General features: G+C 35.9%; 2 protein-coding genes across 3 annotated transcripts; both read left to right on the top strand.

Annotated features, from left to right (window-relative positions):
* The first annotated feature begins 11,448 nt into the window (after positions 1–11,448).
* LIPK (lipase family member K) lies at positions 11,449–44,580 on the top strand. The gene is made up of 10 exons (XM_081268022.1): positions 11,449–11,509; positions 19,649–19,761; positions 21,282–21,399; positions 23,856–24,054; positions 25,036–25,145; positions 26,318–26,454; positions 32,792–32,938; positions 34,820–34,891; positions 39,854–39,925; positions 43,700–44,580. The coding sequence occupies exons 2-10, from the start codon at positions 19,660–19,662 to the stop codon at positions 43,955–43,957; spliced, it is 1,215 nt and encodes a 404-aa protein (XP_081124148.1). The 5' UTR covers positions 11,449–11,509; positions 19,649–19,659; the 3' UTR covers positions 43,958–44,580.
* Positions 44,581–55,829: 11,249 nt separating this feature from the next.
* Positions 55,830–75,738, top strand: LIPN (lipase family member N). 2 transcript variants are annotated; one of them, XM_081268023.1, is made up of 10 exons: positions 55,830–57,128; positions 58,409–58,524; positions 59,342–59,459; positions 61,733–61,931; positions 63,499–63,608; positions 66,166–66,302; positions 67,997–68,143; positions 69,599–69,670; positions 70,213–70,284; positions 72,489–75,738. In XM_081268023.1, the coding sequence occupies exons 2-10, from the start codon at positions 58,420–58,422 to the stop codon at positions 72,720–72,722; spliced, it is 1,194 nt and encodes a 397-aa protein (XP_081124149.1). In that variant the 5' UTR covers positions 55,830–57,128; positions 58,409–58,419; the 3' UTR covers positions 72,723–75,738. The 2 variants fall into 2 exon arrangements, with proteins under 2 accessions (XP_081124149.1, XP_081124150.1); XM_081268024.1 differs by having other exon boundaries at positions 55,831–57,128; positions 58,442–58,524.
* Positions 75,739–104,921: the final 29,183 nt, after the last annotated feature.

A 104,921-nucleotide genomic window follows, 5' to 3' on the forward strand; every position in this document is an offset into this window, starting at 1 on the left:
ACTGGGTAATAACATAAATAGATACTTCAGAAATATTATTCAGACTGAATTGTACACCATATTTCCTTATTTTCAGTACATATGACCTTTCTTATTCTTAATTCCCATAATTCAAATATGGACATAGAGATGGGCATTTGGACTATGAGACCTATAACAAATTATCAAGCAATTACATAGTAGGACAATTCTAGTATTTCATGCTCCATGAATTAAATGTCAAAATGAGGGGATAAATGTCGTATTATTTATGCTCCATTTGTCAGTTCTCTAAGTAGGTTATAACTTCTCTGAATTTCAGTTTCCTTACCTGTAAAATATAGATTAGAATATTTACTATGCAGTGTTTAGATGACAATTAGAGTTAATGGGTTACCTGTCTCAGGAGTCTCTTCCCAATATATGTGGCATTTTTTAACATTTAGAAATTGTTTTTATTAATATTTAAATAACATACAGTGATACACTAATGCCAATGTCTAATTTACAAAATTACTTTATTTCCACACTTGTTTGAATAGTATATATACCTATGAAAGATATCATATAAAAATATGTAGACACAAACAGAAAATAAAAGTTGCATCACTGCTTCTACTAAATCGTGATACATTTTTACAATTTTTTTTTTCATTGTAAATAGACACAATATCTTTTATGTATTTTTTTAATGTGGTGCTGAGGATTGACCCCAGTGCCTCACATATGTGAGGCAAGTGCTTTACCACTGAGCTATAGCCCCAGCCCAATCATGATACACTTTTAAAACCCCATCCCATCAATAGAAATAGTTATGAAACTGAGCTAGTAAATTTTTACCTTTGCTGATGTCAATCATATCTTAAAAAACAAAACATATATGTTGTTCTATTTACAACCTAGATATAAAATATATGCATGTTTATTCTCTTTAAAGCATAGATATAAAACCTATAAAAGCTCTTCATTTGATAGTTGTGCCTTTTAAAGCTCTTATAAAATTTAAAGAAGAAAAGGGATCTTGGGGGCTTGCAGAATGCTGGGTGTTTACTTTATAATATGCTAAAGCCTGTGTTTTAACCCATACATAAGTCTGAATCATAAAGCAAATTCTTACAAAGATTTTATGGTCTTGGCATTTTAATAGACTTATTTCAATAACTTCAAAGTGCATTTTTTGACATTTTTATACCTCTGGGTCTTCTAATTTATTATGTATAACAAATGTAATTGACATTGTTTTTCTTTGTAAGCATGTATAACATAACGGTACTTTTTTATGATAAAGATGTCTTAGAGTTAATAAAATAACCATAATATCTTCTAAGGTCTTCCAGTTTGTCAACCTTTTCCTAGAAAATCCACAGGTCTTAATGGGTTACTACACTCACTAGCAAAGAGAGTTTTAATGTTTGCCTGGTCCATGGGCCTTGTTCCCCTCTGACTCATAGTCTCCATTGCACTCTAGTGTTCAAGATACTAAGTGCATATACACAAATGCATTTTCAACAATCCCTCAATGTTCACAAACTCTAAAATAGAAATTTTATGGGATATATTCAAACTAATAAGCTTCTTCTTGGCAAAGAAAACAATAACATGAAGAAACAGCCTACAGAATGGGAAAAAATCTTTACCACACATACCTCAGATAGAGCATTAATCTCCAGGATATATAAAGAATTCAAAAAACTTAACACCAAAAAAAATAAATAACCTGATCAACAAATGTGCTGAAGAACTAAACAGACACTTCACAGAAGAAGAAATATGAATGGTAAAAAATATGAAAAAATGTTCAACACCTCTAGTAAAAAATATGAAAAAATGTTCAACACCTCTAGTAATTAGAGAAATGTGAATTACACCAATGCTGAGATTTCATCTCACTCTAGTCAGAGTGGCAATTATCAAGAATACAATCAACAATAAATGTTGGCAAGGATGTGGGGAATAAGGTCCACTTATATATTGCTGATGGGACTGCAAATTGGTTCAACCATTGTGGAAAGCTGTATTGAGATTCCTCAGAAAACTTGGAAGGAAACCACTATTTGACCCAGCTATCCCACCCCTCTGTTTAAACCCAAAGGACATAAAATCAGCATACCACAGTGACACAGCCACTTCAATGTTTATAGCAGCTGAACTCACAATAGCTAAATTATGGAACCAACTTAGGTATCCTTCAACAGATGAATGGATAAAGAAATGTGGTATATATACACAATGGAATATTACTCAGCCTTAAAGAGGAATGAAATTAAGGCATTTGCTGGTAAATGGAGGGAGCTAGGGAGGCAAAATAAGTCAATCCCAAAGAACCAAGGCCCAAATGTTTTCTCTGATACGCGGGTGCTAATTCACAATAAGGGGGTGGCTAGAAAAGAATAGTTACTTTTGATTAGGCAGAGGGGAGTGAAGGGAAGGGAGGGGATATCAGGGTAAGAATGATAGAAGAATGAATCAGACATTATTACCCTATGTTCATATATGAATGCATGACCCATGTGGTTCTACATTACATACAACTAGAAGAATGAGAAGTTATACTCCATTTATGTATGGTGTGTCAAAGTGTGTTATACTGTCATTTATAACTAATAAGAATAGATAAACAAAGAGAAATAAAATTTCCAGGAAAAAAGGAGATAAAAAGATCCAATATGAGTGAAACACACACTCACACACACCCACATACAAAACAGAATTTTAAACCTCAGACACAGGTAGCTTAAGTCCCTACCTATAGATACATAAAATGGTAAACCTCAGGGAATGGTATTCCAGAGCAATTAACCAAACAAGAGAAATCATTACACAAACATAAACGCATTTAACCTCCTTGAGAAAAAACATACCAAATTCCTGGTTCAGACCTACAGGCACAAATTTGAAAATGTATTCAGACTGGGAACTCAGCTCAGCTCCACTCTAAATGATTCATTTCCTTTAAGACCCCTCCCCCCCAAAACAAACAACAACAACAAAATAACCTGGACTCAAGCAGCTAGGTGAACATACTGGCCATCAAGCATCTGCAATGTGAGTCAAGCAAGGATTGTTCCATTCTTTCCCTAGCTCCACCCAAATACTCTGAGGTCATTGAAACCTGGAAAAAATACCTATACTTCCCACATGCTAAGGCAGGAAGGAGGAGGCGGAGAGAAGACAGGACCTGCATGGCTCTCTAAGGGCCCTGAAGCTACTACTAAAACAGGGAAAGATAAAAAAAAAAATTTCACGCTTTGATTTTGTGATCTAAGAATGGGGAAATTATTTCAAAGATTCCCCAAATCACAATTATTATTGAAAAAGTAAATATTGTAAACAAAGATGGATTTCTGTTAAATAAATTAGGTCCAGATGACAAAAGTAGAGAAATTACAGATTGATGACAGAGGTACTTGAAACATCACATCTAGTGAACTGAATAGGTAGGAAAATGGGTTCTCAGCACCGTAGATGGGAGCACGCAGCCTGTCCTTGAATAATCTGGTAGCATCTAGTTAAATTAAGCAATTATATGATCTAGGACCAAAAAAATCTCATTCCTCGATGTATATCTTAAAGAAATTCTCACTAAATTCCAAAATGGTGTTTGTAATGGTGGGGAATTTGAGGAAATAAAATTATCTGTTACTGGGGATGGGATAGTTGAAAGGTGGATATTGTGGAATTCTATGAGAAAGAACTATGTAAATAAACCACATAAGTGTACTGCAACTTGCTTATCACAAGTGGGACTACTCTTACAGGTGTGTGAAATATGCAATTGCACAGGGCACTGTGGTTACAAGGGTCTCATACTTTTTTACTTTGCTGTCACCAGCTGGAAACTCTTAATATTCTTAACAAGAGACTTAACATTTTAATTTTGCATAGCAATCCACAATTCATGGAGCCAATATGGCTCAAAAGCATGGTGTAGAGTTAGAAAAGTAGGAAAGACACTGAGATTAATTACAAAGTTACAGATATTAAGCATATATATTTTACAATGTGCTTGGTGCAGTGGTGCATGCCTGTAATCTCAGAGAACTGGGAGGCTGAGGCAGGAGGATCGCAAGTTAACCAGTCTTGCAACTTAAAGAGGCCCTAAGCAACTTAGCTGGACCCTATCTTAAAATAAAAAGGACTGGTAAGGGAGATCAGCTTCAAAGCTCCCTTGGGTTTACCTCAGTACAAATAACAACAACAACAACAACAAATAATAATAATGATATCTTCATATTTTAAGATAAAATGGAAGTTGGATGGAATTAAGGATCAGTATAAAAGTAAACCAGAATAAAATGACTTGGATTTTTGAGGCAGGCAGTACAGAAATTTTTGGCAGGATAGTACAAAGTCAATATAATTCTTCCCCAAGAATATCTGCATTTTCTAGCACAGACTAGATTCTATAACTTTATGTATATAGTCATCCCCTTTATCTGTAAGAGATTCATTCCAAGACCCTCAGTGGATGCCTGAAACCATGGATAAAATATATTTTGTTTTTCCATATATGTTTATTTATGATAAAGTTTAATTTATAAATTAGGCATATAAGAGATTAATAATACATAATAATAAAATAAAACAATTATTAACAATATACTATAATAAAAGTCATGTGAAAGTAGCCTCTTTTTCTTTCTGAGATATTTTACTGCACTTTCATCTTTTCAGTTAAATAAAGCACCTTATGGCTTTTCTTTCATATGTTTGAATTGCCAGCATCATTGCTTTTGTGCTTTGAAATCATTATGACATAAATGAACACCAGCCCTGTGATACAATAACAGTTGATCTGACAACTGATATGTCTACTAATTGACTAACAGGTTGGTGGTATATACAGGTTGGATATGCTGAACAAAGGGATGATTCACATCTTATGTAGCACAGAGCTGGAGAGCATGAGATTTCATTGCACTACTCAGATTGGCACACAATTAAAAACATAAATTCTTTATTTCTGAAACTTTCCTTTAATATTTTCAGATTGAAGTACTGGTGACTGAAGCTATGAAAGTGAAACATCAGATAAGGGAGAACTACTATATTGCAAATACACGAGCTGCCTTTCCAGTCATTTTGTTTTCAGCTAGAAGCTAGAAATGGCATGCTAGTAGAACATATTACTTTGTAGGTAAAAATTGTATTAAAAATATAGGAATAAATCTTTTCTAATAAGTCAAATAAATTTATAAACAAATGTAATTAAATGACTAGGACTACCATAGTAACTAAAGCAAAACCAATTCAAACTACAATTTCTAATCAAACTGACTCCAATGTAGTCACTAATTGATACAAGCCAAAGAAACTCAAAAATATTACAACCAGCCTCATGAAGTCCTGGCTGCCTGAATCAATGATAAAAATTCAGGAATTCATTGTTCTGCAGAAGACCTTCACACAGGCAAAATATGTAGTTCTGTAATTATTTTAGAAGTTTATTGTTTTAATTTCACCAAATTAGTTAAATTCATACTTTTTTATAATATAAAAAGACTTCCCTGAAAATAGAAATCTATGCAATCTCTAAAATTCTTTCAGGCTCCCTAATACCAAGTCTCCACCCAATGCAGATAAAGGAGCTGCTTACATGACAAGAAAGAGACTGGTTAGAGAGTAGTCAAAAATCGTATTGTCTTTCTTTTATCTAACTGGAGATCTCGAGTGAGACTCTGTGTAGGAGAGACTAAACTGGATACCATAGTTTCTACATTTGCTGCCAGTTTTAATACCCAAGTTACATACGAAAGCAGAAAACTCATAGCAATAACGGGAGTGTGGCGATATTGGAGGTTTTGCATTTGGATGAGACAGGGGGATAAAATGCCTAAAATGTTTATATGATTGGATCATTGCAGACACATCTGGGTGAAAATTATTTCCTGAGTGGAGTCCATATTCCACTGAGAAACTTCCAATCCTTGTGATCCTTGAGGCACAGAGCTCGAGGCCTGGCTTGGCATGAGCAGAGATTTTAGTTCAATTATCACTCTCTTTTTCATCACTGGCTAAGAACTCACCTAACAAGATTGCCCTGGCAGCATCTGTCATATTTGAAGCCATGATTAATCTGTCTCCTGTTGAGAAATTTCTGATTGCAACATCTTCTGAGCTGTTTAGAACACAGCATGTTCCATTGATAGCCACATCTGGAAGGAACTAGGACCATTCTGAAGCTCTCAGGACTTGAAGAAAGACTTCCCCAGAGTTGAGAGATCTGGTAATAATTATTGATCTATTTGTAGGGGCTGGATTATGGTATATCAGTGAGACATGAGATGCTTTTGGAGGTACAGAACTTTAAATGTTAGTGAGGAATGTTGTGTTTTAAGTCTATCAAATTAAACATGAGATAGAAAGACTGTGCTATGACTATGCACGAGGGTGAAGTTACATTGCAGAGCTTTTAAGACATTTTTTTTGGTGAGCTTGCCCTTTCAGGAAGCTGTAGCATTTAGAAAGCAGATATTAGTATATTTGATTCACAGTGAAAGAATGTATTGCAATTCTATACCTGGGAAAAGTTAGCAATAGATGTTTTTTTTAAAATGAATCTTTCTTTTGGGTTGTGCATGTAAGGATTTGGGAAATAATGTATGAATTGTGTTTTAAAATTTGTCTAGCATTTTTTGAAAAAGTTCTTTATTGTCTTATGACCAGAATCACCTGAAGGGAAACATGGGGGTAGTGATCAATGAAAGAGACCTCCTTGCTTACAGAAACTATGAACACCTTCTGATAATTTATGAAGGACACCCCATTCTTCTTTTCCTCTGATTGTAATAATATGGTCTTACTGGGTGAGGAGTGAAAAGTGGTTCCTATAAATGTAGATGATATTAAAGAAGAACATGCGCCTCTAACTCTCAATTGCAGACCTACACTTGAAGCTAAGGAGCTCAGGATGCTAATAGAGACTAATATCCAGACATTGAGATTAAAGAATCAATCTTTAGTTCTATGTATCAAAGTTTAACCATTGTAATGTCTTGTTTGTGTTTACAAAGTATTTATTCTTTATTTTCCATTTCTAGATATAAAAAAGCAGTTCTTACCAGACATTCTTCATCTCTGAAAAAAGAAACCAGTTCAAAAATACAGTCACTTTAACACACTTAGCACTTCAAATCAGAAATATGATAGTGTGGAACTAAATTTGGGAATAGGAATAGGGTATTAAAGCCGTCAATTTAAGTCTGTCATGACTGCTCTCACATTCCTTCACCAGCTTATCCTATTTTTCCTTTACTTTGTAAAAACAAATTGAGAGAACAGTTATTTCCTGCACACTGCCTTCTTTGCTACTTTTCATTTGATTATTTAACATTTTGAAGGAATTACCTTTCAGAATTTATTTTGCCAGGCAGAAAGGAAGCTTGGCTCTTCGTATTGTAGAAGAGACAGGAAGTCTCCATAGATGACAGAAAGTCGCTATAGATGTTTGCTAAGTCATCTTTTTTTTTTCTTTTATTTTTTTTAATTTTTTTATTTTATTGTTGGTTGTTCAAAACATTACATAGTTCTTAATATACCATATTTCACAGATTGATTCATGGGCTAAGTCATCTTTCTCTCCTCCCCTGGGCCTTTTACTCCCCATTCATCCCAAAACTCCTCTCTTCTGCTCCCTCTAGGCTTGGCACACACAGCTATTGACCTCTTAGCCCATTTGAAGATCCTATCAAAGTTGCCTAGTCCTTCTTCTATGATTCAAAGGAGCTTAATCTTCCAATCTGATTTGTAGGCCTGGAGATTCTATTGTGTAAAGAGTTCCTTTTGTTCCCAGTCTCACCTCTCTTCCTCGTTCATTAAGTCCTTCATTCTATGGGTGGAGGAAAACAGAAGTAATTTAGAGCCTCTGATTGATTACCTTTACTACTCATAACTGTGTAAATGGTGACTTACTGTTTTTGATGTGAAGAAAGATGTTGGAGCTTTGTGAGACACAGAGGTGGGGGCAAGACAGTACCTAAACTTTGATTAGAGCCAATTGGTTTTAGATTGAAAATATATAAAAATGGAAAATATGGCAGATGCCCAAGCATTCTTCCACACAATTTCTGCAAACTCAGTCACTTGTATAACTGCCAAAAATCCTGTAATAGAAACTACAAGGAATACCTAAATTGATTATTACAGGTAGAAATTCTAAATATTGAAGACTTTGCTCTATATCAAAACATCCTAGAGTTTTACTCTACAATGAGTTTATATCTATACATTACTATTTGTAAACATCACAAACTATATTTTATTATAAAAGTAATTCAAACTAATAGAGTAATTAAGGCTATTTTATAACTAATAAATAATATAGTGTGAGAAGTTTATTTCCAGCAAAGCCTTTTGGAAGAATCCTTTCAATGATTTTGAGAATCAAACATTTTTGTTTATTTATTTAAACAAATTTTGAATGAAAATTTAATAATCCAATAGCAGTTTCTTAAAAATTGTTTTTGCTTTTCTAACCCCAAAGTTTGCAGAACTCTGTATGTACTTGACACTTTTAAGTTGACAATCTTTTTTGTTATTACTTTAAGTAGTAGCTAAGAATACATTTAATAACATATCATAACTATTGGCAGTTTAAAATAAAATTGTTACTTGGCACATATGTGTGTATATGTGTGGTACTGGGGCATGGATCCAGGAATACTCTAAAACTGAGCTATATCTGCAGCCATTTTTATTTTTTGAGACAGTCCCACTAAGTTTCCCATGTTGGCCTTTAACTTGTGATCCTCCTGCCTCAGCTTCTGGAGTTGCTGAGATTACAGATGTGCAACATCACACTTTTTTACATTTTTTTAAATGAATCCAATAGAAAAGTAATTTTAAACCTAATATCATCCATTGAAAAAATTCCTTTATTTAATTAAGTTTTATTTTCTTTTATTTTTGTCCACGAATTCATATTCTCATTCTACTTTTTTCTACAGGTGTTTTATGTATGCCTAGAAATATATATGCTAATGTAGTATATTTGTATGTTTACAAGTCTTTAATGATTAATAGATTTTTCTCTGGTACTAAAACGTGCATAAACAATGGAGCTGGGGTTATGGCTCAGTGGTAGAGCACTTGCCTCGCATGGGTGAGGCCTTGGGTTCAATCCTCAGCACCACACAAAAAAATATATAAAAATAAAGATATTGTGTCCATCTACAACTTTTTAAAAGTATGTTTAAAAAAGTGCATACACATTGAAATTGAAATTGCTTTCATTTCCTGTGACTAAAAAGTTGCATTTTATTTTCATTCTAAATGATATTTAATTTTAACTTTATTAGTATATAATTGGTCAAAGAACTACAAACCTATTAAAAATTTAATGAATAATAATTGAGCATTAAAGGTAAGATCCTATTAATAATGCATCCCTTAATGACACAAACAGACCATTTCTTTTTAATTCATGCATCCACTGTCTTATATATTGATGAAACAAATTCATCATTAATCTTTTCCACTTTTTGGAATAGATGTAAATGCTGAGAAACTATGTTTGCATGCCATTCACTCCTTTGAATTCTTTCTGTACCACTGTATCATGAATCACTTAATGATGTATCAACAAGATTTGTCTTATGATCTCTGCTAACAAGTCAAGTAGATTCTTTTCCAAATTTTTTAAAGCCAAGAAGTAGAAACTACTGGTTTGTAGAAGTTAATTGCCCTTGGAAAGGAACTGTTTGTTTATTTACAGTCACTTTCTTTCCCAATATCAATACTGCCATACATTTTTTGTTGTTGGTAAGGAGTCCCAAATGATTTTACAACTCATGACAATTTGCCATAGTAAGAAGTGGAGGAGACAAGGTTCTCCTCTGTTTGAAAGGAGTTTGAAAGGAAAACTCTGCTTAGAGCCAGAAGTCCTCAGGTGATATCCATATAACAAAAGAGTGTTTTATGGGAGTCCAAAGCCTAGAATTTGATCCTTTTAAAACAATTTAAGTGCCTATGTATTTTTTTCAAAATTTTAGTGTACCCTAGTATGAAGATAAAGACTTCTGGTATATACAAGTCTTCTGACAATTCTTTCCCCCAATTTAACAAATAATTATGTTTCATTTTATTATATATTATCACCTTTATGCATGATTTAACAGCTTTATCTAAAATTCAATTCATACATTATAGTTTAGACATCCTTCTATAATTGAAGAAAAAGAGCACTTGCCTAACATGTGTGAGGCACTGGGTTCAATCCTCAGCACCGCATATAAAAAATAAAGGTCCATCAATAACAACAAAAAAAATAATTAAAAAGAAAACAGATAATGAGAATAAAAAATGTTTTACAAAAAGATCCCTCCCTCACCTTCAAATTGAGAATTTCTCTTCTTACTATAAATATACTGAGTAGAACTTCTGAGGTATAAGATATGAATATTATCCAAAACTTCTAGTAAATACAGCAATGTTTTCAAATAAGTTGCACTAATTTATGCCAATACAGTAATCATTGGGAACACCTGCTTTGCAACCTTGTTTTTCTTTTCTTTTTAAATGGGGTATAATTATATTCAGGAAAATGCACCTTGTAATTATACAAGTTTGATGAGTCTTGACAATGATCCCGATTAAGGTGACTGCCATCACCTTCAAGGTTTCTACTTGTGTCTTCATGGCCAACCCCCACCAGCAAATAAATACTTCTAATCCTATAGATTAATTTGATCTGTTCTTGATCTTCACAGAATTGGAATTATAAAATATGCATTCTTTGGGGTTTGGCTTCTTTCAGTCAGTGTAATGTTTGTGAAATTTATCCATGCTGCTGAAATTGTCAATGAATAGTATTCTATTGCATAAATAAAATTGTGCATCTATTATTGATGAATGTTTGAATTATTTTCAATAATTTTCTACTCCTATAAAGATGATGTATAACTATAATACTTCTGAAAAAATTTTTTCCTCCTTTTGATTTTTCAATAAGTACCAATAAGGTGATTGCTTTTTTTTTTCAAATATAAAAGTCTTTCCACTTCGAAAGATCCATCATTTGGCATTAAAAAAATTAGGATATTCAATAGTATATTTATTCCAATGGTGATTCAATAGAATAAACTTTTCCATAGAAAGACCAGAAGGCAACTTTGGGGCTTAGAATAAATCTTTACCTTGAAACCAATAGAAACAAAATACTCTAGAAAAAAAAATCACCAGAAATTATATTCAATAACTAGTCATACAATTATTTTCTCCTGACTACCTGAATTTGGAAAGGAAAGAATAAAGAAAAAACATTACCAATACCATGCTGGTAGATCAATGGTACAAAATAGAGAACACAGAGACTAACCCACAAAATTACAATTATCTTATATTAGACAAAGATGCCAAAACCATGCATTGGAGAAAAGATAGCCTCTTCAACAAATGGTGCTGGGAAAACTGGAAATCCACATGTAACAAAATGGAATTAAACCCTTATCTCTCACCATGCACAAAACTCAACTCAAAGTGGATCAAGGACATAGGAATTAAACCAGAGATTCTGCATCTAATAAAAGCAAAAGTAAGTCCTAATTTTCATCGTGTGGGATTAGGCTCCAACTTCCTTAATAATACTCCTGTAGCACAAGAATTAAAACCAAGAATCAATAAATGGGAAGGATTCAAACTAAAAAGTTTCTTCTTAGCAAAAGAAACAATCTGTAAGGTGAACAGAGAGCCTACATCCTGGGAGCAAATTTTTACCTCCCACACATCAGATAGAGCACTAATCTCTAAGGTATATAAAGAACTCAAAAAACTAAGCACCAAAACACACACACACACACAAAAAAAAAAAAAAAAAAAAAAAAAAAAAAAAAACACCCAATCAATAAAAGGGGCAAGGACCTGAACAGACACTTCTCAGAAAAGGATATACAATCAATCAACAAACATATGAAAAAAAATGTTCATTATCTCTAGCAATTAAAGAAATGCAAATCAAAACTGCTCTAAGATATCATCTCATTCCAGTCAGAATGGCAGCTTTTATGAAGACAGACAACAATAAGTGTTGTTGAGGATGTGGGGGAAAAGGCACACTCATACACTGCTGGTGGGACTGCAAATTGGTGCAGCCAATATGAAAAGCAGTGTGGAGATTCCTTGGAAATCTGGGGATGAAACCACCATTTGACCCAGCTATTCCTCTCCTCAGCCTATACCCAAAGGACTTAAAATCAGCATACTACAGGGACACAACCACATCAATATTGATAGCAGCACAATTTACAATAGCTAAACTGTGGAACCAACCTAGATGCCCTTGAGTAAATGAATGGATAAAAAATGTGGCATATATACACAATGGAATTTTACTCAGCAATAAAAGAGAATAAAATCACGGCATTTGCAGGTAAATGGATGGCACTGGAGAAGATAATGCTAAGTGAAGTTGGCCAATCCCCAAAAAACAAAAAACAAATGCCAAATGTTTTCTCTGGTAGAATGAGGCTGATTCACAGTGGGGTAGGGAGGGAGAGCATGGGAGAAATAGACAAACTCTAGATAGGGCAGAGGGGTGGGAAGGAAAGAGAGGAAGCAGGGGGTTAGCAAGGATGGTGGAATGTGATGGACATCATTATCCAAAGTACATGTATGAAGACACCAATTGGTGTCAACATACTTTATATACAACCCGAGATATGAAAAATTGTGCTGTATATGTGTAATAAGAATTGTAATGCATTCCACCGTCATTTATTTTTAAAAAATCAATAAAAAGAAAAAAACCCATTACCTTCCATTCTTGCCTAGGCACTACAGTTAAGCGATCTGGGGAAGCGGTCCTATGTTCAAAAAAGAAATCCTAAATTTTTTTTCAGCTTTTTATCATCTGCCTCTAAATCTCATCTGCAAACTCTGGAGCATGTCATGTGTCTCAGTCACCTCCCATTTGGTCCCAGAAACTATAGGAACAAGATGCCTTTCCTCAGTGATCATACAGGTCATGGTGGATTCTTCCATAATAAAAGACAGGTTGACAAGAAAGGAGCGTAATAAACTTATTCAATCAAAGTGTTATATGACATGGGAGATTTCAAAACTAAAGACCCCAAGACCTAGGGAAAACTGTTTTTCTGCTTGAATTTGATGAACAATGGACACGTGTTCTAAATGTGATTGGACACAAAGATATGATGTAATGTTAATAGACTGAAGAGGGGAAACCCAGCAGGACTTGACTGTTCAGATTCTTCTTGGCCTCTGTGTAGCATTCCTTCCTCCCAGGTATAGTGTAGGATTCTTCTCAAATGAGAGTCTCCAAGAAAGAAGGGGGAAAGGGGAGAATAGCCTAGCTATGCCTCATGGCTTGTTTTGTAGGCCTTCTGGTTTTTATGACATGCATTGGGGAAGAATTCTGGTTTCTATGACTAGCTTTCTATGACTTGGGTGAGGGGAAGGGAAGAGGTGTGAGAAACAGGGAGTAGGAAGTCAGGGAGAGAGAATTTGCTTCTGAAGATTTCCAAGCTTTTAGTTCAAAATACTCAGCATGGTAGAGCTTCATACCTTGGGGTCCTAATACTGAGCCTAAATAATTTCAGTTATTGAAAGAGAGATGTCAACATCTCCAACTATGAAACTAAATTCCATTTAGTCCTGTCAGTTTTTTCTTCATATATTCTAAGTGATACTATTAAATGCCTAATAATTATCTTCTTGCTGAATAGACTTTTGTCTTCCATATGAATGAATATTTTGAAATAGCCCTCTATCTCTGATAATCTTTGTGTCTTGAAGCCTATTTTTTTCTGGTATAGCTATATCAGCTTTCTTGTATATACTGTTTACATGGTATACTTCTTGATTTCTTTTATTTTCAATCTGTTTCCATTTATATTTGAAGTACATCACTTGTTGAAAGAGTGTAGTTGGGCTTTGCTTTCTTATTGTCTGGTAATTTCTATATTTTAATTGGAATGTTTTGTGCATTAACAATGTAATTTTTGATAAAATTGGATTAAGGTCTGCCATCTGGACCTCTTACTGTTTGTTTTCCAATTGCCTTCTTTCTCTTCACCTCTTCCTTTCTTCCTCTTTCTTTTCCTCTTACCTTCTTTACCTGTCTTCCTTTAGGATGAGCAAATAGTTTTTAGCACGCTGTCTTGATTCTTTTCTTGATGACATGATATACCTATCTCAAGACTGCAGTATTGTACCCTGTGTCTGAAGCTAGAAAACAATCAAGTTGAATATTTTATCAGCTAGAGAATTAGTCTTGTATGAATTGCATCATTATGGCTGGAAATAGAAGTTTTCATAAATGAATATTTGACAAAATGAAATAATTTCATACAAATTAATTTAACTCCACTGGCATGAATTTGGAAACACCGGAAAGGCATTTACCTTCTCTTATATCTTCCTAACACACATAATGATTTGAATTATAAAGAATGAAAGAAGGAAAGACTAATCAAGAGTTCAGGATAATGATACAGGCATTGGGTGGAGATACTACATTGGAGAGGTAACAGTAGTAATTGAAACTGTTTTTTGAAGATTGAAAGAAAAAAGTAAATGTTGAGCAAGGTTCTGAAAAGAAAATTGAAAGAAGAGCATTATTATTTAGTAATAGATTGGTTATAGGGTATGCAGAAATCAGAGAACATAAGAAAATTTCTAAGTTCCTACTCTCAGGATTAGGGGAAAAGAAGTTTAGAATTGAAAAGAGAAAAGTGGTCTGGAAAGAGGAAAAGAGGGTGGTTTTATTCAGGGGTATGTTTTATTAAAGTTTCCAAAAAGAAATTTAAGTGGATTTGGTTCAAGGAAATACACGATGAGAGCTCAGATGACCCATCAAGGTAGATATCATGGACTTGTATTTACTTTTCATCTAGAAAATGTATGAAAGCTTGTGGTTAGTGAGAGCTACTTGAGGGAATGAGTTTGGGGGTGAAGAGTGCTCGGTGGACAGAACACATCATGCTGCTGGGTAGGGGGCAGGTGGAGACATGTGGGTGTGGCTGGCAAATGATGGAGCTGGGAGTCAAACCTGGGAAGCACAGGAAGGGGCAGGTAACCAGGAGACAGCAGGAGAGATTCCACCTGTGAGACCCTGGGATTTATCTGTTTTATCAGCTAGTTTCTTTAAATAATAAACTCAAGAACAAGTTCTCAAAGCCTCTGTGAAGTACCTGGTTGTGAATACCAGATTCCTTTGGAATGTCCTTCTGCCTGCTTCCATTATTTTCTAAGGGCTTCCAGATATATTCATTCAAGGGATATCAAAGGAGAGGTCAGGCATGGTTTTTAACTCCACTGGTATGAATTTGGAAATGCAATAAAGGCATCCACCTGCTCTTATGTCTTCCTAAAAATGAAGATGCATTCTGCCTTAGATTCCTGGATTTTGTAATTGTTCATGAGTTAAATAGGCTACCTTTTAACATGAGGTCTTTCAAAACCTGCAACAGCCTTATTAGGTAGGCTGTTCAGGGCGGCATGACATTTTGGCCCCATGTATTACCCATGATGGAAAAAGGAAGGCCCAAACTGTAGGTCTTCATCTCTGCCTTTTAGTCTTCCTCTAAGTTCTGTCACCATTCCCAGGAAATTCTAATTCTACATTATGGTCAAGAAGAGGATAATAAACTCCACCAACTCTTTGCACAGCTGGGAAAATACTTTGTAATATGATAAACAGAATGAAAAATAAGCTGAATGTATGATGCCATAAGCTTATGGCTAACATCTCACTCAGAAATATAGAGAAACAATAATTCAAGTGTGTTTTGTGTCTACTGGGAGTATTACTCACCAACAACTAGACACGGGGAATTGCTCAAACATAGATAATTAAGTCAGGAAGTTAAATAAAACAATAGCACCCAGATGGCCTTTTACAATTATGTACACTTTTGTTGTTTTCTGAACAGTTCCTCCCTTCCTTCCTCCCTTCCTCCCTTCCCCTCACTTTTTTCCTACATTACCTTTTCCTTTCTTCCTTCCCTCCACCTCTTTCTAACTTTTCTCTCTTCAGGGTAGAGAGGAGGCTCTTTCATCTAGTTGCTTAGCCTCTACATTCATATAAATAATATTGGATGTTTTATCCTCATAAATAATAATGGATCTTTTATCCTTTTCTCCAAATGATTATCTACTACATGTTTTCTACTCTCTTCCTATGGATAGAGAGTTCTTATTTCAATCTTTTTGAACAGACTGATCAAGAAAAGATGAAACAAAAATGTTTGCTGTCACTGATGACAAGAGATATGATCATGGCTTTTATTGATATTACACTTGGCTTCCTTTTACAATTTTGTACTTGATTATAAATATATAATTTATATTGAATATATAAATACATAATCTTCATAACTTCCTTGGGCTGTGAAAATGTCACACATTTTACTCACATTTTATTGGTCATGTTTGCATTGACTTTGTTTTAGTGATCAACTGTGGAAATGATCCCTGAAAGTATAGTCTTTGGCTTTGTTTTAAATTTATTTTATTTTCTTGGCAAGTAACCTGCATACAAAAGATATTGTCATATTTATGGGCTCTAACTCATTTTCTATTTTGTCAGGAATAAGAATTCAATACTAAGATCTATTAAGACAAAACTGCTGCTCTGTTTTAATCTTCTAATGAGTTATACTGTGCCCGAGCTTTATAATGTTTATTTGCAGAATACTTTGAAGAATTTCCTATCAATTAATTTATTGAGAATAATTTTATTAGAGGGAGTAAGAATGAGTTAAAAAATGAGTAAAATTGATCCTGCCAAAATTTTAAATTGACATTTACTATCTGTGGAAAAAATAATAATTACAAAGATTAAACATGTATATGCTCAAACCATGGTATAAAAATTATAGATTAAGTAGGTAGGGCATTCTATGTCGTCAAAATTGAAAATTATTGATCAAAGTAATGAAAACAAATTCTTAACTGCTCTTACATGTTCATATCTGAGAAGTGTTGATACAAAATATGCTGTCATTTTTCACAATTCCATTGAAAGAATTGTGTTAAGACAAAGCTGTATGAAGAAGGCTAGAGACACAGATGATAAGAACAATATGAATGCAAGCAAAGTATAGAAGGTGGTTCTTGCCTTTAAAGAAGCCTGTGACAGAGGTGGAGAGCAAGACATACACATCTGAAAGAATCACTGAGTGATAGATATAACAATAGCCACCATTATTAAGAGCCAAACATTATTAGAATAATGCAAGATATGTTATAACAATAGCTACCATTTATTCAGAGTCAAATAGAGATGTATTATAGACATTGTCATCTTATTTGCTGTGTCATTATTTATTATTTGGAGATAACCCCATAGGTAGGTGATACTATCACAATGATACAGATAAGGAAATTAAGTTTCAAGGGAAGTTAAATTGAATAATGATAGTCTCGTGACTAATAATAATAACAACAACAGTAATTGCCAATACTTGTAAAGTGTCTCCAGTGTGTAGCTTTGGTGGAAGAAGTGATGGGTTTGAGAGAAGAGAAGCTGTGGGTAACGTCCAGTTCTGCTTCCTGCAGTTAAGAATCTGAGAGCAATATTTTCATGACTAACTTAATCTCTGAAGGACAGAGCCAGAATTTCAACTCCAAACTTTTCACAAACCACTCATTATTACCATTATGTTGCCATTGAGCAAACAGATTCATCAGAGAGTCATATGTAAACATTGGTCTTCATGTGCTTTCCCAACCAAAGCTCCCTGTAGGGTGCTTGTACCTGCGTATTCTAGCCAACTCTCTCCCTCATTTCTGACCATAGTGGAGAATTAGGATGTGGATTAATCACATATACTATCTAAGCATGGGCATAAACTCTGGTTGAATGTCTGCTTGATGAACCTGACAGTTCCTATTATGGGGCAATGAGAAGTGTGGAATGAAGATCTCTATTATTTCTGATAATCTTTGTTGAGAAATTGGTATCCTTGATATTATCATCAATATACATGTCAATGTAAAATGCATGACTTATGGGAGCTGCCTATATATAAGCCACAAGCATTTGATGTGAAATATTTAAACTTAGTTTGAAACCAAAAATGCAATAAGACAATATTGTTTTGAAAGTTTTATAGTTACCCCTGACTTCAGTAACTAGGGGAAAATACATACAGCCATATCCTGATATTATCATTTGCAACCAAATCTGGGTAAGACTGTAGCAGCTCTATCCATGGTCATGGACAACAGTATCTTTCTGAAGAAACTTTTGAAAGACAAGGTTCTGAGTTGGAGCTATTTGCATCTTTTTTTTAGCTTTCCCTGCATTACACAGATTTCTGTGTTTATGTGGTATAGTGAGAAGATAAATAAACAAATATCAAAATTGTAATTAAACATATTATGACCTAGATAATCTAGGTCATAATATGTTTAATTGGTATTATTCAAGCAATAAAATCATAACAGCAAATAAAATTGTAAGTCATACTTATAGCATTTATATATGACTCTAATAAAGTCATATATGTAATATATACATACAAACATAGATTAATATATGTTAATTGTATTAATTGTATATAGTTTCACTTAAGATTACACATGAAGCCTTTTTACAAATACCCACTGGAGACATGTTTTACAGAACAGCAGTGTGAAGCTGATTTAGAGTGATAGATCAACATATCTATTATTGATTATATTTATATTAACCTGTATTGATTTAATGTGGGTATCTGAGACCAATAGTCTCATCTTTAAAAACTGAAAATCTCCTGGAAATTATAATATCTCCTCTTTTCTTAGTGTAATATCATTATAGATGTTAGTGAGAACAAGCTTTATGTCAACATGGGACACAGAAGAAGACAATATTCATCAGGGAACTGTTATAGAAACAGGTCAAAGAAATGAGGACTCTTGGAGTTATCATTAAGGAGAGGTACCACAATCAGGCAGACTTACCCAACAATTATGGTTAATAATATAAGGCTTAGATTGGGCCAAGCAGGGAAGCACACCCTGTTAAGAGGTGCCTGAAAAGAAGCTCTTTGGATTTGGCTTGCTCCTCCTTTCAAAATGAGACACATGGAGACTTCTCTGGCTTGGGTGTGTCACCCTTTTATATCCAGCCCCATTACCTGGAAGACTGAAACAAAGGTAGCTTTTGGGCTCTACGTCATGGCTACAAAAAACAACCTGTTCCTTCTGGTGCCACCCTGGAAGATTCCAGCTCTTCCTACAAGCAGCATACTGTGCTAGTTACATAGTCGTCTTCCCTTGCACCATTACAAGTCCTCACATGCTCTCTAACTTGGAGATTTCAGAAGAGAGCAGGATCTGCTCTACCCCAGGGACACCAAGATCATCTGGCCAATAACTGATTCCAAAGCCTCAAAATGCCAATCATTCAGCAGAATCCAGGACATGTAATTGTCAATGCTCTGAGAGAGAAGTCTGACTTTTAAAAATGTCCCTATTATTTTTCCAATAGATATAGCCCTGAATTAAAGATGTTATCAGCTCCTTCCTTTCTTCCATACAAAATTTTTCCATGGAATGATTTCTGAATAATTCTGTATGTTACTTGCTAAAGCATATCCTAGACATATATGTTTTTTGTTCTCTCCCATCATAGTGTAAATAAAATAGTATTATAAAAAGAACACGCCAGATTTCATTTTGCAGAATTTCTCTTTGATGACAAATCCATTAATATTTCCTTTCCCAGGCATATTCCAAATGTGGCAGCTTTTAGCAACAGCATGCTGGGTGCTTCTTCTTGGACCTATATATGGTTGTAAGAAAGGAAGCATCACAAATCCTGAAGCTAATATGAATATTGTAAGTCATGCATTGAAAAAGCCCATTAAGATAAGGAATTATTAATTAGTCATCATTTTAGTTACAATTGGTGTGACGGTCTGGTTTTCAGCAATTCTTCCAGTGCCTAAATCTGTGCTTTCTCCCGAGTTCCTTGGCATGGCTAACTAATCCAGGAGTTGTGAGCTAAATTGGAGCAGCAATATTCTCTCTCCTGGTGGTTTGAGTTACCATCTAATGGTGGCTTCCTAGACCTCCTACCACACTGCCGAACTCACAGTCCATGAATGTATGTCCTCAAATTCAAGTTTTCCTCTTCCTCCCACAGTAAAGCACAATTTTTCCTTGCTAGTCTGAGTGCTTTTTGGCTTTTCATCCTTTTATAATGATTGTAAGAATAACAAACATTTTTTAAAAAACTTTCTTTGTTCCAGATACTGTCTTATATCTATTACAGATAATCCTCACAACATATGTGTGAGGAGATACTATTATTATCTCAACAGTAAAATGAGCACAGAAAGGTTAAGTAACTTTCCTAGAGTAACAGCTAATAAGAAGCAGAGCAGGAATTCAGTGGTAGATAGTCTGTCTTCAGAATCTGGGTTCTTAACCTCTATTTTAGATAGCCTCATAAATTACGCACACATCTATATGCTGATAGAGGCAAATGCATGGTTTTATTATAAGAAATTGAAATTATTTTTTTCTGTAATCAATCTCGTTTTTGTCTTTTCCTAGTTTATAATCTTGGACAAATCACTAATCTTCCTAAACTTCACATTTCTCAACTGTAAAATCGGTACAATTCTATCTGAAAGGTCTCTTGTAAGGATTAATGAGACAGGGCATAGAAAGCTCTATGCAGAAGATATTCCACAGCACCCTCTTCCTTGTGTATCTGTGGTTGGGTATCTTCTACTGACCCTTCTAACAACCTAAGTTCTTTAATACCTTTCTCTCTGCCCAAGAGGCTGATCTATAAGGACTAGGTTGAAAAGCTCCCTTCATCTTTGATTTTCAGATCCATTTTTCCAATGAAAATCTTAAGCACAAGATATATAAAAAAGGGGAGGACGAGGTCAGGTATTTTTTACTGCCCTACCTTCAACCCCGTGAAAATCAAATTCAACTAGCTATCTCCCTTAATGTTGCCCTTTCTGCTCAATTATCAGCAACAAGGTACTGCACAATCCTGTGGTCTCATTCATTAGATGGCCACACAAATTTGTATCAGAACATTTGAGAATGAACTAGTGTGTATTAATAATTCTAGGCCAACAGGCATAACTACATACTGTCCTGAGCAGTCTGGGATGTACAAACCGGCACGTGGAGTCATCCCACCCTGCCTTACCTATGCCTTTGCAATCACTTCTAGAAACCCCTAAATCATCCTAATTTTCCCCACCGTATACTGTCCCAACATATAGATTGATGAACATGAAGTTGCAACTTAAAATACTATTATATTTCAATGTGTGCAAAAAAAAAAAGTAAGAGATGATATCACAATTTGTATTTTTCTTTCCCTGTTCTAGAGTCAGATTATTTCTTACTGGGGTTATCCTTGTGAAAAGTATGATGTTGTGACAAAGGATGGCTATATCCTTGGAACTTATAGGATTCCTCATGGAAGAAGATGCCCAAGGAAAACTGGTATGATTTATTTTGTTATGAAAGGAAAAGCACGTAAAGCATGAATGCCTAGTAGCATCCTGGTAGCGGAAAAGCTTTCATTCTATAATAGGTTACAGTCCTTCATTTGAGTAAGGAAATTGTCCCCCAATTTTCCTTGTATAACTTTTTGAAGTTTTAAATCATTTTCATATGCACCATTTATTTGGTCTTGTCCTCTTCTCAAACAAACAAGAGACAGACAATAGCAACAACAACAAAAAAAAAAAATTGTGTCTTATTCCAATGATACCAGAGTACGGTTTTGAAAATCAGAAACCCAGGAGTCATTCTGGACACCACTTTTTTTTTCTCAGCTCTTGTTTTACAGCCAGTCACCAAAGACTATCAACTATGCCTTCTGAATTTCTCTCTAATCTGAAAGTTTCTCTCAGCTTTAGTCACTCAATCTAGTGACACTACTACAATACCTCTACATGGCAATCACTGCTACTTATAATCACTCTCTACTCAAGACAGTGTGATTTTACCTTTTTGAAGTAAATATTAACCTTAATAATTCTTTGCTTAAATTTTATTAAAGGTTCATTTCTAGCTCCCTGCATGAAGGTTGCTGTCTGTAGGTGGGGGGAAATCCATTTGGTAAACACCGTTTACTTTTTTATCTCATTTTCTCAGCCCCTGTTATTCTCTGGTATGTTGTAGAACAAAACTTCTCAATATCAGAAGGATTAAAGAAAAATCTAGATTTTTAAAAACAGAGGGAAATAACGATGCTTCTGATTTCATAGAGTCAACTATTTGCCAGAATAACTCCATTGCTGTTGTAAAATACTCAGGAGAGTATTTTAAATCTTTACATCTTTTAAATGGCCTTGGACATTTTTCATTTCTGCTCCATAGCTGCTAAAATGTACCCAGTAGAAATATCTACAAAAAACAGCTGCCTGAGGGCTCAGATCATTGAGAGATATGAGCTCTGACAGCTACCTGGCAGGTCTTGACTTTGGCAGTGCTAATAACACTCTTTCCCTTCTCTCCAAAACATGACTAGATGGACATGGACATTAGATTCTTGCTTTGAAAATGCTAAGTCTCTCCAAGAATTAAGTTAGCATACTCACTCTCAGGACATCAGTCTAGTTCCAAAAGAGACCTGACATAGGGTTTTGAGGTACCAACATGGCATCACAAACTACTTATAAAGAAGAGAGCCATGTATGGTGGTGCACACCTATAATCCCAGTGGCTTGAGAGGTTGAGGCAGGAGGATCACAAGCTCAAAGTCAGCCTCAGCAATTTAACAAGGCCCTAAGCAACTTAGCAAGACCCTGTCTCAAAAGAAAAAAATAAATAAAACAAGCTAGGGATATGGCTCAGTGGTTAAGCACCCCTGGGTTCAATCCCTGGTACCAAAAAAGAAAAAAGAAAGAAAGAAAGAGAGAAAGAAAGGAAGAAAGAAAGAAAAGGAAGAAAAAAGAAAAGAAAGATTCTAGTTAGTTACTTCTTCTTCCCTCACTTTCTTTTTCAACACCACTCTCCCCTTACCCTCCTCCTCTTCTTTCTTTTCTCTCCCTTTTTTTGGTGCTACCAAGGAATGACCCCAGGGACACTACCAGTGAGCTATATCCTCAGTCCTTTTCATTTTTTTTCTGAGACAGGGTCTCACAGAGTTGCCCACGCTGGCCTCAAACTTGCAGTCTAAATAGCTGGGATCACAGGCATCGTTTTTCTTTCTTAGTTAAAAATGTTTCAATTTTACCTTGGAAATAGTATTTTTAGATCCAGTTAACAATTTTACATTGTGTGATATTCTATTTATGGCCTTGCATTTTGCTCCCCTCTTATCCCAAGGGTTTGGGAGGCTGAGGCAGGATGATTCTGCTTTCAAAGCCAACCCCAACATCAGTGAGGAGCTAAGCAACTCAGTGAGACCCTGTCTCTAAATAAAATACAAAAAAGAGCTGGGAATGTGGCTCAGTGGTTGAGTGCCCCTGAGCTCAATCCCCGGTGCTCACCTCCTGACAAAAAAATGGCCTATAGAATCTGCATGGTGCCTAGCATTCAATAAACATTCTGCAAATGGTGTTTTGATTGTCCTTTTATTATTTCAAGAAAACCTTAAAGTTTTTAAATATTTCTTGAGAAATAAAATGCTATACCCATTATGCAGATAAGGTAAGTGATCCACAAAGTGGTTAATACATAGCAAAATGGATTTTGAACCAGGGCAATTTGACTCCAGTACCTACATAGCATAAAACATTATACATAATCTCAGTTTTATAAATGATAAGACATAGAGAAGATATAAATCACTTGCCCAGCAAATAGTTAAGAAAAGGATGCCAGGTTTGCCTGACACCAAATTTCAGGTCTTAACCTCTCTTGTATACTTTAAAAAGTTAGGAAAGAAAATTTTCATGTAGACACTAAGGAAGTTTGGACATGAACATCTTGTCGCCTATGTCTTGCAGCTCCAAAACCAGTTGTGTATTTGCAGCATGGCTTAATTGCATCTGCCAGTGACTGGATCTGTAACCTCCCCAACAACAGCTTGGCTTTCATTCTGGCAGATAATGGTTATGATGTATGGATGGGGAACAGCCGAGGAAACACCTGGTCCAGAAAGCATCTGAAATTGTCACCCAAGTCCTCAGAATACTGGGCGTTTAGGTAAGGGAAAACGTGTTAATGAATAAAGTGTGTACCTTGCTCATTTATATGCAAGAACACTTGTTGATTTTTCCTTTGGTCTCAATGCACCCAATAGAATCCATGAGAAGGATAAATCTTATTATTTTGTATTGGTGTTTGGTTTTCACCCTCACCTCTTCCTTCCGTGTGTGTGTGTGTGTGTGTGTGTGTGTGTGTGTGTGTGTATGCCAGCATGCCAGGGCCGGTGCCTCCTGATCACAGAACAGTTAGAAGACAGAGCTGTCAGCAGCAGTGCCTGGGGTGCTGTCTGCTTCAGAAGCCTGACCTGCTTCTTTACAGGGACAAACCCATGTACTTGCATAGGAGCTAAGAACCATGCCTTGGAGGTAACCAAAGCCACTTGTTCCTTACCTCATTCCTGCCTTCCTTTTGGAAACCAGTTGGCATTTCCTTATTCCACACCACAGGGTGGTTCTGTCATTGCACTATAGCAAGTGACAAGATGATTTCCTAGGTGAGTATTTCCCAAGCTATACACAGAGTCAAGAAGCACCTGAGGCCTCAAAGAGACACATCACCAGGACTCTTCCCAGGAATCGGATTCAGTCCAGTCTGGGCTAAGGTCTATGAATCTGTTTGATTTATTTATTCTAAATTTTAGATGAGCATTCCAAAAATTGTTGTCTTTTCGTTTCCATTTTTTTTTTTGATTTTTGGTAAATCTTCTGTGAGAGTAAATGAAATAGGACTAGCTTTAAGGAAAAGTTTAGTAGTCCTTTACAAATTAAATTTCTCTGATTCCTGTTTGTTAAAAATGTCTAGTCAAATCAAAGTAAGATCCTGGAAAAAGTTTTTCAGATGCATAACATCACATATTTACTCTAGTTTCATATTTTATAAAAGCAGAGTATCTATGTCTAAAATGAATGTTAAATATTGCAGGTCTAAAACGAGATAGATTTTCCAATTTTATTGTTCTTATTTTTTTTTTTTTGGCAGTTTGGATGAAATGGCTAAATATGACCTTCCAGCCACAATCAATCTAATCATAGAGAAAACTGGACAAGAGCAACTCTACTATGTGGGCCACTCTCAGGGCACCACCATAGGTGTGTTTGGGGCCAATGCAATCAGAGAATGCGGGGAGGGGTGGGGGCTCTTCCATATTTCTGAACAGGGTCGGTATCTCTCTGCAGAGTCTCTAGTTTGGGAACTTTAAAAGGGAAACAATATCCTCTGGCTGTTTTCTGAAAACAAGGATGACAATAAGGAATTTTTTCCCAACATTGAATTTTGGAGGTTGATAGGTCTGAAAGAGAGAATTACTTTGTTTATTCATTTATGTACCCAATGAATATTTGTGAGAATTTGGGTTACATACTGGGGAAGAGGGGATAAATATGACAGCCATCCTTCCTTTGATGATCGCAGTCTAGAAAAGGACACAAAAAAGAAAGCAGAGAATTACAAAATTGTGATTGTACTTTACAATCAATGTGGCTTTTGCCTGCAAGGGAAGCACAGGTAGGTTGGATGTGAGTAGGGACATGTGGGTAGAACCATGAGGCACCTCATCCTCTCTCTGTCTGTTTCTCTCATTGGAAACTACAAACATCAGAGACCAATATCTGTATTGCACAAATAGTTGAATTTAGGGTTTTTTCCCTAATTTCCAATCCTCACCAGCACTTGCTATCTTTTAATGTTGACAATGCTAAGTAATACCTTAAGATATATATATATATATATATATATATACATACATATATCTATATATGTATATATATATATATAATTTAAGAATCCTTAGAGGATGATTAATATATAAAATTTGAATTATCCATTTATATATATTCATATCTGTGTATTCATATATATGAATCATTCTCTAAGGATCCAATTATCCTAATTTACAGATTGAGTAAACTGAGACTCATACTGGAGAGGTAACTTTCACACAGCTAGTGAATGTGAGGCCAAGCGTGACTTTGTCTGACACCAAACCACAGTCAAGCTGGAATGACCCTTGGGTTTAACCACACTTCACAGAGAAGTATGAACCCTCTTTTCCACTTCTATATAAGTAGACCTGGGATGAAAGAACTCACTTGATTCTGAATCAGTCATACCCATCCTTGAGAAACTTAGAAATTCCTCCTCACAAATGGTTATTACTCTGAGTTGTTTTTTGTTTTGTTTTTCCTGTGGCTACCTTTACTATCACTTAAAATAAATAAGTAACTGTTTTAAACCTATGAACTAGTGTCTAATTCACTTTCAGCTTTCATTGCATTCTCTACCAACCCAGAACTGGCTAAGCGAATTAAGATATTTTTTGCACTGGCACCAGTTGTCACGGTGAAGTACACCCGAAGTCCTATAAAAAAATTAACAACTCTTTCCAGTCGAACCATCAAGGTATGTAACTTCCCAAGTAAAAGTCTGAAATAATATATAGGGTCCCACTAATTTCAAAACAAGACAAATGACAATTTACAGACATCTGAGAATATAATAGATGTCTGAGGTATCCTTGTCGGTTTATTGATAAGGAATACTTTTATTAGCAGGGTTCAGGGAGCTCATTTTGATGCCATTCTACCCTGGTGTCTTCATCTATGTCTAGAAGTTTCTCTTTCATCTCGTCCCTCAATCACAGCTAAAGTGAGAGCTGATTTGATTGATTGGTTGTTGGTTTGAGGAACTTCTATACTGTCTTCCATAATGGCTGTACTAATTTACATTCCCACCAGTCCTCACCAGCACTCGCTATCTGTTGTCCTTTTGGTAATAGTTATTCTAAGTGGAGTGAAGTGATAACTTGTTAGAGTCTGTAAACAAGTCAGGATGGCGCCTGGCATTTTGCCAGAGAAATGTTAGAGTCTGTAAACAAGTCTGGATGGCGCCTGGCAAAATGCCAGAGGGAGTGGTTTGTGAAGTAACAAAAGCAAGCCATTAAGTGTGGAGATTCCTTATTGGTTGACTGCTGTATCTAGTTTATGCTAATTAAGATAAGCTGTGTGGAATGTATAAATATCGCTCAGGTCCTACAATAAATGGCTTCCACTCCTGCTGTATCAAGGTACACAAGTTGTACTAAATTGTTCAGAAGGTTGTTTTCTTAGTGCCTGCTGGAATACAACATTTCTCTGGCAAAATGCCAGGTGCCATCCTGACTTGTTTACAGACTCTAACAATAACTCATTGTGGCTTTAATTTCCATTTCCCTGAATATGAGTGACCTTGAGCAATTTTTCATACACCTGTTGGCCATTTGCATATCTTCTTTTAAGAAATGTATATTTCCTATTTTTAAAATTAGATTATATTCTATTGACTTGAGTTTCTTACATGTCCTGGATGTTAATCTCTTGTTAGATTAAATCTGAGAATATTTCTCTTGTTGTCTAGGTTGTCTTCTCACTCTGTTGATTGTTTCCTTCACTGTGTAGAAGCTACTTAATATGACACAATGTCTAGTGTCTATTTTTTCCTGTGCTTTTTGGGTACCAAATATATTAAAAAATCCTTGCACATTCCAATGTCCTAAAGTATTTTCTCTTTGCTTCCTTTTATGAGTTTCAGTTCTTGCATTTAAGCTTTAATCTATTTTGAGTTGATGTTTGTATATGGTGAGAAATAGAGTCTAGCTTCACTCATCCACGTGTGGATGTCCAATTCTCGCAGCACCATTTATTGAAGAAGCTAATCTTTCCTTAATGCGTGTTCTTTGCACAGTTGTTGAGATTAGTTGGCTATGGATGTGTGGATTTACTTTTAGGCTGTTTACTTTGTTTCATCAGCCTATGTGTCTGTTTTCATACCAATACCATCCAGTTTTGATTAAGATACTTTTACATTTTGAAGTCTGGTAGAGTAATGCCTCTTGTTTTAGTCTTTTGCTCGAGATTGCTTTGGTTTTCTTTGCATTTCTATATGAATTTTAGAATGTTTCCTAGTTTTGTGAAGAATGTCATTGGTATTTTAATTAGTATTGCATTAAATCTGCAGAGTTCTTCCGGTAGTATGTACACATTAACAATATGATTCTTCCAATCCATGAACACAAAATATCTATTTTTTGGTGTCCTGTTCAATCTGTTTTTATCAGTGAGTTATCATTTTCATTGCAGAGATCTTTTACCTCTTTGGTTAAATTTATTCTAAGACATTTTAATTTTTGTAGCTATTCTAAATGGGATTACCTTATTTCTTTTTTTCTTTTCTTTTTTAGATAATTCTCTACTTGTAGGTAGAAACAATATTAGTTTTTACATGTTAACCATGTATCGTACAACTTTGTCAAATTCATTTATTACTTCTAATAGACTTTTGGTGGACTCTTTGGTGAGTCCTTTTTTTTTTGTATAAGATGGTATCATCTGCAAATAGTGATAATTCAAACTTGTCCTTACAAATTGGATGCCTTTCTTTTTTTTGACTGATTACACTATCATATTGAATTAAAATGATGACAGGAAACATCCCTGTCTTGTTTCAGATCTTAGAGAGAAAGCTCTCCATTTTCCTCATTCATTATGGTGTTAGCTGTAGTCTTTTAACGTATGGCTCTTATTATATTGAGCTACATTCCTTTTATACCTAATGTGTTCAAAGTTTTTATCATGATGTTGAATTTTTTTAATGCTTTTGCTCTATCTATTGAGGTGATCATATGGTTTTTGGTCTTCATTTGGTTGATGTGGTAATAATGTTTATTAATTTGGATAATGGTGAATCATCTTTGCATCCCTGGGATGGGTTCCATCCATCATGGCGAATAACATTTTACATGTGCTGTTAGGTTTGGTTTGCTAGTATTTTGTTAAAGATTTTTCCATCTGCTTATCAAGGATATTGGCCTTTAGCTTTCTGACTTTGTTATTTCCTTATCTGGTGTTGGTATCAGGGTAATTCTGGCTTCATAAAATGAGATTAAAATAATTTCCTCCATGTCAATTTTTTTTTAATAATTTGAGAAGAATTTGTACTAGTTCTTCTGTAAATATTTGGTACAATTCAGAAGCAAAGGCATCTGGTCCTGCACTTTTCTTTGGAGACATTTTATTAGTGATTCTTTTTACTTTTTATTGCTCTGCTCAGTCCTGGCAAGGTATATGTCTAAGAATTTGTCCATTTCTTATAGGTTGTCCATCTGTTGGCATATACTTTCTCATCATAATCTTACATGATCCTCATATTTCTGTGGTATCTGTTGAAATGGCAGTGGCTCCTTTCTTGTCTCTGATTTTATTTATTTGAGTCTTCTCTTTTTTCTTAGTTTGTCTAAGTGAAAGTTCATCAAGTTTGTTTATGCTTTTGAAAAACCTGATCATTTCAATTATCTTTTATATTATTTTTAAAGTTTCAATTTTAGTTATTTCTCCTGTGATTGATCGATTTTATTTTATTTATTTATTTATTATTTTGGTACCAGGGATTGAACTCACAAACACTTGACCACCGAGCCACATACCATCCCTATTTAGTATTTCATTTAGAGACAGGGTCTTGCTGAGTTGCTCGCATCTTGCTTTTGCTGAGGCTGGTTGAACTCACAATCCTCCTGCCTCCGCCTCCAGAGCCCCTGTGATTACAGGTGTGTGCCACCATGCCCTGCTCTCCTGTGATTCTTATTATTTTGAAGTTGGTTTGCTTTTGTTTTTCTAGTTTCTTGTGATGCAAAAATAGCTTGTTCGCTTGAGATCTTCCTGCTCTTTTGATGTAGGCATTGATTACTATAAACTTGCCCCTCAGTACTTGTTTTGCTCTATCTCATAGGTTTAGATTTGTTGTGCTTCCATTATTCTTTGTTTCAAGAAAATTTTTAATTTTATTTGTAATTTCTTCCTTGATCAATAACAGTTCAGGAATAAACTGAGATTTGTTTTGTGGCAAACATATGATATATGGTAAAGAATGTTCTAAGTAGTATATTTCTTTTGATACAGTCAGTAATTTTGAGTGTTCATCTGTTTGTATTAAATTTAACTCACATAAGGCACAGGCATAAGAATCTGAATGAGACAGAACTATGTTCACCTTCTGCCTCTGCATCCTGCTCTTCATGACAGTGAACAAGTTATTTAAGCATTCTAAACCTCAGTTTTCACATTTATAAAATGGGTAAAGTTGGGATAGCAACTGAGATAATATATGTTTAGGCATCATTTCTGGTTTATTAATTGGTGCTTACTAATTATTATTTGGTGTTATTAATTGTATTAATCAAGCTTATGTTAGATTCAAAGCCAGAGTACTTGGTGTTACAAATCTCCTGTTCATTTCCCTTTCTCTCTTTTCCACTCTTCATTCTGCCCCTAAGCATATATACCTTTATGATGTTGTCTCCCAAATTTTTTTATTTATATCTTTCTTTGATCATTTCCTCTTTATCTTTCTTTTTGATTAGGGGTTTTAGTACTGTCTTCATCTCTTAAAATAAGAACCTAGACAGGCATGGTGGCATATGCCTGTAATACCAGCGTCTCAGGAGGTTGAAGCAGGAGGATCATGAGTTCAAAGCCAGTCTCAGCAAAAAGCAAGGTGCTAAGCAACTCAGTGATACCCTGTCTCTAAATAAAATACAAAATGGGGTTGGGGATGTGACTCAGTGGTCAAGTGCCCCTTAGTTTAGTCACCAGTACCAAAAAAAAAAGTAAAACAAAAAATAAGAACCTAAGTCTCAGTGAGGCTAAGCAATCTGTCTCAAGTCATCCGGCTAATTGCCAAAACTTGAGCACAGATCTGATCAGGCAGCTCAAGGTCAGTGTTTGCTTATATGTAATGGTTTCTCCACTTTTCAATGCCAAATTGAAGAAATCAGTCTGGTTCTTCATATTCCCATGCACAAGGGTGAATCCAGCCCATGTTCTGCTGGGCAAGTCATGTATCCTTGCATCGAACCATGTCTCCAGAAGAAAGGGTGATTTTTCTGATGCTAACCAGAGGACATCTGTCTTCCTACTATTATGTGACAAACATGCCCCCTCCAGAATCAAATTGGAATTACACCTGCAAGTTAGCATGTTTGCCACTTTGGAAGTGCTGTCTTACTAGCCTGTATTGCAATTCTGTCTTTTAGGTTAGGATGAAGGAGTAATTATTTGTCCTTGGGTAAATAGGTAGGGGGAGAGTCAAGTCAGAGACTATCCTGCTAATTAACCCTGTATTGGGGAAAGCTGACTACCAGAACTGTTAGTCGCCTAGGGTGCATTGTGGGAGGTATAACCTTTTCCTTTCACATCAAATTTTCATGGTTGATTACTTTTATGTATTGACTATTTATTTTCACATCTAGTTTTTAAAGCATGGAAACAGTATTGGTAAATGAAAAATAAAAATGTTCAATGATTAAAATTAGGTCCTACCTTTTGTTCAGCTCTTAACTCATGTAGCTATTTATTTGTTACACTTGAAAACTTTGAATAGATGACAATATGTTACCCAAGATTCCTAGTAATTATGACAAAATGAAGAAAAAGTCAAAGTGTATTTGATAAGATCTTCAATGGTCTCTTATTATTTTCCAGACCTAAAGAATCAAGATATATGAACTGGTGTGATATTTTGTAGTTCTTGCCTTCTTTTCCTTTTCTTCCCTCCTCCTTCATCTCCTTCTTCACCTTTTTTCTTCCTCTTCCTCTTCTTTCTCTTTTTCTTCCTTCCTTTCTTCCTTTCCTTCTTTCTCTCCTTCTCTCTCTCCTTTCTTCTTTTTCTCTTTGATATGGACAGAAATATTAGTTAGTTCCTAGTATTTTATATTTTACATTAAAGTTTCATAATATATCAAATATTCTATTAAATAAGAATTCCCTCCAATCCTTCAACACAAACCCTCAATATAACTATTTTTCAAACTCAGAATTCAACAAGTTAAAGTTATACCTAGTAAGAATTTATTGGATCCAGTTTACCAAAGATAGTATAAAATTTTGTAGTACATTAGTGGAATAAAAAAATAATGAATGCCAGTTATTACTGTTTTTTTTTAGTTATAATTGCCAGTTAGTAAAGAGTTTCAGTAGAAAGAAATGCCAGTTTTTCTGTAAATGGTATTTCCAAAAGTTCTAAGAGGTTAAAAAAAGTCTTTTCACATAATACTTATTTTATTACCCTAAGATTATAAAATTATATATTATAAAACAAATATTGTATTAATATGCACAGGGATATGAAGGAAGTTCATAAGGTCCATTTAACTCATTCGCAACTTTGCCTGAAATATAATTAGAAGAAACCATTTTAAGCATTTTAAGCATTAAGAGACTCTGGAAGGATTGGCTCATTAACTTGTATCAGTCACTAATAACTGAGCTATTGTTTGCTGCTAGGAACTACACAAGGTGTATTTTAAGCATTATCTGTTATCTTTATGATGATTCTACCTAGTAGATAAAAGTTTTCCCATTTTATAGTTGAAAAATGCAGGGTAATAAAAACTAAAATACTTTCCTAAATTATAAGAGAATCTGAATCAAACATAGATACACCTGACTCCAAAGCTGTACCAACTTTATATGGGAACTGGTCTTTCAGAGAGCCTGCCAAAATATTTCCCAATTAAAGATTTGTGGGGGAAAAAACCATCAAGAGGTGAGTTGGGAGGACTACAAAGACAAAATTTAACAAAACTCATGGTTTCATTGAGTATTAACACTGAACTGATGTCACCTCCTGTCCAGTGCTTGTTTGAATTGCCATTCATTTTCCACTCTTGGCATCCACATTCATGAAATTTGATCATGTCTTACAGGCACTGTTTGGTGACAAAATGTTCTCCCCTCACACATTGATGGAACAATTTATTGCTACCAAAATGTGCAATCGGAAGATATTCCATCATATGTGCAGCAACTTCATGTTCACTGTAACTGGATTTGATCCCCAAAACCTAAACATGGTATGTATAAGTAGTCAAGTCTCAGAAAACAATGGTTTTGCTGCACTAAGGTGATGGGAGTTTACTCTGGGTTACATAGAAACCACATTTCAAGGTCTCCTTTTTGTCTCTTGGAATGTAATTTTTATGTTCATGGCTTCTAACCAAGTTTGGGAATCTTACCCATTCTCATAGGAGGATTTGAGAAGAAGGCTTTGCTGCCAAAATTTCTCACCAACTCTTGGTGTTGGCTAAAAAATGTCACCAGTAAAAAGTCCTTCAGTTAGGCGAGTGCTGTGGTTTTGAAGTTTAGCTTGCTATTCCTGAGCTACATCTCAGATCTACTGAAGTAAAGTAAAATCTCAGGAAGTGATTCTAGACATCTTTTTTTCCCAATTTTCCACATTCAAAGGTGATTTGGAAATGATTATTTTGTGGAACACTCATTAATCAAATGAAACAAAGGGATGGCTCTTCAATGACAGGTACAGCTTTTGTGTTCAAGGGAAACTGAGAGGAATTGGTGTTGGGGTTCTTGTCAGGTTACTTCTAACAACTGAGATTCCTTTCCTCAGTTATCACTAACTGACTTGATGAGCAAAAGGGGGAAAGACAGGAAGTTAGTTTACTTCTCACTTGGAGAGGAGCTGTTTGAAACCAGAGGAGGAAGAGAGATATAGGTGGTCTCCGTTTATCTTAGAGATTTAGCCCAGAGCCTGACTGTCCTCTGCCAGAATCATTAAAATTTTCCTTGCAGTTAAGACTTTCATAAAAGGATTTCTATGCAAAGCATGACTGAGCTACTGCCGTTGTACACTCCTCTTTCAGTGTCTCGATTTTCTAGGGAAACTATGCTTGGTTATCACGGGGAACATCTCATGTAGATGAAGACATGTAGGCAAAGCTAAGTAAAAAGACCTAGAAATAAACACAAAACACAGTAATTTTTAAAGTAGCCTCTTAACTTGGTTGAATTTGATAAAGAAAGACTTTACCAAAAAACACTTTTGTCTATTCATTGGAGGTCCTGTTGTCTTTGCACATAATCATATCACCCTTTTTCTCACTGTAGGGACTGGATTATGCATTATTACAGTATCTGCAAGGCTGTTTGTTTTATTGAAGCATAACTAGGGGTACATAGTAAGTAACCTTTATGGAATTTTGAAAAAAATGAACATGTCCCAAACTCTGGATATTTTGATTTTTATTCAGTAGTTTTAAATAGCTTATCAGTAAGTGTATATATTTTTTAAAGCTCCAAGATGTTTCTAGTGCTCACTTTGATAGAAAAATAACTCTTTCAAAATAACATTTATTTTTTTAAAAAAATGTAATTGAAAATATGAAAGAATATAGTGGTTTTTTGTTGTTGTTTTGATCCAGAAGAAATCTAAATATATTGAATGAATTCTGTCCTACAAATTTTTAAAGAGCCTCATGAAACATTTAACACTTTGTTTTAAATCAAGCAAACAAAAGGAAACATTCATATCCATTCTTAGTGTTTTGTGATCAAAGCTTTCTCTGAATGAACTTTGGGACTTAGCAGGGAGAAGGAGAAGGTTGCTAAGGTTTTTGATCCCTTGACCTTCTATGCTCTTTGATCTGTGTGAGGAGTCAGGAAAGAATAGGTGCCTTACCTCTGTCTTCAACCAGTGGGATTCCCTCTGTGGGCCACATGAAGTCACCACCCAGAGCAAAGAAACAGCTGTGGGAAGGAGAAAGTGCTTAAACAGGCTTCTTTGGTTATATGGTAATAGGGTATGATACATGTTTTTTTTTCCCTAAATGATAATATTAATAGCAACAACAAAAATAAAAAGAAGACATTATAGAATTTCTCACAAATGTTCACTTGTGGTATGATTAGCCTCTAGATGAGAAATTGTCTCTTCACAGAGTCGCTTGGATGTCTATTTGGCACAGAGCCCCGCAGGAACATCTGTTCAGAACATGCTGCACTGGGCCCAGGTATGCATTTCCTGTCCCTGACTAATGCATCCATACCTGTTTGTGAGATTCCCTAAGAGTACCCCTGGGAACTCACTGCAGGGCCACTGTCACATTGATGTTTCTGAAATCAGCACTAACTCTTCATTTGGATTTCCCTTGCTCCTCTCTATTCTCCTGTCTTCAGTGTCTGGGTTATGAAACTGATTCCCACATATTTATACCAAGTTCTGACCCTTAAATTATTGCATGTTGCCTTTTTAGGAAAGGCTTTTATTTACTCTTTTTTGGAAATCACCATATATAATAGAATTGGATTTTTTTCCAGAAAGACCTGTTCATTCTCCAGTTGGCATATGGGACATTTTATTTTTATTTTATTTTTTAGTTCTCGGCAGACACAACATCTTTGTTTGTATGTGGTGCTGAGGATCGAACCCGGGCCATACGCATACCAGGCGAGCACGCTATCGCTTGAGCCACATCCCTGGCCTTGCATATGGGACATTTTAAAGTGTAGAAATAATGTTTAATGCAGAAAAAAATAAAATGCTAGGGAAAGATTTAAATAGATTGATAGTTTGCATTTTTACTCTCAGTTAAAATTTTTGTTTTATTACATTACTCAATATTTTGTAGCCTTGAAGATAAGCCAAATTCACTTGTTGTACCTTTCTGAGTCGAGAATGTGTGTGTGTGTGTGTGTGTGTGTGTGTGTGTGTGTGTGTGGTGTATGAGAAAAAGAGAGTCCCAGGAATTTGCATTTCAACCTACTTACTAATAAATATGTTCTTTACTTTCGAGTTGAGAATCACTGTTACAGATAGTGTGAAACACTGGTTGAGGCTTTCTGAAATGCATTGAAGGATTTGCCCTCCACCACACCCTTTGGCCATGATAGCTTATATTGATTTATATAGTATATATAAACATATATATATATATATATATATATATATATAAAATTTGTCATTAGATATATTATACATCTCACAGTTGACTTCTCTTAAGGAGAACTCTTTCTGACAGAAAATTTTTTCTAAGGTAGAAATAAATAGTAGTGTAGATAAAATATTTGGTTGAAAGATATGTAGACAGCTAGGGCAAGGGTAATGATCATAATGATGTCACAGATTGAGCATCTCTAATCTAAAACTTGTGCCCAGAGAGTTTTGGATTTTTGGCGTATTTTGGACTTAGAATTATCAGATCTGATAATGTCTATGCAAATATTCCAACATCTGAAAAACCCTGAAATGTGAAGAAATTTTGGTTCTGTTTCTTCACAAGAATTTCAGTGAAGTTATGACTTGCATATATTAGTAAAAATAGCTACTTTTCAAACATTACTAGGTGCCACATGCTTTATATACAGTACCCTATTAATCCTTACAGTCCTATGAAAAGAATGTCACTATCATTGTCATTTCACAAATATTTTGTCCTGGATAAAGAATTTAGTCATTCATTAAACGTGAATACAAACCATATTCATTTGATGCTAGAGCCCAAGTCCCTAAATAGTACATTCTATTACCTCTCCTTACTGAAAGATTACAGATTTCAATAGGAGCAAATTGCTGCCTGCATCAATATAAGCTATGATGGGCATAAGTTTGAACCAAAAATCAGGATTAAATCAGTGAGGAGGGAAAATGTAAAATTTAAGCTAAGAAAAAACTCTTAGTGTAGTCTGAGGATCATTTAATGAAGTGCTTGAGGTAAATGTATGTGAAGATTATCTGCTTCCTCAATCCAACATGGGTGACAAACAATAGATAAAGGAAGTACTGAATGAATGGATATTTCTATTCTATTTGAAATCTAAACACCAAAATGCATAAATAGTTATTATGCACAGTGTCTCAAACACTTATCCCATGGCTATATTGGACAAAATTTTTTAAGGATGGGGAATGTGGTCTTAATAGCTTAGACCACTTGATGAAGATAATAAGGTGCAAAGTTGTTTAATAACAGTAATAGATTTTTTTTAATGCTGGAAATGTATAGCTGGTGCCATTTAAAAACATATATATGTATATTGTGTTTTATATTGCTGTCACCAAAATACCCAAAAAGGCCAATTTAGAAGAGAAAAAGTTTATTTGGGGCTCACAATTTCAGAGGTCTTTCTATGGTCTGCTTATTTCATTGCTCTGAACCCAAGGTGAGGCTAAGCATCATGGCCACTGCATGTGGTAGAAGAAAGCTATTCAGATCTGGGCAGCAAGGAAGCAGAAAGAGAGGGAAAAGGTACTTAGGGAAGATGAACACTTCCAGGGTACATCACCAGTGACCAACATCCTCCAGCCACAACTTACCTGCATACAGTTACTACTCAATTAGTCCATTTAAACTAGGATGGTCAGATTAGGTTATGACTCTCATAATCTAATCATTTAACTCCTGAATGTTCTTGGATTAATATAGGATCTTTTGGTGAATACCTCATATACAAATCATGACATTCTGCCCATGGCCCCCAAAAGTTGGTGTCCATCCCACAATGCTAAGTGCATTGTGTTCATTTATACCTTATTATCTTCATCAAGTGGTCTAAGCTCTTAAGATCACATTTCCTATCCTTAAAACTTTTCATCAATTTAGCCAGGCCCTGAGTGTTTGAGACACTCCACATGACTCTTTTTTTTTTTTTTTGCATTTGGGATTTAGATTTCAAATACATATTGTATTAAATGCATTCTGTGCATTTAGTACTTCTCCAAGACTCCCTATAGTCTTAACAGTGCCAGAATTGCCCCTAAGTCTAAGTCTCATTTGAGACTCAAGGCAAACTCTTGAGTCTGAGTCCCTATAATGATCAATAGCAAGTTACATATGTTCAATATACAATGGCACAGGATAAACATTCACATTCCAAAAGGGAGGATTGGGGCATAGGAAGAAGGGCTGGGACTAAAACACAGCCCAAACCAGTTGGTCCAACAAATCCTGTCGTGCTATCCATGGTATCAGGGGCATATAGCACTGAGATAGTCTGTCCAAAGGGATTGGGAAGATTTGCTCCTTTTCACCTTTCCCCCTTGCCAAGTGCAGCTCATGTGACCCCTCTCTGCAGCTAGTAGCTTTCCTCAGCAGTCTGTTCATGTTATGGGCATCTTTTAACTCCTGGGATTTCCATTCCATCTTTGGCTTCACCTTCAGAGCTTAGTGCATTGTCTTCTCAGGGAAAGCCCATGAGGACTTCAACTCTGATACACTTTACCTGGCCTCCTAGGCCTTCCCTTGAAATCTCAGTGGTAGCCTCCTTAATCACCTAAGTTCAGCTTCCTGAATTACTGCAGAACCAGCACTATGTGAATGAAGCCAAGGTCTGCTACCAGTGAAGCAGTAACTAAGTCCCCTTGGACTATTACTTCAATGTCCTCTGGCTAGCTGGGTGGTTGAGTATGATAAAACAACTTCTTAGGCTCCCTGTGTGAGAAGAGTGCCTCCGTGATTGCTTCTGAAAGTAATTTTTATTTCTATATCCTTGAGCCTGAATTGGTATGGTCTTTTCAATTCCTGAGATGCACTCAAGCCCTCTTTCTTAGTGCCTCTGTGCAAAGTATTTAGCATCTCTTTAGTGACTATAATATTGTTAATAACCACAACTTCCACGGCCCTGGTTTTACATGCACTTTTCTGGACAAAGTGCAAGTTTTTAAAATAATCCTTCTCTGTTTTTTGATCCTTATTCTCACAGTAAACTTGGCTTAATGCTGCCAGAGATATCCATGCCAAGGCCTAAATGCTCTTCTGTCCTAAATTTCTTCCACCAGATTCATTAGTCCATTACCTTTAAATCCAGATTCATGCAAAGTCTCAGGACAAAGGCCAAATGTAGACAAGTTCTTTTCCAGAAGGTAACATGAGTGGCCTCTAGTCCAGTTCCCAGTATAATCCTTGTTTCCCTCTGAAACCTCATGAGCACAGTACAATCTGCATTCTGGTTTTCTGGGCTTCCACCAGAATCTCCCCATTAACCTCCATTTATGATATCCTAAAGTTTCTCTAGCATTCATCTCCAAACCTTTCCAACTTTCCAAACTCCTCCTACAAGCCAATTTCAATGGTTTGGAATTGTTTAGAACCACATGGTCAGGTTAGTCACAGCAACATCCCTACTTCTGGTACCAATTTTTGTGTTAGTTTTTTTTTAGGTTACTGTGACCAAAATACTCAATGAGAACAATTTAAAGAAAGAAAAGCTTATTTGGGGGTTCACAATTTGGGGAGATGCAGCCCATGGTCAGTTAATTCCATTGCTCTAGGTTCAAGATCAAATAGAACATCATGATGGAAGGGTATGGTGGAGGAGCACTGCTTCACTCAGAGTGGCCAGAAAGCAGAAAGAGGGAGAGATGAGAAGGTGCTGCAGGGAAGATGAATCCCTTCAGAGCACACTCCTAGTGATTTACCTCCTTTAACCACAGTTACCACCTAGTAAGTTCATTTAAACTTCTCAGGTTGGACAGATTAGTTACAGCTCTCATAATCTAATGATTTCATCACTGAATATTCCTGTATTGTTTGGAATCTTTTGGAAGACTCCTCATATCCAAATCAAATCATATATATATATATATATATATATATATATATATATATATATATCCAAATCATAACCATATATACAAATAATATATATCAAATATGTATCCAAATCATACATATATACATTCCTGAAGCCAAGGTATTCAACATCTCTGACAGCCTTTAAAAATGTTTTGATGTGCAATATTGTAACATTTAAAGGCATTGCTATCTGAAAATTGCCACTGGAAAAATGCAAGATAGGAAGTGTTTGTGTAAGTTCTGTGAATTTGTATTTATTCTTTATTATTTGACTGACTTATTGAAATTTGGCTAAAGAGTTGGAATATCAGTCTTCTTTTTAAATCTTTTGCTTGTTAACTTTAAATGTGCACTGTTTTCTTATATCATTTCAATGTGTTTATTATTTTTGTTTTATCTTAGGCAGTTAATTCTGGTCAGTTTCAAGCCTTTGACTGGGGACAACCTGATCAGAACATGATGCACTTCCATCAGGTATAGTAATAATAATCATAGTCAGTGACATACTGAAAATGAATTAATAAAAATATTACCCACTTCCTAAGTACCTACTACTTCCCATTCAGTACCATGGATATTGCTCATTGTTGTTATCACATGATGTTTATTGGGTCTTGTCAATGTGTCATGTCATTATTTCTCATTCTCACAATGATCTTGTAAGATAATAATATTGTCATTTTTTCCAGAGGCTTGAAGAGGTTAGATAAATTGCCAAAAGTATTTGGCCAATTAATAACCAGAATATGACAACCTACCAAGGGATTCCTAGATCTAAAAGTCCATTTTTCTTCTACTACAATTATTCCACCTCAAGATATAAAAACTTCTCAACATTTAATTAACTCTACATTTTGAAGAGTAAATGTAAAATACACAATCTTGCTGGCCCCAGTGGTGGCACATGCCTGTAATCCCAACCGCTTGGGAGGCTGGGGCAGGGCAATTGTGAGTTCAAGGCCAGCCTCAGCAACTTATCAAGAGCCTAAGCAACTCAGTGAAACCCTGTCTCTAAATAAAAAAGGTCTTGGGATGTCGCTTACTTGTTAAGTGTTAACTCAGTGTCCTGAGTTAAATTCCTGGTATTAAAAACAAAAGCACAATCTTTGTTTTTAAAGCATATTTTCTAACTTCGATTCCATTTCTAATAGAATAAACTTTGTTCTAATAGTTTTTGATATGCCATTTACTAACAACATTTAAAAACCTACATAACATGCATCATTAAAGATATCAACCAAAATCATCACCCTTAGGAAGGCACTATCTGCCAGAGAATTGTGTATAAAAATATTTCTTGAAATAACCTATGGAAACTTTTAGAGCAAATATTCCATACTAAAACAAAATATTTTATGTAAAAAAAAGTATATGTTATTGTTATTGCTATTTGTCCCCAGTATATGTAAGGGAATCCACTAATTATTTTGGCTTCTTAATTATAGACTAAACTCAAACTGAACAAAGTATGCATATTTTTCAAATTTGTGATGTGTAAGCTTGGAAATTTTTAAAACAGCAATGTTCAGTGCCACCATAAAAATAATAATAGTGAATATTTATAATTTCAACTAGTGTGAGAAATCTAATTTTTCTCTTAAGCTGCTATATTTAGAAGTGCTTGAGACTCGGGTTGGGATGCCTCACATATATTATGTCAGAGTGCTATTTTCTCTTGTAATTCATGAATTCTTTGTCCTAGAAAGAGTTTATGATTTCTTGAGGAAAAGCCTTACCTTATAAGACTCTAATACCTGCTTGGATGAAAGCTGGGTAGCAAGTACTAGCTTTATCATTATGTTGGCAGATCCCATCACAATTATGCCTGCATGGTGACTCAGGTTCCTATATAGGTCTTTAGCTTGGAACTTTGGGTGGGGGAAGGAAAACTCAAAGCAGAAGATGAACTACATACATGTTTAAAAGGCAATAACCTTAATCACAGCTGTAATTAAAAGCAGCATAAATTTGGCAGGTGCAAATTACCAATGTAATCACCAGTAATCCTTTGTTCCTAAGAAAGTCACTCATTTTTATAGTTACATACAATTTTTAATTATCTACTTAAAAATAAATTTTAATATATTCCAGGCCAAGATATACCACATATAACTTAAATCTAAATTTTGATGTTCATTTTGGCTTTGACATTTTCTGGACATCCACTTTCATCCTTAGCAAAGTAATTAAATCATCAAAGTGAAGGAGTTCTGATTTCAGGGACTCTCAGACCCACTCTGTGGCTCCAAGCTTGCTGGTGTTTATTGCTGCCTCTGTAATGCTTTGTTTTTCTATTCTTCAGCATTCTACATATTTGCATTTAAATATTTATGCTTTATAGTTGGCTGTCAAGAAAACAGCAGTCAGTACAAGCAGGTCTCTTCATTCATCAGTGCACTTTGCATTTAGGGCCTTTTACCGAGCTTTCTGGAACCCATCTTCCCTGTCCACATCCCTGGTCATGGCTATGTACTCCCTTCTTTCTCTGCCCTTTGTGTTGCCTTCTCAAAACTACGCATTCTCATCTACCACTTGTTCTTAAAGCTCCTAAAGTATAGGGAAGCAGGATATGCTTACAATATGTAGTAATGCAAAGACTCAGGTAGCAACCCATTAACTGATGGAAACACCTGATATGACTACTATACCAGAGGGCTCTGCCTGAATTTTTCTCTTCTAAGAGAACCTGAGGTACAGTCACCTCCAGGCACATTTCTGTTGTTCTGAGAAACCTCTTCCAGGCCAGGGTCACAGTTTCCTTACAATCTATATCTTTGTCCTTCTTACCTCTTCCTCCTAGATGTCACAAATAAGTACAGTGTACTATTCAATTAGAGCTGCCATAACAAAATGCCATAGACTGGGAGACTCAAATGATAGGAATTTAGTTTCTGTCGGTTTGGAAGGCTGGGTGTCTGAGATCAGGGTACGAGCATGGCTGGGTTCTAGTGAGGCTCTTTTCCTAGCTTGCAGATGGCACCTTTCTAATGTGTGCTCACATGGAGCATGTGTGCTCCTTCGTTCTTGCTCCTCGAGAGAGAGAAAGGCAGACAGAGAATCCTTACCTTTTTATAAGATTTCTAATTCTATGGAGTTAGGAATGCACACTTATAATCTAACTTAACCTTAATTACCTCCTAAAAGCCCTGTCTCCACATCTCCACACACCCTCACATTGGGGGTTAGGACTTCAACATATAAATCTGGAGAGGATACAAATTCAGTACACAGCATATAATAATCAGAAATTATTTTTGATAGACAATTATTCAGTTGTAATTAGCAAAACCAACTCTATTTCATATTTTTTTAAAAATAGTACTACATACTGAACTCATAAGTACTAGTTAAGTGGCAATACCCAGGAACTTAAACACCACCACATCTCCGTCTCTCTCTTGCTCTTCCTCTCTATCTTTCCCTCTCCCTCTCTCAACTTTCATCTGAGATGCTTATTTCTATGGTTAGACTCTTTCCAACAAAGTGCTAAGAGGGTTACTGGATATATTTAGCTTATATAGTTCTAGCAATCGGAATTCCACAGAAAAAAATCTAATATTTTCTCAGTAGCTCTGGCAGAAAGTTCCAGACTAACCTATGATACAGATTTAGTGATATGCCAAGTTATTATTATTCAATCTCTGTGGCCAGAAGAATGAGAGATTAATTGACTATACCTAGTCACTTGGTTGGGATTGTGTTGAATCAGCACATGAAAGAAGGTAAGGAAAAACTTGCTGGAGCGAGTTTAATGTTATTTCTCTATAGCAGACTGGCTTCTTCTAAAACTCATATTTCATTATTTTTATGTATTGGTTATCAGTACTCCCCAAAGAAACTGCTGATATATAAGTGTCAATAATGCCACTGAGCCCAGATTTCTGCATATGACAAGGGGATATTTGTCCTATTCAACATTTTGTTTGTAAAGATGTGCTTTCCGATAAAGTACAACTAGAAAGACGATTCCCCACAAAAATACAAGTCTTCCTCTGGGTTCTTTCCTATTTTCCCAAAACTGCAAGTCAGGATTGTAATAGTTTTTGTTTATTTTGTATTCACAATGCATATCATTGGACAAAAGTATTTTCAAATGTTTTTAACGTTTTAATGTTTACAAATCAAATGTATCGAAGCTGCACACTTTGAGCATTTGAAAAACTTGCTTCACAACTGAGAATTAATGTCACTTTTATAATGTAGTTTTTTTTTTAATCGTCCTCTCTCCATCTCTTTCATCATACTTAGCTCATACCTCCTTTATACAACGTTACTGAGATGGAAGTTCCAACAGCCATTTGGAGTGGTGGACAGGATATTTTGGCTGATCCCAAGGACGTTGAAAATTTGCTACCTAAAATTGCCAACCTCATTTATTACAAGGCGATCCCATACTACAATCATATGGATTTTTATCTTGGACAGGATGCTCCCCAGGAAATTTACCAAGACTTAATTAAATTGATGGAGGAATGTTTACAAAACAAAACACATTTTTTTCTCTAAACACATGGATTTCTTGTAATAGTAATGAGGTGTGCTGACCCTAAGGTGATTTCACAGTGACTTTCACCATCTGATGTCCCCTCCCTTTGAGTGTGAATGGGACCTGAGTCTTCCATCTAGCCAAGAGACTTGGCAAAGATGTCACACCTTTGGTTAGGTTATATCAAGTAACACAGGTTGATGGGATGTAATTCCATAATTACATTGCATTGTATGTGAATCTATCTAAGCAGACCCGAATAAGAGAATCTTCCTGTTGGTTTGATGAAATGAAGAGATATGTTGAGAAAACCACATTGCTAGAACAGCATGTGGCTTCTAAGACCTGAAAGTGACCTCCATTGGATAACTAGCAAAAAAACGGACCCATAGCCATATGGCCACAAGAAATTGATTGTGCCTAAAACCTGTTGCTACTTGGAAGCCTGTTCTTGCATAACAAAGCCTCCTACTGAGAGACCAACCTTGACTGCAGCCTGTGAAATCCTGGGCAGACAACCCAGCTACACTATGCCTAGACTCCTCACCCACAGAAACAGTGAAATAATAAATATGTGGTTCTAAATTGCTAAATTTGTGGTAATTTGTTATCAGAAATAGTAAACTATTACTACTAATTATTATTGTTAATATATAATAATTATTTTATATAATAAATATATTATTTAATTCATTATATTATGTCTATTCTACATAATGTTATTATGTGATCTTCTATAATTTGTTACATACAACATATCACATTTATAATCCATATCATACTATGATACTGTATATATTGTTATTATTCTGTCTATATGGTTGAAAATTTGATAGATCCTATTCATTATTTCATTTATTTCCCTTTGGCCAGATAGATGAACTTCCTTGAGCTTTTGTTTTACAGATCTTCTGGTGATTGAGACACTCAGTGTTTATCTGAAAAAGTCTTTCTTTTTTTTTTTTGTCTTCATTTCTAAAAGAATGTTTTTAAAAGAATAGAAGTTTAGAATGGCATGTTTCATAGTTTTTTTTTCGTTGCTTTAAAAATGTTCATTGTCTTCTGACATGCATCATTTCTGATACATCTGTGGTTTCTCTCTTTGCTTCTTTGTATATAATGCATCTTTTCCTTGTCTTCTTTTATTAGTTTCTGTTTATCAGTGATTTTCAGCAATTTAATTTGGGTGAGCCTTGATGTGGTTTTTGACACTGCTTAGGGTTTTCTGAGGTTCTTGGATCTTTGGATTTGTATTTTTCATCAAATTTGAAAATTTGGAGGACATTATTTCCTGAAATAATTCTTATATCCCCACTTTTTTCTGACTCTAATTACATGAATTTTAGACCACTGTATGCTGACCCACAAGTCACTGAAGTTGAGTGTTTTCTCCTGTGTTTTTCCTCTGGGTGCTTCATTTTAGATTGTTTCTGTTCCCATATCTTTGCATTTGTAGATTTTTTCTTTTGCAGTGCCTAAACTGCTGTAATTACATATGATGGTTTTTGTATTTTAGATTCTGTGTTTGTCAACTCTAGAAATTCCATTTGGGTGAGTTTTACATCTTCTGTTTTTCTCCTCCATATTTTCATGTTTTTCTTTAACTCCTTGAGTATAACAGCCATATTTCAGCATTATTTTAACATGATTTCTGCTTATGCAATTATCTTGTTTATAAAATATTTTCTACAGTTTTATTTTTCTTCTTGTTATGGTCCTTTGTTGCATGCTTAATAATTTTTTATTGGACATTGAATTTTGCTTTGCTGAGTGCTAGATTTTCTTTTATTCCTTTTTAGAGGGTTGGAAATTGTTGGACAGTCAAGCAATCTATTTGCAGACAGGTTTAATCATTCTGAGACTTGTTGTTATCTCCTCACCGGCAAGTCTAGAATTCCATCTGCTCTGAGGACCTTTTGCCCTACTCTGAAAATACACCATCAGAAGACTCTACTCCGTGCCCTTTGTAAGCAAAAATGTCTATGTTGGCTCCACAGGAACTCAAATTTGTCCCTATGTGCACTATTCACATGCTAAGAATTGGTCTGTGTACAGTTCCCTCGTAACGTTCTTTCTCTGAAAGTTTCATTTCATCCACCCTTGTGTATTTTGTCTTTGAAGGTGCAAGTTATAATTTAGCCCAAGGCTGAAGGGCATGCCTCTCCATGTTTCTGGAACTCTTTTCCTGCATTGCATTGCTGCATTTTTTTTTTCCAACTAGCATTCTGACCCACAAATTTTGTTCTTCTCATCTTCCTTAAATCAACCAGAGCACTGAGCTCTTTGGGTTCTCCTACCTCTACTGCCCTCAAGGGAGAAAATCAAGGTTTTCATGGCATCCATTATTGCTTCTCTCCCTCTCGGGGATTACAGTCTTATGCTGCCTAATGTCCAATGTCTGAAAATTCTTATTTATTATCTTGATTTCAATGTCTGGTTTGGTGGGATGGTGGGATGATAATTTCAGAGCCTGTTACTTTCTAAAGATCAGAAACAAGAGTCAAGATTCTTTTAAAAAATTATAACACTCAGCTATGCATTACCATTATAACTTGATGCATGGAAGGTAACTCTAAAAATAGTCATACATACCTATTATAATTTTAAGTTTATTTTCATCTAAAATTGTATTTCTTACTCTCAGTATGCTATAGAAAATACTCATGTAAGCCAACCCTTTAATTTTAGATGGAAGCCTATGCAATCATTGAGTTTGGTAACTTACCCACATTATCTGAGTTCATAAATAAAGTCAGATCAGAATTATATCTCCAGAATGCTGGTCCATTGTACTACTTCTACTACACAAATCTTTCTTTCTTTATAAAGACTTTCTGCTTCCTCTCTAATATCTCTAATCTACTTATCTAACTTCTTCTAATTCCCTGGAACAGTTTTCACCATGATGTAGTACTGGTCCACATTGTTCCCATCTGCAAAATGGAGATAATGTTAGTATCACTGTTATTGGATTTCTGTGAGATAACACATTGAAAGAATTTAGAACAATTCAATGACTCTGTGCTTTTATTCCATCAAATCCTAACTTTTTCACCTGTCTTTCAAGACTTTCTCATAATCTGAGTCTGCCTGCTTTTACAAAGGTAATTGTCTCTGCTTCCTAACCAGCTGCACATCTTTTATTCAAACAGATTTGTATCAAGTCTTCTCTCTCACACATCTCATTGGCAGAATTTGCTCACACTATTTACCTTAAACCAAATGGAGTCAAATTAAAATTAAGTCCCAACATTAAATTTCTCAGTCAAATAGGATTTTATTTCTATAGCTATATCTTAGGAAAATTTCTTTTTAATTAATAATTTATTTTCAATAGGAATTTCATGGTATATTAGCATCACTGTCACCAGCTATATCAATTAAATATTTTTAATTTGATTATGCCCTACATGTTCAGTGAGTGAACATTTGCAGCTTCTAGAAAGGAGAAAACTTTTCACATTGAACCAGTTTTCAATTCCACCCAAACCCTGCTTTATGCAGAGATTGAGCAGTCAGATGTCTCCATAGTGACAGTGTATCTTTATAATCTCTGCAAAGACTCCAGGAAGGGTAGTAAAAAAAAAATAAGTAAACCTATTCAGCATTTCAGTGACGAAGACATGATACTGTCATTTAGAATGAATTTAAGAATTAGTAAAAAATCTGGGTCTTGAACCCAAAGTTATTTGAATCCAAGTCCTAGGCTCTTAATTGTTGTTGCTCTGAAGACACAAGTGAAGATGGACAGAATATTCCTTATCAGGGAAGGTCAGAGCACCTGGTTTTCAGAGAATTCCTGGGGATCTGCACAGTGAACAAGGACAGAATTTAGGATAGATTAAAGTCAATAGAGAGACTAAGACAAAATTAATGTTACAATAGCCAGAGACTGAAAGGGAGTGGCTGAACCAACAACAGGGGCCAGGAATGAAATGGGTAATGTCAGTACAAAGTAGGAGTGCAGGTACATATGTAAAACAGGTTACACAAGTTCTGAGTCAAAACAAGTTGACAGAGAACAGAGCCAGGGCTGCTGGCCTGGTTGGTAGTCATTGGGCAAACCTGTCAACAGACGTGTCATGATGACTCTTCATAACACCAAAGGTAGCAGCTGGCCACCATCTACTGACCCTCCCCAACCTCAGTCCCCTCAATGATATTTCCCTGCAATGCTGGAGAGTCACCCAAACCTCAACAGAACACACTTCCCCCTTTAATAGAGCAGAATCTGCTGTTTTGAGAAGTCACTGTACCCTGTAAGGCCTGAGCCTTATTTTCATATCTGAGACTTCTTACCTGAAGCTGAACATTTTCACACCTTTTGTGTTCCATCTTCCAGGCACAGCCCTTTCCATGTGGGTTACAACTACTGTATCCCACTCCCAAGATGGTGCCAGGTAGACACAGGTTGTGAAACGAACCAGTTCTCTGTGAAGGCTTCCTCTCTAGGACATTGTGAGCACTACCATTAATGATAAAGATCATCACAATAAAAATGCCTCTTATTTCTAACTACTTCATGTTTTTTTCAAAGTGCTTTCTCAGGCATAATTTCCTTTCCTTTTTATTAGTTGAAATGCAACAGGGAATTGCTATGGAATGGATGGATGTTCATGTTAGTATGTTTAAACCATGAGGATCTCAGAAGCATCTCTACTTCACATTGACTGGATATCTCTGGAAAAGCTGATTTTTTTAAGAATTCTTGCAATGTCCTTTTCTACATAATAGAGACATATACTTCTGCCTACCCCATATACTGTCATGAAGACTAAACACACACATGAAGCAGTTTAGAACAGCATGACACCTAAACATACAGACCCTACTGTCTTGGCTCTTATTGTCTTTAGATTTAAAGACATATTATCTTAACACTATAATTCACATTTTCCCCATACGCAAAATGGAGATTATGTTAATATTAGTGTCATTGGAGTGCTGTGAGATAATGCAATAAAATTTAAAAATTTAAAAAATGGAAAAATAAACTTCTTGATTTACATAGGAATAAAATATATTAAGATATTGAGTGACATGAAAAGTCATACTTAATCACAAAAGTTGTTTCTTTGCCTTCTTAAGTCATGGATATATTTTATTTTGATAATATTAACAGAAAGCATATCTATTTAATGTATTTAAGCCTTTAAAATTTGCCAGGTTCTGTGGTAAGTGCTTTCTGTGCATGATCTCATATGCTTCTCATAGTATGAAGAAGATGGACTCTATGTCTCCCCCACTTTACATCTGAGGAGAATGAATATCTGGGAAGTTATGGATCCAAAAGCTGTCCTACTACAGACCAAGCATTCTTGACTAACCATGACTCTCCCCTGCCTAATCACAATGCTATCTTGCCTTTCGGTGCATTTTTGCCTGTATAATGGTATTTTCAGCCCATTTTTCTCTATTTATTCACGTATTTTATTTAGTGTTATGCTCTCTACTGTGGGAAGAGGAGGGAAAATAGTATGGAATGTGTGGAAGCAAATAGGGGATTCCTATTTATTGAGCTCCTGCTATGTACCAAGTTCATACATATGACCTCACTCAGTCCTAATAATCTTTATAAGTTAGACATCTGTATTATCTTGTTACATTGAGGAACCAGAAATCATTAAGTTCTCAAAGACAAAGCAAATAACTAGCTGTCTGTTCTAGTTGCCAAGAGCTTTACTATATGCTCTCGAGGTTGTGAGCTTGATACGGATATAATCGTATGTGTGTGAAAGGCAACAGGCTAGAATAGATGTGAAATATCTGGTGAATGTTAGGCATGGGGTGTTGTTGAACCTCAAAGCATGGGAAGACCATAGAAGGCTGAAGCGTCAGAGAAGACATTCCAGAGGAGGAAAAGGATGACCAAAGTAGTGAAAGAAGTTTCAGAGTATCTACAGACAGATAAAAAAGCAAAGAATGTGAGGTGATCTGGGTTCCAAATGAACTCAGAAGGGAGCCCAGCTTCTTGAAGGCAATGGCTATATCTATACATTATCACATTTGCAAGCATCATCACCCCGGTAGAGTTAGTGATCAATAAATGACTAAGGCTGGGATTGTCATCTCTGTTCTGAAGCACTTGATTGAATCATGTAGAAACTGGGCATTTTTATGACATATAATTAATACACCTTTGGCTAAGACTCATTTCTCAAGATATTCTTGGTATAAATAAAAGGGCTATAGACGTGATTTTATTAAATAAGATCTGAGCCTTGAAAGAGAAAGGCTGGTGGGCAGACACAAAAGATTCACAGGGAGACACCTCTGTAATGTGTATGGCATATCATATTGGCACATTCTGACACCCAGTCTTATCATTGTCTCAGAAATGACTACACTTAGTCTTGCTGAGTCATGCAACTGAAATTTATGAGAAGTTGCAGACCATATTCAAAATATATATTTATGATTTAGATAAAAAACATATGACCAAAATTATTATCATATTTGTTTTGTTTTGTTTGTTTGTTTTGCATAGACTGGTGCCTTCTTTCCCTACATACAACACAAAGTTCTAGTATGAAAATGTTGTTTGGTACGTATGGAAAACAAACCAACAAACAGGGGAAGCATATAGTTTGCCAAAACTATCACTTCCGCAATCATTCAAGTTCACAGAATCTTTTAAATAAGAAAAACAGTCTGAGCACTGTACATCTTATTTAGTCTTCATTATAGCCTTACAAAATGATTTTACTTGTATCTTTTCCATACAGATTAGGAAACAAGATATTGGGCAACTTGACCTATTCTCTGAACTCTAGAATCTTGACTTTAGATATCTAAGCTCTTAATCTTTATGCCATAATGTTGAAATGTATCATGAAGTAGCTAGACATTCAGAATAACAGGAACAAACAGGTAGACACTGTTCTTTTCCAAGTGGAACTTAGAGTAATGAAAAAAGGCAGACAAGATATTCTCCAGATATTCATTCACATTCATTTAGACACTTAAATATTTAACTATAATTGTGATGAATCTTCCTAAAAGAAGTGCTCCCTTGGGTAGACATCTCTGAGCTATAATATTTCAATTGAGACCTATAATATCTACAGGGAACTAGTGCAGATGGCAAGAAACCAGGCTTAATGAAGAAAATTAAGAAAACAGAGTGAGCCAGGGAAAGTGGGGCAAGATGAACTCAAAAGAAGTAGGCAGAGCCTTGTTTTTAGGCCTTCTTAACCACATTGAAGGACTTAAATCTCAAGAGTGCTTAAAACACAATCAGATGTTGTCTATCTCATTCCACTGCCTCTCCTGCCCCACCACCCTCCCTTCCCCTTCCTCCCCTTTGCTCTATCCAGAGTTCATCTAATCCTCCCATGCCCTCCCCCCCACCCCCACATTATGAATCAGCATCCTTAAATCAGAGAAAATATTCTGCATTTGTTTTTTGGGGATTGGCTAACTTCACTTAGCATTATATTCTCCAATTCCATCCATTTACTGAAAATGCCATGATTTTGTTCTCTTTTATTGCTGAGTAATATTCCATTATGTATATATACCACGTTTTCTTTCCATTCATCTACTGAAGGGCATCTAGGTTGGATCCAAAGTTTAGCTATTGTGAATTGTGCTGCTATAAATATTGATGTGGCTGTGTCCTTGTAGCATGCTGTTTTTCAAGTCCTTTAGGCATAGACTGAGGAGTGGGATATCTGGTTCAAATGGTGGTTCCATTCCCAGTTTTCCAAGGATTCTCCATACTGCTTTCCCTATTGGCTGCACCAATTTGCAGTCCTACCAGCAATGTATGAGTGTGCCTTTTCCCCCACATCCTCGCCAACACTTATTGTTGTTGTATTCTTATTAGCTGACTGGGGTAAAATTCTGACTGGGGTGAAATGAAATCTTAGAGTACTTTTGATTTGCATTTCTCTAATTGCTAGAGATGTTGAACATTTTTTTCATATATTTGTTGATTGATTGTATATCATCTTCTGAGAAGTGTCTGTTCAGTTCCTTGGCCCATTTATTGATGGGGTTATTTGTTTTTGTTTATTTGTTTTGTTTTTTTGGTGTTAAGATTTTTGAGTTGGTGTGACTATGTTGTGTACAACCAGAGATATGAAAATTGTGCTCTACATGTGTAATATGAGTTGAAATGTATTCTGCTGTCATACATAACAAATTAGAATAAATTTTTAAAAAGAAATAAAACAGATAAATAATTTTTAAAAAACACAATCAGATGGGCAATTAAACATGATGACAATGGCTGCAACATGGAGAATGACTGCGGAGGGCACAGGGACTAGTGAGGAGTTTGGGATGGTCCTGGCAGGGAGAAAGGCAGCCCAGGTTATTGCATGGCTAGCTGAAAACACAAAACTAGCCAAAGACAAATATTTCCCAGGTCTATACAAGGGACTCCATCCTCTTTTATGGACAATCTGTAGATTTGTGCTGATATCCATGGTCTCAAAGCAAGACCTTCAAGAAGGCTGTTTTGTCTGTAGAGCCATGATTGCTCCTTCGACCAACACTCTCAAAGAATTAGATCCAGAAAATTTCCAAATGCATAAATGTTGACATAATCATATTAGTCACCCTTTATCAGGAAATGTTAAATTATTTAAAAACCACATAATAATTTAGCATTTGTTTGAGTGGGTCAATATAACAAGCTATCTTTTTGTAACAGTAGAGGGTATTGTTTTTGATATAGGATTATAGCTAACAATTTGTATAAATGCTTTTATTTGGGGGAGATTAAGATTCAAATCTTGATCCTCAGCACCACATAAAAATAAATAAAATAAAGATATTGTGTCCAACTAAAACTAAAAAATAAATATTAAAAAAAAGACTCAAATCTCAGTTGGAGAATAGAAGCCAAGCACTTGAAAATACGTATTAATGACTAGGAGAGAAGGAAATTTGGTAGGCAGACATTCAAATCATGTTAAACATACAATATGAAATAAATATTTAGGGTGAGTACTATATAAAAAATTAGAATCTGGTTAAAGAAATGTTTGAGGGAGAAAGAAAAAAATGAGCATAAGACTTATTGTTCAGAGCTATACTAATGCACAGATGCCGTCAGAAGATGTGGCTACCAAGTACTTAAAATGTGGCTAATTCAAATTGAGATGTGCAAAAATGTAACACACACACAGACACACACACACACACACACACACACACACACTCACTCACCAGATTTCAAAGACTGAGGGTGAAAAAAGAATGGAAGGTATCTCATTAATAATAATATTGACTACACATCAAAATGATGGTAACAAATTTAATAATTTCATAAAATTATAAAAAGTCATAAAAATTACATAAAATTTTATTTTATATAAATTATAAATTTTTAATAATTTAAAATGTATCACATTATATTGGTTTAAATAAATCATTAGAATTTATTTCACCTATTTCTTTAGATTTTTTTTAAATGTGATTAATTAAAAACTTAAATTACGTATGTAGTTCACATTGGAAATTCTCTTCTAAAACTTCTGATTATTCATAGAAAACTTGAATAATTCTGCAACGTATGCAGAAGTGAGGGAATACAGATTGTATGAAAGATGTTAGATTGTGCCATAGCAAATTACTGGTTTGAGGGTAATTTGGAGGCTGCATAGGGGGCAAAAAAAACTACTATCAAGTTTCAATTTTTTATTGAATTAGTATGCTATGCAATCTATGAATAATAAAGTACCTACTTTAGTTCAAACATACAGCAAAATTGAGTTTTTCCCGGAAAATTTTATGTCTCCTCTAAAATTTGCTAGATAATGTTAAGAACACTTTCCCTTGGAACACTTAGCAGAGCAATCCAGGAGAATTCACAGTCAAGCATCTCAAAGTAAAACTGACAGAGGAAGTACTCAATCCTTCAGTCACTAGGCTACATTCTCTGGACTTCTAGATCAATCCATCCATTCATTGCTTTAAAGGTGATGTTGATGGGGAAGGGGGAAATGACATCAAAATCCTCTGACACTAAAAACCACTTACTTATTTTCAGGGATGCTGGTGAGATTTGAAAGTGATTTATCAGTAATTGAACAAAAAGAGAATATGAACTCAGGATAGACATAGGTGTATATTTCAAAAGAGTCAGTGTTACCTCTTTGTACATTCCAGTCACAATTTCATTTACCCATAAAATTGGATGACACCATATCTAAAACTTGATCCAACTTGAATTCCTGGCTGAGTGTTCTGTGTGTTTTTTTAAAAAGAATCTCCATTTGAATGTACCTCCTACGGAAATAATTCAAATGCAAAATGAGCTGTAGAAAATACCACACTTAAGTGGTGCACATTAGGCAAGCAGGGAGGCAGGTAAGCCTGCTTGGAGGAGTAGATGATATAATTTCCCCCCTTCAATGGTATGGCCCTTCCTCTTTGTTCTCACAAAGCTGTGACCTTTCCATAAATACAATCCCAATCCATCCTGCCATTGGGGACATGGACATCATCAAGGGCAGCCACCAGCATTTTGGGTAAAAACTTTTCTCTAAATGTAAGTTATTTTCCTTTGACCATTTTGTATTGGGATGAGTATATGTTCAACTAGTTTATTATGGTCTCTTCAGAAACCTTTAATACTTTATTTATTTATGATCAATCTCTCTTTTTGCCATTTCTCCTGTCTCTTTATCATCACTATGCTGGTTTTTAAGATGGGTGTAGTTTAGTGGTCCTTAAATGAAGATTTATTGTCACCAACACTAAAGAAAACATGTTCCAATCTAACAGGGAATCTCAAAAGCAACACTTTCTTATAGATATCATGAATATTGCTTTATGGGTAAGGAAATAAAATTTTAACATGTAAATTTAAAGTATTTTCCACAGTCAGAATGTGCTAATTAATCATTTTACACCCTCTCCCCATCTGTCTCTCATGGTTCTGTTGAGCCCTATTTGAATTTTAGGGTGCAGAATGAGCTAATCATCTAGGGGGCAAGAGGTAAATTCCAGGCTTCCCATTCCTGCAAAGTCATACTCTAGGGCAAAATTTGTCTCAAAGGTATAAACTTTCAAATTATTAATTTTTTTCAAATTCTTATTATTTTCTATTTTGTTGTTTATTGCCTGAGTCTTAAGACTTGGAATTATATTTAAGGGGAAATTATGCACCCTTTTGCAAAAAGTTGATGTGTTAAGATAAAAAAACAGTCTTTGGGGAGAAAGAAGCAATCAAACAAACAAAAAGACAAACCATTGCTATAGCACACATGTTTTTAATTAGATGAGAACCATTTTCACAGTCAAGAGATGCATGTTTGACCACATATTTTCAGCCATCTTGATAATTCAGTGGACGGTGGTCAACAAATACTGTGCCCAAGCTGTGACAGAATTCTTAAATCAAGATATCAGAAATATTAGTTTGTCCAAAAGATTGCCCCTCAGCATCATTTTGCCCATATACCTTTCTAGCTCTACTATCATCTAATTTTGTGAGTGGGGGGGGGGAATGGAAATAATAATAGATGAATAGAATAGAGGCTACCGTTTTATATTTCACAGGGCTAAGGAAGAATTTTCAATTTTTATTTAAATAAATGTCAATATGAATATTAAGCTATATAATAATTACATATGTTACTACTATAGATTTGTCTATGTATAATAATATGGATGCACATTATTGTGCTTAACACATACATGTATTACTAAGTATAATAATACATAATATTTAATAATATGCTGAATACTTATTAAAATAGCAAGATTATATAAGAAGAGTAATGAAACTGCCAAAAAGTTTAGTGTCATTTATTTGTTACAGCTTTGTTTCTATAAAAGCAAAAGAATTGGAAGAATTCCTCAGATTTTAAGCTAACTCTCAAAGTTAAGGAAAGAATATGAGAAATCAATGATATAATAATTTTTTGAGGCTTGAGTTAGTCTATAATCTGTAAAGACCTGAGAAGTTGAACTATACTCATGCTATTTCTACCTTAAATTATGGCAACAAATCAACAAAATAATAATGATAATAATAATAATAATAATCAGAACTCTCTAGAATCCATTAAAGTTTTGTCAGTAAAGATCATTTTAAAATCAAAAGCCATGAGCAATTCCAAGCAAGTCCATACACCTCTGTCATCACACAATCAATCAGAGCAAAACATAGTGGAGTTTTTCATCAAAGACTGAATGAGTATCCAGTGGTGCGTAACTTTTCCCTGTTTCAACATGCTGAGATCTTTCTTTTGCTCCACATTTATTGAAGTAGCACAGAATTTACACTTAACTGAAACAGATCTTAGGATTTGGACAAACACTGACCATACCTTAGTTTCTGAAAGAATTTGACAATGAGTCCAAATGAACAGAAGTGAACCTCGTGTGTCATGCTGAGTGGCCACTTAATTTTCTCTATCCTTCATGCTGTGATAAAAGAGACTGAGTTCATGTTTAGTCTCTATAGGTATAAAAAGTGAAGTAGAAAACTGGGCACATGTGCCTCCATTATGTGATATTTCATGTAGAGTTTAGAGATAAATTGTCTTCATTATTCTCTCAGGCTTCCATTCCTAACCTCGTTTAAAGCAGTAGTTAAATGGTTTCTGGGTCAGCAAACACAGCAGTTACTGCCAAAGTTGACAATAGGCCAAATACATTTAACATGTGAGTCACTTTCCTCTGCCACACTGCTAGCTCCAAACTCCTCTGGTCTCAAGCATCACCAACCAAATTGCTTCATCTTCTCTGTTGAGTGACAGTCATGCATATTCCTGTGAACTACATGGTTGACACTATCACATACATTGCTTCATTGGATCCTCACTGTTAGACTATGGGGTTTGAGGGGTGATACTATTATCTCTGATTTTGTCCATTAGAATCCTGATCTACTTCCCCGTTCCATGCACTGGTTTGAAAATGTTACTGAACACTCCCCACAAGGACAGTGGAAATATGAATGATTCAGCCAAAGTGGTTACTAGGCATTATGTAGACCACAATTTCCCAATATGCAAACTGTATCATGACACTGTGTTTGCCAAGGAGACGCCTTGGGTGAGGCACAGTCCAAGTTTTCCTCATTTCCACAAGCTTCCTGTTTCTCATCTCTCTAGTTTCTAACAGTTACTGCAACCATATCTCACTCTTCAGCCTGATGTCAAAAGCAAAAATTCAGAAGTTCCTCGTCAATCAGGAGTCCTTGGGAGCAGGTGAAGCTCACCTAAGTAGGTAAGATGGAGATTTTATCACAACTGGGAGGCCAGATGGCAATGGCTCTCAGATGCAAGAGCTCTGAGGAGAGGCTGCCTTCCTACCCAGCCTAGACCTGTCACTGGCTTGTTCTGTATTCTTGACTAGGAATTAAATCTCTCCAAGCTTTTGTTTTGTTTTGTTTTAATTGATAAAATGGAGAGTATTGGTACCAGCTTCATGGAGATTTTCTAGCTTTAACTTATGAAGCACCAAGGACAATGCCTAGCATAAGGTAAGCACTTACCATTAGCTACTAATAGTTTCAAAGCAGTGTTTAGATTATATAACATTTACAGATATAAAATCATCTACATCTAAATAGCAAATGTATTAAAAGCTATTTTGCTTCAAAAGTAAACTGTAAGTTTTGTAAATCAGACATGGTTTTGTTACAGTAAAAGCTCTCTGGTATTAGTCCCTGATTTATTCTTAGAAAAAGAAAAATAGTAAAAACATTTATTAAGGACTTACACTGCACTGGGTGTGTTATATATATGATGTCACTTAGCCCTCCCTATGCCACTCTGAAATAGTTTACATTATTATCTTTATGATACTGACAAACAAAAAGACAAAGTTACAAAATAACTTGCCCAAGGTCAAAAATCTTGCTTGTGGTGAGGCTGGATTTCAAGTTCAGGCCAGTTGACTGCAACACACTCAGATGATGAGCAAGCTACTCTCTTACTGGTGTCAGCTTGCTTTTGAAATTGCTTTTGAACCATGGCAAGAAAGTGAGGTACACATGGACATGTGCAAGATTATTCCTCTGGATGTCCACATATGACATAGTCACAGCATGAGAAGCTGATCATAGCTTGTTTGTTGGCAAAAGCTTCATCAATTCAAGATTCTTGGTTGCTTTGTGGGATTCTGGTCTACCCTAGAGACACCTCTACTTTCACTGTGCTGTGATGTGGAAACTTGTCCTATAAATCATTAGGAATTCAGGCACCTCACAGATGAACAATGACTTAAAATAAATTTTAAAAAAATGATTAAAATAAGAGCAAAAAAAAAAGCCTCCGTGCTAAATTGAATTCATTCCCTTTTAAGAACTGGACTATGTCAAGACAGTTTCTATATGCAAAAGTAGATTAATAGTGCTCGGAGTTAGTTCATTTTATCTGTTGTCTTCCAAACATTATCAGTGTTCCCAGGATCTTACTCCAGTTTCCATTAGGGCAATGTTTTTATTTCACAAGTCAAGATTGATGGATGAAATAAATCTGTGAATGTTAAATGTTTTCTGCCAGGCATTCCTGTGATGTGGCTGTTTTTAACAACAGTTTGTTTGATTTGTGGAACATTAAATGCTGGTGGATTCTTGAATTTGGAAAATGAAGTGAATCCTGAAGTGTGGATGAACACTGTAAGTCAAGAGCAATTCCAAAGGACATCAAATAAAACAGGATTAGTGGGTGGTGGGAAAAATCTCTGATAAGGAAAACAGGTGAATGGTTTTTAACAACTCTAGAAGGGTCAAGCTAGGTAGATCTGCTCCTTCAGTTGAATAATTAATATTTTCTACTAGTAATACAAAGCAGAATTGTATTGTATTATATACACCAACTCTTGTTCTGAATGTATACTTTAAGAATATTAAGCCATTTGGGTGATGTATGAGACTGCCTTCTACTAGTCTATAGTTTTACCATTTTTAAACCAAGAAAGGTCTCTAATGACAAGTAACTGGAAAATATGGCTTTGTCAGAAAGAATATGTCAGTGATGAATATCACCCCCCTCAAAATTTGCCTACACTAGATATTATCTAACATTCTACTTGTTTCTTTTGTTTTGCTTTGTTTTTTTTATTTTTAATTTTTTAGGTACTGGGTGTTTAACCCAGGTGTGCTCTACCCGTGAGCCACATCCCCAGCCCCTTTTATTTTATCATTTTACTTTATTTCATTTTTTTTGTCAGGGTCTCACTAAGTTGTTCAAATTGGCCTTGAATTTATAATCCTCCTCCCTTAACCTCCCAAGTAGCTGGAATTACAGGAGGATGCCACCACACCTGAACTATTTTTATTAAGACTTTAAGTGGGTAGATTAATTTTACGGTTACTTGTGGCTGAAGATTTTACATACTCCACCCCAGTAAGATGCACTAGGTGCTTTGTTCTAGTTCCTTTTGATGTCATTCAGAGAAGAAGTTTAGTGGATGGCTGTCTTTTCCCTGGGCAGAGTGAAATCATCACCTACAATGGCTACCCCAGCGAAGAGTATGAAGTCACCACCGCAGATGGGTACATACTCAGCATCAACAGGATTCCCTGTGGAAGACGGCATGCTAGGAGCACAGGTACAAGATATGCGTCGCTGAGAAGGGACTGCGTGTGACTGAAATGTAAAGCTGGATATTCATAAAGAGAGTATTTTATAAAAATTTGTTTGAATTATTGGGGTGGTCTCTAAAAAAGACTCGTTCTTTTGCCTCTAATTCTTCAAAAACAGATAAAAGCCTAAAAATACCAAAGGCATGACTGATCTTACTCAGAGCCACTGGGGTTGTTTCTTAGGTTGGAAATGCCAAGGTGGAGCCTACATTTTGTTAGGTCATTCCTGATTCCTCATATGTCCCAGGATATTGGATTTCCTCATTGTTGGAAGAGGTTTTCCTGGGTGGAAAGAAATTGACTCTGGTGGGGTACCCAGACAAGCTTCCTTTGCTCCCACTAAGATCCATGATCCTTTCTCTGCAGAGTAAAACATCAAGTTAAATGACAGTAGCACTTCTGGGAACTTTTTCCAGGAAGGATAACCAATATTCACATGCCCGTTGGCCTAAGGGACGATTTATGAATGGGAACAGCCTGGTGTTGTAAAATGAGGCCTGAATTGTAGAATGAGGAGCCAAGCATGCAGAAGCCTGGGATAGTGCTTCTTAAAAATGAACTATAACTGCACAGGCTTTCAGAAGGGAAAAATAAGAGTAAGCAAAATATGTGCAAAGACTCAAAGGCAAGTCACTTATTGGCAGATGCTTACCATGTTGGTTCCGTATTGTTTCTCCCATCATCACTTTTAAGTGACAGCTAAAATCACTTTGTTTAACACTCTAAGAAAAAAATAATTTATAATAAATATTTAATACTAATTGATAATTAATAAATAATAATAAATAAATTCAAGAGTTTCAGAATGAAAAAGGGGAGTGGGATATAGATAGTTCTCCCAGATAAAGTATGGGATTTCCAGTTAGATTTGAAAGTAGAATAAGCAACAAATAGGTTTTTTTTTTTTTTAAATTCCCAATTTAGGCTGTGCTTGTACTAAAGAAATTATTTGTTGTTACCATGATTTCAAATTTAATAGTGCATCCTGCATCTATTTGTTTAGTTTGGGGTTTGTCTTTTACTAAATCTGGGCAATAACAGGCTTGAGGGCAAGGAAGCTATGAAATAAAAAAAGGAGGAAAAATCTTATAGAAAAAAGTTTGCTTAAGGACAGAGAATTTTGGAAACATTTGTAGCTAAAAACCATTCATTTTCTGTGTTATTCTAAATAATTTAAATCAGTTAAAACCTCCAGCAACCCAGTAGTCACCATCTTACAGATGATGAAACTGAGGCACCACAGATTATGTAACAAGCCCATAGTCACACAAATAACCAAGACACAGAACCAGGACTCCAGGCAGCCACTGAATTAAGGTTACTGTTCTGCAGTGTTCGCCCTGGTTCTTCCTGCAAACTTTCCCTTATGAATTTGGGAGTTGAAAGAAGGATAAGCTAATTTTACTTATTAATTATCAATTCTTTCAATATAAAAACTACTTTTGTAGTTTGCTAATGTTCTCCAGTGAGCAGAGGCTGGAGTTTGAGATAGACTTGGTGAGGAACTTACAAGTGCTTATTTATGCTCTCCTCCTCTTCCTCCCTGGAAGAGACGTAGGGATCCATTAAGCATGATATATTGTGCATCTTTATAAGCCACGTGCAGAACCTATGTTTACAGATGCTTCTCAACTTAGCATGGGATTATGTACTGATAAAATCAACTTATTTAAAAAATAAATAAAATCAATATATTTCTGGCCTAGAAAAAGATCAAAATTCAAAATTTGAAGTATGATTTATATTGAATACATATCAGTTTTGCACATGGGAAGGTTGAAAACAGTAAGTCAAGCCATCATGAATTGGTGACCATTTGTAAATGAACACATAAAAACAGAGCAGTTACAATTCTCCGTTGGAATGAGACAGAATCAGGTTTGTCTCTTCTCTCTGTACTTTTGTTAGTTGAAAGACCTGCTGGGAAAATCACTTATCTTCCCTAAGCCTTGTTTTCCACATCTTTAAAATAGCAACTACTTTCAAAAGTTATTATAAGAGTTTAATAAGCTAATTCATGTAAATCATTCTACCTAGCTCCAGGTACAAAGTTTGTGCTCAAGAAATTGAAGTTATATGATTATAATTCTCTGCACTAATGATAGGGAGAAAAGCATATTCTGTTTATGTCTTCTATTCTTGGCATGTATTTGCGTATGGTGTGTGTTGCTATCATGTTTGGACATACTTTATTTATCACAGATTCTTCTTGATTTCTGTCTTTGTACCACTGTCACAGGTCCCCGGCCAGTTGTGTACTTGCAGCATGCCCTGTTTTCAGACACTGCCTACTGGCTTGAGAATTATGCCAATGGAAGCCTTGGATTCCTTCTAGCAGATGCAGGTTATGACGTATGGATGGGAAATAGTCGGGGGAACACTTGGTCAAGAAGACACAAAACACTCTCAGAAAATGAAGAGAAATTCTGGGCCTTTAGGTAAACTATATCTAAGAAAAACAAGCTGGAGGCAATTTCTTGAAATATATAATAGTATGGATGGTATTAATAATAGTCTATAATACTTGAAGTCATGAAGCTCCTCATCATTTCTACTGACATCTTAAATTGTAAGAATCTTTCATTTTGACTGATTCTCCCACAGGCAAATTGTGCCAGTTAAACAAGATCATCTGACATTCCAATTCAATCTGACTATACTTTATAAATATGTTCAAGGGACAACTCAGAATACTCCTATGACCCATGCATGCATTCATTCAACCAATATTTATGAAGTGCCTACTGTATGCACTATCTTATGCCCTGAGCATTCAAATCTATTCAGATCAAATCCCTGGCCTCATGAAGCTTGTATTTATTCTAATGGCATTTTTATAAATCTTTTCCTAGACAGCCAATCAATTTTGCAAAGATGATGTGTATTAATACTGTATTTATTTTAAAAACACTGTTCTGAGATTGAACAGAATACAATTTTCAGGAAAATTTCAATATAAAATTTTCAAAACAGTATTAATGGGCAATGAGAATATTTTAATATGTTGTCTGTTTCTTTTAATGGAAGTATTTCTCTGCTACCAGATGATAAGCTGGTGCCTACAATAGCTTGCCCTTCCTCAAACTTAAGCTCCCTATTGGTTTGCTGCTAGAATAGACCATGCGTTCCTATATTCTTGAATATTAATGAAATATTAAGCACCCAGTGACAGGCTGAGAGGAGAAAGGGGATAGAATAAATTGTTAGGGCTAGAGCTCTGTGGAAGGTGCTAGTCAGGAAGCATTTCATGTCACCAGTCCTTGACTGGGAGCTTAGAGGTAAAAGTACTTGAAGGCATTACAAAATTCCACTTATACTTGGTAGTATCAATTTAGAGATCTCCTCACATGTGCTTTTAATAAGCAGGTCTCTAGCTCATGGTATACCTGACAATATAACAGGCCTTATCATTAATGCTGGTTGGACTGGTACTATAGAACTTTCGTATATATTGAATATATAGAAAGAAGTACTAATAATAGCAACATCTGATCAGGTGACTACCAATAGTCAGGTCATTTCTTTCACACTATGCAACGCCTAGAGCAGCCCTGGAAACCAGGACCTATCCTGTTCATTTCTCAAATGAGGAAGTTTAGGCTCAGGGCATTTCAGGAACTTATCAAAAGTGACTCAGCTAGTGAATGATAGGACCATAACTGACAACAGTCCTGTTTCCAAAAGTGAGTATTACATAACCCTTGGGATTGTCAGAAGCAGAGGCATGCAAACAAGAGAAGGGAAGGAAAAGCAAGAGAATAAAATGAAGAATAAGACTGAACTTCAGATAGCATCCCCAAGTCTTGCAAACACTTCTGTTATTAGGAAGTAACCTGTAAATCAAGACAAAAGCTACAATGGTCTACACTTAATTGGGTAAGTAATGATATACCCACTGACTAAGTAGACAGTACAGAATTCTGGGTGTAAAAAAAGAAGTGGGCAGGTGTCTGAGTTTTAAACTTACAGTTTCAAGTATTTATAAGGCCTTGTTTTATTTTGCAGTTTTGATGAAATGGCCAAATACGACCTCCCAGGAATAATAGATTTCATTGTGAATAAAACTGGTCAGGAAAAGTTGTATTTCATTGGACATTCACTCGGCACTACCATAGGTATGCTAACAAGGACCAGTGTTATTAGAATCTTATGGGAATATGCCTTTAAACTGGAATAGAGTAACTGCTATTTATAGTGCCCTTAATACTCTGTCCTGTGCTGGGAACAACCCTCACGCTCTGAGTGGCTGTGAACCTCCAGTCCAGAGATGGGCAGCATGTCCTGCAAACTTTTCCTCAATTTTGGGTCATAGCCACACATCTGTAATGATGTTGTAATTTTCCACAAATAATCACGAGTCCCCAATCCAGTGAGGAAATTCTAAAGAGTAAGTTTCTAGATTTCCTAAGCTGAAAAACTGAAGCATAGTATCATGAAATATCTCTGAGAAATGATAAATATAAACCAATGGGGTCTTCCTTACAACCCAGATTGGATTGAAATAAAATAAAAGGGAGAGGATCATATTTAATTTAAACAAGTTTAAAAGATAAGGTCTCATTTGTTTGTGGATTGGACACAAAAGCTTATTGTGATAAATTAACTGAGCTAATATGCTCAGCATATTATCTAATATTCATCTAATAACAAATGTAAACAGTGTGGATATTTATAATTTTAAAAAATCACCTTCTTTTAAAAAAATTTATACCTTAATTATTGCCAAGATCTTTTGGAAAGAAATAAGTAATCTAGTTCCAAGTAAAAGTTTAAAAGAGGCCAAGCATAGTGGCACATGCCTGTAATCCCAGTGGCTTGGGAGGCTGAGGCAGGAGGATCATGAGTTCAAAGCCAGCCTCAACAAAAGTGAGGTGCTAAGCAACTCATTAAGACCCTGTCTCTAAATAAAATACAAAATAGGGCTGGGGATGTGGCTCAGTGGTTGAGTGCCCCTGAGTTCAGTCCCTGGTACCCATCAAAAAAAAAAAATTTAAAGAAACTACTAATAAAAATTTGAATTTGTTAAGTTTCTAATTTTAAGATAATAATTAGTGCAAAATGCACAATTTGGGTGAAACTATGGAAGAAACAATAAATCTTGTTACCGTATTTCCACAAACACCACCATCAACATCAATAACAGATACAGAGCATTACTTTATAATGACAGTTTACAAGCTTGAAACAGTCAGGGAGATCGGAGCACACAGACCAAAAGAATATCAAAGGACTGCTAGGAGAGCCCAGGAAATGCTACTGAGAGGTGAATAATTTTACCATAATTTCTAGTGCCTACTAAGCACTGATTATGTTTAATACCTTATGTCCAGTGCTTTTTCTCCCTCTAATCTTCTGAACAACTCTACTGTTATTATCTCTATCTCATACAAGAGGAAACAGATGTTCAGAGAAATTGAGTTTCCTAAGGTCTCTGAGCACATAGAGACAGAACATAGATTCAAACCAAGTCAGTCTGACTTCACCAACAGAGGGTCTGGGCACTGTGGGGAGAGGACTGTACAGAGGAGAATAACTTGAGTTGGATCTGGGAAAGTGAGTCTTAGAAATACTCTTATATTTGATCTGCAGAGAATACAGAGAATATGACCATCAGCGCTCTGCACTATACCGAGGGCATGAAATGTTTCAGTGAGCACTGTTTGTATTTTGGACAGAGCAACTTTGTCACATGGGAAGGATCCACTGTTTGTAGGACATTTAGCGATCCAAGTTCCAGGCCCACTAAATGTCAGTATGCCTTCCAAATTAGTGTAACCACCAGAAAACTTACCTATACACGTTTTCAAAAACCCTCTGGCAGAAGTATTACCCCTTGTTCAGAGTTGTTGACTCAATTGTTTAGTCAATTGTCCAGTTTTTCCCCCACTGGCCAAAATAGTTTTAACATTTTAGTAAGCAGCTCTGTGTGCCACACACCCACCCCACTTCCAGCAGAGGCCCAGGAAATCACCTCATGAAATAAATATATATAGGTACCCTGCATAGTCTTTTTAGCATAGTGATGATCTCCACCATCATCCTCACAGGGATACTGAGCAGAACCAATGGAAGGACTAGTTCCTTACTGGGACCATAGTGGACCCAACAAAAGCCCCTTCCATGTTGGAAGCTGGAAAGAGTCTAAGTTATTGGTGAGCGTCCAGCAAGGCACTGGAGCAAAGAAATCTTACTCTATAGTGAGAAAGAAATCCTATGGAATAACTGGATAATATTGTGGATGAACCAATTAATGCATGTTTTGTGGACTGATTATTTTCTTTCAGAAGCTCTGTGACTCATTCCTCATCTCAGAGTTGGAGGTAAAATGATTCTCCCCATAATTCACCCCATGCTTGGGAGGTGAGACTGAGTACAGTTTCACCCAGCTATTAGTAGATGCTTCAGCAGCCTCCCCCTCCCCCTTCACCTACCAAGTACTCCATATCCACAACCAAATTAAATTGTCCATCAATGGAATAAAAGAAAGGGGGACTTGGGAGTAGAAAGAACTGAAGGCAGATTATCTTTGCAGAAAAAAATCCCACTTCATCCACAAAATTGTTGCAATAGAAGGACAAAGGAAATGAATAAATAGATCCCCACCTTTGCTGGTAGAAATATTGCCTATGTATTTTTAATTTTTACAAGATTATCTTGTCTCTATTCTCCCAGGATTTGTAGCCTTTTCCACCATGCCCGAACTGGCACAAAGAATCAAAATGAATTTTGCCCTGAGTCCTGTGATCTCATTCAGATACCCCACAAGCATTTTTACCAGTTTTTTTCTACTTCCAAATTCCATAATCAAGGTAGGCTTCTCCTTTTGCCAAAATTTACCTGAGGATCTCATTTGGGATCATAGATCTTTATTAGCTTTAAATCTATTATGAAGTAAAGTAAGAACTTTAAGTAAATAAAATATAAGACTCCATGAACATGTGCTTGTGAATGTGTGTATTGTGTGTGCACCTGTGTGTGCCATGATATCTACAGGTCCCACACAATATCTACTGTACCCAGTCACAGAGCTGAGTACATGCCAAAATCTCAGTCTGAGCTGAGTGCTATATTCATAGAGTCTTCTCACAAGTTTTCTTGTTCTATTTATTTGGGCAGGTCAATGAATTCACAATGTCCAATTAGAAGACACTCTTCAAGTTATGTATGATCATGGATGTCCTCGTTTAGATGTTAGATAAGCCTAACATGATTTTTTTTCCATATGGGAGCTTGCTCTAATTTATTAAAGTTACATTCCAAAGCCTCAGTGTCTTACAGCTCATGTATTTATTCAAGTATTTATTGGTATTATTTAAGGGATGAAAAGGTTCTGTAATTGACAATTATAGATTTGAAATTTTATTCACTAAATCGTTGTTCTGTATTTTGCTTGTTTTTGTTTTTCCATGAAGGTCATGTACACAAAGAGCATATATTTTTAAAAGGTTGCCCTTTCAATTTGGGGCAATGGTAAAAAAATGGATTTGGGCTAAAATGAAGTCAAGGGAGACTATTTAGAATATCATAATAATTCGCTTATAAAAAGATGAGACCCAGATTTGGAGTAGAGTAGTAGGAATGGGAAAAAATATTAATGAGCTAACATAAGGAGGAATTTCTCTTAGGCCTAATGATTCATTTGATAACAGTCGTATTGGATTGTTTACTGTGAGCACGAGTGAGGTGACATCCCCTTTGCAGGGTTGGTAGTTTTTTTTCAAAATGTGTTAGCATCAGTTAATCGTGAATGTTACCTCCATTTGGGCAGGGTTGAGTAAACTAATCTGTCAAATTCAGAGGCAGATATATCTATCTATAAATAAACCAGTTTTATACATGTGTTGCTATTTTATAGATCAGAAGTCAACCTAATAATGTCCCTGGGTTATCTTAGTTCACATTCTGTACTGTCAAAATTCCTGCCATTTTAAGTCCTATTGTCTGGCTCCCCGCTGCCTTTGACTACCTCCAGAAGCTTATTTTTCCAAGACTTAGAAGTTTTTAGCTATGCTGTCTTTGTGATGTCATCACGACTTCGATGTTCAGTGGCATCTTCTCTTTGGTACTACATTCTGTACTTTACATGGTGACAGCTGACTAATCCAGGACAGCACAAGAAAGCCAATGTGTACATGAGTAATATGAAAAACCTGCTTTTCCTTTCTAGTCAGTATAATGTTTTGCTTAAGGAAAAAAAACTGTCCCATTTCTCTTATCAATAAATGAGGAATAATGGCAATTTCTGATTAGACAGCAAATAGGAAGCTTCACCATGAAGAACTAAAATTGAGGTGAAGATTCCTTACTGCTGACTCCCTGTAAATAACGTTTAATGATCTTCCTCATTTGGAAGTGAATTCCTAAGTCATTTTTCCTGAGCAACTTGATTTCCTGGACTAAAACACCAAATGATCCTCCACTATGATGCATTCCTACAATGAAGGTATTTTCAAGAAGTCTGAACGTGGATCTTGAAAAGATAATTGATTTTTTATTTTTACAGGCTATGTTTGGTACTAAAGGTTTCTTTTTAGAAGATAAGACCAAGAAGACACCTTCTACCAAAATCTGCAACAATAAAATACTCTGGGTGATATGTAGTGAATTTATGTCCTTATGGGCTGGATACAACAAGAAAAATATGAATATGGTATGTATAATAATTTTGGAGCCATTTAATGCTTGAAGAAATCCCAGCTTTCCTGTGACTCATTCTTATCCATGTATTACACTATAGTTTGTATGGTCCTTTAAAGGCACCTTTAAAGGCAGATATTTGCTATGCATAGCTGATTAGATATTCCGTGGACCTTACATGTAAGGACTGTGGAAGGGAAAGGCAGCTGCATCCTTCCATCCCTGGTCAAAGTTAGGAGCGTGGATGTTCCATGATGAATAATAGATTTTTCACCTGTTCACAATCAGCCACAATGTACTACAGTTAACATGTATTTATTGCATTTGAATATGTTGAGTTATAAAATGAAATCCTAGAAAAGGATGAAAGCATTGTTCTCATTTCATATGTGCCTTCCTGTATGAGTGACTGTGGTTTCAAATAAAACTCACCACTTAACTTGGAAAAATCTCAGATAGTATGGGAGATAGAATCCCCTTTCTATGAAGAAGCAGTAGTCCATTTTTTTTCTGGTTTTTTTTTTATTTTATTGTTGGTTGTTCAAAACATTACATAGTTCTTTTTTAAATCAAATCTTTGTTTCCTGTTATTGAGAATTCAAAAAGGAGGTGAGCAATTTCCATTCACAGATTAGTGTGGTTGAATAGTTTTCTCTGCTGTATTCTAATTATCAGCCAATGAGTGTGTTATAGTGAACTCAGTCCCAAGATATCTATTTTCCACAAGCCAGTCCATCCCTATGCTTGTAGAAGCTAAATTATGTTAAGTTGAAACTCATGAAGAACCATTGTTCAAAGCCTGTTTTTTTCCAGAAGTACAGATTTTTAAATTTCCCTTGAATGAGTGCATTATATTCTAAGACATATAATTACAATTACTCTTTGATCTCTATAATTTTCATCCTTAGGATGTTTACAGAGATTGAAGTACTCTTTGGAAAGAATTGACTTTTAGTTTTACTTTTACTCCCATAAGAGCCTAGCCAGTTTGTAATATTTTTAATATATTCATTTATGAGAAGTAAAAACAGAAACTCAGAGATACTCCATAACTTGACCAAGGTCATAGAGCTGATAATGAACAACATGGGTCTGAAATGCAGGTTTTATACCTCTTGATCTGTGACAGTGCACATGTGTGCACATGCACATACCAACGTGCTCTTGCACATAACACCTTCCCTGGTTTCTGAGCTCCTTAATGTCCATCACACCTGATTCTACTTCAAAATAAGTGAATTACCCTGCATATTCAGAGCTGGCGAAGGTTTGCTGTCCAGCAGCCCATCCTACTAGTCAACCTATGGTTCACTCACATTCAAGTTCCTGACATCAATATGGGTTTATTTAGATGATTCTCCCTCATCATTTTCAAAACACCAGTATTGATCATTAATTCCTGCTTTTGAAATGCACAGTTCATTTCATTGGGTGATTGTTGCTGTAACATGGGTTTGATTTCTCTTAGAGTCGAATGGATGTGTATCTATCCCATGCTCCCACTGGATCATCAATACAGAACATACTGCATTTAAAACAGGTAGAGTCCTTGCCGTGGGAAACCACACCAATCCTTACTCTCATTATAGATAAATGGACAGAGTTCACTCTCAGACTCACCCAAGAACTTAGCAACTTGCTTTCAATTTGTCCTTGTTGCCTCCTTCCTGTTTTGATTTCCCTAGATTCACAAAGAAGGTGGGGAGGTTTATAGTGCAGACCAACTAGATGACATAAATGAATCCCATCTTAAATCAAAACAAATAAAGTAGTCCCTGAGTTTAAGTTAAGAGTTAAATTGAGAGGGCCTCGAAGAGCTGCAACCTTTCCAGAGAGAGAAAAATCTGGGATTTTACTTTCTTCTACAGAGACTTGGTTTTTCATTAGTTTTTCCTGTAAACCAAAGAAGACCATTGTTTCCCTTTCAATAGAAAGGACACAATTTTTCATGATAATAGTAATATATACATTCTTCTGGTGATCCAGGGGCCTTGTTTTCTTCCCAGTGTTTTTCTCAGATTTGCCTTTGGAAATCATGATTCTTATCCTAAATATTCTTTTTCTAAAACACATTTATTTCAGCTTTACCGATCTGAAGAATTCAGAGCCTATGATTGGGGAAGTGAAGCTGAAAATATGCTTCATTATAATCAGGTAAGCTACTGAGAATGACCTGAGGAGGGGATTTTGAGAAGTTTTAATATGAAATTATTTAAGAGTAAGAAGAATTCTACCTGCTAATTGGTGACATTTATGCTGATAAGAGTTTTATGAAATAAATATCTAATTTTAATCTGCATTCATTTCAGAATTTTAGGAGATAAAAGGGATACATATAAAGAAAGTAAAATCATTTGTATCCTACCACCCAGAAATAACTGGATGTATTAATGATCTGACATACTTATTCTGTGTTTTTTCAGGATCATGTTGGTTTGTACAACTTTTAATCTTGCTTCTTCATTTTAAATTATAGCAAGATAACCAATGTTACTGATAGCTTTTTTTTTTCAAAATATATTTTGTAGAGGGAAATACATTTATTCATACATAGCAGAAAGTATGAATTTCATTTTGCTTTAGTTCCTCTTTTTTATTCAATTTCTGAATATTGATCTCATATTTTACTATCTTTTTGTATAAAAACATTTTAAAGTATTGGGTTTTCCAAATATGCAATAAAGTTATCTTGGACTAATAAGTTTCTGATATATATATATATATATATATATATATGTGTGTGTGTGTGTGTGTGTGTGTGTGTGTGTGTAATTTTAATGGGAGCATAATAATGGAAATTGTTTCAGAAAAACTTTGACAGAATACATACACATTTTTTAATATCAACAGGGGAAAAAACTAAGATTCCACATGAAAGTTAAAAAGCTTTATTTAACATTTAAGAATTGGATCATAAGGCATCTTTTTCCATATAACTTTACATATCAAAATTTGTAGACTCATTTAGCACTTCATTTGAAATTTCTCCCTTTACAACCTTTCTATTCTCAGTCAGGGATTGGGCTTCTAAATATGAACTAAGCACATTAAATTAAATTTTCCAATGTCTTCCCAGATTATCTTTAAGGACTTTTTGTTAGTGCAAACACATATCAATTAAGTTGTTTCTCAGGATCAAAACAATTAGACCAGTCACTTTCTGAGCAATGAAATAAATTGTTAGAGGAATAAGATTCTACTAACCTCTTAAGACAATTACAAGAGGTAAACTATATCATTGAAGTCAACTTTATTGCATTCCCCTAGAGAAACTAGTCTGTACTAGCTTCACCTTGCTCTCCCTCAAGTCCCCAGCTTGATCTCTGTTCCCACATTACGTGTTATTGAGTGTTAGAGAATCAACCTAGTGCCATGAGTGTAGGGCTTTCCCTCCATCTCATTCCCCAATGTTTTCTCACCTGGAAGAGAACCTGGCATATCCAGAGCCCTTAATACCTATGTGTTGCATAAATTAACTTTACCTGCACCCAAATATCTCTGTCCTCCTAATTTTTCCCCTCTTTTCTCTATTAGGAAGATAATCTGCTTCTGTGCCCTTTTCCCTATCTCTTCTTACCTCCTCTTCCTAAAATTTTGGTGTGTAAAGTTATATGGAAAAATATACCTTGGGATCCAATTCTTACTTCCCGTTCCTCCTGGATGCTCTTTTTATCTTACATGAACTCCTGTCCTTTATGAAAAAGAGCAAACAAACCTTCTCTTAACCTGTCAATTCTATCTAGTTGTCATCATTCCTTCACTGTTTCTATTAACATTTTTCAATATTCAAGAGAGCTTCTTTCCCTCTTTGGCTCACTCCTTAACCTTGGAAAATGTAGTTTCATTCTTTATCTTTCTATTATAAGTACTCTATTAAGTCACTCTCAGCTTTTAATTGCCATCCATCTCATTCACCAGTGTTTTATTTTGTTTTCATTTTGAGGCAGGTTATCACTAAGTTACCTAGACTAGCGTCAAATTTGTGATCCTCCTTTGTCAGCCTCCCAAATCACTGGCATTACGGTTATATACTATGATGACTGGTTGACTCCTCTTTTTTGAAGCCCCCAGTTAGAAACAATTTCCTCTTTCTTTTCACTTCCATTGCCTTTCAGGGGTGTTTTATGGCACGCAGCAGACACTACTTTACATACAGATGTTTGTTTAGCTGCCGTGTCTTTCTTGCTCTTCTGCGCTCCTTGAAGGTAGGGACAGTAGTGTATCTACTTACCTCCCTCATTGCCTCACAGAGCTATGATGATGGCAGACACTCCTTTAACAGCCTTCCCATTTATTGGAGTTCAGCTGCTGCTATGAGGCGCCTCCTCTCATGAATGCCTTTTCTTTCTCTTTCACAGAGTCGTCCTCCACTGTATGACTTGACTGCTATGAAAGTGCCCACTGCTATTTGGGCTGGAGGACATGACATGCTTATAACGCCAAAGGACATTGACAGGATACTCCCCCAAATTAGGAATCTTCGTTACTTCAAACTATTGCCAGAGTGGAACCACTTTGATTTCATCTGGGGCCTCGATGCCCCGCAACGGGTATACAATAAGATCATAGCTTTGATGAAAGAATATCTCTAAATCTAATGCATCTACTTTTCAGTTCAAAATTTCTTCCAAGCCCCTAAGAAGCCTTAGGAGAAATACTAATGAACAGTGAGATCGCCCCCACCACCCTTGCTGCTATTGCCAAGGTGTTCCCTTATCTGGGCATCCCAACTAGGGATTACTTGAACTGTGCCACTCTTTTCTTTAAGAGATGTTTGCATCTGAAATCTCAGGATCCTACTCTCTTTTAATCCAAGATGATCTACTAAGCACGTCCCTATTAGACGTACAATTGAGAGACTAGGTGAAGAGGAGTTTCTTTGCCCTACACTTCATGCAAACAATAACTTACCACCTCGCTATACCCTTTTTCAATCGATTAAATGGAAGCAGAGAAACATTGGCTGGAGAGAAAGTCTTCATCAGGAAAGCCATTTAGGAATATATCCGTGGCTGTGACCTTATGGTTTTCCTGGAGCCACAATTGAGCCAACAGTCATTATAGTAGTCATCTATACCCAAGTCATGAAATAAATTGGCCGGTATCAATAAGCCTGATGGAAATGGCAGAATGAAAAACTAATAAAATTTAAGTTTTCCAGGAGCTTGTTATACTATAACAAGCTAGAAGGGAAAAGACTGAGATAAGCTGAATGGTTAATTACTAAACTTATTCACTATAGGCCATTGCCTCTGAAACAAAATCAAACTAATACATTAGTCTTATAATAGTGTGTTAGAGATCCCTGGCAGAAGACAAATCTTAGAAATGATTTGCTCTAAGGAGTAACTAGGCTGATCAGCTACTGTGTCTTCAGGATCAAAATGGAATTTATACTAATTTATTTGTAAATGGCATTCATACGGGGGCTGGGTTGTGGCTCAGAGGTAGAGCATTCGCCTACCATGTGTGAGGCACTGGGTTCGATCCTTAGCACCACATAAAAATAAAATAAAGATATTGTGTCTACCTATAACTAAAAACTAAATTTTAAAAATTGAATTTATATTGCATAATTTATAACATTGAAAGCAGCTCCCAGAAAGCCTGATTTAGAATGAGCAAAGGAAACTCACAGACAGCTCCATAACAGTCTCTATAAAAGGCTGGACACTGGTTCCAGAATTTCATAGAAAGCTCAGTGTGTAGCATGAAGTTTTACTGTTAGTTCCTGTAATCCTGAATGATGTGAACTCAGGAGTCTTTACCAGTAGTGAAGATGTAACTCAGAACTATTCATGTTCCTTAGGGAATCATTAAAAAAAGCGATACACATTCATACTCTTGGTAATTTATTTTTACTTAAAACAAGAAAATGTAAATTAGCACACTAATTAATGTTTACTTGCAGGACCAAGGGCTTTCTATTATTGGGTACAACATAATTTATTCTTCAATGAATAATCTATTATTCATCATTCTTAGTTTTTAGTTTTAGAGTTTTTAAAATGTGGTGAAAATTAACACCACTTGAGAATCAATTTTAAGTGAAAATCTATATTTTTAAAATCTTTATGTTGATAACTATCTTGGTCATAATTTTTTACAACTTTTAAAATCTAGATTTTAAAGAATATACATTAATTATAATACAAGCAATATGTTTGTCATTGCATCAAAATTTATAAAATAATTTAACTGCTATAGTAAATAAAATGGGCATACATAGAGAACTCTTAGTACGTATATGAGTTGATAGGAAGCAATAGGAAGGTGTGACTATTCCAGATTAGCCTGCTAATAGCTATGAACATTTAAGTGGCATTGAACATTAGCTAATATTGTTTACAGAAATACAGAACATTGGTTAACAAAGGAATCCATTAAGTGGAGATTAGTTGAGAGACCTCTTATTATAACAATGCTGAGAAACAACCAACCATGAACCACTCCCAAATTTGAGTCCAGTGTGGGCAATTGAGCAAGATCCTGTCTCAAAAATAAAATAAAATAAAATAAAAAGAGCTGGGGATATAGTTCAGGGGTAAAACACCTCTGGGTTCAAACTCTAGAACCAAAAACAAAGCAATGATTAAGAGAGTAAAAATTCAACCCATAGAATGGAATTAACATATATATTCAGAAAACACATATATAGAATATATAAATACTTTATTTAAATTGATTTTTTAATGAAAACATAATAGAAAATGGCAACATTTGCACAATCATATCAAAAGGGAGGGCATACTCATGGACAAAGTGCTAAACTTTATTATTATTATTAGTGTTAAACTAAATTATAATTTCTTAATTATTAGGAAAATGCAAAATTTACACTACAAAGTAACATTATCAGAATTGCTAAAATTACAACAACCAAGAAGCATAAATGGGTACAAGCACTTTCGATTCTATCTTTGGTAGCAGTATCTAGTGCAACTGAACAGATCCATGTAATTCCATTTCCAGGGTCATATGCAGCAGAAATGCAGATGAATGGCTCACCAAAATATTTGTACCAAAGTATGGATAGCATCTTAATCATAATTGTCCCCAACTCAAAACAACCCAGATGTGTAGCAATATGAAAATCAATGAATAAAAAAGATGGTATCATCATACAATGGCCTATAAAAATCAACAAGGAAGAATTATTCAAAACCTAAGATAAACCTCGGAAGCACAGTAAAGAAAGAGAGACACAAAAGAATACATATTTTATTATACATTTTAACGTAATTACATGCTAGTGCTGCAAGCCTCAAAGTGGTTACCTTCTGGGGAGAATCAGGACTTGGAGGGAATATATGAAGGCTTCTGGAGGCCAGAAAATGTCCTAATATTATATGTGGGTGCTTACATCCAAGTGCTTTTATTTTGTGAAAATTTATCCAGCTATACATTTATAATATATGAATGTGTTCTATTGTGCTTGATATAGTAAATAAAAGTATATTTCTTTATAAAACACTCACTTTCTGTTCTAAATTAATAGATTAAAAAGTACAGAAGAAAAGGAGACTGTTATCAACACCACTTGTTCACATGCTATCTCTGCACATGGTAGCAAATCTATCAACTCTCATAGGTCTGAGTAATAATAACATATTCTTTGCTAAGGACTCTACATGAAATATCTGATTTAAAACTTATAACCATATGAAATAGATCTCATGGTTTTCTTTATTTTATAGATGAGAAATTTGAGGCAAAGAATTTGTCTGAGACCACACAAGTGAAGGATCATTGTTTTAGCAACGGGAGTCTGACACCCTAAAAGCTACACTACAGCATGTAATAGTTTACATATATATACATGTTGTATGGTATAGAAATGACAATGGGACACCATGCTGAAGGTAATACTTATATTACTTTGGACCAAAATCCCTTGGAAAATTAAAGCAAGAGAGATTGGGGAAATGATTTTCTTTACAAACTCTAAACATCAAGTTTTGAGATTCCTGGGATATTGCTAGTGACATCAATTATACCATATTTAATTATTTTTTCTGAAATATCAAGATTGCTTCCAAGTCGGCCAGTCTAGTAATCTTTCATCAATGAGCAATGGCCTAGACTAGCTACAGAGGGATGATATTAATTTATGGATAAGTTGGTGATATTTCTTCTTAGTTTTCTTCTCCTTATATCATACAAAGCAAGGAACTTATGCTCATGACCCTCTCACTGTCTCACTACATGCCTATAGTTTGTCAAGCCTAAATATCCCATTGCTATAGGACAAGGTAACTAACAATATCCATTTCAATCAATATAAATTCATGCGAAATTTAAACTCTGGACTCTGGATTTGGTGAATTTCTTGCAGGCAAGACAATCATTTTCAGGAAGATGAGCAATGACCTTTCTGGGGCTCATTAACCAAAGAGGCAGGTGTTTCCCCAATAGTATGTTGGTCAGCCTGATCCCATATCCTTTCTCTTCTCTTTGGAAGGTGCTTATTCAAACACAAAATTACAGTTTGGATCTGGAAATACCCCCAAAGCCTCATATGTTGAACATTTTGCTCCCAGCTGATGGTGCTATTGGGAGGTAGTAGAAATTTGCAAAGTTATCCCCTTTCCCTTCTCAGGGCCTTCACTCTGTTCCACTACACACACTCCTGTCATGATATTCTGCCTCCACAAAGGCCCAAAGCAATGGGGCCAAGTGACCATGGATTGATAATGTGAGTCAAAATAATATTTCCTCCTTTAAATTGATTTTCTCAGGTATTTTGTCACAGTGACAAAAAGCTGACCAACACACAAGGTCTGGGCAACACACCACCATTTTGGAAGAGTTTTTTTCCTGAATCCCCCACCTCAGAATTACTGCTCCATTACTACTCACTTTTTATTATTATATTTTTGAAGAATTTTGTATACATCTATTTTCCCAATAAATTTTAAGTAGTTTGAGAACAGAAGCTGTGTCATTCTTACCTTTAAATTTTTTTTTTTTAAATCAAGGGTAGGAATTCTAAACATGCATGGTATGGGACATGCACCTTCCACAGAATCTGTAACTGAATTGCCCATCACTGAATCGCACATCCTGACCCATGAAATAAGTACCTTGATTATTTTGTATTGTGATGAGCCAGCTGTAAAAGGCCATCAACATTGTTGGGGGCAATTTAGAACACACATTACAGACTGCAACTGGGCTGTGTCCAGCTTCTGCAAGACTGTGGAAGGTTCTTCCTGAGTGCAGCACTACATGGAGCCCAGGACCAAAGTCATCAGGTATTTTGACACCCCAGGACCCAATCTTACTCTCATTCTGTTTGTTTTTCTAAATTTGCATCCTAAACACACCCTCCTGTTGTGCCTCTCCCTGACTCAGGCAATGGCAAGGCCCTACTGAGGTGGATGGCACAAGGCATCCATCCTCTGGAGGAGTGCAATATGTTTCTGGGAATGGCCTGGTTTGGTTTTGTAATCCTTTAATTAGTTGCAACTTCTCATATGATCATTAAGTATGAAGGAAAAAACATGACTTTCCCAATTAATGCAATTACTTCTAAAGAATAAATCTGTTTGCTCTAAATGCAATGATTCAGCTGTGGAAGGTAAATTGTTAATGTTTAATGAAAAAACCCCTGTAGGAAAAACAGTCAAGGAAGTTTTTGAGAAATTAAATTAAAATCTCGAGAAGAAGAATTAATGGTAAGAAGACAGATTAGTGCTTAGGACTGGGCAACTTGTTCTTGTTCCTGTGCACAATGGTTTGGTGCTCTAGCTCTTGTTTGATTAAAATTAGTAGCCTCTCTTTTCAAGTTAACCATTTGCCATAACCGTGGCGCCGGTTCTAGTCAGTAAGTCAAGAAAGAATAGTTAAGGTATAGGCCAATAGTCTGGGACATTTCTAACTATTATTAAAAGCTAACTAAGCAGAAACAGCTCAAAGCAAAACTCGAACTGAAAGTAAAAATGCTTGCTTATGTATAAGCCAAGACACATTCTTCTTATCTAATTGTAGCTACATAATATTTTGTTTGTTTGAATAATGATTCCTGTTTTGTAACCACAAAGTACTGTGAGCCTGCCAAAATGAAAAGTACATATGATAACTTCGCAAGTAAAGATTGGGATTCAGCACCTTCACTTTGGTGTCTGTGTTATTTGTCCACCCCCCTTTCTCTGACTCCTCACCATCCTAAGACCCCTTGCTGGAGCTGGACTCCAACACCCTCCTTTTCGCCTTCTGATATCATCAAAATATTTCATTCTGTTTTTGCAGCATTTATACATCTTTTATACAAGTTCATATTCATTCCAGCAGATGCCTTTGAAGAACTCTCATTTGTGATTAAAATATTTGACATCTTCTTAACTCTCTAGTGATTCTGATCAGATTAAAATTGACCATTCATTTAGGACTTGGGACAGGTCAGGAAAGAAATTTCTTTTCATATCACCTAACAAAAAGGTAGCCTTAGTTAAACTCAACACTTCATCCAACCAGGACTTACGTTGAAAATGGTGTAACCATGTTATTATAAATCACCATTTATTCATTAAATTATATATGCATAAACATGTGTGGGATGGTGGCATGCACGGGTCTGAGCAATATCCAATTTATAACTTATGTTGAAGAAGCTTTAATCCCTTTCAGAAGGACCTACCTCTGCCCATATTTCACATTTGTGAAAAGAAGGCACAAGGAGTTTAAAGCAGGAATGGTAGCTCCAATCTCCCAGCTTCCAGAGTCTTCAGTGTTAACAAAGAATTCTGAACAAACAAATCCTTTTGCCATTTTTAGGGTTTAATTGCCACTTCTGTGACCACGGGCTTGAGAAGAACACAGTAGTTTCAATTAAAATAGCAAATGGCCTCTGATAGTACTGCCTTCTTACCAACTCTTCAGGAAATCCTTGGAAATATTTTGCCATGGAGAAAAATTCGTTAATGGAACCATGTTATTATAAGACTAAAGTTTGAAAAAACTGAGCTATACAACTTGGAGTTATTTAAAATGCTTCCATCCAAGATCATTATTAAAACAGTTACAAAAACTAAAATCTTGCAGCTGTATTTTACATATGGAGAGCAATTTTCTGTATGAATTGGAGAAAATCTATGTTACATGAACATGATAATACTTATTCCTTTATCTCCTGACACTTACAAATAGTACATATGGTTAAAAAAGCATTTTTTTCTTTAAAACTTTTTTTTTTCTTGGCTCAAGGAGAAAAAGGGAAAGTATTCAAATGACACTTGGCACATCTATTTTTTTTAAAGGCATCAACTGCTGCCAAGGCAAACATGGCCCCTTCTGACTTTGGTAAAGGTCCAATGTAATCAAGCTGTCATTGTGTCAAGGGATGCATCCCCACATTATTTAGCCAACGGTGGCCCCAACGCATCAAGGTTATAGATAATCCTGAGCATAAAGCATACATGTCTGGCAAGCCTCTACCAGGGGATTCCATGTTAAATGCAGATCTTGCCAGCCACCCACACTAACGAGATGAACTGGCTTTGAAATAGCTGGCTGCAACACTAAGCTAAGAAAACAGCGAAAAAGCACAGGACACAGAAGTAATTTTTGTATCAAGGGTAGGGTGACTCTGGGACCTTGAGGGTCAGCTGGAAAAGAGCCCTGAAAGAGTAAGCGTGCACCAGAAATCTCTTTATTTCTATAGGAGTTTTTTTTTTATTGTTGGTCGTTCAAAACATTACATAGTTCTTAATATATCATATTTCATAGTTTGATTCAAGTGAGTTATGAACTCCCATTTTTAGACAGCAGAATACATCAGTCACTAGAATGGCAATATGTAAATCAATGGAAGTGTAACTGATGTGATACAGCAATCGGTATACAGGGTAAAAATGGGAGTTCTATAGGAGTTTTGATAGAATGTTCTTCACCAAATAAGGCAGGGGATAAGGTTTCAAAGGTGAAGTCTTGCTTCATGATGTCTTGTGGTCAGCAGATTTATTGACATCTTGGAAAGTCACACCCATCTCAGGTGCTGTGTGGGATCATAGGCAGAGAGAGAGGAGAGGCACACTTGCATTGTGCAGCACAATCAGCATGCCATGCCAGACCTGTCCCCTCCTATGGCTACGATGCGCATAGCTCACACACAGCCCAGGGATGGCTTGCGACAGGCAGACCCCATTGTTTGACTACATTCCATGTAATTTTCACACCTGCATACTACAGGAAGCAATGCAACCAAGCTGACAGGTCAGTGGGAAGCACCCACTCTAACCACCACACCCTTTCCAACATATCTGCTTCATTATTCCCTGAATTAGTCAGGAGGACATGGCCAATAACATGCCCTATAGTTACCTGTTGCTGGTAGTTTACCCTCCCAGAGCTCTTGCCACAGAATATGCCCTGAATATACTGCAAAACAGTCACATATCATTACGGGGGATACTTTATTTGCTATCATTATTTAGCTCAGTTTACTGGCTATTTTGTCTTGTACTGGTTTCAAAGTAAACAGTGTCTCTTTCTGGCTCCACAGCCACTGCCATCCACACAGGCAGCTGTCCACAGCTGGAGTTATCAGTGTACCAAACACTGGAGAGTATAGATGCCTCACCTCCAACGTATAAGCCTGTTTCTGGTTCACCTACATAGGTAGCAGGCCTAACACCTCCTAAAGTTTCTGGTCCTAGCAAACCTGGACTTTTTCTTGATCCCTACCAGTTCCTAACACAGGAATCTCTCTTGGCCCCTGTTGGCTCCTATGGAGCCTATATACATGGACTCCCTCTTGGTCTCTAATAGCTCCTAGTACACTTGAGCTTTTCCGGTCCCTAATACCTGGGCTCTTTGACCCCTGCCAATTCCCAGCACATCTAAGTCACAAAGTTGTGCAGGATTCATAATATGTAGCACAAGGCAGCTTCTGTTGGCTCCTGAGAACCCTAAATCTCACAGGGATCACAACGAAGCAGCCAGGGGCTCTCTTGGCCTCTGTCCAAATTATTTTCCCAAGTCCACCAACTCTGCTTAACTGGTGGAGCATGATGAACTTGGTTACCTGGGCTGGCTCTGCTGATGGCTGACCTTCGGAGCCAACAGCGGCTGCTGTTTAATTTTCTGCGTTACTGTTCTCCAGGCTTGCAGGTGTTAATATTCCTCCTCCTTCTTCTCCTCCTCCTCAGACTCCATGAGCATTATAGGGGAGGCCTAGGGGTATTTTCAAGATATGAGAACTTCCTCCAGTGACCATATTCTGGCTTCCAAGGTCTCTTCCTTACCTTGCAACTCCCTCATCTTGGCAGTATCTGGAATAGTGGTATCAGGTTTTACTCTCGGAGCTGTAAAAACTATCTCATGACCCCCAATGGATATTTAAGCAGCTCCTCAGGTCCTTCCCCTGTCTTATCTGTACTGCCACTGCCATCTTTGTCCTTGGCTGCAGGCTGGTGCCTGAGCTCTGTGGCTGAGTTTATATCCATTTTGCTGGGTCCGTATTCACCATAGTGCAATCAGAAGCCTTCACTTTGCTCACAGGGAACCCATTCACTGCATCCCAACTCTACACAGAAGTCCATGTTTGCAGGACCTTGGAAACCAAGTACTACATGCTGCTCAGTGACCACAGGTCCATCCTGTTTACCAGAGTTGAGACATCTCTCACCTGCATAGTATCCTGCCAGCTATGCCAATTGTTGGGTGGAGGCGAGGCTCAGGCCTGGGAAGCAAGGTTCAGGACTACAGTAGTTGAATGAAGAAGCAAGGTACAGTTGGGATGTTGGTCATTCTTAATTTGGAAATTGATTTGGTCCCTAGCCAGACCCCAGCTCCAGCTTCATCCCCTAGCCATTTCTATTTAGCCCCTGAATCTTTTACATAGGCCTTTTTAATATGCAGACCAGACAAAGAAGGCACATTGCCAACAGGTTACATAAGTGGGCACACACTCAGAAGCAAATGTTTATGACCTTGACTATATACTAAAAACATAACATAAGTAATCCCAGAAGCTCCAGAGGCTGAAACAGGAGAATTGTGAGTTCAAAAGTTCAAAGATAGTCTTAGCAAAAGCGAGGCACTAAGCAACTCAGTGAAACCCCATCTCTAAATAAAATACAAAATAGGGCTGGGGATGAGTGTCCCTGAGTTCAATCCCCAGTATCCAACCCCTTCCCTGCAAAAAAAAAAAAAAAATCATAACATAGCCCACCAGAAGCTGCAGTGAGAGAGCCTAAACATAGTCATTTGGAGCCTGCCCCAACAGCAAGGAAATAAAAAGCATTCAAAATTCTTTTGACTCCCAATAACTAAATCCTAAGATAGAGAAGTGGATGAAATGCCAGACAAAGAATTTAAAAAGTCAATAGCTAAAAGGGTCAAGAAACTAAAAATATAAGAAATGAAATATGAGGGAAATATAGGAAATGAAATATCATTTCAATAAAGATATAGGTATTCTTTAAAAGAACCAAACAGATGAAATAATATAGAAATAAAATAATTTATTAATCAAATAAAAAATTCAATGGAAAATATCACTAATAGTTTAGACCATGAAGAAGACAGATTTTTCAGGCCTCAAAGACCCAGGTATATGACCTTGGAAACTTAGCAATAAAGTAAATATGATGAGAGAACATGACCAGAATATTCAGAAAATATGGGACAACATGAAGAGACCAAATATAAGAATCATTGGCATTGAGGAAGGGAGTAAGATACAAACTAAGGGCATGCATAAGCTTTTCCATGAAATCATATAAGAAAATTTTCCAAACCTTGAGAATTAGATGAATATCCAGGTACAGGAGTCATTCAGAACACCAAATAAACAAGCTCAAAAAAGATTCTCACAAGACACATTGTAATTAAAATATTAATGTACAGAACAAGGATAAAATTTGTAAAGATGCAAGAGAAAATGGTACGTCACATTTAGAGGCAAACCAATATGAATCAACTCTGATTAGTAGCCCAGATCCTAAAAACCAGAAGAGCTTGGAATAATACATACCAAACACTGAAAAAATAATGATTGTTAACTGAGATTGCTTTATCCAGAAAAGTTGTCCTTCATAATTGAAGATGTGAACAATAAAACTTCCATGATAAGCAGAAACTAAAAGAATTCATGACTACTAAACTGGCACTTTAGCAAATATTTAATGTATTTCACGCAGAGGAAATTCAAACCAAACTTCAAAGAAAGCAAATGAATGAAACCTATAGAAGAGTAGCTTATTAAAGGAAAGCCAAATCTGAATAAAACATTAGAAATCAATCAAAATGACAGAAAAAAATAATCACCTCTCTGTTATAACACTGAATGTAAATGGACTCAAATTTCCAATTAAAAGACATAGACTGGTAGAATGGATTAAAATCAGGACCCAACCATATGTTGTTTAAAAGAGATTCACCTTACAAATACATACATAAGCTGAAGGTAAAAGGTTGGGAAAAGGTATACTATCAAATGGAGACTGAAAGTAAGCAGGAATAGCCAATCTCATATCTAAGCAAGCCAACTTCAACCCTAATCACAAGAGACAAGGAAGATCATGCTGGTAAGGAGTCTATCTAACCAGAAGATATAATGATTGTAAATATTTATGTCCCAAATAACAGTGCACCTACTTACATAACCAAACACTACTACACATTAAGTCCCAGATAAACTTCAACACAATAATACTGGATGATTTCAAGATACCTCTCTTACAATATATAGGTCATCTAGTCATAAATTAAGTACGGGATCTTAGTGAACCTAAAATATATCTATAGAACATTACATCTATCATTTGTTGAATTAACTTTATTTACACCAGTACATGGAATCTTCTCCAAAATAAACCATATTTTCAGGCATAGAACAAGTCCTGGCAAATACCAAACAACCAAAATAATTCCTTGCATCTTATCAGTTCCTAATGGAATGAAATTAGAAATCAGTAACAAAATAAAGAACAAAAACCATGTTAACACATGGAGATTGAATAATATACTTTTGAATGAAGAATAAATTAGAGAAGAAATTAGGAGAGAAATGTTTTAAAAGTTCAGAAACAAACAAGAAGAGAGATTTAATACATAAAAATCTGCACCACAGATTTTTATGAAGGTAGTTCTTTTTTTTTTTATCATTCATGTGAAATATAAATTTTATTTTTAGAAACTACACATTTTACAAAACCAAATAATATTAACTTTTGGAATGTTTAGGCAAATAATTTTTTAAAATTTGTTCTCTATTTTGAGAAGAAAACACGCTCTTGATATTCACTCTATGGAATCAGTCACAAAAGGGGACTCTGTAGCAGCAGAACACAACTGCTTGTCATACCAGATTTATGAAGAGATGCTATTGACTGTATTATTTCTCAGAATTTTGTCAGAGCATACTCTAAATTGAAACATCTTACCAAAACATCCTATAAACACTTATAGTAATTGGTGCCAGCCAATACCAATCTTTATTGAAAATAAGTTTTTGTGGTTATCTCAGAACTCATTTCCTTTTTTATTCATTAAAATTGATTATTGTTATTTTCTATTAAAGTCTTTGTCATCTGTTCATAATTCAGGTTGGACTCAGCAATGGCTTTGTTTGTCCTTGGGGAGGCTGCCAAATTAAACATGGCCTGCTTGAGAGCTTTAATGGAAATAGTAAAAGATTTTCTTTCAAGCATTATGTCTCTTCATAGTCAGGTAACAACATTACTAATTTAAATGTGAAAAGACCCCTGAATAGAAGCATATTTTATTTTTTGCCACTATTTAAATTATGTATCATACTAGGGCACCTAGTGTTCATAACTTTGTAATAATTATATTTTAAAGTAAATATGCATATAACATTTACTATTTTTCATAAACTTTTCCATTGTCATTACATGTTATTAAGATTTGTATTTTAGTGGAAATGAAATAAGTTTTTTAACCCGCTCTCTATTATTGAACATTAAGTTATTTTCTAACTGTTCATAATTAATTACAAGAAACGTTGTATTGGCATTCTCAAACATAACATATTATTTGTATTTCTACTTCTTTGGAATAAATTACTAAAAATAAATTTTGCATGAAAGATCTATAAGCTGTATTTAAGGGTCTTGGAACAGATGCTTAAATTCCTCTCCAAAAGTTGTAATTTTTTTATTCCTATGAAAAATACATGAAACTATAACACACTAAAAAATATTATTGAAGAAAGTAGTATTTCATTGGATTAATTTATGTTCTATTGCTTCCTAAAGAAACTAAAAAGTTGTTCTTTATACATTTATATGCTATTTACAGTTTTTATATTTTGAACTACTATTTATGCAATATATCTGTGGAAAATTGCTTTTTTAATGAGTTCATTTAGAAATATTTATTTTGATCTTTTAATAATTCCATGAAATTTGAAGACTTTTTTATGGTTCTTAATTATGAAAGACTGTCCTCTGATTTTCCTAATACCTGTTTTCTTACTTCAGAAAGAAAACTGCAAGGTTGATGACCTTTCGTGGACCTGGATTATCATCTATACATATACAACAATTGTTGCAGAAATCTGCTTGTATGCAGCAACTTCTGATTTGCGAAAAACTGCTCTTATTGGTTTCTGTGACTGTAATAGTTCACGAAAGAATATTGTATTCATGGAAAAATCAGAAAAAGAGCCAGAATTACAAGAAACAAATATTTTAAGTCTTTTTGAATACTTTTCTTCAAAAATATCAGATGATTGTAAGTAAACAATTTTCACATTATATTTTAAATGTCCATTTCTACATATAGTAATATGCTCTTTACAAAAGGTTAACATTAAGAAATGAGAAATAACTTTAAATTTAGTGTGACTTCCTGGGAAGAATAGTTCATGAAATGGAATTTTTTATCAATAATTTTAAAATGGCTGAAACACAAAGCTAGATTCATTTGATTTATGATTTAAATTATATGGTGTGAAGGAAAAGATGAAGTTAGGAGAATTTGTGAAGTGTATATAACCTTTATTTCCACTTCTTTTTTATTCTTTTCCCCCTAAGGACTTCTTTCCCCCATTTTTTATAGGCATCTACTGTTTCTCTCTTGTTATTTTCCTAGCCAGAGGATTTCTCTTCACTCATGCACTCAAATTATTGTAGTATATTCTTCACACCTGATTTCTTATATTCCAACAAAGAGTATGAGTCTTATATCTTAAAAGTAAAGGTAATTTTCCTGTGGTGTTTATTGGCGCTAGTAGAATAAAATATGCTTATTTTTAAAAAAGTACTATAAGCATAATATTAATTTGAGAAGTCCCTTTAGTTTGATTGAACTTTGTAGGTTTATTATAAAAATTATTACAGTCTATATATTGTTATAGTCTGTTGTTTATATGACTTTTATTTTCATTAAATTGTGAGATAATTGAGACTAGAGAATCTTTTCTGAATTGCATTTGTGTTAATCCAGACTCTAGCATAGTAGCAAATAATGTTGGGCAATTAATTATAGTGAATTTATCATGTAATTAAATCACTGAATTTCAGATATAATTGTAAGATTTTTGAAAGCATTGAGGGAAGCAAGATTGTCTTTCCTTAGATCCATAATTTACTGATTTGGGATAAATTATGCTGAAATGTGATTTTAAACAGTAAGACTTGAGTAATGGATATTAATTTCACTCTTTGAAAGTTGTTCACTGTTTTAAAATTACTTTCAATATACTTTTGGTTTATTTAGCACAGTGGAGACTCATTTCTGAGTGCAAATTGCTTAACCATTTCCTACTTTTCAAATTATTGTCATTTCTTGCTGCCAATTTTATTTTTTTATTTTTTTTTGTTTTTTGTTTTTTGTTTCTTTTTATTTTTTATTTTTTTAGTTTTCTTTTTTTTTTCCTTTTTTTTTTATTGGTTGTTCACAACATTACAAAGCTCTTGACATAACATACTTCATACATTGGACTGAAGTGGGTTATGAACCCCCAATTTTACCCCAAATGCAGATTGCAGAGTCACATCGGTTACACTTCCACAATTTTACATAATGTCCTATTGGTCATTGTTGTATTCTGCTACCTTTCCTATCCCCTACTATCCCCCCTCCCCTCCCCTCCCATCTTCTCTCTCTACCCCATCTACTGTAATTCATTTCTCTCCTTGTTTATTTTCCCATTCCCTCACAACCTCTTGTATGTAATTTTGTATAGCAATGAGGGTCTCCCTTCATTTCCATGCAATTTCCCTTTTCTCACCCTTTCCCTCCCATCTCATGTCTCTGTTTAATGTTAATCTTTTCTTCCTACTCTTCCTCCCTGCTCTGTTCATAGTTGCTCTCATTATATCAAAGAAGACATTTGGTACTTGTTTTTTAGGGATTGGCTAGCTTCACTAAGCATAATCTGCTCTAGTGCCATCCATTTCCCTGCAAATTCTATGATTTTGTCATTTTTTATTGCTGCATAGTACTCCATTGTGTATAGATGCCACATTTTTTTTATCCATTCATCTACTGAGGGGCATCTGGGTTGGTTCCACAGTCTAGCAATTGTGAATTGGGCTGCTATGAACACCGATGTGGCAGTATCCCTGTAGCATGCTCTTTTAAGGTCTTCAGGGAATAGTCCAAGAAGGGCAATAGCAGGGTCAAATGGTGGTTCCATTCCCATCTTTCCCAGGAATCTCCAAACTGCTTTCCAAATTGGCCGCACCAATTTGCAGTCCCACCAGCAATGTACAAGTGTACCCTTTTCTCCACAACCTCTCCAGCACTTGTTGTTGTTTGACTTCATAGTGGCTGCCAATCTTACTGGAGTGAAATGGTATCTTAGGGTGGTTTTGATTTGCATTTCTCTGACTGCTAGAGATGGTGAGCATTTTTTCATGTACTTATTGATTGATTGTATATCCTCCTCTGAGAAGTGTCTGTTCAGGTCCTTGGCCCATTTGTTGATTGGGTTATTTGTTATCTTATTGTCTAATTTTTTGAGTTCTTTGTATACTCTGGATATTAGGGCTCTATCTGAAGTGTGAGGAGTAAAGATTTGTTCCCAGGATGTAGGCTCCCTGTTTACCTCTCTTATTGTTTCTCTTGCTGAGAAAAAACTTTTAAGTTTAATTAAGTCCCATTTGTTGATTCTTGTTGTTAACTCTTGTGCTATGGGTGTCCTATTGAGGAATTTGGAGCCCGACCCCACAATTTGTAGATCGGATCCAACTTTGTCTTCTATCAGACACAGAGTCTCTGGTTTGATATCAAGTTCCTTGATCCATTTTGAGTTAACTTTTGTGCATGGCGAGAGAAAGGGGTTCAGTTTCATTTTGTTGCATATGGATTTCCAGTTTTCCCAACACCATTTGTTGAAGATGCTATCCTTCCTCCATTGCATGCTTTTAGCCCCTTTATCAAATATAAGATAGTTGTAACTTTGTGGATCAGTCTCTGTGTCCTCTATTCTAAACCATTGGTCTATCAGCCTGTTTTGGTACCAGTACCATGCTGTTTTTGTCACTATTGCTTTGTAATATAGTTTGAAATCTGGTATTGCTATACCGCCTGATTCACACTTCCTGTTTAGAATTGCTTTTGCTATTCTGGGTCTTTTATTTTTCCATATGAATTTCATGATTGCTTTGTCAATTTCTACAAGATATGCCATTGGGATTTTGATTGGCATTGCATTAAACCTATAGAGAACTTTTGGTAATATCGCCATTTTGATGATGTTAGTTCTGCCTATCCATGAACAGGGTATGTTTTTCCATCTTCTAAGATCTTCATCAACTTCTCTCTTTAGGGTTCTGTAGTTTTCATTATATAAATCTTTCACCTCTTTTGTTAGGTTAATTCCCAAGTATTTTATTTTTTTTGAGGATATCGTGAATGGAGTGTTTTTCCTCATTTCCGTTTCCGAAGTTTTGTCGCTGATATACAGAAATGCCTTTGATTTATGCGTGTTGATTTTATATCCTGCCACTTTGCTGAATTCATTTATTAGTTCTAGTAGTTTCTTTGTAGACCCTTTTGGGTCTTCTAGGTATAGAATCATGTCATCTGCAAATAGTGATAATTTAAGTTCTTCTTTTCCAATTTTTATGCCTTTAATTTCTTTCGTCTGTCTAATTGCTCTGGCCAGTGTTTCGAGAACTATATTGAATAGAAGTGGAGATAGAGGGCATCCCTGTCTTGTTCTGGATTTTAGAGGGAATGCCTTCAACTTTTGTCCATTCAGAATGATGCTAGCCTGAGGCTTAGCATATATAGCTTTTACAATGTCAAGGTAGGTTCCTGTTATCCCTAATTTTTCTAATGTTTTGAACATATAGGGATGCTGTACTTTGTCAAATGCTTTCTCTGCATCTATCGAGATGATCATATGGTTCTTATCTTTAAGTCTATTGATGTGGTGAATAACATTTATTGATTTCCGTATGTTGAACCATCCTTGCATCCCAGGGATGAATCCTACTTGGTCATGGTGCACAATTTTTTTGATGTGTTTTTGTATTCGATTCGCCAGAATTTTATTGAGGATTTTTGCATCTAGGTTCATTAGAGATATTGGTCTGTAGTTTTCTTTCTTTGAGGCGTCTTTGTCTGGTTTCGGAATCAGGGTGATGTTGGCCTCATAGAATGAATTTGGAAGAGCTCCCTCTTTTTCTATTTCCTGAAATAACTTGAAAAGTATTGGTTTTAATTCTTCTTTAAAGGTTTTGTAAAACTCCGCTGTATATCCATCCGGTCCTGGGCTTTTCTTGGTTGGTAGTCTTTTGATGGCTTCTTCAATTTCATCCATTGATATTGGTCTATTCAAATTGTGTGTATCCTCCTGACTCAGTCTGGGCAAATCATATGACTTAAGAAATTTATCGATGTCTTCACTATCTTCTATTTTGTTGGAATATAGGTTTTCAAAATAATTTCTAATTGTCTTCTGTATTTCTGTAGGATCTGTTGTGATATTGCCTTTTTCATCCCGTATGTTAGTAATTTGAGTTCTCTCTCTTCTTCTCTTCGTTAGCATGGCTAAAGGTCTGTCGATCTTATTTATTTTTTCGAAGAACCAACTTTTAGTTTTGTTAATTTTTTCAATAGTTTCTTTTGTTTTAATTTCATTGATTTCTGCTCTAATTTTAATTATTTCTAGTCTTCTGCTACATTTGCTGTTGTTTTGCTCTTCCTTTTCTAGGGCTTTGAGATGAAGTGTGAGCTCATTTATTTGTTGGTTTTTTCTTTTTTTGAGGGATGACCACCAGGCGATGAATTTTCCTCTTAAAACTGCTTTCATTGTGTCCCATAGATTCCGATATGTTGTGTCTGTATTTTCATTTATCTCTAAGAATTTTTTAATTTCCTCCTTTATGTCTTCTGTAACCCATTGATCATTCAGTAACATATTGTTCATTTTCCATGTGATGTAGGATTTTTCCTTCCTTCTTTTATCATTGATTTCCAGTTTCATTCCATTATGATCAGATAAAATGCATGGTATTATCTCCACCCCTTTATATTTACTGAGGGTTGCCCTATGGCATAATATATGGTCTATTTTTGAGAAGGATCCATGTGCTGCTGAGAAAAAGGTATATCCATTTGATGATGGTTGATATATTCTATATATGTCAGTTAAGTCTAGGTTGTTGATTGTGATATTGAGTTCTATAGTTTCTTTATTCAATTTTTGTTTGGAGGATCTGTCCAACGGTGAAAGAGGAGTGTTGAAGTCACCCATAATTATTGTGTTGTGGTCTATTTGATTCTTGAACTTGAGGAGAGTTTGTTTTATGAATGTCGCAGCACCATTGTTTGGTGCATAAATATTGATAATTGTTATGTCTTGTTGGTGAATGGATCCTTTTAACAGTATATAATGACCTTCTTTATCCCTTTTGATTAACTTAGTCTTGAAGTCGATTTTATTCGATATGAAGATGGCCACTCCTGCTTGCTTACGAGGACCATGTGCGTGGTATATTTTTTCCCATCCTTTCACCTTCAGCCTGTGTATGTCTTTTCCAATCAGATGTGTCTCCTGGAGGCAGCATATTGTTGGATTTGTCTTTTTAATCCATGATACCAGCCTATGTCGCTTTATTGGAGAGTTTAGGCCGTTAACATTCAGAGTTACTATTGATATATGGTTTGAACTTCCATCCATGTTTGAATGCTTATCCTTTTTTTTTTTTAAATATTTAGTTTGTTTCTCCGTGATTATCTTTCCCCTCGCCCTCTGTCTTTACTGAGGCACTTCCCACTGATGGTTTTGGTTATTGTTTTTCATTTCTTCCTCGTGTAGTGTTTTGCTCAAAATGCTTTGCAATGCAGGTTTTCTGGCTGCAAATTCTTTTAACTTTTGTTTATCATGAAAGATCTTTATTTCGTTGTCATACCTGAAGCTTAATTTTGCTGGATACAGAATTCTTGGTTGGCATCCATTGTCTTTCAGTGTTTGAAATACATTGTTCCATGACCTTCTTGCTTTCAGTGTCTGTGATGAAAAGTCCGTTGTTAACCGTATTGGTTTACCCCTAAATGTAATCTGTCTCCTTTCTCTTGTAGCTTTTAATATTTTCTCTTTGTTCTGTATATTGGATATCTTCATAACAATGTGTCTTGGCGTTGGTCTACTGTGATTTTGTGTGCTCGGTGTCCTGTATGCATCTTCAATTTGTATATCTGTTTCCTTTTTTATTTCTGGAAAGTTTTCTGTAATTATTTCATTCAGCAGGTTTCTCATTCCCTTGGTGTGAATCTCTGTACCTTCCTCTATCCCGATTACTCGTAAGTTTGGTTTCTTTATGTTATCGCATAACTCTTGGATGATTTTCTCGTGATTTTTTTACCAGCCTTTCTGAGTTGGCTAGACTCTTTTCAAGATGGTATATTTTGTCTTCATTATCTGACGTTCTGGTTTCTACTTGTTCCACTCTGTTAGTGATACTCTCAATTGAGTTTTTAATTTGGTTTATCGTTTCCTTCATTTCTAGAATTATTGTTTGATTATTTTTTATAATCTCTATCTCCTTATAAAGATGCTTAACTTCTTCTTTTAGCTGTTTATGTAACTCATTCTCAATGTGTTCTTTTGCTGCTTGAATTTGCTGTCTTGTATTCTCTTTGAGGTTCCATTCCATCTGTCTAAGGTGTTCCTTGAGGTCTTTATATGACCATTTTTCTGATGACTCTAGGTCCTCCTGAATATTTAGGCTGTCCTGCATTGCTTGTACTCCTCTTCTTCCTTGCTTCTTGAAGCTGCTCATGTTGCTTCTTGTTCTGGTTGACTGCTGGGTTACTGTTTATTCCTATAAATTTATTTGATGCTAGGGAGGAAAGGTATTAGAAGGGAAGGGAAGAAGTCACTAAGGAGAATGAGAGTAGGCAGGTAGAATTCAAGGAAGGGGGGATAGGAAAAATGAAAAGACAAAAGAAGAAAGAAATAGGAACTAAAAAAGAACAAAAATTTAAAAAAAATATTAATAATAATTAAAAAAAAATTAAAATTGAGATTAGAAGAGAAAGAAGAAAAAAAGAAAAGAAAGAAAAAACAAGATAGAAAAATGAAGATGAAAGAAAAACCCCCAATCAGAAAAAAAAAAAACAAAAAAAACAACAACAACAATAAAAAAGACTAATAAATGCCGTCTTAGAGTTTGATTAACTTCTCTTCCACTAGGTGGCGCTGTGGCCCCCAGGTCAAGTCTTTCCCGTCAGTACGCGCGAACCAATCACTGTGCAGCAGCTCCTCCCAGACTGGGCGAGTCTCCAATCCTGAGTGCCTAGGGCCTCTTGTGTCCAAACACTTCCACTTTTCCTCTAGCCAGGCCCCTCTCACCACAATACTGACTACAGGCCAGGTCTGCTGCTCCCGGGAGCCCTGTTTTCATGAACGACTGGGCTCACTCCTCCAGATTGCCATTCCCTCAGACCCTAAGCTTGTAGAGCTTGGTGCTGAGAATCCTCAGCAAATTTTGCTTGCCCTCTGGTAGCCACACCCCTGTAGCTGGTGCAAGAGACCTCAGCAGCCAGCCCTGGCGGGAGCGGCAGTCCCACACCACCTCTGACTCCCTCGGGCTGGCTATAGCATTCTCGGGAGAGCTGGGAGGGGCTTTTAAGGTTTCCCTGATGCGTGGAGAGGGAGAACCAGGAGACCACACACCTGCTGCAGCAGGCTTCAATGAAGTTATCTCCTCCGCCGCAGTCCTGCCACGCCAGCCCTCCGCCTCAGTGGTGTTCTCCGCAAACGGCTACAGTTCGCCTCCCCCTGCCGGGCGACCAACGCCACGGGCGGGTCCCCACTGTCACCCAATCCCCGCCTGGACCCTGCGGCCACTACCCACGAAGGCCCGGCAGGCATCCACCTCCGGGGAATGAGAAGTGCTGACTAGCCGCCTCAGCCGGATAGCTTAATGCTGAGTCGCAGCTGTCTGTCCCAGCTTTTCAGACGCGGTGGTGCGGGGCACGGACCATGAAGGGGCTTACTCACTTCCCGCCACCATCTTTCTCCTCTCGCTATTTCGGGATGATGGCGGGGTGCTGGCTCGCTCTGTCCGGTGCGTCTCTGCCTCGAGCTCCCACGCCTCTCTCCGCCGCGGTTTCTACAGCAGGCGCTGCCCTGTTCGCTCTCTCCGCCCCCGGTGTTCCCGGCTTCTAGCCGCACCGCGGCCCGGTCCGTGTCTTTATGGCTCGCGGCTCCAGCGGCGCCCGGGGCCGGGGAGGCGACGGCCTGACTCCGGCAAGTACCGCAGTCCCCAGGCCCCGAGTCCCGGCGGCCACAAACCGACACTTCTAGTAGACCTCCCAGATCCCTGCAGGACCCCTCTTCATGGAATTCTGCTAGAGGTTCCTCAGTGTGAAGACTGCCGCTGTTCCAAAGGGTCTTTTTGATCTCGTTAGTGCGGAGACATTAGAGTCGCTGCTTCCTCCTCGGCGGCCATGCTCCCTCCTTATGAAGGTAGTTCTAAGCAGAAAGTTTATAGCATTGAGTTCCTTCATTAAAAAAAAGAAAAGTAGAAGGATCTCAAACAAACAATCTAATGTTACATCTGAAGGCCCTAGAAAAACAAGAACAAACTAGTTCCAAAACTTGTATAAGATAAGAAATAATTAACATTAATTAAGTATGTTAATTAGTAAATCAGTAACATAATTAATGAAATTAAGAATTTAAAAAATGCAAAGGATCAGTGCAGCAAAGAGTTCTTTGAAAAATAATATTGATAAACCCTTCGACAAACTAACCAAAATAAAGATATAAGACCTAAATAAAAAAAAATTACAGATGAAAAGGGAGCTGTAACCACAGCTGTAACCACAATTGCTGAAATTTAGAAGACTGTAAGAAACTATTTTGAAAACTTGTACTCCAATACAATTCAATTTATGACAACCTAAAAATGCTTGGGAATAAGTATAACCAAGGAGATGAAATATCTCTACAGTTAAATTACAGAACACTGAAGAAAGAAATTGAAAAAGACCTTACAAGATGGAAATACCTACCATGCTCTTGAGTAGGAAGAATTAATGTGTCAAAATGATCATATTAGCAAAAGCAATACACAAATTCATTGTGATCCCCATAAAAATCCCAATGATATTCTTCACAGAAGTAGAAAAAAATCCTAAAAATCATGTGGAAGGATAAAAGGCCTAGAATAGCCAAAGCAATACTGAACAATAAGAATGATGCTGGGGGAATCATAATGCTTGATCTCAAATCATACTTCTAAGTTATAGTTACAATAACCAGCATGGTTTGGGCATAAGAATAGACATGGATACCAATTAAATAGGGTAGAAAACACAGACATAAATCCACATAGATACAGTCATCTGATCCTTTGCAAAGTTGCCAAAAACATACATTGGAGAAAAAATAGCATCTCTAACAAATGATGCTAGGAAAACTGAATGTCCATATATAGAAAAAGTAGATCCCTCTCTCACTCTGTACAAAAATCAAGTCAAAGTAAGTTAAAGACCTAGGATTTGGCAAGAAACACTGCAACTGCTAGAAAAAACATGGGATCAGCACTCCAATATATGGATGTAAGCACCAACTTTCTTAATAAGACTCCTAAATTTTAAGAAATAAAATTAAGAATCAATACGTGAGATGACTTCAAACTAAAAAACTTCTGCACAGCAAAGGAAAAAAATTAAGAGCATGAAGAGAAAGCCAACAAAATGGGAGAAAATCTTGGCTAGCTACTCTTCTGAAAGGAGATTAATAACCAGAATATACAAATAACTTAAAAAACTTAATACCAAAAATCCAAATAACCCAAGCAATAAGTAGGCAAATGAACTAAACAGACATTTCTCAAAAGAAGAAATGCAAATTGCCAATAAATACATGAAAAATGTTCGAAATCTTGGCAATCAGGGAAATGAGCATCAAAATTACATTGAGGTTTCATCTCGGTCTAGTTAGAATAGCAGTCATCAAAAATAAAAATCAAATCAAAACTGCACTACGATTTCATCTCACTCCAGTTAAAATGGCAATGATCAAGATTACAAACAACAATAAATGCTGATGAGAATGTGGGGGGAAAGAACACTTATACATTGCTGGTGGAACTGCAGATTATTACAACTGCTCTGGAAAGCAGTATGGAGGTTCCTTAGAAACTAAGAATGGAACTACTATGTGACCTAGCTATCCTACTCCTCGGTATTTTTCCAAAAGAATGAAAATCAGTATACTCTAGCAATACAGCCACCTCAATGTAAATAGCAACATTCACAATTATGAATTGTGGAATCAACCCAGATGCCCCTTAATGGATGAATGGATTAAGAAACTGTGGTATATATACACAAAGGAATTCTACTCAGCCACAAAGATGAATGAAATGATGACATTTGCTGGTAAATGAATAGAAATGGAGCGTATCATGCTTAGTGAAATAAGCCAGATTCAGAAATTCAAAGGTTGAATGTTTTCTCTCATATGTGGAAAGTACAGTAAAATAAAGGGAGGGATAGAATATTATAAAGATATATGGAAGATCAGTAGTGTAAAAGAAGGAGATTGGGAGGCAGAGTGGAGGGGTGAGAAAGGAGAGACAATGAGGAGTAAATCTAAAAAAAAAATATGTTATGTGCATATATAAATATACCACAGAGAATTTTTTTTAGAATTTTTAATATTTATTCTTTAGTTCTCGGTGGACACAACATCTTTGTTGGTATGTGGTGCTGAGGATCGAACCCAGGCCGCACGCATGCCAGGCGAGCGCTCTACCGCTTGAGCCACATCCCCAGCCCAACCACAGAGAATTTCACATTTAGGTATAAGTAAAAAGAACCAATCAAAACTAAATAAACAGATGAAAATAGAATGAAAGGAAGTCTAGTAAAGAAAGAAGAACCAAGGAGGGGCGGGAGGAGGAAAGGGAAAAGGTGGGATCATGAACTGAAATCAAATTCCATGCATGTATGATTTTGTCAGGACGAACTCAACCACTATATATAACTATAATGCTCTAGTAAAGGGGGAAAAAAGAAAAAAAAGTCAATGGTCAAATGTTTTCTATTATATGTGGAATTGAGAGTATAATAAGGAATTTTTAAAAGATGGGGGCGGATCTCATGAAAACAGATGGGGGAACAAAGGGGTAGAGGAAGGGGATCCGAGGGGGGAGGGATGGGAACATGTCACACTGAGCTCCATTTTTATGTATAACGACAATGCACCAATTTAAAAACTAAATCAATAAAAAAGAAGTGTGTGGGGATAGGATGGAAATGAATTACTGGCATTCACACCTGGATAGATTGAAAAATACATCCCCTAATCAGTGTCAAAGCGCAACTTTGAAACTTCCATAATTATCATCACATCTCCTGCAGTACTGACCTAAATGAAAATGATAGTAATGGTAATAATAACAATAATATTAAGTGATTGTTAAAAATCCTATATAAAGTATAACTAAAAGTACCAATAAATATTTTTTCTATTTTTATTGCTATAGATACCAAAAAAAAAAAAGGCAACTACTACTAAAGCAGCACACTTTGTGTAGAATGCAGCTTCAAGAAAATCTCATAGTGCCCGCCCCTTCATCCCATTTCTAACTAGAATGCCTTGATGTTCCACTGATCAAGAACTCTGGAGTCAAGCCTTCTCTCTTTCAGCACTTTCTACCCTTGTTTGCCTTTTTAATCAGTATGTGAGTTGTTTTCTTAACCCAACCTGTCAACTAGTTGGAAACAGCTATTTATTTGGAATACTCTACAGTCTTGATAAACTTCATCATAAATCCTTTAAAAAATACCTTTCATGTCCTGTCATTTGTCTCTCCCACAAAGAAAAGATCCCTAGAAACTCTGCTAAACCTAATGAACACCTGGTCCTGGACTCTGGAGAGCACGAGATCAACAGTGTGGGTTGCAGAAGCTCTGAATTCCAAAGCCAGATACCAATAAATCAGTAATGGGATGGAGCCAAAGAAGACTTGCCACAGGTGTATGTGGAAACAAGATTGTTTATATGTTATAATGAAATACTTATCCATATTATAAAAATATGAATGATGTAAAATGAAAATGCAAGTGTTATAAGAATAGTTTGGTACTGAATATCTTTGGTTTTTTGAGTATTAATATAATGCATATCTGCATTTCCACCAATATTTATGTTTATCAGCTTTTCATATATTTTCCCACTTTTGTGATATATATCCTAGTGTTTGATAGATGTTTCAAGTAATTTTCTTCAGGAGGAAGATGTGTTGAATATTACCTGTGTCTCTGTGTGCCTGACAATGTTCTTTGTTTGTCTTTACACAAAGGGTCAAAACATCTTCCCATCACTAAGTTCTGGGATGTTTCCTTTTTATCTTCTGGAAATTAGCCTCACAAAGAGGTCTGAAGTCACCTTAGTTTTTATGTATTTTCCAGTAACCTATTGTGGTTTTTAAAAAATTATTACTTCTTTGCTCATATGCTTGTTTTATGTTATTTTGGCTTTGTTATGTTTCATCCCTATAATTTAAAAAAAAATTAGTAAGAACATGTTCACAAATGCACCTCCCTTGATTTTAATTTTTCAGAGAGTCCTTTTTATCTACATTTACAGGATTTTTAAAAATCAAGTTTTCCTCTATTTTGCCTTTCAATATTGGTGTATCTATTACTTTGTTTTTGTCCCTGTTTTTAATTTAGTCAAAGAAACTCTATTACTACATGTGTTTTTCTCCATGTCTGGCATCTTCTGTGGCATTAGTTTTATGTCTTTGGTTTGTTCTCTGACTTATGGGCTTCGTAATCAAATTATTTCTCAGGATAACTCACATGCTTTATGCAAGTCTGTGCTTTACAGGCTTCAGTGATTTCAGCTGTTGCTTTTAGTTTTGTTATAGTTTATCTTGTCCATTTTTCTTTATCCTTCATGCTCTTGTATATTTATCACAAAAAAATCAGACCTACAAAATTATACAGAAAAAAATATAATACCTACACTTACCACACAGGTTTGAAAAAAAAATTACATATGGAGGTTTTTTTTAGTACCAAATTCAGTATATTTTTCCAGGATATTGTTTATTTCCTCTAAATTTATATGTCTATTTACCTGTGAACATACATATTTAATTTTACATATGCATGTATATCATATATTTGAGTGTATGCCTGTGTGCATTGTGCATGTGTGTGTGTGTGTAAAACATTATGTATAAAAGGCACTTTACTGATTAAGTTAGGGATCTTGATGTGGTAAGTTTATTCTGTATTATCTGGTGGCCCGAAAGTAACCACAAAGGACATTGCAAGATGGAGACAAGAAGGTCCAAGTAAGAAAAGAAAAATTGTAATGAAACTCAGGGTTAGAGTGAGCAGCTAGGAACCAGGAAATGCACGGAGTCTCCAGAAGCTGGAAAAGGCAGGGAAATGGATAATGTCCTGAAATCTCCAGAAGGAATACCACCCACTAACACCTTGATCTTAGAATTATACCACATGATTCAGGTTGTATAATCCCACACCAATTGCTGTAGTTGGAATCTTGAATGTCCTCCAAAGACCCAGGTGTTAAAGGCTTGGTTGCAGTGCTGGGAAGTGACAGAGCCTTTAAGAGGTGGGGCCTGGTAGAGGAAGTTAGATCACTAGGGTTCTGCCCTCCCTTAGAAGGAACCCAGCCTCTTTCTCTCTGTTTGCTTCCCAGCTGCCATGAGGTGAGGCCTTCCTGGCCATGTGCTTCTATCATAGTGCAATGCCTCGTGAGCAGCCTCAAAGCCATGGAACCAAAGGACCGTACACTGGAAATTCCAAAACTGTGAGCCAAAATATGCCTTGATTTTTTTAAAGATGATTATTTCAGGTACTTGTTATAGTAATGGAAAGTTGGCCAACACACACACACTCAGGTATCACCTAAGAACTTCCAGAGCCTCAATGGTAAACACGCTACAAATGGGTAAACACCACCTAGTTAACTCCACTAGGCAGAGAGGGAAAATGGTATCCATAGATTGAAGCAACTGCAGAGAATTTTGACTTGAGGCAGTAAAGCTGGTTGCTACGGTGATGGATAATTAAAGGGAAGCTCTGCATGCTCAGTGTCCTGTTTCCTCCATTACCTCTGCCTTCCTTTATACTATAGCATCCAACCTGACAGGACGCCATTCCTGCATGAGCCCTCAGCAGATGGACTCTGTGTTGAGGTAGGTCATACCTTTGGTTCTTTCTGCTTCTAAAGTGTACTCTCTCAGATTAAAATAGGTTTGGGAATACTTTCTTTAAGTTTAGGAAAAAAATGATTTATTTTGCTTGTGTCTAATTGCAAAAAATAAAATCTGTTTATTATAAACATTTAGAAAATAGGAGCTAACAACAACCAAAATAACCAATATTCTTAACACCCAGAGAAGCTTACTTGCTTAATAATTTGATGTTTCTCTCTAATCCCATTTCTATTCCTGTTTGTTTATAACTTCAAAATATTCAATAAATAATGTTTATTAATTTTCCCTGTTAAAATCTATAATGCACTCTTTTAAGTTACCTATAATATATCTCTACAATATTTTTGTAATGACTGAATAGAATTGTCATAAAGATAAATTAAAATAAACTAAGATTTATGTAAATATTTTATTCACATGACAATTTTACTTCTTCTAATTTTTTTACTATTTTCCCCATGTTTTTGTTTATCATGAATGGCTTCTAAAAATAAATTTCTGAACTAAGAAGATTTAAGTTTTTTAATATATTTTTGCCAAATTTCCCTTCAGAAGCATAAAATTTATGTAAAAAAATAATATTTTTAAAGGGAAATAATAACAAGTTTGAGTGAATAAAAAAGAGGGAAATAAATGGTGACCTTTCCTAAGAGAAAGAGAGAAGACTCTTTTTATTTAATATTTCATGTGAAAAGCAAGCAAATGTGCTTGCTTCCTGTTAAATTGACCATATATTGGAGAAAGAGGTGGGAAAAATGAGAAGTTCAGGAATGGAGCCACTTTTTAAGGGGATAGAAATAAGTGAGGAAATTTTTTTCCTAAAGACATTTAAATGAATTTTAAAAATCTTCTAGTGTTAGAGGTTTTCAGGTTTCAGAGATGGGTAGTGAATCGGCAATCCTCATTAGTGCAAAACATAGAGTCTTATCAAAGTGTTGGCGTATCTCAGAAAAGTCTCCTGGAACACAATCAGCCAACAATAGATTGGTGAAATAATCAATTTGGACAATCAATCTGTGAAGCCCACTTTTGCTGTGTACACAGATGGTCAGGTGGAGAATCTCTCAATTACTCACTTGCTAAGTATTGTCATGGCAAAAACGAGGGTGGCCCCAACAGCTGAGCACCAGGCCAACAGCTTTAGTTAAACCTCACCCAGCATGTAACTGATAGACCGCAGGTTCCATTATTGGAATCACCTGTTCCAAGCAACCTGTTTAAAAATTTTACATGAAAAATAAGAAAGATTTTAAGTAATTGGCTTTATTTTCAATCTTTTTCACCTCAAGCCCACGAACTGATATTTATCCTAATAATAACAGGAATGGCAACAACATTGGACAGTAACAACATATTAAATGGCTTCTATGACAGGCTCTATGGTACACTGTGCTGGCACACATACATGTGCACCTCACACACATATTTTACTTTGGCTTTACAACAGTGCCGCATGGAAGACTTTATTATTATCAGTTTGCATATAAACACAGAAAATTATCTAAACTGGTAAGTGGCAGAGTAGGAATTTGAACCCAGGTGGGTTGGATTCTACTGTTCTTTGTTGTCTCTCTTTTTTTGTGGGGGAAGGTTATCAGGGATTGAACTCAAGGACACTCAACCACTGAGCCACATCCCCAGCCCTATTTTGTATTTTATTTAGAGACAGGCTCTCACTGAGTTGCTTAGCACCTTGCTTTTGCTGGGGCTGGCTTTGAACTTGCAATCCTCCTGCCTCAGCCTCCTGAGCCACTGGGATTACCACCATGCCTCGCTCTATTGTCTCTTACAGGTGGGTTTCCCTGCTCAGTGACACTATGGCTTCAGGCTTTAGTTAGTATTTTAAATCCCATAACCAAAAGTATGCATAAACCCATACTTATTCCTCAAAGAACCCTGGGAAAAAATATGAAGAAACCTAAGGACCACCAGAGTCTTGTCTGATCCCCAATAGTTCCATCCTTCATTATATGTTTGGAAGAGCAGTGGAGAGCAGGAGGGGAAACAACTTGTCTTCTGTGTCTTTAAGGGCATTGTCTTAGAATTGTTCACAAAATTTCTGGATATATTTGTGGTTGTTTTTATTTATTTTTGTCTGCAGTGTTTTAGTGTGTTAAGAACAGACTGCATTCTTCCTGTTGGGAAGATATGCCAGGCATTTCACAGACAATAAAACAAATTACCCAGAACAGGAGCCTTTGGGGAGAGGCTTCTGGCAATGAGATGTATCAGCATAAGTAACAGGATGAGGTAGGCAAACTGCGGAGATGTTCTGGAAATGGAGAGGGGAATTCCAGGGCATCAATCCAAGAGCCAGAATGTGTAGGAAGAAGAGGCAATCTCTGAAGAGACACACTAGTCATTAAATTGTTTTAATGTGAGAGAGTGGATATTGCTAGGCTGTTGCTAGGCTGTCCCTGAAACCTACCTAGTGGTGTGGTGTTAGGGAAGGCCTCTCTTTACTCCACTTTCTTCCCATTCTCTCTCTTTTCATTCCCCCCTGCCCCTGCTCAACTCAGTCTCCATGGTGCTGAATCTGACCTTACACATTTAGGCAAGCTGCTTCCATCCTCTGGGCCTAAGTTTCCTCATCTGGAAAATAAATGAGGTACTCTGCCAGGTCTTTGCCAGCCCTAACATGTTACAGTCCTATAATGTGAACACTTTAAAAATCAGGACAATCGGGCTGGGGTTGTGGCTCAGTGGTAAAGCACTCGCCTAGTATGTGTGAGGCACTGGGTTCAATTCTCAGCACCACATATAAATAAAAATAAAATAAAGGTCCATTGACAACTAAAAAAAAATCAGGACAGTCTAAAAGCAGAGTAGAACAACCATGCCCTTCTGCCCGCCACCATCCAGGGAAAACATAGCACCTGCCATTTCCATGTCTTTGGAAAACCCCTCCATTGCTTTATCAGGGTTTGTGCTGCTCTTTGAATGACCCTAATTTGGTAAGCCACCCAATTCTGACTCTTCTCCAAATACTCAAGGACTAAAAGGATCCCCAGCCATTTCTCTACTGCCTACACCAAATTATCCAGAATCACAAAGAATCACAATATAAATAGATATTTTTTTAAGTATCTAGATATATTATAAGAGGACAGAAGGATTATAGAAACCATTTCCTTCAGTGGTTTTAAAATGTTTTTAGAAGCCAAAAAATGTTTTTGAACTACAAAGTCACACTGGTTCCAACATACATAAAATAAATTGGTAGTACAGTATTCACATATAGTGATAAGGATAAAGTTGCTTTGGTAATCCCCAGAAATAGAAATGGGGTTGCAAACGACAGTGCTCTGATAACTACCAGCTTGGCTTATACTTTCGTGTTCCGTTTTGTTTGGCTATATGGTATGATAAAATGTGCACAGAATAGGTAGTTGAAGTAGTAATGGTTTTTAAACAATTAAAAATTTAAAACAATTTCAAGTGTACAAGATAACAGAGGAAGTTTTTCTCTAAGGTTCTAGCAGAAGTTAATGAATATGTGATCAAAGATGTTTGCAATTTGACATAAAAATTTAATGTATGAAATATAAGAGGACATGTGAAACAAAAGGCCTACATGGGCAGTTGGCATTAACTGATGGACAGCATCTTCCAGTTGGCATCCTGCAGACCAATCTATGTGATTTTATGCTCTAGGCTTTGCCATATTTGCTTGTTAAATGCAAACTTGTTTTATGAGGCTTTATTAATATTTAAACCTGCTTTGAGATGAAAGAAAATTGAACCACATAAACTATCATTAGTGATCACAGAAATTAGTAACCTAATGTCCCTTAAACCCCTGTAGTTTCTCCTTATAAATTTTAAAAACTCAAAGAGGCTATGATTATAATGAATCAGTATTTTATTGCATTTTTAATGCTAGTGAATACAAGGAAATCTTTAACCCTTGAAAGAAAAAGTCTTATTTCACTTTCTGGGACCAAATTTCTCTGCAGAAGGAGCCAAGGTGGAAGGATTTGCTTTATATGGATTAGAGCATCTCCTCCTTCAAACAGGATTTCTGATTATGGCTATGGCTCCCAAACCCAGCTCACCCCCAGAATCACTGAATTCACTTGATCTAAGTTCTTTAGGCTTCAGTGGGCTTGGTGTGGGACCCTAAATCATTATTATCAATTAGGTGATTCTGATGATTGTGAATCTGAATTGTTTTATTATTATTACTATCATTATTATTGTTATAGGAGATAAAGGTTTAAACACTTTGGTCCTACCTAACCTGATAAAAGCCAGTTCTTTGAAAAAAAAACAACTAGTATACATATTTGTTGTCTAGATGATTAAACAATCAGTTCTAGTGCTGGTGTGATTAAAGTATTTCAGTGTTGTGGAGAACAGGGAACCATCTCATACAAATAAACTAACATTTCTCCCATGATAAACAAAAAATTTTTTTTTTCTCACACGGAGAACAACTACAAAATCATGATTGCAACTAGATATGCAAACAACTTTTGGGAGATTTATCGGCAGATACCCAAAACCCATAACTTTAAATACAATTTTTAAAACATAGTCATATGTTATTTTTAAAGTGAAATGTTTGGTTTTTTTCCTCAGGTCTATATTGATCTATGGTGATGATTCCAGGATTTCTTAGTCTCAGGATTCTTGACATTAGGGGCCAGATACTTCTTCCCTGAGGGCTGCTGATGTCCTGTGCCTTTCAGGATGTTTAGCAGCATCCCAGCTTCTACCACTAGGTGCCAGCACCACTCCCTTACTAACTCCAACCAACCCGTCCAGACATTGCCCAATGCTCCCTGAAAAAAATCACTCCTGATTGGAAATGTATTAATGGAGGAAAATCATGTACTCTCCCTGGGGCTTCAGATTTCTTTCATAGCTAATGAGGAACTGAAGGTGGCATTCATCTCAGGGGAATCAGGAAAGACTTAAAATAAGTGATACTGATAAAATTATAATTAAATTTAATTTTAATTCAGATTATAAAATTCAGATTCATTAGAGAAATATAATTTATATTTGATAACATCCCATCTGAAAAGTAAATTTCAAATGGACTAGAATCCAATTAAAAATTGTTAAAGTGTTGAAAAACTACGAAAGATAAAATTTTTAACCTTGGGATTGAGAAGGCTTGACTAAATAAAACCAAAAACTTAGAAT

Source organism: Spermophilus citellus (genome assembly GCF_964194105.1).
Source record: "Spermophilus citellus genome assembly, chromosome: 15".
NCBI classification, from domain to species: Eukaryota; Metazoa; Chordata; class Mammalia; order Rodentia; family Sciuridae; genus Spermophilus; species Spermophilus citellus.

Excerpts from the sequence above, each read along its gene's own strand:
- LIPK (XM_081268022.1), top strand. The coding sequence starts at position 19,660 with ATGTGGCAGCTTTTAGCAACAGCATGCTGGGTGCTTCTTCTTGGACCT. Across the intron at positions 21,400-23,855 it reads AAGATGCCCAAGGAAAACTG|CTCCAAAACCAGTTGTGTAT; the intron begins GTATGATTTATT and ends TATGTCTTGCAG. Across the intron at positions 34,892-39,853 it reads ACATGCTGCACTGGGCCCAG|GCAGTTAATTCTGGTCAGTT; the intron begins GTATGCATTTCC and ends GTTTTATCTTAG.
- LIPN (XM_081268023.1), top strand. The coding sequence starts at position 58,420 with ATGTGGCTGTTTTTAACAACAGTTTGTTTGATTTGTGGAACATTAAAT. Across the intron at positions 59,460-61,732 it reads ACGGCATGCTAGGAGCACAG|GTCCCCGGCCAGTTGTGTAC; the intron begins GTACAAGATATG and ends CCACTGTCACAG. Across the intron at positions 61,932-63,498 it reads GAGAAATTCTGGGCCTTTAG|TTTTGATGAAATGGCCAAAT; the intron begins GTAAACTATATC and ends TTTATTTTGCAG.